Source organism: Oncorhynchus mykiss, chromosome 24, assembly GCF_057628025.1.
Source record: "Oncorhynchus mykiss isolate SJ-2025 chromosome 24, ASM5762802v1, whole genome shotgun sequence".
In the NCBI taxonomy this organism is placed as follows: Eukaryota; Metazoa; Chordata; class Actinopteri; order Salmoniformes; family Salmonidae; genus Oncorhynchus; species Oncorhynchus mykiss.
Window position 1 is genome coordinate 7672895 of NC_143045.1, and position 144179 is coordinate 7817073.

At 42.9% G+C, this 144179-nt stretch overlaps 5 protein-coding genes and 1 pseudogene across 12 annotated transcripts in view; 4 read left to right on the forward strand and 2 right to left on the reverse strand.

Annotated features, from left to right (window-relative positions):
• Positions 1–23451: 23451 nt before the first annotated feature.
• On the forward strand, positions 23452–60511 carry LOC110503606 (glucagon receptor). 2 transcript variants are annotated; one of them, XM_021582023.3, is made up of 14 exons: positions 23452–23694; positions 46232–46402; positions 46889–46985; positions 47246–47353; positions 50024–50145; positions 51629–51735; positions 52191–52344; positions 52492–52651; positions 52740–52800; positions 52892–52961; positions 53888–53976; positions 54844–54982; positions 55206–55247; positions 55698–60511. In XM_021582023.3, the coding sequence occupies exons 2-14, from the start codon at positions 46349–46351 to the stop codon at positions 56052–56054; spliced, it is 1560 nt and encodes a 519-aa protein (XP_021437698.1). In that variant the 5' UTR covers positions 23452–23694; positions 46232–46348; the 3' UTR covers positions 56055–60511. The 2 variants fall into 2 exon arrangements, with proteins under 2 accessions (XP_021437698.1, XP_090074299.1); XM_090218173.1 differs by having other exon boundaries at positions 23513–23694; positions 47246–47370; positions 55698–58332.
• On the reverse strand, positions 60403–69057 carry LOC110503307 (cytochrome P450 2M1-like). The gene is made up of 9 exons (XM_036961066.2): positions 68707–69057; positions 67837–67999; positions 67542–67691; positions 67110–67270; positions 62803–62979; positions 62441–62582; positions 61888–62075; positions 61648–61789; positions 60403–60855 (listed from the first exon to the last, which is right to left on the reverse strand). Exons 1-9 carry the CDS (start codon positions 68896–68898, stop codon positions 60656–60658), a joined length of 1515 nt encoding a protein of 504 aa, XP_036816961.2. The 5' UTR covers positions 68899–69057; the 3' UTR covers positions 60403–60655.
• Positions 69058–75345: 6288 nt separating this feature from the next.
• LOC110503608 (CAP-Gly domain-containing linker protein 3) lies at positions 75346–93188 on the forward strand. 2 transcript variants are annotated; one of them, XM_021582027.3, is made up of 15 exons: positions 75346–75745; positions 78826–78978; positions 79879–80018; positions 83479–83572; positions 83725–83886; positions 84495–84613; positions 86807–87043; positions 87332–87391; positions 88158–88293; positions 88484–88633; positions 89095–89229; positions 89349–89472; positions 89725–89792; positions 89903–89975; positions 90109–93188. In XM_021582027.3, the coding sequence occupies exons 2-15, from the start codon at positions 78846–78848 to the stop codon at positions 90161–90163; spliced, it is 1686 nt and encodes a 561-aa protein (XP_021437702.1). In that variant the 5' UTR covers positions 75346–75745; positions 78826–78845; the 3' UTR covers positions 90164–93188. The 2 variants fall into 2 exon arrangements, with proteins under 2 accessions (XP_021437702.1, XP_021437703.1); XM_021582028.3 differs by lacking the exon at positions 87332–87391 and having other exon boundaries at positions 75559–75745.
• A 14526-nt stretch (positions 93189–107714) lies between these two features.
• LOC110503308 (nesprin-2-like) lies at positions 107715–115468 on the forward strand (annotated as a pseudogene). Its single transcript, XR_016491246.1, has 11 exons — positions 107715–107920; positions 108141–108290; positions 108498–108680; positions 108921–109058; positions 109308–109502; positions 110060–110279; positions 110448–110548; positions 111172–111438; positions 112748–112901; positions 113200–113258; positions 113736–115468. The product of XR_016491246.1 is annotated as a nesprin-2-like (transcript).
• An 8826-nt stretch (positions 115469–124294) lies between these two features.
• Positions 124295–134047, forward strand: LOC110503611 (uncharacterized). Of its 2 annotated transcripts, XM_036962055.2 has the most exons (4): positions 124498–124644; positions 128318–128395; positions 130564–132489; positions 133497–134047. In XM_036962055.2, the coding sequence occupies exons 3-4, from the start codon at positions 130755–130757 to the stop codon at positions 133517–133519; spliced, it is 1758 nt and encodes a 585-aa protein (XP_036817950.2). In that variant the 5' UTR covers positions 124498–124644; positions 128318–128395; positions 130564–130754; the 3' UTR covers positions 133520–134047. The 2 variants fall into 2 exon arrangements, with proteins under 2 accessions (XP_021437707.3, XP_036817950.2); XM_021582032.3 differs by lacking the exon at positions 128318–128395 and having other exon boundaries at positions 124295–124644.
• A 790-nt stretch (positions 134048–134837) lies between these two features.
• Positions 134838–144179, reverse strand: part of tmem87a (transmembrane protein 87A) — an 11560-nt gene continuing 2218 nt past the window's right edge. Inside the window, exons 5-21 of one of the 4 annotated variants that reach the window (XM_090218177.1) lie at positions 144142–144179; positions 143966–144022; positions 143706–143792; positions 140927–141062; positions 140766–140827; positions 140404–140587; positions 139947–140046; positions 139695–139788; positions 138892–138962; positions 138045–138151; positions 137849–137907; positions 137318–137421; positions 136833–136906; positions 136480–136541; positions 136303–136355; positions 136023–136053; positions 134838–135692 (exon numbers count right to left, since the gene is read on the reverse strand). The exon at positions 144142–144179 is cut by the window's right edge and continues 19 nt beyond it. In XM_090218177.1, the coding sequence (XP_090074303.1) occupies positions 135651–135692; positions 136023–136053; positions 136303–136355; positions 136480–136541; positions 136833–136906; positions 137318–137421; positions 137849–137907; positions 138045–138151; positions 138892–138962; positions 139695–139788; positions 139947–140046; positions 140404–140587; positions 140766–140827; positions 140927–141062; positions 143706–143792; positions 143966–144022; positions 144142–144179 (1361 nt within the window). In that variant the 3' untranslated portion in view covers positions 134838–135650. Of the gene's footprint in view, positions 135693–136022; positions 136054–136302; positions 136356–136479; positions 136542–136832; positions 136907–137317; positions 137422–137848; positions 137908–138044; positions 138152–138891; positions 138963–139370; positions 139445–139694; positions 139789–139946; positions 140047–140403; positions 140588–140765; positions 140828–140926; positions 141066–143705; positions 143793–143965; positions 144023–144141 lie in introns of all 4 variants that reach the window. The other 3 variants (XM_090218175.1, XM_090218176.1, XM_090218174.1) reach the window with 3 other exon arrangements.

Consider the following 144179-nt stretch of genomic DNA (forward strand, 5'->3'; position numbering starts at 1 on the left):
GTGTGGTATACGGTATACTCTGTCTGTTCCTTCCTAAACCCTCGTTTGCAGCGGCTGTTGCTAACTCAACGGCTAGGAGGTATCACTTCTGTAGTGAATAAGAGTTCAAAGTTCATACCATTCGCAACCAAAGCTCACGCTGATGTTGGCTTCGTTCTGTAGTTATTATCTGAACTATTCTGACATCGGACTGTCGTCCTCACGTCCTCGGAACAGGAGGTTATATTGTTGTCAAGGCTTTATATAGGAAGGGAGAGGAGGGTGTGTTTGAAAAGTTTTATAGCCCATGTCCCTTCACAGGGTGGGCCACTGATTGAGCATAACCCTAACTTATGAAAACCCAAATCTCACATTTTAGAAGCTAAAATCCAATTTCATCCCATCACGAATAATTTCATATTCAAACATTTAAATTGAACAACAATTCCATGTGAATCCGATAACTCTGATGTGTAGACTTTCCACTGTAGAGTTTATGTCATCTTATCATTGATGAGAATGTCTCAGATGACAACCGAACTGACATCATATTCATTAAGTACCACCGCATATGTTCAATTGGTCGGATTACCAGAATATTGTTAATTTCCCCCCACCTTCTGATGTTCCCAGAATCTCTATGTTAACCAAGGGTTTTTCAAATGTAACATCAGTAGGGTAGAGAGAGAGGAAAAAGTGGGTAAGAGGTATTTATGACTGTCATAAACCTACCCCCAGGCCAACGTCATGACACAGTGTATATCCTGCTAGCTGAATATCCATGTCATCATTCAGTCACGATTCCGTGAAACATAAGATGTTACAGTTTTTGATGTCCCATTGGTAGGATATTTGTGATCGTACCTCATCTCATTTATTGTCCAATGATTGTACGTTGGCGAGTAATATTGACGGTAACGACAGCTTTCCCTCTCGTCTCTCCGGATCATTACGAGGCACCCCGCTCTGTGTCCTCTGTAAGTGCGTCTCCTTCTCTTGCCAATAACGGGGATGTCTTCCTTGCCGGGTGTTTGCAGTACATCCTGTGCTTCCTGCTTGTTGAAGAAAATATCTTTGTCTAATCCGAGGTGAGTGATCTCTGACCTGATATCCAGAAGCTCTTTGCCGTAAGATATGGTGGCAGAAACATTATGTACAAAATAAGTTACAAATAACGTGAAAAAACCCACATAGTTGCACAATTGGTTAGACGCCCATAAAACTGCTGCCATTTCTTCCAGTGCCATTTTAGTATCTTAGTTCTATGTGCGCTATTTCTATGCTTTCCATTCTTAAGTTTTGTTTTTGCGTCTTTAACTTTCCATTTTGTACACCAGCTTCAAACAGCTGAACATACAATATTTTTGTTTATTCAAAAGATATTTCACAGTGGTTTAGATTGTACAATGATTGTTTTGTCACTGAAATTAGGCAAACTATTAGGATTTTAGCAAGCAGGAAACGGTGGAGTAATTTCTGCAAATTACACCTTAAAGAAACAATGTTCTTCTGTTGGAAATTCAGTATTTGTTTCCTTTTGATTCTGTTTAAAGTCATGTTCTCAAATTGTTCCGAGAACGTTAAAAAAAACTTTCCATAAAGAATGCAAGGAAACTTTAGTAATATTCAGAGAACATTCTAATAATGTTATTTAAAAACATATACATTCCTTTCTCAGCATAAATAAAACGCTCTATCCTCTATCGTGTGGTCAGGTGTGTTGGCCACACCCACTAATTGGCCGCACCTGATCTTACTGAGAGCTTGTTTCCTTTGAAATGGGGTCTGTTTGAACAGACTAAAATCAACAACTTTGGACTGCAAGTCCAATCCAGGGGGCGCAATAGAGTAATTCCATGGATAGAGAAGATCATAGGTTCAAATCCCCCTGATGCTATGTCACAATAAAAAAAATATATTTGCATGATTAATTCCTAAGGATATGAATTTCTATTTATGCTTGGAATTCAAAAAAGTTAACAAGAAATAAGCTAGCAGTGTTATTAAAAGTCTTATTGAAACATTCAGTGAACGTTTTAAGGAAGTTACTGAAAAACTCCAAATAACCAATCATTTCTGTTCTCAGGGCGTTAATAAAACCTCCCAGGAAAACTTTCAAGAGTGACATTTCAGAGTAACATTTCTCAGAACCTCCCTGCAGCCTAAAAATAAACGTTTCCAGAAAAAGAAAATAAATAAATAAACGTTTCAGTTCTCAGAAAATTTAAAAACATTCTGTTTTACCAGTCAGGGAACACATGGCTTTGTTCCCATAACCAATGTGAAACCAAAAACATACGTTCTCACAACTTCCAAGGAACCACATTTGCTAGCTAGGTAGGCTGCTTGTTAATACTGGAGCACTTCCACGATGATGACTCACGGGTTTCATTTAGCCTCTACTCCTCTATGGTGGGGATTCTTCTAATTCCCCACAGTTTAATATTTTATGAAGCAGCCTTTCTCAACAGTCAATCAGGAGTCTCGCTGAGTTTCTGCGGTGCTTGAATATTGTTAGTTGATCCCTGGAGTCCGAGATGTCCCTTGTCTTTAAACTATTATGTCTTATAGAATAACAACAACAAAAACCCTAACATTCTAGTGTTATAGTATCATGGTGGATCCATGGACAAATGAATCAATAGAATGATGTCTAACTCCTTGTCATTCATTGCTCGGTGATCTCTGTGTCCACTGAAGCAGCTCTCTGTGTCTGGACATAAACTCCACCATTGCATTCCTTGGAACAAGCAATATGTCTGCAATACGTCTGCTTTACCCATACTGCCTTTACACAACACTAATCTACAGAGACGCCAAAATGAGCAATTCTGCATGTTCAGAATAACTGCAGCTGGGGAGAGAAGACATGGTCAGATGCCATTGATGCTGCACAGCGTGACTGTCTGCTTGTGGAAGTGTTCCATTATGAACCAGGTTCTATAAATACACCTCCATTTAAATGTTTTAAAAACTTGATTGATACCACCCAGTGTACCGCAATAACTCCAGCTTATTGTTTTCCCCCCGTGCTTGTTTGCACATTGAACTCTGGGTGAATGGAGGAAGAGTTGAAAGAGGACGGCGGCAAGAGAATGTGTGCTTGAGATGTATTCGGAAACTACTTTGCGTCTCAAACGCGGAAAGCGGCCATGCCCATGTCTCTGAAACGATGCCAGTGCCTGTCCCTCCAGTCCCATAAGCAAGGCCATGACGTAACAGGCAGCATTTGGGACCCAGGCTGGTATGGCCAGATTTGAATGTTGACTTGGGGAGATATTGCGAAGGGTGTGGTCCGCCACGGCCATCTGTACACATTAAGGGTAGGATACCGAGGGCAGCTGCTTGGTCGAGTCAACAGACTTTCCAAGTCGATTTTTTTGTCAGAAACAGGCAGCAAGGGACGTGCTGGGTAACCAGGCAGCATGTTTGAGTGGGCACAAAGGTCAGTGTCGTGAATGATTTACATCAAACTCCACAGCCCCTCATTGAGTATCCTTTACCTGTGTGTGTATACACCTTTATGACAATAACTACATAATAATTACAGCTCTTGCAGTGCAAATGTGTGGAATTGAGAGTTTCAGGAATAGTGTACAGAGTCAGGTGTCCTGGCTTTAATGTTGACTTGTAGTGTATTTGTATGCGCTCATGCACTCTTGCACAGTATAGAGTATGTACTTTGTAAGGGATGCGCAGGTAAGGGTGAGTATGCGCAAGCTCTTCTTGCAATGTGCAGGCAGTTTGGAGGCTTACCTTTCTATTCATACATTGAGCTGAATTCTGATGTTGTAGAGAAAGTGGTTAGGCTACCTTCAAAGCTGTCACCACCTCGTTCTCATTCCCTGCCAAGCTTCCATTAAGGAAACATTAAGGTTTTTTTGACCTTTGACTAACAACACTGTTCTGACACATTCAAATACTACCTCTGGGCTATTTTCAAAGTACACCACCCACACAATCTACACTGTGTCATTCGGTAGTGGTTAGAATCATGAAAATGTATCAAGACCGCTTGAAGACTTAACCAAAGATTCCCGGCGGTACCTCTTTTACATTTAACAGTTACCATGGTTCATTTGATGGGTATATTGCTCTCAACAGCCTGTAAGTCCCCACCAGCCTTGGGCTATATTTTTCTTTGCTATAATTATGTTCTATATATTAAGAATCTGTCTTTGATTTGTCCAATCCCATTTCAGTTGCAATGCAATATTTTGGCGTTTTAAGGCAATTGTGTCATAATATGTTGCTTGGCTATTAGGATCCTTCCGGTTCATATGATCCGTTATAACATCATGGCCACCCAATCATCCCTAGCTTACAATTGGCTCATTCATCTCCCTTCCCCTCACCTGCAACTATTCCCCAGGTTGTTGCTGTTAATGAGAATGTGTTCTCAGTCAACTTACCTGGTAAAGTAAGGGTAAAAAAAGATATATATATATATATATGTGTATATGTATCTAAATTCTCATCAGCAAATCGTTAAAGATTAACAGACACCTGACATAGTGGTTTGACAGATGTAATACACTGCTTATTGCTCATCTGTTATCATTGGTTTCACTACAGTGGAATTCTTCCATCCTGTTATTTGATTTATGAGTCCAGATGGATGTTGAAATATTGTGATGCACTACATTCCTCAGCACCTAAAACAAGCTCTTATTTTGATATTCGCCAGTGACCATCTATCTGTCCATTAAGCGTTCCTCTTGTCCCATAGACGGTGTATCACCCGTAGAGCCCCTCTTTAAACCACATGTCCCTTCCACACTGGCCTGGGGCCCCGCTATGGCCTGCAGGTGACACCCCTATGGTGTGGTCTAAGATGGGTGCAGATGATAGTTCCTTTCTGCCTCCTGGGGGGAAAAAGGTTGGAGGAATGTGTCCATCATGCTTTACCTACCGAGATCTTGAGAACTTGTGATAACAGGCTACAGGCAGTTCCAGAAATACCAGCGAGGCATGTTTACTATGATATGTAAGCCCTTAAAAGTCAGTTTTCACTACACCAGAAGGTAAGTACAGTATTAACACATGGGAGAATGTGTGATGGAGGGTGTGAAGGAGAGAAAGAGAGAGAGAGAAAAAGAAAAAGAGAGAGAGAGAATTAGAGAGAGCAGACTTAAATTCACACAGGACACCAGATAAGACGGGAGAAATACTCCAGATATAACAGACTGACCCTATCCCCCCGACACATAAACTATTGCAGCATAAATACTGCCGACTGAGACAGGAGGGGTCGGGAGACACTGTGGCCCCATCCGACGCTACCACCGGACAGGGCCAAACAGGCAGGATATAACCCCACCCACTTTGCCAAAGCACATTCCCCACACCACTAGAGGGATATCTTCAACCACCAACTTACTATCCTGAGACAAGGCCGAGTATAGCCCACGAAGATCTCCCCCACAGCACGAACCCGAGGGGGGGCGTCAACCCAAACAGGAAGATTACGTCAGTTACTCAACCCACTCAAGTGACGCACCCCTCCTAGGGACGGAAGTGAAATACGCTTCTGCATCTACAGTGTCTCATGGGGGACAAACATCATCAACCAAACGCTGAGTCGGTCAGGAAACTGTGTTGACTCTGTTTCAGTTTCATGTTTCTACGATTTTCCTGTCTCCTGTTTTGTACTATGTTCTATTTATTATTTAAATTATTTGCTCCCTGTACTTGCTTCCCAACTTATCAGCCTTTCATGCCTCAGCTGGCTCGTCAGGTTTTCAAGACTCGGTTGGCTCGGAAGGCTCCCCATGCCTCAGTTGGCTCATCAGGCTCCTAAACCTCAGCCGGCTCTAGAGGTTCCCGTGCCTCGGCCGAAGCAACTGGGGATGCCGCAGCTGGCTCGACAGGTGGCTCGACAGGTTCTCAAGACTTGGTTGGCTCTGCAGGCTCCCATGCCTCAGCCAGAACTACAGGTTCCCATGCCTCGGCCGAAGCAACTGGGGATGCCTCAGCTGGCTTGTCAGGCTTCCATGCCTCAGCTGGCTCGACAGGTTCTCAAGACTTGTTTGGCTCAGCAGGCTCCCCATGCCTCAGCCAGCTCATCAGACTCCCATGCCTCAGCCATGAGCCGGTTCGTCAGGCTCCCATGCCACAGCCGGCTTGTCAGGCTCCCGCGCCTCAGCCAGCTCATCAGGATCCCGCTCCTCAGCTGGCTCGTCAGGTTCTTCTGTCTCAGCCAGCTCGTCAGGTTCTCGCGCCTCAGCCGGCTCGTCAGGTTCCCGCTCCTCAGCCGGCTCTACAGGTTCCCACGCTTCAGCTGGCTCGACAGGTTTCCGTGCCTCAGCAGAAACGACTGGCCCATTCCTGGTCCTTGAGACCGTCCCTCTGGTCGGTGTCCTGCAGCTGGAGCCGCGAGTCAAGGAGGGGGTACTGTCACATCTACTCCCGCTCCTCCTCTCTGGCGCTCGTTGTCGCCAGTTGTCTAAACATTACGCACACCTGCCACCATCGTTACGCACACCTGGGCATCATGACACTCACCAGGACTCCATCCCTTTCTTGATTACCTCCCCTATATCTGTCACTCCCCTTGGTTCTTTCCTCAGGTGTTATTGACTCTGCTTCGTTTTTATGTCTGTACGCTTTTCATTTCTCTTGTTTTGTACCATGTTCTATTTCTTTAGTCAATGATTCACTCCCTGTACTTGCTTCCCGACTCCCAGCGCACACGTTACATCGGTCACATCACTTCCTGTTAAAGCCTGATTGGACAGTGTTCTGAGGCAGGCTGCTGGCTAGGAACAGATGGTGATGAGATACCACTGGCCATTGGGGCATTATGGAACCCACTGTAATTGTTTGTTCATCATAAATAAAGAAGAGCTGCATAGACAACACTGCCTTAAGGGACACCTTGAGTGTTCTTCAGATCTGACTACACATGAGTCATTACATGAATAACCAAGCAGTAGCCTAGGCTATAGGTCATTCTAATCAGCATATCCCTCGATCTCTGTATCATCAAATGACATTTGACTTTAAAAGATGGACTCTCTTGTATTTAATTTCAGCCAGTAGTTTTAAAAGTGTGGATCACGAGCCAAAAAGGGTCCCCGTATTTTGTGTACAAGGTCATCCAGTTGTGTACTACGTCATCCATTTCTCGTTATGTTAACGAATTTAGAAATTTGTATGATATCATATTTTTAAGTGTGAGTCTATGCTGTATGTACATATGTATGCTAATGACAAAGGTTTCCCGGGTTGCAAACTTGCGTTAGTCAATAGCACACTACAATCTCCAAGACTCTGGTTCTTGTCCCCAACAGTGCCAGACTGTGCCTGACATGACTAGTCACTGTAAGGATAGAGGGAGCCATGTTGGTGGTTAAACGGCTAATATGCCCCAATAGAGTAGGGGTGTGTGCAAGGCTGACGGTCCAAACTAAATAGAAAAAGAGAACAGACTCACGGTTCAAAATAATCATTTGATGAGGTAATTTGACTCAAGTAAATCAAAATCGACAAACCATGACATGTTTTTATTTCTCTGCAATCCAGAATGTGTTGGTCTGTTTGGTAATGTGTGTAAATCTTTGAGATACATCAGTACAATTACGTCATTAAATGTTTATTTTTTATTTTTTAATCTTATTTTTCATGTGTAGCAGACGTTCTAATAGAGAATCTAACCAGCAGTTGTTAAGTCCAGCCCTGGTTTCAACAAGGCTTGCATTTGTGTGTTTCTGGGAAAGTGAGGACCAAATTACAGTTACTATGGATAGATGTGATTATAACATTCCCAGCTCTGGATAAGAGTGTCTGCTAAATTACTGAAATGTAAAAATGTAAGTGGACAATACTGGTTTTGTGTAAGTCCTTGATATTGGATGTCAGACGCCTCCCAGCAAATCAGGAACATTCCCAGAACATTATCTAAGTTTCACTTTAAGTTCTAGTTAGGGTTTTATCTACTGTAACATTAGGATGATACTAACAAATGTTAGCAAATTAAATATCTTTGGAGTGTTCTCCGAAAGTTGACTAAAATGGTGTGCACAACGTCTGCAACAACCACCACAGAACATTCCCCAAATGTTCTCATTAGGTTTCCAGGTAACGTAACAACACAATGTATCAGTTATGTTTTTAGGACATACTGTGACGACAAAATGTCAGCGCAATCTAAAGATTCTGAGAAAACACTATGGGAACGTTCTGCTAATGTTGATGAACATTTTATTAAAAACACCCATAACAACAAGCAGGGAATATTCCTACAAGGCTCTCATAAAGATATACTGTGACGTTATGACATGATTTTTTCCAGTAAAGTTCCCCAAAAATTATTCAGCAATCATGTCTGGATGAAATCAGTTCTGAAAAATCATGTCTGGATGAAATCAGTTCTGAAAAATCATGTCTGGATGAAATCAGTTCTGAAAAATCATGACTGGATGAAATCAGTTCTGAAAAATCATGCCTGGATGAAATCAGTTCTGAAAAATCATGTCTGGATGAAATCAGTTCTGAAAAATCATGTCTGGATGAAATCAGTTCTGAAAAATCATGACTGGAAAGCTCCTCTAACTTTAAGGTTCGCCTTCTGTTGCCAGGGAATGTCATAACACAATGTTCCAGTAATGTTCTTGGCGCAGCGGTCTAAGGCGCCACTACAGACCCGGGTTCGATCCCAGGCTCTATCCCAACCGGCCATGATCCGGAGTCCCATAGGGCGGTGCACAATTGGCCCAGTGTCGTTGTCACGTTCTGACCTCTATTTCCGTTGTTTTGTATTTATTTAGTATGGTCAGGGCGTGAGTTGGGTGGGCAGTCTATGTTTGTTTTTCTATGTTTTGGGGCATTTCTATGTTTTCGGCCTAGTATGGTTCTCAATCAGAGGCAGGTGTCATTAGTTGTCTCTGATTGAGAATCATACTTAGGTAGCCTGGGTTGCACTGTTTGTTTGTGGGTGATTGTCTATGTTAGTGGCTTGTTTCAGCACAGGTCTCATTTTGTAGCGTCACGGTCGAATTTGGGTTATTGTTTTTGTTACTCTCTTGTATAGTGTTCAGTCTTTCTTTATTAAAGATTTTACCATGGACACTTACCACGCCGCATATTGGTCCTCTGATCCATCTCGCCTCTCCTCTTCAGACGAAGAGGAGGACGACCGTGACAGTCGTCCACGTTTGGCCTTACAAGTAGGCCGTTATTGTAAATAAGATTTTTTTTCTGAACTGACTTGCCTAGTTCAATTAAGGTTAAATAAATGCACAAAATGTTGGAGCAATAGAATAACAAGCAGGGAATATTCCTACAATGGTCTCATAAAGTTATAGCGTGACATTATGACATGATGGCTTTAATAACATTTCCTGAGCATTCTTCAGCAATAAAACGTTCGAGCAATAGAAGCTGTTCTAAAAAAAAACATATTCAGCTAATGTTGATGGAGACGTTACCACAAACAGAACAAGAATAAGAACAAACAAGAAACATTCCTGCGAGACTCTTAGAGTTTCTCTGTAGAGATGGGAGAACCTTCCAGAAGGTTCGGCAGCACTCCACCAATCAAGCCTTCATGGTAGACTGGCCCCACGGAAACCACTCCTCAGTAATAGGCACATGACATCCCGCTTGGAGTTTGCCAAAAAGGCACCTAGAGGACTCTCAGAAACCGGTAGGCATTATGACATTAACCTTATTAGGCCTATTAGATGTTGCTCTCCTTTTGATCTCCCTTCTCCCCCTCTCCTCTTCCCTTCTCCCCCTCTCCTCTTCCCTTCTCCCCCTCTCCCCTCTCCCTTCTCCCCATCTCCCCCATCTGACTCCACATTGGGGGTCCAATCAATGCTGAAATGGTGAAATCTTTAAACCCCCCCCCCCTCTCACACAGGCTGGAGTGCCTTCCACACAGCCTACTTTCAACCTCTGGACATTAATAACATGGGTAAAATGCATGCGTGCTACCCAGGAGAAAGGTATTTGCTGAAGGATAGGACGGCCTGTAATGAACGGCTAGTGATTGGCCTTACGTCGTCATCTGGTGCCAAGCCTCCACTGTCTGCCTGACATTCATCTCCAAAGGCTTGAACCTTATTGGTGAGTGTTTTTTTAAATGTAATACATCATCGCCAAGAGTCATATACTGAATAAAATGCACCTGCTTCATCACATCCTAATGGACAACTTTCAGCAGTGCTCCATCCATTTATCTGGAGGGTTTGGCGTGTGGCCGTGGCCAGGACAGTCCCTTCAAAAAGGGATTGGCTGAGGAACACTTTTTACACCCCTCCTCCGCTTTCCCTGCTCACCCTTGCTTTTGAATGATGTGTTTATATTCACCTCTGAAAGGGAAAGGATCCTGTCCTTCCCCCTCCATCTCCACTGAGAAAAGATTCCTCAGGGACTCTGTCCCTTGTTAAACCAATCCAGCAGCATTATTACATAAGTAGCAAAAGCACTAAACTGGCACATTCAGGAGTCATTCCTCTGCTTATTAATCACCCCACTAATTCCAATCACATGAAATGGGGGCTTAAACCAGGGGTGGGTGAGTTTGACAAAAGCCGTGGTGGGTTTGAGAGCCAAACTTGCATAAGCTCACTTACTAAGCAATGATATTTCTCTGGTACATTTAACGACAATGTTACGTTTTATGGCTCCAGTCCATGGCCAGTCTGTGGCTAAAGTCTGGGGAAGATCAGCTCTGTGTTCTCTCACAATGATTAAGCAGTTTAAACTAAGTTGTCATAAATTGACCAGAGTCTGCAGAACTGCTTTACAGTGCAAGCTCCCGAAATGCCTCATTATATAAAACATTGTCAATCAACACTGAATAAGCCGCCATAATAATCCAAGTCTTAGAGTGGGAAACAAACACTTGAAGGGTTTGACCTAGGACCTAACTCTGATGAAAGAAATACCAGTAGTTTTAAAACCATCTTAGAGAACGTTGGAGAAAATAGAAGGTTGGTGTATATTTGTTTAACCTTAGTTTCAGTGATGGTTGAAATGTGGTCCATGAGAACCAGAAATCTATCCAATCTCTATGTTTGTTTGTAAACTGACTAGGAATATAAAACTATTGCAGGGATAAGACAGTGGTTATGGACTGGTGGCGTTCACATTTGCAAAAACGAACACTCCTTGCTCTAAAGCCATGTTATGGCTGTGCCTTGCTCTGCAAAATAATCCAGGATATGTGACAGAGAGGTGAAGGGAATTAGCCATGCGATGTGAAATGTTATATATATCCAGCCCAGTAAGCATGCTCCTGGATGACGGGATATTTCGGCAGCCTGTTTGTGTTCATGAAGCTCATTAGGCTTACAGCAATCAAGGCTTGGATCACTTCCACCTCAGCCACAGCTATTATGCAATGTCATGGATTGTTGCAATGGCCACTTTCCATTTATTTTTTCACAGGTTATCCATTTGTTATTCACCAACCCCTTTAACGGCTTGGATAACCTTCACACTGTTTTTTAAATTTATCAATGGTAATACTTTTGAATACCTTGCAAAAGTATTCATCCCCCTTGGCATTTTACCTATTTTGTTGCTTTACAACCTGTAATTTGAATGGATTTTTATTTGGATTTCATGTAATGGACATACACAAAATAGTCAAAATTGGTGAAAAAAAAAGAACTTGTTTCAAAAAATAAAAAATGGAAAAGTGGTGCCTGCATATGTATTCACTCCCTTTGCTATGAAGCCCCTAAATAAGATCTGATGCAACCAATTACCTTCAGAAGTCATATAATTAGTTAAATAAATTCCACCTGTGTGCAATCTAAGTGTCACATGATCTGTCACATGATCTCAGTATATATACACCTGTTCTGAAAGGCCCCGAGTCTGCAACACCAAGCAAGCGGCACCAGGAAGACCAAGGAGCTCTCCAAACAGGTCAGGGACAAAGTTGTGGAGAAGTACAGATCAGGGTTGGGTTATAAAAAATATCAGAAACTTTTAACATTCCACGGAGCACCATTAAATCCATTATTTAAAAAAGGAAAGAATATGGCACCACAACAAACCTGCCAAGAGAGTGCTGCCCACCAAAACTCACAGTCCAGGCAAGGAGGGCATTAATCAGAGGCAGCAAAGAGACCAAAGATAACCCTGCAAAGCTCCAAAGCAGAGATTGGAGTATCTGTCCATAGGACCACTTTAAGCCACACACTCCATAAAGCTGGGCTTTACGGAAGAGTGGCCAAAAAAAAAGCCATTGCTTAAAGAAAAAAAATAGCAAACTCTTTTGGTGTTTGCCAAAATGCATGTGGGAGACTCCCCAAACATATGGAAGAATGTACTCTGGTCAGATGAGACTAAAATTGAGCTTTTTGCCCATCAAGAAAAAAACTATGTCTGGCGCAAACCCAACACCTCTCATCACCCCGAGAACACCACCCCCACAGTGAAGCATGGTGGTGGCAGCATCATGCTGTGGGGATGTTTTTCATCGGCAGAGACTGGGAAACTGGTCAGTACTGAAGGAATGATGGATGGCGCTAAATACAGGGAAATTCTTGAGGGAAACCTGTTTCAGTCTTCCAGAGATTTGAGACTGGGACAGAGGTTCACTTTCCAGCAGGACAATGACCCTAAGCATACTGCTAAAGCAACACTAGAGTGGTTTAAGGGTACACATTTAAATGTCTTGGAATGGCCTTGTCAAAGCCCAGACCTCAATCCAATTGAGAATCTGTGGTATGACTTAAAGATTACTGTACACCAGCGGAACTCATCCAACTTGAAGGAGCTGGAGCAGTTTTGTCTTGAAGAATGGGCAAAAATCACAGTGGGTAGCTGTGCCAAACTTATAGAGACATACCCCAAGAGACTTGCAGCTGTAATTGCTGCAAAAGGTGGCTCTACAAAGTATTGACTTTGGGGGGTGGAGGGGGGGTGAATGGTAATGCACGCTCAAGTTTTCTATTTGTATGTATTATTTCTTGTTTGTTTCACAATAAAAAATATTTTGCATCTTCAAAGTTGTAGGCATGTTGTGTAAAGCAAATATTACAAACGCCCCAAAAATCTATTTTAATTCCAGGTTGTAAGACAACAAAATAGGAAAAATGCCAAGGGGGGTGAATACTTTCGCAAGCCAATGTATGTCAACTGTAAAAGGGTATTGTTATAATTTTTTATTTCCCACTGTGTCTGACGTGGCATATTTTGCTTATGGAAAAGACTCCTGTTTCTTTTAGCGCTCTTCATGTTACATGAATGTATAATCTAAACATGTACTTATTGTATACTGCATCATCTTTTTATTACACCTTGTATGCTTGCCATATTCATCCTTTAAGTAATAGTTACACAGTGCTATAATGCATTTGAATGTCACATTGTTCATGTTTGATTGCTCAATAGTACAGTCGTGGCCAAAAGTTTTGAGAATGACACAAACATTCATTTTCACAAAGTCTGCTGCCTCAGTTTGTATGATGGCAATTTGCATATACTCCAGGATGTTATGAAGAGTGATCAGATGAATTGCAATTAATTGCAAAGTCCCTCTTTGCCATGCAAATGAACTGAATCCTCAAAAAACATTCAGACTGCATTTCAGCCCTGCCACAAAAGGACTAGCTGACATCATGTCAGTGATTCTCTCGTTAACACGTGTGAGTGTTGACGATGACAAGGTTGGAGATCACTCTGTCATGCTGATTGAGCTCGAATAACAGACTGGAAGCTTCAAAAGGAGGATGGTGCTTGGAATCATTATTCTTCCTCTGTCAACCATGGTTACCTGCAAGGAAACACGTGCCGTCGTCATTGCTTTGCACAAAAAGGGCTTCACACAGGCAAGGATATTTCTGCCAGTAAGATTGCACCTAAATCAACCATTTATCGGATCATCAAGAACATCAAGGAGAGCGGTTCAATTGTTGTGAAGAAGGCTTCAGGGCACCCAAGAAAGTCCAGCAAGCACCAGGACCATCTCCTAAAGTTGATTCAGCTGCGGGATCAGGGCACCACCAGTACAGAGCTTGCTCAGGAATGGCAGCAGGCAGGTGTGAGTGCATCTGCACGCACAGTGAGGCGAAGACTTTTGGAGGATGGCCTGGTGTCAAGAAGGGCAGCAAAGAAGCCACTTCTCTCCAGGAAAAACATCAGGGACATACTGATATTCTGCAAAAGGTACAGGGATTGGACTGCTGAGGACTGGAGTAAAGTTATTTTCTCTGATGAATCCCCTTTCCGATTGTTTGGGGCATCCGGAAAAAAGCTTGTCCGGAGAAGACAAGGTGAGCACGACCATCAGTCCTGTGTCATGCCAACAGTAAAGCAGCCTGAGACTATTCATGTGTGGGGTTGCTTCTCAGCCAAGGGAGTGGGCTCACTCACAATTTTGCCTAAGAACACAGCGATGAATAAAGAATGGTACCAACACATCCACCGAGAGCAACTTCTCCCAACCATCCAGGAACAGTGTGGTCACGAACAATGCCTTTTCCAGCATGATGGAGCACCTTGCCATAAGGCAAAAAGTGATAACTAAGTGGCTCAGGGAACAAAACATTGATATTTTGGGTCCATGGCCAGGAAACTCCCCAGACCTTAATCAGGATGTGGCCCAGAAGTTAATTGATAGCATGCCAGGGCGGATTGCGGAGGTCTTGAAAAAGAAGGGTCAACACTGCAAATATTGACATTGACAAAAATATCTAAAGACACTGAAGCAGCAAACTTTGTGGAAATTAATATTTGTGTCATTCTCAAAACTTTTAGCCACAGCTGTAAAATAAAGGGTTCACCCATCAATAAATATCCCATATTTTGTATATTTTTGTCTTTCCACTCTTGCTTGGATTGTACAGCAGTAATTAAATTATATACTGTATTTGACAGATATTAAACAAATGGAGCACATAAAAGCCTCATCATCTCTGAACGTTTCTCTGTCTTCTTCTGAGAGACATTCTGAGTGATATGGATCAGATTGGAAATGGTATCGTTTGTTTATGTTATCAAATGAAGAGTACATAGCATTAGCACCTGGCTGAGATGAGGCATTCATACAGATGATTTAAAAAATGTTGCTTTGTTGTGAGCCTAAAGAGGTCATACTCCTTCTCATGTAGCCAATCACGATTCATCATGGCACAGCAATGCACTCGAGACTGCAGAGACAGAGCTGTTTAGCATGCTTGTTGAATGGTTTGCTTCTTGGAATAAGTAATTTTATTGTTTTCATATTGTATTACTTAGTAATGAAATTGTTGTCATGCTAGAATTGTTAACGTACTAGAATTGTTGCCCAACAAACCATAGTAAATGTATTTGCCTAAGCTGTCACTTATCAAGAACACATGATTTAAGATATCATTCACCAACTACTTTAAACGGGACATTTCTTAGTCTTTACAAACCACTAGTTGACAAAGATTTCACATCCATCCATACGAAGTCTATAGAAATTGGACTATGCTACATACTGTGCCTGGGAGAAATTGGCTTGTCAAAACTGGTAGATGTTGATTCGAACATAACACATGCAGTATATTTATCCAGCCACGTCTATCACAGGTCTGCATGCATCTTGTCACAGCTCTGTGTAGCGCTATTGCTCTGTATTTGCACTCTTTTCAGTCAGAATCCTCTTGTGGCCATCTCTTTAGGTTTATATTGGCACAGTGTGTACAAATGTCAATAGTGTGAGTGAGAGTCTATGCTGAACTGTGCCAAGCACCTGTCTCTGAACTCAGTGTCCCTCAATGTTGTGAAATGGTTATCCTCGTGGAAGGTTTCAGACCAAGTGAACCCTTAAAAACTATAGGCTGCCATAAGTCTGCAGGATAAAAATCTACCACTCCTCTCACAGCCCTAAGTCTAGATTTAAAGCTATGTAACTGGGCTCTGGATTCTGTATGCCTACATTATGCTATTTTGATAGCCCATGGGTACTGTTTTTTCTGCAATCTGAGAACGTGGTACAGGTGTGCTGTATTGACTATGGCCATGTCCGAAATCTGGCTTGCTTACAATTTACTTAAACTGCATACGGTTGACTAATTTTACTACATACTACTTAGAATGTCCTGTTGAATACAAAAGTCTGCAGTAAGCAACAAATATCAACATATTACTCATCCATACTGAGAAGGCGTCATCGAACGTGCAATTGTGCTTGTTCCCCACCATTCGTTCATTTTTGTAGAGCGCATCCCCTATTCTGATGATCAGCTGTTGTTGAACACATGTCCCACTGGGCACTGTCATGACGTTGGCCTGGGGGGTAGGTTTATGACAAGCCCTTGACGACAATATAACCTCCTGTTCCGAGGACATGAGGACGACGGTCCGATGTCAGAATGGTTCAGATAATAACTACAGAACGAAGCCAACATCAGCGTGAGCTTTGGTTGCGAATGGTATGAACTTTGAACTCTTATTCACTACAGAAGTGATACCTCCTAGCCGTTGAGGTAGCAACAGCCGCTGCAAACGAGGGATAGGAAGGAACAGACAGAGTATACCGTCTACCACACAACGACGTTACTACAACGTATTCAATTTCGTGGCAAGTAATAAACTGGTCCTTAATAGCTTTAAAACTAAGATAATTGCATTTTGTACAAATCATTCCAGAAGTTCTAGACCTCAGCTGAATCTGGTAATGAGTGGTTTGGCTGTTGAACAAGTTGAAGGGACTAAATTACTTGGTTTTACCTTAGATTGTAAACTGTCATGGTCAAAACATAAGGATTCAATGGTTGTAAAGATGTGGAGAGGTCTGTCCGTCATAAAGAGATGCTCTGCTTTATTGAAACCATACTCCACAAAGCAAGTTCTGCAGGCTCAAGATTTATCTTATCTTGATTATTGTCCAGTCATATGGTCAAGTGCTGCAAAGAAAGACCTACAGTAGTTAAGCTGCTGGCCCAGAACAGAGCGGCAAGTCTTGCTCTTCATTGTAATAAGAGGGCTAATATTAATACTATGCATGCCAGTCTCTCTTGGCCAAGAGATGAGGAAAGACTTACAGCATCACTTCTTGTTTTTTTAGAAACGTTAATGTGTTGGAAATTCCAAATTGTTTGCATAATCAACTTATACACAGCGCTGACACACACACTTACTCAACCAGACATGCCACCAGGGGTCTTTTCACAGTCCTCAGGGCCAGAACAAATTCAAGGAAATATACAGTACTATACAGAGCCATGATTGCATGGAAATACCTTATATCTCATATTGCGCAAGTGAACAGCAAACCTGGTTTCAAAAAACAAATAAAGAGCAAACCTGGTTTCAAAAAACAAATAAAGCAACACCTCACGGCACACCGCCTCTCCCCCATGTGACCTACTTGTTGTGTGTATGTACTGACACGTATCTGAAACTGATAGATGGACACACACACATACACTACATGTTTTTAAATGCATCTTTTGTTATTTGTCGGACCTCAGTAAAACTAGCAGTCGCCTTTGGTGTCGGCTAATGAGGATCCTAATGAATAAATCAAATCTAAAGTATACTCGATTTTCTCAATTTCATGTACTATAAAACATTGTTTTTTCACATATGGCCTACTATTTAGGATGCAAGTATGCGTATTTGGACACGGCCAATTCCATGAGGAATTTCATCAGTGCAGTACCCTTTAGACTAAATGGATGAATTTCCCATATTTAGTCCTTATGTTTGTTCTTTCTCCATCTGTGTTGCAATGTCACATTGAAATCCCACAGGGAAAAGTATGTTTTATTGTTGACTTAAACACTGTTGTTGGCAAACTCCAACAAGTTGAAGGACCAATCGATGTGACCTGTCACTTGAAATTATATCAACAAATTTGACATCCAAATGACATAACACCTTGGGACCACAACTAGTCACATAGTTCATAGAACTGCAGAGTCTAATGTGGTGCATTCCTAATCGACATAGCTACAGCTTCTAACATAAATTCATGGTCATTCGTGTTCCAGGCTGTATCACAACCGGCTGTGATTGGGAGTCCCATAGGGTGGCACACAATTGGCCCAGCGTCGTCAGCGTTTGGCCGGTATAGGCCATCATTGTAAATGAGAATTTGTTCTTAAACTGACTTGCCTAGTTAAATAAAGGTTACATTCAAAAATGTAAAAATGAAAACTCCATCGACAAAAGAACAACCAACATTTGCATTGTTTTTCAGTCAGAGGTTATTTAACAGTACAATGGCATTTTGACTTGGTAAAACCTGACAATAAATTCATTTACAATCTTTGTTTCCATTCACAGGTATTATATACTGGTGTTTTGTTTGCTTTATACAGGGTTTCTTCCAGGGGTCGACATGAGAAATGTAAACCGTTCTTTACTGTACAAACACAGCTTAATCACCATGACACTTGAGATTCAGGGTCTAGGAAGGTGCTACAGTTCAATTTCTTTGAATATGAGGCACGAAGGGTAGACATGGCTGGGGAGACACAGCACTGCACTTCATTTGTTTCATGCGTTGTTCCCCCTGCTTACGATTTATCACTGTTTTACTCTGCTCACTGGCTGGTTCCTATAATGGAAACCTCAAGCTCCTCAGTGAGAGGGAAAAGAGAAAGGAAAGGGGATACCTAGTCAGTTGTACAACTGAATGCATTCAAATGAAATGTGTCCGCCGCATTTAACCCAAGAGGGAGATGCTTTAGTAGTTTTATCTCTGTTGTTAAAGGCAGTCAATCATCTGGATTCTGAGGATCCAAACTAGAGAAGTACCGTATGTCTAATTGGAGAAGAAGTGGTTTGTCTTTTTATTTGTCTGAGTTTGACACATGATTAAGACTTCGAACAAACAGCAGAGAGCAACAGTATGTTCTCATGGGTAATTCATAGGTTGTGCTTCGTCTTACATTAGGTGTCATGTATGCCATCGCAATGGATAAGGGATGCAGTACACTGGATTGCCATTGATGTTGCAACGAGACTCATTGGAAAAATGCCTCCCTGCTGTGTTCTTACGGCGGGGGGGGGGGGGGGGGGGGGGGGGGGTGAGACCGACTATATGCTAATGAGGTCATTGTCACCATCTGTTGTGTGTCAGGAGGGATGGGCAGCACTTGAACAAGAGACCCTGAGAGGAGCTTTTCCTGTCCAATTTCCTTGAATGGATCTGAATCTAGAACATCTAGAGTCAATTTGAATGTATGGCACTCAATCTCATTTCAAATGGGGCAGAAACGGGAGCGGCTGCTGCTATGTGCCCTTAAACTTGCCTCGGAGCCCAAACGCCGTGCAGCCAACAGTGTGCTTAATAACCTGCAGCCGACATGCCGTTTTATGGGCGAACAGTGGTCAATTGCCCTATCTTTCCCTTGACTATTAAGCATGAGCACTCCTGTACTTCGTTTTGGCATTTATGAGACAATGTCATTGTAGAACCTTGAATAGAGTCCGTGAGGATAACATACACTTAGTCATGTAGCCATGTCACATAGACAGGATGTCATTTATTCATTAGATATGATAAATAGATATTCCCTGGATTTCTCATGGGCCAAGTGGAATAATCAAGTGGAACATTTCTCAGAGAAAACACCAGAAGAACCATAACCACACACATAAAAGTTGTGTCAACCCCATGACATGTATGATTATGGAGCTGAATATCCCTCTTTGTGTGATGTATCTAAAAATAACAGTGACTTAACCCTGGCACTTTAAATAGTGGTGACCTCAGTTAATCTCATCATAACTCAGTTTAAATACACTTGAATCACAGCTGTATTTATTTTCCTAAGAGGCACCGTTGACGGCATAATCTTAAGCAATGCAGTTTCCTCATTAAGAAAATACTGAAAAGAAAGCGTGAACAATGTCCATGTTAAAGGTTGTTTTTAAAACCTCTGATCAAAACACAACTATCCTACTGTCTTTTCCTAGAGCAGGGCTGTCCAACCCTGTTCCTGGGGAGCTACCCTCCTGCAGGTTTTCACTCTAACCCCAGTTGTAACAGGCCTGATTCAGCTTTTCAACCAGCTAATTATTAGAATCAGGTGCGCTAGATGAGTGATGAAATGAAAACCTACAGGACGATAGCTCTTCAGGAACAGGGTTGGACAGTCACGTCCTAGAGCATTTATCTCCTGCGGCAGAGGTCAAATGCAGAAAAAGTCTGAGGCATTTTATTTAAGATTGCGATCAATGAGAAATGTCACATTTCCCTGTGACAGTACAGTCCTGGATTTGTGCGAAACATAAACATTTTGGTCTTCACACAGAGGCATGGTTTTTGTTTGAGTTTTGACCTCTCTACCTGTTCCTCCATGAAACACTCTCCACATGATGCTAACTTGGTGATTTCTCCCTCAAATATCAACCAGGCAGTAAATGATGGACCACTCTTTAATGTCAGAGCCCTATTTACGAGATATCTGAAGTATATACTGTGTCAACTGCATTTTCTCACACAGCAATCAATGGTACAAATTCTCATCTCCTGCAGGTTTAAAACCTTCCGGAAAGCTGTTTATTATACAAGCACTTTACACTTAAATATTCCAGCCATCCACGGTTCAATATGGTTGGGTTGATTACCATTTCTGATAATACCTGACTGCTTTCCCTGATAAAAGTCTATATAATTTCCCCAACACTGACGTCAGTACATTAGTAGAGTCAATGTATTGATGTAAGGTTATGATTCAAGCTGGTTTAATGCCAGAAAGAGCTTGACAAAAAGGATGGCTATCAGCCAACACATTCATAATCCACCCAACAATCCCCCTGTGGCCAGCTCAAGGACACCCTTCCAATGGTTCCTGGTCTGCTGGACTTTAATGTGCTTCGGTGCCTTATTGATTAAGTTGATCATTTACTGAATGAATGTGGTAAAAAGTCACCCTTTAGGGCGGGGATCATCAACTCCATTCAGCCGCGGGCCGATTTTATTCTTGAGGGGATGGTCAGGGAGCCAGAACATAACTACAAATAATTAGTAGACTGCAAATTGAAGCCCAAACATATATGTTTGACTAAAACATAATCATTTCAAAACATTCCTACATTTTTATACGATCACGTACCTATTATGGTTGGGAATACTTTTGGGAACGGGTTTCTTGAAATTAAAATCACGAGCTGATTTCTTGGTGTTTTTTACAGTCTTTCATGTCCAACAATTAAAACTTACTCAGAAAACTTGGGGGGCCAAAAAAACCCTGGCACGAGGGCCGCCATTGGATAACCCTGCTTTAGTTATCCAGGAATGGAACAAGTTCATCTCAGTCAGGAGGGTGTGAGTTCCTGGAGATAAGAGAAAAACACATGCCGCAAGCCTCAATTCTTTCATTCCAATCACTCATTTAATCATTTGTCTCAGGATGGTTGGAGTGGGCCAGATCAGCTTCCTCTCTTGTACTGAGATGGGCAGCAGAGCTCCGAAAAGATCTGCTGCTATGAAGCTCATGCATGCAGCAGCTGCCAGACTGCCACTTGCCAGTTGGAGGACTTTGGCCTGCAGCCACACATTAACATTCAGCCTGCATCCATAATGATCCCTGACAAATGATCCCGCCCAGCAATGGGACGTTTCCACTTCTGATGTCTAAAATGGTTCTATGTTTCTCATGTGTTTCCCTGCAAATCCTGATCTTGTCATCTTTCCAGCCAGAGGATATGATATCCTTCTATTACCATGTCTCCCAGTTGGTAATACTGGATCACTCTCAAGGCAACATTTATCGAAGCTTAGTGAGTTATTCAGCTGTCTCCTGTGCTAATTTATAACGTGCTCTCTTGACAAACACTATGGCTGGTGTCATGTCAGCTGTCAGCAGCACCAGCCTCAGCTGCAGGAGTAACAAGACACATCTTGTGAAATGCTTGAACCTGAGAATTGTGCCAAGAGGGCTTCTGTGGGCTGCCATTGTTACAGTGTGTTCAGGCAGAGACTTAGCCACCAAAGTCTCTCCGACCGCTGTCGCAGGTCTTGTTTCTTAAACATGCCTACTCCACTCGATGTCACAGTATCCAACTCTAAGTGTACATAATATCGTAATCCTCTCATTATTTCTCTCTTGCTTATTTCTCTCCAGCTACCTGCCGCTATTCCCTTCCTTGCACCCCGCCTTCTCTCCCCCTTCCCTTTCTCCTTAAATCTGCAAAGTAAGAACTTGGCAGCTCTCTTCTGACCTGGGTGAACCCTCTAATTTATGATGCACTGGTTCCCTTTGATTGTTGTCCAGACATTTGTGAGGCTCTGTAAATCAGGTCTGACTCCTTTCCCCTTGTACTGCTGCAGGACGTGGTACTGTAGGTTCCTTTTGCCTTGTGATGGTCATGTGGCTGGGAATTGCTAGAATGGTTTGTTTCTGTTTGTCCTGCAAAAACAACAGCAGAGACAGCTTATCAGAGAATCACCCAGAGGTGTGCTGAGACAAATAATGAGTTTCAGAGATAATGGTGGCCACACACAATGCATGTTTCCTGGTAGAGTGCTATAGACAGAATACAGGGCAATAGGTTGAATGGATAGATAATGATCTCATTGATAAAGAGAGGGAGTTACTCATATTACTCAGAATACCTGTTGGTAGCTTTTGCTAGTTGGGAGTGTTATGACAACAATTGTGTGCTGGCAAAACAAGCAAGGTTCATGGATTAATTAGACACTTCTTTACCATGAGGGGTGGAGGGCCAACTTCACAATAAATATCATTCCTTAGCAATACACTGAGGTATCCCTGTATGCCCAAGAACGTGAGGCTGGAAAGTCACCCAACTGGTTGACATTGAACCCTGCCCTTTGTCCATTGTAACCGTGAATGAGTTTGTTGCTGGTATGTTGGGTCTAGTGTGGGCGGTCATGTGGGATTGGAGAGATAGTTTTTGATGTGTAAACAGTCACATTACCTTTGTGTGGTCAAGTGTGCATGAGAACATGGACAAACATCAAAACAAAAGGTTGTGAAACAAACAGTGGGATTCTGGCACAGTTAATATTCACTGAATTATGGTTTGTTTGGTGAGACATTAAAGATTCAAGTATTCTTGTCTTTTGACCTCTGGATATCCTTAATCCAGGGTCATTCTCTGATCAATTTAGAATATAAACTACTTCACATAAATATTTGGTCTTTCCAATTTGTTTTTCTTTGGAAATGAACACCAATTGCTGTACCTTTTAAAGGGACAATCTGCAGTTACTACATCCATTTTTTGAATGTTTAATTCATGATAAAGCTTAAACCCATTGATTCTTGAAGAGTATAATTTAAAAATGCCCCTTTTTCCAATGTTTGTAAAGAAAATATATGTAAACTAACACCGTATAGCCTCAAAACATGGTTAGAACTATCATGTTGATATCATGGATGGTCAGTCCTTGCATCCATAACTCGGTCTATGATTTTGAGTGTGGTTACATTTCTCCAGCCAAATCCCTTAACCTTTTGCCAAAACAGTGAATTGTGAAAATGCTTTGTTATGGTTTCAATTGCGTGAGCGACATCATTTTCCAATTGTATAGTGTTTCGTGCATTTCTGAGCGCCCAGCGCAGTCGACAGAGAGTGGGCGAGCCGTGTGCTAATTTGGTTCAATTCCTTGCAGAGTGGTTTCACAAGCTTCACAAGTATTTCAGCGCTACGGGTGGAGGCGCCTCTGTCTCACAAATCTTATTGATTCCTCTACATACCTGTCATTTTGAAATACGCTCTGTATTTGCCGTTTAAAGGCCATTTCACATGCGCACGGGATCTAGAAAAGAAACCTTCACTGAAAAAAAAATGATTCCCAGAACGGTAAGATAATGCTTTCATTATGAATTTCAGTGATAGTGTTTATTAATGGTCTAAATTACATTGGCTGGCAACTTTGTAGTCTGCATTGATAGATGCACTTTTGCGCATGAATGATATAAAATAGATCTATTTTTAAAGTGGTTTAGCTCAGTGTGAGGCACATGAGCCACTTGCTGATAATTGTACATAATTTGCCCAATTATGTGTAACATGATTGTCGTTCAGCGACTTCAGGCGTCCAGGATTATGCAAAGCTATTTAACATGATCAGAAAGCAGACTTTCGCCTGGAGAAATGTATATTCGGCCTAAATAAAACAAGGAATTGATCATTATCACAGTAACAGTTGATTAGAAATAGTAGGCTATATTATTAGTATTATTATTTGTTGTAGTGGTAGCTGTAGTGGTAGTAGTAGTAAGCCGAGTGATATTTATATGATTATTTTCCTATTATGTAGAGTAGACTTTATATTATGTTATACTTTATATTTTATGCTGCTGCATGTTATTGGTTTTCCTATTAGGCCTTTTCGTTTTCCTTTCCATTAGGCCTATATTTATCTGATATGGTATGTTTGTTTAATTTTCAAACTGACAAGTTTGCAAACGCCAGTAGGCCTGTTGTCACATCAATATTATGATAAGTGCTAGAAAGTTACTACATTGGAAATAACAAGTCATGGTTGTGCGTGCAGACTGCGGGTATGCTTCACGTCTGTGCCTTGCGCACAACTAGCGCTCTCTACCCATGACTTTGCTCTTGACAGCTGTAGTGCAGCATGAGGGCGCGCTTCCAGAAACAAATGGAAAGGAAAGGGAAAGGGGGATACCTAGCCAATGGAAGGCGCTAATCTAATATATTGATAGTTGGGCAAACAGCTGAAATCTTGTTGGTTTGAGGATTAACCTATTTGCTAGGATTAACCTATTTCTGTTTTAGACTGTACAACTATTTGTGTGGCGTGGTAAACAATATTTTAATATGGGGGTCTTTCATCCTATAAAGAACGGAAACCTCCTTTTACGAGAAAGCATATAAAACAATATTGCTCTTTTGTTGAGGTTTGAGGTGAGTTCATGGGTTATTGAACACAGGACCTCATCAAAAAAACAAATAAGAGTTCATTACAGATGTATTTATGTGATGTGTTCGAAACTGGTTGGTCAAGTTCTCATAGCAAGTAGCTGCAAGTAGTCCTATCTACAGATGAATTATTCTTCAAGAGGCAATGGTGAATTCCTGACAAAAGACAACTGGACACTGACTTGCATCATTTTGATTAGATTCGTTGTTATAAGGCAGCTCCAAAATGCAGGTATTTCAGCCTAGCTCAGTGCTTTCTGTGGTGGTGCGGCAGCCATCTGAAAATACGGAGCGTAGGGGTTGGTAATGTTTTCTAGTTGTGCGGTGTTTGGCTCAGTGTTCTGTCACTCATAGGGACACTATCACCGCAAAATCTACACGGAGAGCAAAAAAAAATCAAGCCCCTTGGGAGCTGCCATAGAGTTAAATTAGAAGTGCCCATCCAAGAAGGCTCAGGGTCATTGGCCACAGATAAAATGTCAACTCACGTTATATCTACAGTAATTTTGATTGGACTGACTTTCAAAATCTTAGCTAGCAAGCTAGCAGTCATCACCATGAATCAAGTCGACAATCTACACAACCCGTGAAATTATTGATAAAACGTATCGGTGCTCATCGGCCTTTGGACATAAACATTGCACAACGAGTTGGAAATCGCAAATTTCACAATGGAAGGAGGGAATCAGGAATCAGTGGCTAACTGCTAGCATTGCAAAGCAATCACTCGCTCGCTATTCAGTGGAGTGGATGTGTGGTCCAAGTCTGGGTTTAAGGGTCTTTTTTTACAAGCTTGGAAGGATAAACATTCAACATTGGCCATGCTGTCAATCCAGCATGATTTCTGTCGTTTTCAAAACAACTGGAAACTCAGAACTGGGAAATCTCAGACCTCAGTGAGTTCAAGACAACTGGGAACTCTGGGGAAAAAAAGTGCTCCGACTGGAAAAATACATACATTTGATGGCAAAATGTGCCCACAAAGGAATGCAGCGCCAGCTTCCTGTTCAAGTGAGCACAGCACAACAAGGTGAGTCCAAACATGTCTTGTATGCTGCTGCATAAATTATGTAATATGCCAGGGATGTGTGTATACCATAGCTAAGAAAGTAATACTAAGTGTAGCTTGTGTAGTAAGCTGTTAGTAGCCATTTCACCCTCATACTTTAGCCTACTGTTCTGACTTAGTGGTGCACATGTAGCCTATAGCCTGTTATAGAGAAATGTCATCATTGAATATTGTACGCTTGCTTATATGCCCCCTTTATTTATCCTACAGTTCTGTCTTGGTGTACAAGGAGAATACTGTAAGAATGGCCCATGTTCTAAATTTTGTCGCTGTAAATTTCAAAAGTGCTGAACAAATAGTTATATTGACTACGTCCGTCCTAGCTCACTCATTAATGTCTTTATCGAAATTCCCTCTAATCTGCTCTAATCTGCTTATGCCATAGTTTGTGACCGACCACCTTGATCCGGTCTTACGTAGCAACATTTGAAATAGTTTTTTTATTTTTACAATGGATAAAAGCAGAGACACAGAGCTACAAAATGGTATATCATACACTGCATTTGAGGAACAATAATTCTGCTTTGAAAATTGATAGACTTTTAACCTCACTTTTTAGAAAATGGCCTCTGAATATTTTGGTGCCTACTGGAGAGCTCTTCTTTGTCTACACCCATTCAGCATCATTCACACCCTCTTAAACTTTAGTCCCACCCAACTCTTTAAGGGTTGATCCGAGCATTCTGTCCTAACAACAACAGTCAAACACCCAAGCTAACTGGCTAACATTGGCTAGCTTGCTAGCTACTTCCAGACACAAATGAGAAAACGGCTCACTGACCATTTTACTCCCCCTAGCAGCTGGTTAGGCTGTGTTTATGTTATCCAGAGCGTTGGTGACTGCAACTGTGCTGCTGGCAACAATTAAAACATTTTTGCCAATGTTTACTGACACGACACCGGCCATATTCAACAGATGTCAGGCTCTCATAGATTCATCAGTTATTCTGTGCTCTGGCACACTCAGACGAGATTTCTCTGAAATCGGAGTAGATAGCCAGACTGAATTTACCAGCTATGTCTATCAACAGTTGTCGCAGTGACATTCTATTGAAATGGTTACTTGCATAGTGGATTCTTTTGTTAAGAGGTGTAACTAGCTAGCTAGGTAAACAATGAACCATAATCCCAACTCATGACGTTACTACCCTGCATGAATCTGCAGGTAGCTAACCAACCAGGTTCAATGTTAGCAAGCTAACATTAGGCTATATCTAGCAAAGCAAATGGCTCTGAGATACAAATAATAAGATCTTACACGTAACGTTAGCTAGCGAGCCAGACAGCCAGCTAACCTAGCTAGCTAACAGTACACTTTAACTTGAAATGAAAACGACTTTCTGTCAAAATTTGAAATGAGTAATATCTGAAAATGTAGCTAGCTAGACTGTCTTATCCATATACATAATGGATGGACGCCTATCCATGGAGGAATGCATGGAGGAATGGGCCAAAATACCAGCAACAGTGTGTGAAAACCTTGTGAAGACTTACAGAAAACGTTTGACCTCTGTCATTGCCAACAAAGGGTATATAACAAAGTATTGAGATAAACTTTTGTTATTGACCAAATACTTATTTTCCACCATAATTTGCAAATAAATTCATAAAAAATCCTACAATGTGATTTTCTGGATTTTTTTTCTCATTTTGTCTGTCATAGTTGAAGTGTACCTATGATGAAAATTTACAGGCCTCTCTTATCTTTTTATGTGGGAGAACTTGCACAATTGGTGGCTGACTAAATACTTTTTTGCCCCACTGTACAGTGCCTTGCGAAAGTATTCGGCCCCCTTGAACTTTGCGACCTTTTGCCACATTTCAGGCTTCAAACATAAAGATATAAAACTGTATTTTTTTGTGAAGAATCAACAACAAGTGGGACACAATCATGAAGTGGAACGACATTTATTGGATATTTCAAACTTTTTTAACAAATCAAAAACTGAAAAATTGGGCGTGCAAAATTATTCAGCCCCCTTAAGTTAATACTTTGTAGCGCCACCTTTTGCTGCGATTCCAGCTGTAAGTCGCATGGGGTATGTCTCTATCAGTTTTGCACATCGAGAGACTGAAATTTTTTCCCATTCCTCCTTGCAAAACAGCTTGAGCTCAGTGAGGTTGGATGGAGAGCATTTGTGAACAGCAGTTTTCAGTTCTTTCCACAGATTCTCGATTGGATTCAGGTCTGGACTTTGACTTGGCCATTCTAACACCTGGATATGTTTATATTTGAACCATTCCATTGTAGATTTTGCTTTATGTTTTGAATCATTGTCTTGTTGGAAGACAAATCTCCGTCCCAGTCTCAGGTCTTTTGCAGACTCCATCAGGTTTTCTTCCAGAATCAAGACGGGGAATTTCCTTTGTACCTGTTTGCAGTCTTGAAAATATAAGTAAACAACACAAACATCTTGTAGGTTGTTAATTGATTACTTTCCTAATTTCAATTACACATGCAGTATAACTTTCCATTCAGTCATACCCATGATCCGATCAAGCGCTCAGAATAATTATTTTTGTTTTAAAAAGAGGTCAGCATGAATGGGCAGAAGTCTATGGAGTCCCTAAGTTGTACAGAAAGTGAGACAAGTCACATTTGTTTAAGCAAGTCAGAGATGTTATATCTTTATGTTTGAAGCCTGAAATGTGGCAAAAGGTCGCAAAGTTCAAGGGGGCCGAATACTTTCGCAAGGCACTGTATATACAGATGGCATACAAGTCTGTTATTAAGACATATGGAATTTCACATGTTCAAAAAAACGCATTTTGATTTAAAAAAAAGTTTCCGTTCAAATGGCTCTGCTGTGACATACGCCTAGTTTCCTGAGACAAGTCACATTTGTTTAAGCAAGTCAGCCATATCAGCTATGGTTTTTTAAAATGCAGTAAATGTTGCTGAATGAACTGTCATGCTGCCAGACAAGGCTCCGCTGATAGCCAGTTGTAACAGTGGTAAGGTTTTGGAACTGCTGTTGAGACAGCATTATGTAGGCCCGAACAGTTTGTGGGCGTCGTTTGTCACTGTTATAGTCCAATGAATGTATTATTCAGTGTTGTGTAGTGGCTTTGCTGGCATGCATCTAAAAAAAAATGTCAGTTTGCCCCACCAAGATTTACATGCTAAAATCACAACTGATGATCATCACTATGATTTATGTTTAGAGATGTTAGTTCGGAGTATAGTGTCCGTACAGTACTGAGTGCTGATAGGCACTCAGAGATTTGGCTGAATGATAATACTGATGGACTGTCACATGTGTTTCCCTTCGCCCTCTGCTCTCCACCCTCCTGTTAGTGGTAGGGGCTTATGCAAACAAAAACCTTGGCTCCCATTGTCACGCTCTACAAAATGACGAACAGTACTGTTCATCTTTTCTTTTTTTTAGACCAGCACTGTTTCCTAAACATCATCCCCAAACACAACCACCTCACTACCGTTGCCTTCTACTGGTAAAGCATGCAAGCAAGATGAAAGTTATTTTTGAACATGTGAGAAGAAAGCACTGGGTAACAGTTCAGCGTGGCTTATTGCTTCTTCTTTCGTAACAGGGGCTGTCAGAAAGGTACATGCAGTGCATATACACATATTTGTACATCCAGATGTATTCATATTCACAGAGATGCACTACAGGCTACACAGACACACATCAGCTTAGCAACTCACACGCACATACACTGACTCTCTCTCTCTCTGTCTCTCTGTCTCCCCGAGAGACGTGATCACGGAGGCCAGCTGTAGTAACAGTCCCATTACGTAAAATGAGAGCTCTTTCTGCCGGGCGTGTCAGCGTTAATTGGGCTGGCACCTAATGGCTCTGTGTGCTCCTCTGTTAGAGACACAGACAGTTGTGTCGTGTGTCTGTCAATGCACTGGCCCACGCACCTGACACCACTCAGAATGACAGGGTTGTGACACCAGGCACTCCAGGGATGTGGTGCTAATGGGTTCAGTAATCACTGTTTAGAGCAAAGGAATTTTATACCAGCAGGGGCGTCTGGCTGCTGGGATAGGCCACAGCTCCTACACTTTACAAGGAGTCCAGGAGTGCATTGCTGTAATGCTTTGGCTGGCTTGGTAAACATCCGTGGCTTGCAATTTGTTTAAAGAGAATCCGCCGCAATACGTGCAGACGGACACAGAATGGATGTCGTGAGCAAGTAAAACGTGTGTGGGCATTGTCCTATGGCACCTGAATGAAATAGATTACTGCCGTATTGTGTCCTGACCTATTTGTGCTGACAGTGAGCCAAAGGCCCAATATGTCTTATTTGATTTTGATGGATTGTATTAAAATATGTGCACGTACAATCTAGGAAGATTGGTCGATGCTTGATCAAGGTGTTCGACTTTTGAAGATTGTAAAATGTATCCGTCCTTGAATATTATCAATGATCTTCCAAACATGTTTTTTTTTTTAGGATTTGTTTGGGATTTTCCGTAATGGATGGTGTTTATGTACCGATATCAAGACGGGGAATTTCCTTTGTACCTGTTTGCAGTGTTGAAAATATAAGTAAACAACACAAACATCTTGTAGGTTGTTAATTGATTACTTTCCTAATTTCAATTACACATGCAGTATAACTTTCCATTCAGTCATACCCATGATCCGATCAAGCACTCAGATTAATTTTTTTTTTTTTTTAAAGAGGTCAGCATGAATGGGCAGAAGTCTATGGAGTCCCTAAGTTGTACAGAAAGTTGATCATGGCAGGATAAAGGCCAGTAACACCAACTTTCAGTCTGACAAGCATACATAAAGCATCTATGACCTTCTTATGAGACACCACCCTGCATAGACAACAAAAAAACAACCCGACAGCAGACAACAACAAAAAAACAACCCGACAGCAGACAGCAGACAATAACAAAAAAACAACCCGACAGCAGACAGCAGACAACAACAAAAAAACAACCCAACAGCAGACAGCAGACAACAACAAAAAAACAACCCGACAGCAGACAACAACAAAAAAACAACCCGACAGCAGACAGCTGACAACAACAAAAAAACAACCCGACAGCAGACAGCAGACAACAACAAAAAAACAACCCGACAGCAGACAGCAGACAACAACAAAAAAACAACCCGACAGCAGACAGCAGACAGCTGACAACAACAAAAAAACAACCCGACAGCAGACAGCAGACAACAACAAAAAAACAACCCGACAGCAGACAGCAGACAACAACAAAAAAACAACCCGACAGCAGACAGCAGACAGCAGACAACAACAAAAAAACAACCCGACAGCAGACAGCAGACAATAACAAAAAAACAACCCGACAGCAGACAGCAGACAACAACAAAAAAACAACCCGACAGCAGACAGCAGACAACAACAAAAAAACAACCCGACAGCAGACAGCAGACAACAACAAAAAAACAACCCGACAGCAGACAGCAGACAGCTGACAACAACAAAAAAACAACCCGACAGCAGACAGCAGACAACAACAAAAAAGCAACCCGACAGCAGACAGCAGACAACAACAAAAAAACAACCCGACAGCAGACAGCAGACAACAACAAAAAAGCAACCCGACAGCAGACAGCAGACAACAACAAAAAAACAACCCGACAGCAGACAGCAGACAACAACAAAAAAACAACCCGACAGCAGACAGCAGACAACAACAAAAAAACAACCCGACAGCAGACAACAACAAAAAAACAACCCGACAGCAGACAGCAGACAACAACAAAAAAACAACCCGACAGCAGACAGCAGACAACAACAAAAAAACAACCCGACAGCAGACAGCAGACAACAACAAAAAAACAACCCGACAGCAGACAGCTGACAACAACAAAAAAACAACCCGACAGCAGACAGCAGACAGCTGACAACAACAAAAAAACAACCAGACAGCAGACAACAACAAAAAACAAAAAAGTTGCTTTAAACATCCCATCCTGTCATTCACTATGGGACGTTCGTGTCTCGATTTGAAGGAACTACCTTAACTGGTATGCTATTGTTGCATGTCTTTCTGTTGGCACTTCTACAGTACATGGGAACCCCACGAACAGTTCTCCCCTCATTTCCTTCACCCTCTAACTTAGGTAGACTTCTAAATTGCCTGAGGGGTTTCATTTGTTTCTAATCCTCCTCTATGGGGAAGTGCCAAGGCATAGCTCCGCTGCAGCTGGACTGAAGATAGACAGCGCATAGAGCTTTTCTTATCTGCTTTGTGTAGAGAGGGAATCTATCAGGTATCAGTGCAAATATGATATCTGAATCGCTTGACCATTTTAAGGACGATATTAGGATGTGAATCAACTCGCATAGGTCCAGAAGTCCAACCTTGGGTTGATTCTTATAAACTACAGAGTTCTCATGAATTTACTGGGTCTTTTACAACAGTTAATTTTCTTGTCGCACCAATTGTTCATGTTAGATTCTTCTTTGATATGAGTCTTTGGTCTTGACAGAGTAGGTGAAGTCCTATTTGTTCTGTTTACAGTAAGTAGGCTATTGCATTTATCAGGAAACATTTCTTCTCATGTTTACTCAGTCCTCCATATTTCACCTTTGAACTTATTGACCTATGATTTTGACAGCTGAAGTTACTTCCAGGGAATGTCTGCTTAATGATTGATTAACTGTCTTGCCAAGTCATGGCTGTCATGTCATGTGTTTAATTACTAATTAAAAGGACTAAGGCGCCACTTATGAGGAAATGGGAAAAATGTGCCTATCATCAAGCATTCAAGACAGAGAAAAATAAACTGGGGAATTTAATGACGCCTCCTCTTTTATTTGGCAATGTTGTTGCCTCATGATTTATCAGGGAAAGACCGTAACGTAACCTATCTGTTATGAGATGTCAGACATGGCTATTGTTTGTTTTAGCATTATTGTGTGTGTGCGTGTGCACGTGTGTGTGTGTGTTTGAAGGTGCGTGCGTGCATAACATTAATACATTTAATTTGTATAGCGCTTTTAATTACAGAGTTATCTTAAGCTCTATTGAGGATATGTTTTGTACAATTATATAATAAAACAACATTTAGAATCAAGGCAAGTTAAATAGCGATAGTGGGCTAGGTGCTAAATACATTTTGGATTGGGACAAGGACTATCAAAAATACATAGGCACGGGAGCAGAAGGCTCGGTCCCCCATAGTTTGAAGATGTGTCTTGGGGACTTGAAGCCTTAGGGAGTGGCTGGAGTGGAGAGTGCGAGATGGCTCACTGATTGAGATGAGGTCATTGATTTAGGTGGGGCTCAACCCATCAAGGCTTTAAATACATGCATGAGGATTTTATAGTTGATCCTGTAGTTGACCGGTAGCCAGTGGAGTTGGGCCAGGATTGGGGTGATGTGGTCTGACTAGGGCTGTTTCGGTGACCATATTACCACCACACCGGTGGTCACGAGTCATGAATACAGTCAAATTCCACGTGACCGTTTAGTCACTGTAATTAGGCTTCTCCAAGCTCTGATGGTCATGGCGGTCATTAGTAGCCGACCAAACGTTTTAATTACCTGGTACTCAGTACTCTATTGTCCCTCTAATCACTCTGACATCAATGCAAATTGAAAATCTAATCAAACACTTCATGAGAGCCCATGAGTTCATGTTGCACAACATTTCTATAGGCTATGCAATTGCGGGAGAAAACAGAGTGATGGGCTCTATTAAAAAGAGGAGGCTCCCATCAGCTTTCTATAGGCTAGACCTACTATATTTATTTCTCAACTTTCCTAATATTGAGCACATTGCTTCTCTTTAAAACAGGAGTATAGCCTACCTAGCTGGTATGAAAATTAACCGAGCCTTGTCACACATATATTATTTAGTATATGTAAAGACAAGATTAAATCAAGAATAGTTTGATGGGGGAAAATATTAGCCTATCACTTGTGAATGATATATTATCACTTGATGCCCAGCATAAGGCAAGAAACAATGTCTTTCTTTTGCAACTTTTTCGAATCATAGTCACACACCTCATGTAGCCTAGCCCAGCCCATAGGCCTATAGGCTTTGTTAAGGTTTGTACCACAGCTAAGGTGGTCAAATAACTTCTTAAAATGAAGCACATTAATCTGCTTTACAAGGGATGTAGAGCCTAACTGGCATACATAAGCCGCGTGTGTGTTTCAAGTTTGGGAAAGATACTTTTCACCATGAAAATGCACCTTTAGCCTCCCGAGTGGCACAGCAGTCTAAGGCACTGCATCGCAGTGCTTCAGGCATCACTACAGACCCGGGTTTGATCCCAGGCTGTGTTACAGCTGGCCGAAACCGGGAGACTCATGAGGCGGTGCACAATTGGCCCAGCGTCGTCTTGGTTAGGGAAGGGGTTTTCCTTGTCCCATGGCACTCTAGTGACTCCTTGTGGCGGGCCGGGTGCCTGCAAGCTGACCTCGATCACCAGCTGGACGGTGTAGCCTCCACACATTGGTGCGGCTGGCTTCCGGGTTAAGCAAGCATTGGGGCCGTGTTTTTTTTCGAGGGATGCATGGCTCTCGACCTTCGCCTCTCCTGAGTCCTTAGGGGAGCTTCATCGATGGGCCAAGGCTGTAACTACCAATTGGATATCACGAAAAAGGGGTACAAGTTTTTTTTTAAATAATGCAACTTGTGGCGAATTCCTGCATGGAGCCTTCACCGTGCACTGCCACTTTAAGAGCGCATCAGCAGTCAGAAAGGAGGAAATGAAGATGGCTCTTCCGGCTCTCTGGGAGGTAGCTCTCGGTTGGCGCGGCAGTTTGATTGGGGTGTGCAATGCTGCAGAAGTCTTCTCTATTTTCAGCGTGCTGAGTTTGTGAAGTGTTTAACTCGATCATCGGTATTGCCTCTCTAGATTGGGGCTGTTATCTTTTGGGAACGCACCAGTTATTGACGGGATGGATTAGTAGCAACATTGTTACGAAACTTTGACATACAAACAAACAAACCATCAGACGGACAGACAGCTGTTGACTTCAGGCTTGTAGTTGCACTAAGACCACTCTCTCTCTCTAGCTTCCCTCTATCGTTCCAGTGCTTTTCACTGCAGCAGACCTTCTATTTTTTTCAATGTGCTTCGCTTTGATGTGTCACTGGACTATTATTGCCAGAAGTATTTGGGTTTACGTTGTAGTTAAAAGGGAGGTTGCTTGCAAGTTTATGGTGTATTGCTATTTGAACTCTATTGATGTGGGGTGATACTATTGACATGTGGCCAAGAAGATTTTGGACATTTTAAGGACTTTGTTTTGTCTATGAACACCCCCCATTCATACACCCCCATTCATACCCTCTGCACTCCTCCACTGGGAGGTAATACAGATTATTGCAAATCCTCTAATGTTGATGACTGGGTTCTTTCTTGTAAATTGTTTCTATGAAGTTGCCGTTAAATTGCTCTGCCATTCTTATTGTGTGAGGTATTATTGGTTGGGTTACACCTGTGCTGTGATGTGGCTATCTGGTAAAAAGGCTACACTCTAGGCAGTCTCTTCTGCTGATGTGTGTGGGCCTGGTAGTGGTACTCTCTCTATCCTACTCTTTTCCTTTCGGCAGGGTTAATACCTACCCCTCTCTAACAATAGCGCTACATCCTTTATAATAAAAGCATTACATGCATAATCGCATTTGCGGTCTCTTTTGATAATGGTGTTTTCCCGCTGATGGAAGATTTGCGCTTATAGCCTACTGCCATGTGCACATTGCTGCCCTTATACTGTGAAGAAATAGCCTAATACTTTATCAACATTGAAAGCTAAATGTGTTGATCTGTTGTGTCAGCCACATTGCGTAAAACCTTTTTTTTATGGTAGTGCTTGCATTAATTTGGGATCTATCGCATCCCACAACTCTCCCAGACTATGTTTGGAATATTTATTTTTCACACAGAATAGAATAGGTCAACTTTTATACTATGGGGATAGTAGATTGACATAGGCTAGTGCTTTTCCTGTTCGTTAGGCCTACTCATCTTGTTGGCTGACGAAGAGTAAATGTGGACAGTTCTTCCAATATCTTCAATACGCACCTTGGAATTGGTTGAAGAAATGCGTAGTTGCGTCCCCAATGTGTCTGTCTTTACTTGTAGCCTGGGAGAAAGAACTGATCACGTGATGGAGAGCCAATTGAGTGACAGGTGCTTCGTACCGTGCAGCACTCAGGGGGAAGGGCACAGCGCAGCTTTCCGGGCCAAGGGCACAATGGCCACACAAAGGGGATGCCGCTGTGAAATTCGAGGGATTATCAAGTGATTGTCAAATTGCGAATGAGAGACTGATGAAGTGTGTACAGCCTGCTCAAGAACCAAAGCAGAGATCATGCCTTTCAAGAGCCTATTTTCAAGTCATCGTTAGAGTCGCACCTGCAGCTTTACAAAGTATTACAAATCAAAACATATAATCCAACGTTTGTAGAACAACTGAAGTGACATTAATAACTTTAAATTAAGCATATAGGAGTACCCATTTCTTTGTTAACCACTCAACAAAGAATAGCCACATGTGCGCACTTCCCTCAAATCGTTTGGAGAAAATATCCTTTCTATTTTATTCAGCTTTGTTCAATTGTCTTCTTCAAACTTTAAAATAAATAATGCCAAGGAATTCTAAGCAAATCTTGCCAGCTAAATTAACTAGTGTAGCCCACAGCCATATGGCATAGCCAGATCAGGGTATGCTATTCTGTTCTTCGGAAATGGACTATTTAAACCTGTCTAAAATAAATCATGGTTTATTGTGAGGGTGTAGGTTATATTATATGGATTTATTAGACTTTTTAAAATGTAGATGTTCCAAAGGTCTGCATCAGTGGCTTGTAGGCCAGGAGATGCTAAATGTGTTTGTCAATTAATGCAGAGAAGGATAGAGAAGGATCAAACTTGACTCCTAAGCTGAAGATGACAGAGGACACGGAAGGATGGCCTGGCCGCTGATTGTAGGGCAGATGTTTCCAGCACTGGTGACTTGCTTGGGTTTCCCAATAAGCATAGCCTCAGTCTTGCTACTGTTCAACTGGAGGAAGTTCTGACTTATCCCCAGTGGAGGCTGCTGAGGGCTGGACGGCTCATAATGATGTCTGGAACGGCGCAACTGAAATGGCATCAAACACACGGTAACCATGGTAACCACGTGTTTAATGTATTTGATTCCACTCATTCATTTCCAGCAGTTACCACAAGCCTGTCCTCCCCTATTAAGGTGCCACTAACATCCTGTGACCCATACCCATGTGTGCGTGTGCTTTTGTATGTGTGCCCACATCGCCGCCTATGCGCGTGTGCGTCTACACTATGTGCGTGGGTGCTTAGAAGCCTACTGTTTGGGTGTGCACAGGACATACGTGAGATGTAAGGAGAGTTGCATCTTTAGCCATCTTTGTATACATCCTCTTGGAATGTTATCAGCCCTGGTGAACTTTGTGTGGAGACGAGTTTTATGAAAGCAGACAGAGAGGAATCTGTATGTCACAGTCCAGTTATTTTTTTAGCCTACAACCTCTGATGTCTTGTCATCCTGTGTAGTCGAAATTGTAATTTAACCACACAGTGCTCTTTGGCATTGGGTTGTTATGATTTATCAGGAGAATCATGTAAAGTAGCCTCAATCCATTATGTATGCACAGACACAACAATGATCTCATAATTAGGGCCGGGAGTTTTGGGGCACTTTTTTGAGGCACGATGCTTTTACCGGTAATTCCAGCATTGTCCACTAGTGTTGCTGGTTGTGCGTGTACAGCATATTCGGTAGGGGGGGGATTGTCTAAGCCAAGGGAAGCATAGCTCTACAAACCTTAATCCCACACAACCGATTATTTGTCAGGGAATACTATTTGTAGATCAGTGATTCTACTTCTCAATTTGCTCAAGCTGATCCTATCCAACAGACTCATAAGTTGTATCTAAAAAATAGATCAGTTTAAAAATAGATATATTATTGTTCTTTATTTAACTACACAAGTCAGTTAAGAACAAGTTCTTATTTTCAATGACAGCCCAGGAACAGTGGGTTAATTACCCTGTTCAGGGGCAGAAGAACAGATTTTTACATTGTTAGCTCAGGGATTCGATCTTGCAAACTTTCAGTTATTAGTCCAATGCTCTAACCACTAGGCTACCTGCCGCCCACAGCTAAAGAGGAGAGTCAATGAAACCAACCATGGAAGTACATTGGAGCGAATTCAGGGGGGTAGCACCGACCGGGACTCGAACCGATGTCCAGTAACTGTCAAGCCAACACCTTAACCATTACAGAATATTTCCTAGGATTTCCTACTAGCAGCAACACCAGTGGACAATGCTGGAAATACCAGTAATAGCACAATGCCTCAAAAGTGCCCCCCAACTTTTTTTTATGGATGTCAGACACTGTGTTTTATCATTATTGTGTGCATGTGTGGGTGTGTGTTTACGTGGGTATGCTGGCTTGCGTGCCTGTGCATGTCTTTGCCCATTTCTGTGTACTTTGCCATATAGTATACCGGTATGTGTGCGTAAACATGTGGAAATTACAGCTCTCTCTCTGAAGTAAAAATCACAGTGGTTACTATGTGGATCCCCCCATTCCTCCCTCCCCTCCTCTACACAACAACATGATTGAAGATGGATGTCACACAAGGAGAAGGGCCAACGGGTCCACAGCTTCCTGTAACTTTCCTCTGCTCATCAGAGCTCTGATCTGCCTCAGAGATACAACAACAGCAGGAATTCAGCAACAATTCCTCTCCTCTTCCCTTGTTAGCTATAGTGCTGAATCTGACTCCAGCTTCTGAGTTTGAATGTCTGAATGTCTGAAAGGCATTCATTATTCTCATCTCTGTAGCTTACGCCATCCATGCACCATACATTTCATTTTTGAAATATGCTGCCTGTGTGTTGAAGTGCTAATGCATGGAGAGCGTTTATTTTCTCCCCGCTGACTGTGTCTACAGGTTTTTGAGCCCCATCTGTTCAGCTAAAAAGATATATATAGTACCAGTCAAAAAGTTTGGACACACCTACTCATTCCAGAGTTTTTCTTTATTTGTACTATTTTCTACATTGTAGAATAATAGTGAAGACATCACAACTATGAAATAACACATATGGAATCATGTAGTAACCCAAAAAGTGTTAAACAAATCCAAATATATTTTTGATTTTAGATTCTTCAAAGTAGCCATCCTTTGCCTTGATGATAGCGTTGCAAACTCTTGGTTATTCTCTCAACCAGCTCGAGGAATGCTTTTCCAAACGTCTTGAAGGAGTTCCCACGTATGATAAGCACTTGTTTGCTGCTTTTCCTTCACTCTGCGGTCCAACTCATCCCATATCATCTCATTTCGGATGTGGTCGTGTGATTGTGGAGGCCAGGTCATCTGATGCAGCACTCCCATCATCCTCCTTGGTCAAATAGCCCATACACAGCCTGGAGGTATGTTTTGGGTCATTGTCCTGTTGAATAACAAGGGATAGTCCCACTAAGAGCAAACCAGATGGGATGGCGTGGCATATTGCTGCAGAATGCTGTGGTAGCCAATCTGGTTAAGTGTGTCTTGAATTCTAAATAAATCACAGACAGCGTCACCAGTAAAGCACCCCCACAACCATGCTTCATGGTGGGAACCACACATGCGGAGATCATCCGTTCACCTACTCTGCGTCTCAAATTTGGACTCATCAGACCAAAGGACAGATTTCCACCAGTCTAATGTCCATTGCTTGTGTTTCTTGGCCCTAGCAAGTCTCTTCTTCTTATCGGTGTCCTTTAATAGTGATTTCTTTGCAGTAATTCAACCATGAAGGCCTGATTCAAGCAGTCTTCTCTGAACAGTTGATGTTGAGATGTGTCTGTTATTTGAACTCTTGAAAGCATTTATTTGGACTGCAATTTCTGAGGTGCAGTTAACTCTAATGAACTTATCCTCTGCAGCAGAGTTAACTCTGGGTCTTCCTTTCCTGTGGTGGTCCTCATGAGAGACAGTTTCATCATAGCAGAGGTAACTCTGGGTCTTCCTTTCCTGTGTCGGTCCTCATGAGAGCCAGTTTCATCATAGCGCTTCATGATTTTTGCGACTGTACTTGAAGAAAGTTCTTGAAATTTTCCGCATTGACTGACCTAGGGGCTATCTTCTATATACCACCTCTATCTTGTCACAACACAACTGATTGGCTCAAACACATTAAGAAGGAAAGAAATTCCACCAATTAACTTTTAACAAGGCACACATGTTAATTGAAATGCATTCCAGGTGACTACCTCATGAAGCTGTATGCGAGAATACCAAGAGTGTGCAAAGCTGTCATCAAGGCAAAGGGTGGCTACTTTGAATAATCTCAAATATAAAATATATTTTGATTTCTTTAACACTTTTTTTGGTTACTATATGATTCCATATGTGTTATTTCAAAGTTGTGATGTCTTCAATATTATTCTACAATGTAAAAAATTAAGAAAAACCCTTGAATGATTAGGTGTCCAAACTTTTGACTGGTACTGTATATGTCATGCCTGCTCCCGCTCCCCCTCTCTGGCGGTCATTGTGCACACCTGTCACCATCGTTTCGCGCATCAACGCTTCATTGGACTCACCTGGACTCCTTCACGTTTTTGATTGCCTCCCCTATATCTGTCTATTCCTCAGTTTCCTACCTGTGTCAGCATTAATGTTGTTTTGTTTCCCCTGTTCTGTTTCATGTACGTTGTTTATTAAATGTTTACTCCCTGTACATGCTTCTCGTCTCCCAGTGTCTGTCCTCACAGTATATATATATATATATTTGTTTTTTTGTGGCTGTTATTTTGGCATTAATACATGTCACATATCAGCTTGCAAACAATGTAAAAAAAAATAATGTTTTTTTAAATCATAGAGTTAATAAAGCCGCATACAAACATGCTCTCTTTTATGCTTTCTTGAGTAAGGCAGATCCATAATGCAGGTGTTTCAGCCCAGCTCAGTGCTTTCTGTGGTGGCGGGGCAGCCAGCGGTAAATGCAGAGCATAGGGGTTGGTAATGTTCTCCAGTTGGACAGCCTCTTATCCACTCATTGTTCCCTTATGCCATAGCTTGAACAGCTCAACAGTCAGTAGAAACCACATTTGTTAAGCAAGTCAGCCATATCAGCTATGTTTTTTTTTAAAGGCAGTAAACGAGACTGAATGAACTGTTTCGCTGCCAGACAAGGCTCTGCTCATAGCCAGGTGTAGCGGTGGTAAGGATTCACTCCACGGTGCTGAAAAGAAAGCTCTGCTGTTGAGACAGCATTATGTAGGCCCTAACAGTTTGTCAGCACCGTTTGTCACAGTTATAATGCAATGAATGTATTGTTTAGTGTTGTGTTGTGTAGTGGCTTTGCTGGCATGCATCTAAAAAAAAATGAGTTTGCCCCACCAAGATTTACATACTAACTTTGCCACTAGTCTACAGCACTATAAAGTGAGCAGTGGGCGGCTGACTTGCCCCAGCTTGCCGTATAGACGGCGTCTATCTGTCTAAAACTGGCCAGGTCGGGTCGCACCCGTCCATTGCCCTAATTATGCACACAAACTCAAATCCCCAGTTCTAATCTTTCCCCTGTTTGAAGCTGCCGCACTTCCAGGCCTTAGTGTTATTACCTTAGTCACAGATGATGAGTTGGAGGGGTCACCGAGGGCCACTGGACTGACCTGAAATAGCCTGGGTGTTAAGGAGATCCAGTAGCCTAGCTCTGATCCTCTTACACCCTCTGCCGAAACAGTTTCCCGTTTGACCAGGGTGGAGAGGGTCACACATCATCCACCCTGTTTTAAAAGCATGTCTGCCCTTGATGACAGAAAAACTTTGACAGCACTGGTCAGAGACAGTCCCTCTACTGCAAGTTACATGCAACCAGAACCCCTGGCTCATGTGCTTCCTATTACTGTTTGTGATCGGTGAGAGATGCCAGCTTCCACACAAGATTAACTGTGTTGTAGAAGCTTGGGAAATAGGAAAAACACAACCTGAAAAACTGGGGCGCAGTTTAGATAACACAACTGACGAGATATCCTTAAACCTTGTGTTTGGTTGGTGAATTACTTGCAGTTGCTCTCTTGTTTTCATTCTCGAAAGACTGTGACTCTACTCTATATCACCAGGTTGGCATTGATACATGAAGTCATTGACATGGTAAGTAGACCTGAAATACAATAAATAAATAACCGTCTAGATCTGTGCACTATAGACACTATATAACTCCAGGCTGTCATTGGTGAATATTACCCCACTTCTTGACAGTCCCTTTTTACGTTCCATTTTATCTTCTTCTTCTGCTTATATTTTTGTCTATTTGATTCCAGACGAAGTGCCATTCTTTTCATAGTCATTGTCATTTGGGCTTAAAATGCGATGTCATGGAAGCCTTTTATCATTACAGGGTGACAGAGGTTTGCCAAAGACACATGAATAGAATCCGATTTCTCCTTCAAAGCGCATCGTCAGTTCAAACCCGAGCCAATGTTTTGAAGGAAGCCTAGACGGAGGACATTTCTCACATCATTTCATCTGGTGGATTGAAGCGTGCATGGGTTCCTTCACTGGGCCAAGCTTGTCACTGCCGACACAGTACAGGGATGGATTAAACCTACTTAACCTACACACAAATGTCAAAACATTGCTACCTTTATCACCCCTCATGAAAGGAGGCATGATGAACATACCATTAATTATATACAATACTCTAGATTATATCACTTTTTGAAAATCACGTGGTACCTTGATGAAGAGTGTCTGTACTGTAGCTTGGTTTTGAAAAGTAATTTCTTTCTTGACATAAGTCATCCGTGCTATGTTGCCTTTCTCCCTATTCCTCACGTCTCACAAACGTTGGCCAAACCTGTTATGTTAGCCCAGGTTGTCTCATGATGCTGCCTCTTACCCTTCTACATTCTGGCGTCAGATAGGTTCGAGTTTGAGTGGTTTCCTGCCAGGTATGACTGGCAATGAGGCAGGTTATCATCATCATCACTCCCATCTCATGCCAAGAGCGCTCTTTGTATAGATACAGTCTATGTGCATACTGTAGCTGTACATTCCACTGAGACCCTACAGAGAATACCTCTTTTTCAGATAAGTCTGTAATTGTTTGCCTGAAACCCCAGCAGCTTTAACGGTAGGATCCCCTGGATGTTTCGTGAGACGAATTCCAATAATGAGAATTCAACCCTGAATATTCTGGCAGAACGTAAACTCTCGTAAAAAAAAGTATTGTTTTGTTCACAGTGGTGCACTGGAATTGCCCGAGGGCCAGGCCCACGCTAACGAGGCTGGTTTTCATTAGGATTCATTACTGTGCAAATATGACCCACCACATAATGAGCAGGTTCTCACCCAGCAGATGTGCAAATCATTTCCTCATATTGTCTGTTGGATAACATGGAACTTCCTTTTCTGTTTTGCACGGCCATAGTACGTGTAAGGGGTGTATTAGGGTTCAGTAGCTTGACTGACATGTTGACTTAAACGAAGATGTGTTTATCATGATGAGATGACATGGTAATAATGGCCTGTCGGTTCTTGGTTTTAGTCCAAACCCTTCACGGGTCAAGAAAACCCTCACAGTTCGTCTGCTTGTTCAAGAGTTACTGAATAAATTAAACCAGAGGCATCTCCAGCTTTGAACCTTAATAGTTCTTTTCAGAGCGTTCTTCTGAAGTGAAGTCGGGGCTTTTCGGGGTGTTTTGAAATGGCTGCTCATAGTTTGTGAAGGAATAAAGTACCAACAGTGTACTTTGGATCACAATCTGTGTTTTGAGTAGCTACTCTTGATCTTGTGTGTATGCTACAGTGTTTCTCTGCAGACTTACTGGATTTTCTTTTGTACAGAGGAAAAAAATAGAGACACCTGCTGGGAATTGGCCCCTGAAAAGAAAAACAAGCTAGACGAAGGCAGGATACTGTGCAACTCCCCCTCAACTCTTTTATGCCCTAAAACTCAAACATGTCATGTTCGATGAATGTACACAGTTGGGGTTATTTTTGTAGATGTAGAACGTTTTTCAAATCACGAGAGATGTAATACAGCACAAGAAAAATAGAATTCAGAGGAAAAATAAGTCTTGTCAATGTACAATTTCCCATTTCCTTGTGCAGGAAGAATTCTCGGTCTGAAAAAGGATCCTCTGTGTGCATGAAGCATGAACTCTTTGTAAACAAAAGCACAAACTCTTTGTATAAAATGTTTGATCCCCAACAAGGAGGTTAGTACAGTACAGTATGTACATTGAGGGAGTTGCTGTGTAGACCAATGTGGTCCAGCTCTTTAAGTAACATAGCAGGCACAATGGGAACTATATTTTATGTTCAGTGTTTGTATTCTTTTATTAAAAAAAAAAAAAAAAATCCCTACTTTCGTGGTTTCCAATTGGTAGTTACAGTCTTGCCTATTCGCTGCAACTCCTGTACGTACTCGGGAGAGGTGAAGGTCGACAGCCGTGCGTCCTCCAAAATCACAACCCGGCCAAGAGATCCTGGTTGGCCGGGTTGTGATTTTGGAGGACGCACGGCTGTCGACCTTCACCTCTATCGAGTACGTGCAGGAGTTACTGCTTCTTGACACAATGCCCGCTTAACCAGCCGCCGGAAGGAAACACAGTGTCGGAGGAAACGCCGTACACGTGGCGACCGTGTCAGTGTGCATTACGCCCGGCACGCCACAGGAGTCGCTAGTGTGCGATGGAACAAGAACATCCCTACAGGCCAAACCCTCCCCTAACCCGGAAGACGCTGGGCCAATTGTCCACCGCCCCCCATGGGTCTCCCGTGGATCTCCCGGGCCGGCTGCAACAGAGCCTGGACTCGAACCAGGATCTCTAGTTGCTCAGCTAGTGCTGTGATGCAGTGCCTTAGACCTCAGCACCCCTCGGGAGGCCGTGTTTGTATTTTTTAAGATCATTCACACAGTTTTCCACACTGTTTAGCACACCCCACAAAAAAAACATGTAATAATTGACCACAACCCGGTCATACATGGCTGAACAAAACACTTTGTCTCTAGATACAGGCATGCAGCTTCTTCAGAGCTATATTTAGAGTTGGTGTCACACCCTGACCATAGTTTGCTTTGTATGTTTGGGTGTGATCTGAGTGGGCATTCTATGTTACATTCTATGTTACATGTCTAGTTTGTCTATTTCTATGTTTGGCCTGATATGGTTCTCAATCAGAGGCAGGTGTTAGTCATTGTCTCTGATTGGGAACCATATTTAGGTAGCCTGTTTGGTGTCGGGTTTGGTGGGTGATTGTTCCTGTCTCTGTGTTTGCACCGGCACTGTTTTGGTTTTTTCACAGTTCTTGTTTTGGTAGTCTATTCATGTATAGTTTCTTTATTAAAGAACCATGAATAATAACCACTCTGCGTTTTGGTCCGCCTCTCCTTCGACTCAAGAAAACCGTTAGTTAGGCCAACTTTTAGAATTTTGAATATTGTTCTAATTCTAGACATTCAGTTACATAGCATTATACCATGGCATTGTTGGATACTCATTTCTGATTGGCTTGAAGGGCATTCTAGATTGTGCATTATTTCCCCATAACAGTGTTTTTTTCACGGTAGAATTCAAAGGCTATAGTTCATTCTTACCAGTTTGAGCTGCTTTTGAAAGCAGAAGAAGAATTGAAAAACGTTACTGGCATTGTTGAATTCAATGTTCTTAATGGCAAGCTAGGACTGATGGTTTGGTTAGCTAAACTAGCAAGTGTGTTTGTTTGGTTACCAAGGCAGTAGCCCCTCGTTGATGATCTGTTTCTTGTTTCAATTTTCCCCATGTAATATTAATGGGGAGCTAACATGGCTGCCATAATTATGTCGTTGTGACATGTAAATGCATCATAATGCAGAAACCTCAATATCCTAACTCTCCTAAAAACAGTATATGGCTCTGAGCTTCTTTATGTAGATGTTTCCAAGATTACAGCGACTGGCCCTCCCATCAGATTGTTAGATAGCACTCTGGTTAGATTTCATTGAGATGTCTTTGGGAGACTTGGGTGTGGGCATGCTCAAATTAGCCTACACTACAGTGGCAACAAAATGGGTGTCTTGTGGTCACAGTGTCCTTGGGAAATAGCGAGCCGAAACCGCACATGCTCTAATCAGCTACATGGCCTCATTGGCCTTCATGGATTCATTAATGATTACATGTTGATTGGGCTCATTAACATTTGAACTAAGTGGCTACATCACTTGACGAAAATATACATTCTTATCTGCCACAATTATTGGGCCTTCATCATTGATCCCGTGCCATTACGTTTTGACTTCCTTTCCACAAATCAAATGCCAAATCCTATTCCCATTGTGGACCCACAAGCTTGTTTTAGCGTAATACATGATAAGAATTGTAACCCAAACCCATATTGTGTGATTGCTCTGTACTGCACACAGTAGGTCTAACTGATTGTGTGTGTTGTTTTACAGGGTGTGGGCTATGGGGTGGAGGTCTGAGGCAATGCCTGGTTCTGGCCCCCCTGGGTCAAAAACACCCAGCAGCCCTGAGATGATGAGTGGCCCCCCGTCCTGGCACTCCTCTAAGTGATGAAGACCCCTGCCATCCTCCTCCTCATTCTGTCTGTCCTGTGCAGAACTGTGGTAGGCACATTTAACTTTGTTTCTGCTCATTACGGCAGTAGTGGTTGTACTTATAACATTACTTTGCACCTTCAATCCCATCCGTAGAAGTGTGTCGTGTCATTAGACGCTTCCGTCGTTAGTTTGTTTGATTGTCCTCAGGAGCCGTTATGAAATGTAAGTCATGTGAAGATGATTCACCGTTTTGAATCACTGCAGATCATAATGGTCTGTGTGCTTTATAGAACACAATCAGAGTGCTGGGAAGCTGATCTTAACAGTAGTGTCCGTGTGATGTGCTTTGCATCCTCAATCAATGCAGCTGGTTTAGTGAATGTATATGTCAGCTTTTATGGAGAACTTAAGTTACAACACTACACTAAGCCAAGGCATTAGTGCTTTATAGCCAGTCAGGTTTTTAAACCCCGTGAGGTATTGTAGGGCTTACCCAGAAGAACCCACTGGGGTTGACCCCTGACCCTCAATCTTGTGATGTATGACCGGCAGCTTGTGTCAACGAAGACGGTGAAGCACACGGTGGAGGAATGGAACAGATACAGGAACGAGTGCCTGCTGAGAATGAGCACGGACCCCACACCCCCAGGTAAGACTCAAAAACAGACGCCTGTCCTAATCAGACAAACCCCGTTACGGTTTTATAAATCGGATAGAATAACATCTAAAACGTTATCGTCTAGAGTAGACCGTAGAAATATGCAGTTGGCTTCACAATTATAATGGCTTCATCACCCCTTAACTAATCAGTCTCTATCCTGTTTAGCTTCAGACCAAAAATGAAGGATTCAGGGTCTGCTGTCTGTCTGCTTACTTACGGCTTACTTATATCTTCTCTTCTCCCCCCAGGCTTGTTCTGCGGCCGTATGTTTGACATGTACGCCTGCTGGCCGGAGGGTGTCCCCAACACCACGGTTAAAGTGCCCTGCCCGTGGTACCTCCCCTGGTACAACCAAGGTACTGGTGTGGCATTGGTTAGTGCTTTATGGTTCGGTAGGATAAATGAGATTTTGTTTCATCCGACTTCCAGCTAAGAGGTTAATGCTAACACTGTTTCTGTCTAAAGCCGTACAGAATCAGGCCCCCAGTGTCTGGTCTGGAGTGTGAAATCATAAGCTCTGCTGGTCGGCTGCTGCGTAGCAACCTAGCGGCGCCAAAAAGCCCTGGGGCCGTATTTATAACCCTGCCCATTTCTGAAATAATATTGATTTTGATTAACTTGGCGCATGACATACTGTACACAGTATTACAAGCATACGCATGTTTCCCATTATAAATCAGCCTTGTCTGAAAACTGTGGACGCTTGACTGAGCATTAAAACTTTGCCTGGAAAACGCTTCATTCCCCTTTTATGATGACAACAATGCCATTTATTTGCAGGATTATTTGGAACTATTGTCAATAGATAGATGATTGGGTTTTTGGATTTCCTGCCTTGGTATATATAGACTCTAAGGTGAAATCAGCAATACTGTAACCTACTCATACTGTCAAATATTTGACATAAGCTACCGGTCTATTTACTGTGTTGGCAGAATGTTTTAATCTTTAGCAGTAATTTATGCTGTGTCTGGAACAGCACTGTGCCCGTTTCTGAACGAGAAAAAATTGGCAAATTGCCGGGGACCTGTCAGCGGAACATTTGAATTCAACAATGTTTTGTGATGGACTGCCCACGCACTCTGAAATATTGTGGGGCTACAACAACAACAAATGACAGTGCTCACAGTTCTATTTCTTGTGTGTTTTTGTTCTATTTGGCTTTTTATTTAGTTATTAGAGCACTACTGGTTTTCATTACTGCATTGATTTGAAAGAGCAAGCAAGAAAGGCATTTAGCTGTACGAGTCGTGGCCAAAAGTTTTGAGAATGACACCAATATTCATTTCCACAAAGTTTTCCGCTTCAGTGTCTTTAGATATGTTGTTGTCAGATGTTACTATGGAATACTGAAGTATAATTACAAGCATTTACATACGTGTCAAAGGCTTTTGTTGACAATTACATGAAGTTGATGCAAAGAGTCAATATTTGCACTGTTGACCCTTCTTTTTCAAGACCTCTGCAATCCGCCCTGGCATGCTGTCAATTAACTTCTGGGCCACATCCTGACTGATGGCAGCCCATTCTTGCATATTCAATGCTTGGAGTTTGTCAGAATTTGTGGGTTTTTGTTTGTCCACCCGCCTCTTGAGGATTGACCACAAGTTCTCAATGGGATTAAGGTCTGCGGAGTTTCCTAGCCATGGACCTAAAATATCAATGTTTTGTTCCCCGAGCCACTTAGTTATCACCTATGCCTTATGGCAAGGTGCTCCATCATGCAGGAAAAGGCATTGTTCATCACCAAACTGTTCCTGGATGGTTGGGAGAAGTTGCTCTCGGAGGATGTATTGGTACCATTCTTTATTCATGGCTGTGTTCTTAGGCAAAATTATGAGTGAGCCCACTCCCTTGGCTGAGAAGCAACCCCACACATGAATGGTCTCAGGATGCTTTACTGTTGGCATGACACAGGACTGATGGTCGTGCTCACCTTGTCTTCTCCGGACAAGCTTTTTTCCAGATGCCCCAAACAATCGGAAAGGGGATTCATCAAAGAAAATGACTTTACCCCAGTCCTCAGCAGTCCAATCCCTGTACCTTTTGCAGAATATCAGTATGTCCCTGATGTTTTTCCTGGAGAGAAATGGCTTCTTTGCTGCCCTTCTTGACACCAGGCCATTCTCAAAGTCTTCGCCTCACTGTGCGTGCAGATGCACTCACACCTGCCTGCTGCCATTCCTGAGCAAGCTCTGTACTGGTGGTGCCCTGATCCCGCAGCTGAATCAACTTTAGGAGACGGTCCTGTCGCTTGCTGGACTGTCTTGGGCGCCCTGAAACCTTCTTCACAACAATTGAACCGCTCTCCTTGAAGTTCTTGATGATCCGATAAATGGTTGATTTAGGTGCAATCTTACTGGCAGCAATATCCTTGCCTGTGAAGCCCTTTTTGTGCAAAGCAATGATGACGGTACGTGTTTCCTTGCCGGTAACCATGGTTGACCCAAGAAGAACAATGATTCCAAGCACCACCCTCCTTTTGAAGCTTCCAGTCTGTTATTTGAACTCAATCAGCATGACAGAGTGGTCTCCAGCCTTGTCCTCGTCAACGATCGGCCACCCCCCAAAAAAAACGGTGGCCATTTTGTGCTCTAAAATGTGTTTATTATGATCAAGTTTTATCCCCACTGTCAATTGTTTTAAATTCTGCTACAAATTGCGATATTTAATTCAATCGTGATCCATTCTGACTGCTACATACATTTTGTCATCACACAGGACCACGTGCGGACACAGACCAATAATGGGGGGACACCGACCAATAATGGTCATGCAGGATGAAAACCACTACATCGACCATGATCCTTTGCTAGTTACAGATACTTTTGCCATGATGCTTAGCAAATTTGGGGTGCCATTCAGTCCCATTCAGCAATATGGAGCGCTTCGGGAGTTTTCCATAGGAATACGTGGATGACTTCAGCGCTATCACCATCTACTGGTTTTAATGTCAATGTACAGAATTGAATTTGTCTCATCTGTTTGACTTCTTCCTTCATCTGTCCCTCCCCATGTCTGTACAGTTCGTAATGGGTATGTGTTGCGGGAGTGTGGGCCTGATGGCCAGTGGGCCGTTAACAACACCAGCAGCACATGGAGGGACCACTCCCAGTGCAACGCAGACAACAACCAGCAGGTGGCACAGGTAATACCCATCATGCACCATTCCTGAAATAGACCCTCTTCTCGGAGCACATAAAACACATGGCTAAGAATAGAACAAGATACTTTCAAAGGGTTAATGCTTTTAATTACTACATGTCATTTTTTAGAAAACTTCACCAGTAGTCTTAGGAGACCCTCCAAGTACTGACAGATGCTTTGAGAGGTTAACTAATTCACGGCCAAATAGCCATTCAAAAAGCAATAAGTAATAGAGTAGGTATTCCAATGGCATACCACCTGTAGGGGACATAGAAATGCAATTACCAGAATGGCCATTCTTTTACGATAATGCCCGAATGCTCTGATTGTTTATGGATGTCGAGGTGGGCTAGCAGCAGCAGTTGCTGTCCCCTCATGTTGACTTCCAATCATCCCGATCAGCATGCTCAACTCAAGTCATCCTTACCCTCTCTCAATTTCACATCTAGTGCTGCACTCCATTACGAGCTCAGTAATGAATGGCCCATTTACTACATCAACAAAAAAGATGTCATTACTTTTGTCAGTGTAATGAATACTCAGGAGGAAAAAGGTGTAGATTCACGCGCAGAGCGTGAGTGTTTATTTCGCCTTCGCAGAAGGCAGGAATCATGGTCATACACAGGTAGGCAAACAGGCAGGTGAATCAAAACTAGGACTGAAGGCTATAACTGGTTCTCACAAACGAGCTAGGAAAAGACTGAGTAGAGTCAAAACGAACAATACCTCACAAAAGGCACAAACAGAATGTACTGAACTAAATAAGGAGCTGATGAGACCAGGTGAGTAACTCACACAGGTGAAATCAATGAACGAAAATGAAAGACAGGGCTACGTTCAAGAACACAAGGAAACAGAACACAAGGAAAGGAAATTAAATACAGAACCTTACAGTCAGTACTACATACTGGATTATAGATCTGCCAGGGCTTCAGAGTGTGAGGGTGAGCTCTGAGAGACACACAGTCCTCTCTTTATGAAGAGGGAGACAGCCGTCACCTAGGGGTTATGTTTTTGCTGGCAACCAATGATGCAACGCTGCTTTGCCTCATTGGCCCCACAGCTGAAATGTACTCCAGTCTGCAGCCAGACTCCCTGATGATAAGAAAAATAGGTTGGCAAACGCTGATCGCTGTTCGCAGTGAATTAAATAACGCTCCCTATATTTCCAATGCATTTTTTCCCCCACGATTGGTGTGTAAATGTGCATTTTTAATAGGAGTTTATTATAGTGTACTGGGCATCATTAAAGTGTTTTTTGAACATTTTCCAAGGCATAATAGGCAACAAGACAAGAGGACTTTTTGTGGTCAGTGCATCTGCTTCGTCTGTATCTGTGTCCCTGTTTGCACTCTACCAAAAGGACAGGACATTAGTACAGCACAGCACATCAACAATAGAGTCAGAGAGTTATAGGTGAAAACAGGGTCATGTTGTTCCCTCGTCTACTTGGGATTTGAGTGCAGGTCTTTGTTTGTCCACAGGAGAACCAGATGGTGATCTTGGCCTACTTCCGGGTGATGTACACTGTGGGCTACTCTCTGTCCCTGGCCAGCCTTTCCCTGGCCCTCATCATACTGCTCATCTTCAGGTAAATGCTGGCTCTGACCACAGTCATAAACAGTATACAGTCGTTATTTATATGTCAGGATTTGACTCTGACTATGGGACTGTTTGTTTGGACTAAGGAAATGGCTTCACTTCTAGTCATCTGATGTGAATTAGGTAAATGTAAATCATACAGATCTTCATTTGAGCCAGTTTGCTACAGCAGGAAAATAATCCTGCAGCAAGAGGAAATGTGAATTATGTAGATTATAATTAATGGATATTTCTTGTTATGGCAAGTTCTGAAATTTTAAAGTGGAATTACAAACTTTAGAAGCCTTTTTAAACTTTGAATACACCCCCACTGTGCATGAAAATTCTCATCAACAAAAGAGTGATCAAATTAAAATCCTACACTTGACACATGACATATACTGTACATGATTCTGGAAAGAATTTTGCGATACAGTAATCTCATTGTCAAGCGTTGTACCCTAGGAAACTAAGGTGCACCAGGAACTATATCCACACCAATCTGTTTGCGTCCTTCATCCTGCGAGCCATATCCATCCTCACCAGAGATGCTGTCCTCACCAGGGACACCCCAGAGTTCAGAGACAACAGAGACGTGTCCAACGTCCTCAGTGATAAGGTCGGAACCAAAGGCTGTACACACTAACGCACGTTACAGAAACACACACTCGAGCGTACCGTTTAAAGACACAATTCGTCTCTCATACATTAGACAGCCATCCTTGACCTCCGCCCCTGACATTTGACCCCTGATCTTTGCCCCCAGGCCCTGTCTGGCTGCCGTGTGGCCCAGGTGCTGATGCAGTACTGTGTGGGGGCTAACTACTACTGGCTGCTGGTGGAGGGCCTGTACCTTCACAACCTGCTGGTGCTCATGGTCTTCTCAGAGAACAGCTACTTCTGTGGATACCTCTTCATCGGCTGGGGTAGATATACACACACACACACACGCATGATAAATAATGTAAATGCTGTTTCCTGACAGTAATGTATGGTTTATGACACTGTGTGTAGGATCCCCAGTGTTATTTGTGGTCCCCTGGATTATAGTGCGGTACCTGTATGAGAATACACGGTGAGTCACTCTCATTTCCATTCAATCTTATTTCCTCATCATCTGTTACTAAAAACAGAATTCCGAGAGATTGTGACATATCTCCTCCCAGGTGCTGGGAGATCAATGAGAACATGGCGTACTGGTGGATCATCCGCACACCCATCCTCCTGGCCATTCTGGTGAGTGTGTGTGTAACGTGTGTGTGTGTCGACTGTGCTGTGTGCCCTAAAGCAATGGGGTCCAGGGGTTACTCATTCGTCAACCCACCGCTCCTCTCCTCTTCCCCCTGCAGTCTTGTCTCTTTGAAGTTAGCAGACCATGACAAGCCTGGGGAAATTGTGCGAATGTGAAAGCTGAGTGGGCATGTTTTGGTTCCGGAATGCACTGTACATTAAAATTAATGGATGACTCATCAACCCAGAAGACAAAATGAATGTCACTTGGTTTCTGTTCTTTTCTTAGTAACACTTAACATGTTCCTTGAAGCTTGATCTAAAGAGTGTTTAATTAGCGTCTCTCAGTGAAACTCTGAGAGGAGGAAAATATCATTTTTTTCTACGGTATTTTGCATCAGAAGCAACATGCCAGAAGAGATGAGGATTCTCCTGCCACAGATGATTTGTAATTTGTCCCACAACTCTCACATTTCCCCTAAGGTCTAAATGCCTAACATCTTTTGACATAGTTAGTAATGTTAGACATAGACTGTGTTTTCTATCTCTGTTTTACTTTTTTCATTGTATTGATGTGTATATTTTTACAATTACAAGGCTCATCTGTAAAATAGCATGGCAGCCTGTCAAAATAAAGGTTAAGTAAATAGGAGTAATTTGCACGTAATACGACGTGCAGTTGCACTATGTCACCTGGACTTTGCAGTTAATACCCCTAACATGTTGCAGTCTGACTTTGGAACTCAAACTTATTGTGGAATTCTCACATATTCACCCTGCTTCAACAGTCATATAATACTGAAATGCCAGAGAACAGAACAGACCTATTTGGATACACACCCTTTTTTCTCTCTCTGACATTAGTAAAGCTAATACTTGGTGGTTTGATGTTGATTGTGTTTAATTTATATTTTTTTATTTTATTATTCCAGGTCAACTTTTTCATATTTATTCGGATCATACAGATCCTTGTCTCCAAATTGAAGGCAAACCAAATGAGGTACACCGATTATAAATTCAGGTAAGAAAGATACAGCTCCTTCTAATCCATGAATGACATGAAAGCAGATCAAAATGAAAACACAAAACAAACACTGTATTGTATCTTATAAAAACTGATGAAGTCAACTCATTGCTTACACGTGTTTTATGTGTTTCTTTGTCACGTAACTTTGTCTATGTCATACCTTGTTAAACACTGTCGCATTCACGGCACCTTACCGTACCTCGGGCAGCGCCGTTGTCACCTATCCTCCAGCCTAAACACACGAGGTCAGCAGACATTAGGATGACATGACACTATCCACACAATTCTTTTTGTTGCTCCAAACTCCGTTGACATCCATTGCCTCAATAATCCATCACTAAGTTAACTTGCCCTTTCGTAGTATGCAGCGTAAAGGGAGCTGTGGAAACATTTGATGTTTCTGTGGTGTTCAACGGGGGCCTTCCCGTCCTTTGATTGTGAGCCGTGGTCCTTGGAGACGGTGTATATACTTTTTTTTTTTTTAGGAAACCAGCCACATCCAAGAGACCAGTTGCATGCATAATCCTCTGAACTAAGCCTGGCTTCGAGGTACGCAGGACAACATGAGTCTGATTGGAATCTAAGGTGCAGCTGATGCACTGATTCTGAGCCACCAAAAGAGTCATGGGAAGAGAATTGCCTTTCTGATTTCCCAAGATGCTTTGAAGCCGTTACTTAACATTCCTGCTCTGAGTCCAGGTGTGGAGGTTGTGGCTTTCTTTGTTTGGCGTTTTATGTGTTTGTGTGAAAAGTGAACCATCCATTGATGTCATTGATGAAGCGATTCATCATATAGGACCAAACAGACCTCTCTAATAGTTGCCCTTGCTCGGCTCTGTAAAGGATGCTCTGTGTGTGCAGGTTGGCTAAGTCCACTCTGACCCTCATCCCTCTCCTCGGCATCCATGAGGTTGTCTTTGCCGTGATGTCAGAGGAACAGACCGAGGGCGTCCTCCGAAATATCAACCTCTTCTTTGAACTTTTCTTCAACTCTTTCCAGGTAATATGATGAGACACAAAAGTTATTTGTCTATATGGGGGTGTGTTTGGGTATGCATGCTGTGTGAGTGAGTGTGCATGTGTCCGGTCCCCGCATGCACTCTTGCTTGTTACTCCATGAACTTTCTCTCTGCGGTGCTTCTGTTAGGTACTGTATGTGTTAGAGGGGGGAAGATTAATTACCTCTCTCTTCTTCTGATGCCTCTCACTCTCTCATCCCACAGGGTCTACTGGTTGCCATCCTGTACTGCTTCGTCAATAAAGAGGTGAGTAAGGAAGTGAAGTGTGCTCTCAACAAAGCCCAGGGCAAAATGAGTGCACTTGAACAGCCGTAGCACCTGAGTTTACGACACGTTCGTCTCTGTTTGTTCCTATGAGAAGCCAGCGCTTTCTGTGACCTGCTGGGTATGTCACCCTGTCACTGTGGGTTAGCTGTCACACAGAGAAGCTCACTATCTAAGTCCACAGGGCAATGGTGATGTCACTGAGGGTTCCAGCCATGTCTAGAGTCAAGAAGTGGTTAGGCCCCTGTGTGACATGAAATGTCTGATGTATTTCCTGTTGAGATATGGCCTAGTTTGGTTGAGGTAGCATACATACTGTAGTGCTTAAAGAGAATAAAGATCAAATTTAGATACAATTTATAACCTGGTCAGATCATAAGGTCAGGAAAAACTCATTACCTTCCCTCGTTCATCTCTCTCCATCTCTCCCAGGTGCAGTCAGAGATAAAGAAGAAGTGGCAGCGATGGAAGCTGGGCATGAACGTCCTGGACGACCTTCGCAACACGGGCAGCAACACGCCACAGGGGGGCACCGGCGGCGGGCAGTGCCACCACGACCCGCCCTGCCAGCCTGACTGTCCACAGGAGGATACCCACAACCTCTTCTCGGACGCCTCCGCCTCGGGGCCGCATGCCCACCCACGCCCACACCACCACCCAGGGGCCAAGAAGGGAAAGGCCTACTGCTACATTTCCGCCCGCAAGCAGGTGCTGAACGGCCTTGATGGAGCTCCGCTGGAAAAAGGGGGCGGAGAGGGAGCTATCAAATACTCTGAGAGCTACTGCTGAGTGGCTCGGCGAGGGGGATAACGACTAGCTGGCTACCTTTGTAATTTCTAGTGGGTGGAATCCAAAGCAGACAACCTGCCTGCTTCAGTTGTGTACTTCCAGATCTATGTGGCCGACTGTAGTTGGTGTTTCATCGAACCCATGTCTTAATAGTTGTGTGAACATGATCCGGGACTCATTGGATGATTGCCAGAATGTTTTTTCTGCACTGGCCAATCAGGCTGTGTGTTGTGACTCCTATAGGTTTTCAGTGGCAGATAAGATGACCCATCCCAAGTGCAATATCGCCTCAATCGACCTAGATTGACTTTTTAAAATGTTATTTTACCTTTATTTAACTTATTTACAATGACAGCCTACCCCGGCCAAACCCGGACGACGCTGGGCCAATTGTACGCCGCCCTATGGGACTTCCAGATATTGAGGAAAGCTTCTTCAATTAGGAAATTAACACCGTCCAACCTTGATCTGCTCTGATTCGACTGTTTTGGGGGTTTGCTTCTTTTGTTTTCTACCTCTTGCTCTACTAGTGGACAAAATGGAAACGTTATGTGCCAACCGTGGACCGTCTTTTCGTGTGCAATGGATAATTCTAACAATAGTGTGTCTATATGTTGGTATCGGACAAACTCAGTGAGGGACTTAGAGAAGGCAAGGTGAGGTGAGTAAAACCAATATTGTCTTTCCCCAGTGAGCAAGCCGCAAAAACTCTATGGTTTCCCTTGGCAACACGGTGTTTTGAATTCTTCTCACCCAATCGTTGAACATCTCTAACGCCCCTTGCTCACTCGTCATACATTTACTGCAACCTTATAGGCTTAACTGGATACAGTGAGCAAAGGAACGGCGTTCTTACGCAATATCGTAGACCTTAAGGCAGGCGCATTACTATCATGGTGGTGGCTGTGTGTGAGGCATGACTTCTGCAAATGAGAAAGAGAAATTCTCGGATTACACGCACTGTCAAAATGGGTTGAATGATTTGTAAGGTCCTGTTGACATCGTTTTCCATTTAACAGAATGGAAGGTGAACGTAATCCAGAGGTCTTTTAAGCGCTGCATCTACATGCAAATGAAAAGACGATAACTGGAATGGCGTAGTCTGTGGCACCTTCTTCTTTCATCTTCTCGATTTATCACAGGCTTATGCAATCTGAAATGCAAATGATCTCTATCGTGGTGAGTTCTGGTAGCCTGTTACCCTCCTCCGCAAATAGTTTTTTTTCTTGTAGGTTTTCCAGACTAACCATAACCACTTACCACCCAGCTGACAGTTTTATATTCCCCTGAACACAGGTCGTAACATGCCTAGAGGGAATCTCTTTTCTGCTTCTGGGAATTAAGGTCCCAGTCCCCAGTACCCCTGCTGTCATGTGGCCTATGCACTATGGTGCAATAGGAAATGGCTCTCTACATGATGAACCACAGCTACAAAATGCTCAAGTATTCTACTGTATGTGTGTTGATGGTATGCAGGTCTACAGTGCCTTGCGAAAGTATTCGGCCCCCTTGAACTTTGCGACCTTTTGCCACATTTCAGGCTTCAAACATAAAGATATAAAACTGTATTTTTTTTGTGAAGAATCAACAACAAGTGGGACACAATCATGAAGTGGAACGACATTTATTGGATATTTCAAACTTTTTAACAAATCAAAAACTGAAAAATTGGGCGTGCAAAATTATTCAGCCCCTTTACTTTCAGTGCAGCAAACTCTCTCCAGAAGTTCAGTGAGGATCTCTGAATGATCCAATGTTGACCTAAATGACTAATGATGATAAATACAATCCACCTGTGTGTAATCAAGTCTCCGTATAAATGCACCTGCACTGTGATAGTCTCAGAGGTCCGTTAAAAGCGCAGAGAGCATCATGAAGAACAAGGAACACACCAGGCAGGTCCGAGATACTGTTGTGAAGAAGTTTAAAGCCGGATTTGGATACAAAAAGATTTCCCAAGCTTTAAACATCCCAAGGAGCACTGTGCAAGCGATAACATTGAAATGGAAGGAGTATCAGACCACTGCAAATCTACCAAGACCTGGCCGTCCCTCTAAACTTTCAGCTCATACAAGGAGAAGACTGCTCAGAGATGCAGCCAAGAGGCCCATGATCACTCTGGATGAACTGCAGAGATCTACAGCTGAGGTGGGAGACTCTGTCCATAGGACAACAATCAGTCGTATATTGCACAAATCTGGCCTTTATGGAAGAGTGGCAAGAAGAAAGCCATTTCTGAAAGATATCCATAAAAAGTGTTGTTTAAAGTTTGCCACAAGCCACCTGGGAGACACACCAAACATGTGGAAGAAGGTGCTCTGGTCAGATTAAACCAAAATTGAACTTTTTGGCAACAATGCAAAACGTTATGTTTGGCGTAAAAGCAACACAGCTCATCACACTGAACACACCATCCCCACTGTCAAACATGGTGGTGGCAGCATCATGGTTTGGGCCTGCTTTTCTTCAGCAGGGACAGGGAAGATGGTTAAAATTGATGGGAAGATGGATGGAGCCAAATACAGGACCATTCTGGAAGAAAACCTGATGGAGTCTGGAAAAGACCTGAGACTGGGACGGAGATTTGTCTTCCAACAAGACAATGATCCAAAACATAAAGCAAAATCTACAATGGAATGGTTCAAAAATAAACATATCCAGGTGTTAGAATGGCCAAGTCAAAGTCCAGACCTGAATCCAATCGAGAATCTGTGGAAAGAACTGAAAACTGCTGTTCACAAATGCTCTCCATCCAACCTCACTGAGCTCGAGCTGTTTTGAAAGGAGGAATGGGAAAAAAATTCAGTCTCTCGATGTGCAAAACTGATAGAGACATACCCCAAGCGACTTACAGCTGTAATCACAGCAAAAGGTGGCGCTACAAAGTATTATCTTAAGGGGGCTAATTTTGCACGCCCAATTTTTCAGTTTTTGATTTGTTAAAAAAGTTTGAAATATCCAATAAATGTCGTTCCACTTCATGATTGTGTCCCACTTGTTGTTGATTCTTCACAAAAAAATACAGTTTTATATCTTTATGTTTGAAGCCTGAAATGTGGCAAAAGGTTGCAAAGTTCAAGGGGGCCGAATACTTTCGCAAGGCACTGTATGTGTCTGACGGCATGTTTGCAAAGCTAGGATCCATTCTATTCATCCTATGTGAAGACGTCTGTTACATTACATATATCTGTGCAAGGATGAAACAAACTCAGTTCTCTAGGCTGGAATCTGTGACAAACAAAATGTTTTGCCCTGATTACACACTCACCCTTAGTGAAGATTTGAAATACCAATCAACCAACATGAGTTTCGCTAAAAGGCCACTTATTTTTGTGTGTGAACCCAGCTAACAATCTCCTACTCCTATTTAAAGAAGGGTCTCAATCTAAAACGAACACAGCGCAACCCTAACTTCTCCAGATATAGCTTGACTACTCGGTGTGTATGGATCTGTCTGAGCATCCAGAGCCCTCAACTCATTTTACGGTTTGTCATTTGAGGGTCACATTGCACCTAGTCGCTATCCCCCGGTTGAACAGTGGTTCTATAGGCAATTAAACCAGGCAGCTGTCAACTTCCCTATATTTCTGTCTTCTCATTCACTCCAAATGGGACCAACCCATTACCCAAGCATGTCCACCATCCATCTCTCAGTGTCATCAAAATGTATTATGTCATACAAATGAACTGATCATATTTTTCACTAGCAGTATTCCTACTAAGGTCATTACTGGTGCTTGCCTCGATGCCTCTGGTGGCAAAAATCATTACTCGAATGGTGTGTGTGTGTGTGTGTGATATTATCTTAATTTCCAACGTGGCTTGGCTGAACCTCACAAATTCTGAAATAGCATTCACAAACTGAGCGTTGTACTTCACATATCCTCTTGTATAATGTACCTTTGGCAACAGCACATGTAACCTTTTGGAATTTTGTTTGTAAAACTGCTTATGTCAGACATTGACTCTTCAATAATAAAAAAAACTATTGGATGTAGCATAGAGTTAGTTAGTATGCTAGTATGTGTTACAGTGGTGCCGTGACCTGGATCTAGGAGAGTGGACAGTAAACTGTGGTCAAAGGGTGGTGGATTCCATGGATGCCTACGTTAGAACCATGCAGTGAGTTAGTGCTGGACTGTCACCCTGGACCCATAATACATTGGGTCCATTGTGGCATGGGTGGAACGTATTACGTAAACGGACATGACCTTCTGACTTAACTCGACATGTTCTATATACCTGTCAACGGGTAAACTGGGTGCACTGACACTCAAGTGATATTTCACTGTGTGTGAATATGTTATCACGGGGCAATTACAGTACAAAGAACAGCACCAAATCTGACATGCTGTATATGTGACATGAATGGACACTATTTTTATTCACTTTTTATGTACATGTTTGTTATTTTCACCAGTAATTTAAATTAAATTATTCTTAATCTGCCAGTTTAAGTATTTGTCTATTGTTTGTTTTTTTGTATCTAACAAAAAAAATAGACATTAATTATGAAAGATATGACCACTTTGCTGTTGAGCCTCCTTGTTCAGAAAATAAATCGCATTGAATTTCATCAAGATTCAAAGTTGTTTTATCAATTAAATATTTGCTGTCCTGAGTTTGACATAGCATGTGTAGGGGCGCGCCAGGCGGCCAATAAAGTAGGATACTACAGTATCGTCAATTTCCTCTGGAGGTTTTGTGCCCCTGAAGGTGAAGCGCTGAAGAAGGGAAGTAAAGAATAGGAAGAGCACCATCCTGGGAATCCCCATTCCATCTCCCAGGCAGGAACGCTTCCCTGAGGGACAGAGAGGTTACCTTCAGTACTCAACCTACAATCCTGGGACTGAAACCTACACATATATTTCACTGGTCATCCCCAAAGCCAACACCTGCTTTGGCCGCCTTTCCTTCCAATTCTCTGCTGCCAATGACTGGAACGAATTGCAAAAATAACTGAAGTTGGAGACTTACATCTCCCTCACTAACTTTAAGTGTCAGCTGTCAGAGCAGCTTACCGATCGCTGCAGCTGTACACAGGCCATCTGTAAATAGCCCATCCAACCAACTATCTACCTCATCCCCATATTTGTTTTGTTTTTCTGCTCTTTTGCACACCAGTATTTCTACCTGCACATCCTCATCTGCACATATAACTCCAGTGTAAATTGCTAAATTGTAATTACTTTGCCACTATTGGCCTATTTATTGCCTTACCTCCTTACTTCATTTGCACACACTGTATACAGATTTTTCTATTGTGTTATTGACTGTATGATTGTGTATCCCATGTGTAACTCTGTGTTGTTTTTGTCGCACTACTTTGCTTTATCTTGGCCAGGTCGCAGTTGTAAATGAGAACTTGTTCTCAACAGGCCTACCTGGTTAAATAAAAATAAAATAAAAAATAAATAAATATGACAAACACATTGGCCTTGTTTGATATGCAAAACATATCAAACAAGATTTTAGCAATGTGTATGTATATTGTGTGATGATGATGAGGCTTTTCCTCTGAGAGCTACTACGGAGTGGTTCTTGTTTTCACAGTCTCATATTATTTTATTAGCCACTTGTAACATGATCTTACCCAGTCCAAAAGCAAGAAATCCATTGTTTTCCTTAAAGCGTCCATTTTCATCCAGGAAGTTCTCTGGGTCAAACTCATCTGGCTTCTTGAACAGTTTGGGGTCAAACAGCACAGAGGACAACAGTGGAAACACCGTGGTACCCTGGAAGAATTACAAAAGAGCACTTACATAAAACAATTGGCAGTTTAGCAGGTAAAAATAATAGACGTTTGGGATAAGTTTTCAGAAATGGTGGTCACCTTTGGGATGTGGTAGTTGTGGAACGTTGTGTCTCGGGTCATTTGGTGAGGGACAGCAGTGGGAGCAAGACACATACTTCTCTGAATTTCGTGGATGACAGCGTCCGTGTAGGGCATCTTATGTCTGTCGTCAGCCGTGGGGACTCTGTTCGAGCCAATCACCTCGTCTATCTCCTTCTGAACTTTCTCTGAGGAAGAGAGACAGTCATAGACGTTCATAGCATTTGGGTTCTGTCATGTATGTTTGTTTATATACCGTGTTTATAGTGTATTGAGAATGAAGAAATGCCAGCATGTATGTGCTGCTTACATGGTATATAATGTAAACTCTCTGTTGCAGCTCTTCTTTGGCTGGTTTTCCAGACCCATATTATTCCTCTGACTAAAAACATGTTCAATAGGGAATCTCCATTCATTATAGTGCTTTTTAATCCAGGAAAAGGCTTAATCTGCATCCTGGAAACTGGCCCATTAAGTTGGGTTGTAGTATTATTTGCTATATTTGCAATAAATGAGTATAACTTCAATAACAGTGATACAGAAGAGAGGATACCTTGTATGTCAGGGTACTTGATCATCATCAGACAGGCGTGTGATAGGGTGGAGGACAGGGTCTCTGTGCTGGCAGCAAACAGATCCCACACACACGGAAACAAGTTGTCATAGTTGAACTCAGTCCCTGGCTGATCTTTCTCCTACGGAAAGTTGGAAGATACCTCTAAATCATACACTGATAGGAAATGTATGAGAAAGTTTGTGAGAAAGTTAGACTTTGCAAAAAAGATTCAGACACAAGTAATCATTGATCATATATTTAGGAAAACAGTGCTTTCTGGTGGCTAGTTGGTGCTATTACATATTTTTGATACTGTAAGAGGTTTAACATTAAATTCCAGAAATCAATCACTGTTTTACCTCCAGCATTTTAACCAGGAATACATCAAAGTAGTCCTGGGGGTTAGAGGTGTCCAGGCTTTTAAGGCGACGATCTGCTTCTAGTCGTATGTAAGCTTTGGCCTTGTCTATGGCCTTAAACAGCTCTTGGTGTTTTCCTGGAAAGCACTCAACGATTCTGGGGGAAATGTTATACAGCTGGAAGAGGAGCAACATAGGAAACATGGGAAGGAAAGGGTGGTTGTTATACTTTTGTTATAATTATCCAAGACACAATCAAGCCATGGTTTGGAAGAGCAGGTGTAGATAAATAACAGGCATATCATAAGAATTCACCCCCCCCCTTGGATTTTTTCACATTTTGTTGCATTACAAAGTGGGATTGAAATGGATACAATTGTGATTTCTTTGTCACTGATCTACACAAAATACCTCATAATGTCAAAGTGAAAAGAACATTCTATAAATGTTTTCATATTAATAAAAAATAAAGAACTAAAATGTCTTAAGTTATAAAAGTATTCACCCTTTGCTATGGCAAGCCTTATTAGGTTCAGGAGTCCAAATTTGCCTAACAACAAATCATATAATAAGTTGCATGGACAATAATAGTGTTTAACATGATTTTTGAATGACTAAACCATCTTTGTACGCCACACACACAATTATCTGTAAGGTCCCTCGGTTGAGAAGTGTTTTTCGAGCACAGATTCAACCACCAATGCCTTGCAAAAAAGGACATTGATTGGTAGATAATTACTATTTATTTAAACAGACACTGAATATCTTCTTGACCATGGTAAAGTTATTAATTAGGCTTTAGATTGTGTATCAATACAATCAATCATTTTAAAAAAAAGGGAAATCGCTGAGCAGTTTCCTTCCTCTCCGGCTACTGAGTTAGGAAGGACACCTGTATCTTTGTAGTGACTGGGTGTATTGACACACCATACAAAGTGTAATTAATGCTCAAAGGGATATTCAGTGTCTGCTTTAAAAAAAAAATACACACCTACCAATAGGTGCCCTTTGTGAGGCATTGGAAAACCTACCTGGTCTTTGTGGTTGAATCTGTGTTTAAAATGAATTGCTCGACTGAGGGACCTTACAGATAATTGTATGCGTGGGGTACAGAGATAGGTAGTCATTCAAAAATAATGTGAAACACTATTATTGCACACAAGTGAGTACGTGCAACTTATTATGTGACTTGTTGAGCACATTTTTATTCTTGAATTTATTTAGGCTATTGAATAGTTATTGACTCAAGACATTTCAGCTTTTAATGTTTAACCTCAAATGTAATGGCAAAATGTAGGTTTCCGCCTAAATAGACATACCCAAAAGTAACTGCTATTCAAGTGTAATTACATGATTCGGACATGCCAAAACGTGGTATATTTGGAAAGAAGACATCTGGGAGATTATGAGGAAATTATCAGAAGACACATAGGAGTTGTAGTTCAGAATGCACAAGATCAAGCACACATAAAATAACAGTTTTTTTTGTTTTATATTTTGAAAGTCATCTTTCATTGACAAGCTATAAGTGAATTATTGATGTTCAGAGCTGGAAAGACATCAGACGGCTTCCACAACATGTGAACAATATCAGAAAAAAATGGGATTGATATACCTAACAACTAGAAATGGGCAGATGTTATAGTAAGTGGTGTCAGGGGTGGTCACGGGTCATTTCCAAGTGTCCCTAAACCTTTCCAAATGGCATATGTCTGTAAATTAGATAATTCCAGTGCTATTACATATTTGCAATCCCTAAATGCTATTTGTTCAGTATAAAAACAATTTCTACCATGTCAACCTCACTCAAACATTGTCGTGTTATGTTATCCAGGGTACATTCAAGTGTCCTTTCAACCACTCCAAAGTGTCCGAATGTGGTAATTGCACTGTTTTTGCACACTGGATGTGCCTAAAAGTTATTGTTCACGATAAAACTACATTTCTACAACATCAACCTCTCTCAAACATTGTGGTGGTGTCCGGGGACATATAGAGGATATCCAAGAGTTTTTTCAACCTCTCCAAAGTGCCTGACTGTTTAGCCTAGACATATCCAATGTATTGGTCCCACACACTAATTAATTGTTTACAAAAACGATATAAAATTAACAGAAAATATATAAAATATCTTATTAAACATAAACTTGGTTACACACGTGTCCTTCACTAAAAAAGGTGCAAAAATATAAATAATCTGAACTATTTACAAATGGCATGTGTGTTTGTTTTACAACCCAGGTGTAGATGATTATATTTCACATTCACCGTAGCTTGTTCATGTCGTGATAGGCTTTGAAGCGGTCCATCTCTGCCAGGAAACAAAAAGCTGGCATTTCGGACAAAAGATCCGCCATTGCACCTTCCCATCGTGTTTTGATCAATGCTTGCAGTTCTTCCTTTTGTCTTTTGGCATGTGTGTTGGATAGTGGCGCTCACCTTGAGTGGGGGGTCTTGTGATGGTTGTGAGGTTTCTTTGGACCCCCAATTCAGCCATCTCTAAAACCAGCTGCTCTCGGAAGGAGGGGTTTGACCTTTTGCTTTGGCCATCTGCTTGTGGAGAAGGAAAGCATTTACTGTAGCAATGTAAAAAAAAGAAAGTATTATACCACTTCCTGGTCTTGTGGAGGACCTGGTAGTAGACAATGAAAGCATCAGATAGGTCGACACACCACATGCTGGCATTGTAGACCTTCACAGAAACGGGGACATTCTTCCTTTTTTACCCTTCTTGAGACACGGTTGTTATTGAATGCCTTATGCTGTGTGGTGAGCATGGTTACTTCCCTAGTGTCCTTCCATTTCACAAAAAGCAGCTTGTTAGTCCTGTTCCAACGTATGGTCCCCCTCTCCGCTGTCTTTGTCATGTTGTTTACCTTTGGTCTTGGGGAAACTGTTAGGACAAATGGTGCCACAAGCCCTATTTTCTTTTTCAATAGGGTGACTGACATAGCAGTGGGGGGTGAAGACCTTGACCGGCAGGGGTGCTTGCTGGGGAAGGGTGGCTCCCAAATGTCATGCATCCTCCACTCTGTGGTGAATAAAATACAGGGATATATTGTTGTAAGACACACAATTACTGTTGACTAAATTCACAAAACAACATTACTGTAAAGTAAAAACACCAAGCCTAAACGTTATCTGTACGGTGACTCACATAGGTGTGAAGCACACACAGTGCAATCAGTGACAGTTTGGAGACAAAGGCAGAGGTGAAAAAGACAAATAAACAGCTATGAGAGTTTAGTGGCCTTTCCAAAGTTACAAGGATGGAACCTTTAACAGCAAACAGTGAACTAATATGAAACATAGACAATAAATAATTTAGAATTATGTAACATTGAAATGACTTGTTACAGAGGCCTATGTAAACTAAATCCAAAGCACAAAAAGCATACAACTTAAAAATAAAAAATGAAATACATATACTAATTTAGCTATATAAAGTAATGAAAATAATTTACTTACAGATCTAAAAGTGGATCCAATCCTTCTAGAAAGCAGTCTTCGTCGGCCGAGTCGAAATACTCATTGTCCAAATCGCTCCCCTGATCCGAGTCCAGTATTTTATTTAAAGTTTCTATGTCGGTATACTTATTCATAGCTGCCTTTTTTTTAGCTGTTTGACATTCTTAGTTTGGCCCCCTTGAGAAGCAATCTTTTATGCTAAAGAGATTAAATTAAAGCGATGAAATCTGTTGACAATGTAATGCAGTGTGCTTGGTGCTTCTCGTCTCTCGTAAAATAAAAATTGACTCTCGGGGCTGGTGATCAATAACGGTAGGTCACAGGCAGACAAAGAAGATATCCTCATGATCTGTGGAATCCCGAATTTCGGTGTGAATCGACGTATTCCGTGTTTAATTTGTTTATGCTCCACAACTCTAACCAGAATGTAGGTGGCAGCCATCTTGAAATGAGGTCATTGGCTCGGCCTGCCCTTATACATTCGCATACCCATTCATGATAGTAAGTAACACCAAATATTTTAAGGCACAGATCAATAGCCAATATATTCAGCTTTCCGCAGACACGCTGCTTTTGCAGATAGGGGCAACCGTTCTCATATCAGACTGAATTGAATAAAAAAATCTAATAGGGTCCCCAAATATGGGGACTTTACATTTAAGAGGTTAATTCATTTGTAGAAATGTATAAAACATCATTCCACTTTGACATTATAGGGTATGGTGTGTAGGCCAGTGACATGTTGTTGTTTTTTAAAATTCAGGCTGTAACACAAAACAAATGTGGAAGAAGTCAAGAAGTGTGAAGACTTTCTGAAGGCACTGCATGTGCTACCATACCATTGACACTTTGCTTTTTAGCATGTCGAAGTATGTATAGACAGGCTTGTAGAAGATCTGAAACTCTGGGTCGTTGTATTCAAACCTGCGCCCAAGGACTATGGACCAGAATAGGTTGATGATAGTATGGAACAGGAGCTCTTTGGGGTTCACAGTGGAATCTGGAAGAGACAGCAGACAAGCATAAATACGCATGCATGCACACCACAGGAGGTTGGTGGAACCTTAACTGGGGAGGACAGGCTCGTGGTAATGGCTGGAGCGGAATTAGTGGAACGGTATCAAATACATCAAACACATGGTTTCCATGTCTTTGATGCCATTCCATTTATTCTGTTCCAGCCATTATTATGAGCCGTCCTCCCCTCCGCAGCCTATTTTGATGCACACCCACACACACACAAACAGATGTCACAGACTTAAACAACATACCTCCATATTCACTGAAGGCTTTCACTAGACTCTTAGCTTCCTCTTGGACCCTCTCCTCGAGGCTCCTGCATCCTATTCCGAGGTTTTTCAAGGACATCAAGGAGAAGTTGCGAAGAGTTTTCCATCTCTGCCCATTACTTGATCCGACCCCTAGATTGATGAGTACAACAGGACAGAGGCACAGACAGATAGGATGAATATAGCACAGTAGTTCCCTCTTCTAAGAAAAGTCAATTTTCACAGAGATTGACTATGACGTGTGTCACACCATCCCTCTTCCATTAATTTCACTCACCGTGCTCGTTAAAGAGTTTCAGGGTAATGGCAGGGTTGGCTCTTCCATTGAACTCTTCTCCTTGGTCTACCAGAGCTTCCTTGATGGCCTGATAGCCAGAGACCACCACTACAGGTTTGGGGCCCAACCACACAGTAAACACTGAGCCGTATTTCTTACTGAGCTGATGAGAGGAGGTGAGAGGTTCTTGAAGAATATAATTTATAACTGCTTCATGATCTTAGTACAACTGTCTTATCCCCACACAACCCCAAATAAGGCTGTTTAATCCCATTATCTCTAAACAAACGATCAGGGTTGGGTAGATTACTTTCTGAATGTTGCTAGGTACCTGTCCCAAATTATAATCAGTAATGTAACTTTTGGAATATACAAACTCAGTAACATTATCTGATTACTTTCAGTTACATTTTTGATTACTTGCCCCTTTAAGAGGCAATAGAAACATATAAAAATGATCCAACAAATGGATTTGGTGTGTCATCATATTGGTCTCTGATTGTTCCACTTGCTCAGGTGGAACAAACTTAAACTTTTGCCTTTTTTAAACGCTGAATTGAATGTCATTTATGGGGGAACAAATGTTGTCTTTCTCGCATTCATCCTTTCTGAATTTAAAAGTAAACCAATAATTAGTCATCTCGTTTTTCAAAAGTTGCTCTAATCTGATTACAATCATTTGGGTGGTAACGTAACTGACTACAGTTAGTTTTTTTGTAATCAGACGACATGTATCTGATGACAGCACATGTAATCAGTTACTCAGCTTCAAATTATTAGAACTATGATATTGATCTATGACTGCAGCGCTTGCCTCCATAGCTCCATCTATGACTGAGAAAATCAGACAGCGTGTGGCTTTTAACTGACCTCCATGTAGGACTTGTCCGGTCGTTTCAGATCCATTTGTAACAAGTTACCAAGAAGAGGAATTAGTGAAGGACCCGGTGGCAAATGTCCATAACTTCTCTGTTTCCCCATGTACTTCCAAAGTAAAATAATAACCGCTATGGCCATTATTATGGACAAAATGTCAGTCTGCAGTACATGTTGTAAATCCATGTTCAAGTCACTTGAGGATTGAGATGTGTCAGAGCAACGTGGCAGTTACTCTTAGCTATGTAGGCAGAGAGAGAGAAAGACCACATGAAACCTAATTAATAAAAAAAAAGAAGCTCCTACAGGTTAGCTGTGGTTGGAAGGTAAACAGGAACTATACTTGAACAAGAAAGACGTGTTCCCACAATACCTTTAGGGTATGTACACCCTCCTGCACTGTATATAGCCTATTTTAACAGACGACTTGCATAACTGTTTTGTAAACATTTCATGCAGACAAAATCATTGAAGAAAATACCCGCACAATAGGCAGCTTCACATCTAATTGTATTGGTTGCGTACACATATTCTGCAGATGTTATCACAGATGCAGCGAAATGCTTATGTTTTGTAGCTCCAAAAGTGCAGTAGGACCTAACAACACAAAACAATAAAAAACAAATATAAAAGATAAAAAAGAAAGTAATACAAAAATATTGTAACGAGCAATATCAGACTCCAGAATGTGATTGTATATGTATATGCTTGTGTGTATCGAGATTATGGACAGTATGTGAATAGAACACGTGTGTAGTTGTAGTTATATAGGAAATAGGAGCCTTGACTAGAATGCAGTAAATACATATGAGGTGGGTAAAACAGTATGCAAACATAATTCAAATGACCCGTGTTATATTACTATATATAAAAGGCAGCAGTTTATAAGGTGCAGAGTAAAGTACTGGGTGGTAGCTGGCTAGTAACAGTAACTAAGTTCAGGGCAGGGGACTGGGCGGAGGCTGGCTAGTAACAGTGACTAAGTTCAGGGCAGGGGACTGGGCGGAGGCTGGCTAGTAACAGTGACTAAGTTCAGGGCACGGTACTGGGCGGAGGCCAGCTAGTGGTATCTATTTAGGAGGCCAGCTAGTGGTATCTGTGTGAAAAAGTAATTGCCTCCTTACAATCAATAACTGGTTGTGCCACCTTTAGCTGCAATGACTGCAACCAAATGCTTCCTGTAGTTGTTGACCAGTCTCTCAAATCGCTGTGGAGGATGTTGGCCCACTCTTGCATGCAGAACTGCTTTAACTCAGCAACATTTGTGGGTTTTCAAGCATGACCTGCTCGCTTCAAGTCCTGACATATCTCAATTGGGATTGGGTCTGTATTTTGACTAGAGCATTCCACAACTTAAAATGTGTTGCTTTTTAACCATTTTCATTAAGACTTGATTATGTGTTTTGGATCATTGCCATGTGTAACGTTCGTCTTCCTCCTCTTCTGAGGAGGAGTAGCAAGGATCGGAGGACCAATGCGCAGCGTGGTACGTGTTCATGATGAATTTATTAAACACATAACACTAAAACAAAAATAACAAAGAGAATGACACGAAACAGTCCTGTCTGGCGACATACACAAACACAGAAAACAATCACCCACGAAACACAGGTGGGAAAAGGCTACCTAAATATGATTCTCAATCAGAGACAACTAATGACACCTGCCTCTGATTGAGAACCATACCAGGTCAAACGCAAAACACAACATAGAAAAACGAACAGACAACCCACCCCAACTCACGCCCTGACCAACCTAAAACAAAGACATAACAAAAGAACTAAGGTCAGAAAGTGACCCCCCAAAGGTGCGGACTCCGGCCGCCAAACCTGAACCTATATGGGAGGGTCTGGGTGGGTGTCTGTCCGCGGTGGCGGCTCTGGCGCGGGACGCGGACCCCACTCCACCATAGTCTTTCTCCGCCTCTTAACCCGCCTCCGTGGCACCTTTCGAGCGGCGACCCTCGCTGCCGACCTCGGACTGGGGACCCTAGCAACGAGTCCCGAATGGATGGGAGATTCCAGCAGCATCGGACAGGCGAGAGACTCCGGCAGCTCCGGAGTGAAGGTGATTCCGGCAGCACCGGAGTAACGGACGGCTCTGACAGCTCCTGACTGACCGGCGGCTCTGGCATCTCCTGACTGACCGACTGCTCTGGCAGCTCAGGACAGACGGGCGGCTCTGGCAGCTCAGGACAGACGGGCGACTCTGGCAGCTCAGGACAGACGGGCGACTCTGGCAGCTCAGGACAGACGGGCGACTCTGGCAGCTCAGGACAGACGGGTGACTCTGGCAGCTCAGGACAGACGGGAGACTCTGGCAGCTCAGGACAGACCGGAGACTCTGGCAGCTCAGGACAGACCGGAGACTCTGGCAGCGCTGGACAGGCGGGAGACTCTGGCAGCGCTGGACAGGCGGGAGACTCTGGCAGCGCTGGTCAGGCGGGAGACTCTGGCAGCGCTGGTCAGGCGAGAGCACCTGTAGGGTGGAGACAGAGAGACAGCCTGGTGCGGGGGGCTGCCACCGGAGGCCTGGTGCGTGGAGGAGGCACCGGATAGACCGGACCGTGGAGGCGCACTGGAGGTCTCGAGCACCGAGCCTGCACAACCCTACCTGGCTGGATTCTCCCCGTAGCCAGGCCAGTGCGGCGAGGTGGAATAGACCGCACTGGGCTGTGCTGGCGAACCGGGGACAACATGTGTAGGGCTGATGCCATGTACCCCGGCCTGAGGAGACGCACTGGAGACCAGATGCCTGGCTCGATGCCCACTCTAGCCCAGCCGATACGAGGCGCTGCGATGTAACGCACCGGGCTATGCCTGCGCACCAGGGACACCGTGCGCCTCTCGGCATAACACGGTGCCTGCCCGGTCCACCTCTCTCCATGGTAAGCAAGGGGAGTTGGCTCAGGTCTCCTACCTGACTTAGCCACACTCCCCTTGTGCCTCCCCCAATAGATTTTTGGGGCTGCCTCTCATCCCAGCCGCGCTGCCATGCTGCCTCATCATACCACCGCCGCTCAGCTTTCGCTGCCTCCAGCTCTGCTTTGGGGAGGCGATATTCCCCAGACTGTGCCCAGGGCCCCTTGCCGTGCAGAATCTCCTCCAATGTCCATGAGTCCCGAGATTTCTGCTGCTGCCCGATACCACGCTGCTTGGTCCTTTGGCGGTGAGTGATTCTGTAACATTCGTTTTCCTCCTCTTAGAGGAGGAGTAGCAAGGATCGGAGGACCAATGTGCAGCGTGGTACGTGTTCATGATGAATTTATTAAACACATAAACACAACACAGAGAATGACACGAAACGAAACAGTCCTGTCTGGTGACATACACAAAGACAGAAAACAATCACCCACGAAACACAGGTGGGAAAAGGCTACCTAAGTATGATTCTTAATCAGAGACAACTAACGACACCTGCCTCTGATTGAGAACCATACCAGGCCAAATGCAAAACACAACATAGAAAAACCTAAAACAAACCTAAAACAACATAAAACAAAGACCTAACAAAATAACTAAGGTCAGAACGTGACATCATGCTGCATGACCCAGCTGCACTTCAGCCAGACCCAACCACAAATATTCCAGTAACAGAGTTCTGATTCTGTGGATAAGGCTGTGGCATCATGACATTCTTTTCAGCCGGTGATTGTCAAGCAAATAACTGCCAGTCTCATGGTAATTGACCGTTAATTAACATAAACACATTTAGCATCTCCTATCTTCCACGCATAGCCTACAAGCCACCGATGTGGACCTTTAGAACATTGTCACGGATTTCCCCGGTACACTGCTGCTCATTCAGTTCACCAGCTCCGGAGGTCTAAGTCACCGGCATTATAGGAGTCACTGAGCTGGATCATTACTACCAACCCCGGACTGTCTTGTCTCATTACGCACACCTGGTTCCCATTCCCCCTGATTTGTTCAACAGACATGTGACTAACAGAAATTGATTAATGTGTCCCTGAACAAAGTAAGTCAGTATCTGGTGTGGCCACCAGCTGCATTAAGTACTGCAGTGCATCTCCTCCGATGAACTGCACTAGATTTGCCAGTTCTTGCTGTGAGAGGTTACCCCACTCTTCCACCAAGGCACCTGCAAGTTCCCGGACATTTATGGGGGTAATGGCCCTAGCCCTCACCCTCCGATCCAACAGGTCCCAGGCGTGCTCAATGGGATTGAGATCCGGGCTCTTCGCTGGCCATGGCAGAACCCTGACATTCCTGTCTTGCAGGAAATCACTCACAGAATGAGCAGTATGGCTGATGGCATCGTCATGCTGGAGGGTCATGTCAGGATGAGCCTGCAGGAAGGGTACCACATGAGGGAGGAGGATGTCTTCCCTGTAACGCACAGCGTTTAGATTGCCTGCAATGACAACAAGCTCAGTCCGATGATGCTGTGACACACCGCCCCAGACCATGACGGACCCTCCACCTCCAAATCGATCCCGCTCCAGAGTACAGGACTCGGTGTAATGCTCATTCATGGTGAGACAAAACCGCGACTTGTCAGTGAAGAGCACTTTTTGCTTGTCCTGTCTGGTTCCAGCGACGATGGGGTTGTGCCCATAGGTGACGCTGTTGCCAGTGATGTCTGGTGAAGACCTGCCTTACAACAGGCCCTCAGTCCAGCCTCTCTCAGCCTATTGCGGACAGTCTGAGCATTGATGGAGGGATTGTGCGTTCCTGGTGTAACTCGGGCAGTTGTTGTTGCCATCCTGTACCTGTCCCGCAGGTGTGATGTTCGGATGTGCCGATCCTGTGCAGGTGTTGTTACACGTGGTCTGCCACTGCGAGGAAGATCAGCTGTCCGTCCTGTCTCCCTGTAGCGCTTAGGCGTCTCACAGGATGGACATTGCAATTTATTTCCCTGGCTACTTTTGCAGTCCTCATGCCTCCTTGCAGCATGCCTAAGGCACGTTCACGCAGATGAGCAGGGACCCTGGGCATCTTTCTTTTGGTGTTTTTCAGAGTCAGTAGAAAGGCCTCTTTTGTGTCCTAAATTTTCATAACTGTGACCTTAATTGCCTACTGTCTGTAAGCTGTTAGTGTCTTAACGACCGTTCCACAGGTGCATGTTCATTAATTGTTTATGGTTCATTGAACAAGCATGGCAAACAGTGTTTAAACATCAATGAAGATCTGTGAAGTTATTTGGATTTTTATGAATAATCTTTGAAAGACAGGGTCCTGAAAAAGGGCCGTTTCTTTTTTTGCTTAGTTTAGTTGCGGAGTCCCTGTAATCCTAGAATCAGATAATTCAGGCGAGAAAAAACATCACCCAGATAGGCCAGTCATTTGAGAAACCTTTTTAATCATGCAATGCTGTTAGATAAGCGAAAATTATAGTCAGTAAAGAAAACTTTAACGTGTCAATACTTTGCCCCTTGTTAACCAGCGCGTATGTTGTAAAAGCATTACATGGTCGCTGCCCATATCATTGCATAGTGCAGAAAATACATGAGAGTTCAGGGGCCTTGCCATAACAAAGTTAACCATTTTCACTGTAGTGTCCAAAACATCATTCAAGCTGTCAGGCATTCCCTTGGCAGCAAGAGCCTCTCGGTGTATGCTGCAGTGTACCCAAATGGCATCGGGAGCAACTGTTTGCATGCGCATTACCACTCCACTATGTCTCCCTTTCATGGCTTTTGCGCCATCAGTACAGATACAAAAACATCTTGACCACCAAAGTCAATTTGATGTCACAAAGCTGTCTAGTAATTTAAAAATATACTCTCCTGTTGTCCTGGTTTCCAGTGGTTTGCAGAAGAGGATGTCTTCCTTAATTGACCACCCATAAACGTAACAGACATATACCCTTGGTAGCTCACCATATAAGACGCTTCTAGCCCCTTCATAGTAATGGTATCTGTTGCTTTTATACATGTATTACTACTCAAAAGTCATCTTAATTCTCACTCAAAAAAGTCCCATGGTTTATTTTTCAAATTGGCATGTTTTGTTTTTAAATGTCTGCGCAAGAGTGAAAGTTGTAAGATTGTACTTTTGCACATATAACACACTGCGGCTGAGGAAAGGCACTACTTCCAATATAAGTGAACCCCAAAACAATGTAGTTCTCATATTTGCACCTCTTCGGTGGTCCAACATCCCTGTCTGTTGTTCGGTGCTTTCCCGGGTAAGGGGGCAGTAGCTCTTCGGCTGCATCAGATTTTCAACTGTCAGTGTCCATGCTAGCTGGGCTAACAATGTAGAATTACTGATGCTAGCATTGGATGTGCTCGTGGAAGCAGAACAACTTGTGTCGTCGACAGGTGCAGGTGTAGTACTGCTGGTAGTAGCAGTACTGCTGGTAGTGTCTCTTACTTTTTTAACCATTTATCAATTGTCGCGCAAACGGAATGAGCAGCAGCTACGTTTGGCTACATATGGATCATTAGTGGAATTCCCCGCAAGAGAGTAACGGTTAATGTGATTGGATGTTAATTATTTGACATGGTGTTGTTATTTCGCTGAACACTAGATGGTTTCATTTTATTTTTGGCAGTGAAACGAGGCAACTCAGGGGAAAGAGAAACCTCACCCAAATGTATAGCTCCGTTAGAAAATATAAATGGACTGTTAGAAAATGTGAAGAATATATATATATACATTTTCTAACAGTCCATTTATATTTTCTAACGGGGCTATACATACAAGCTCTGGCCTTTATTTTCTTAAAATGCGATTTTAAATTTAACCCTAACCTTAACCATACTTATACCGAACCCTAATCTTAAGTTAAGATTTTAAAAAGCCATTTTTTACCTCATGAATTTTTAAATTATAGCTAATTTTGTGGCTGTGGTAACTAGGCGAATTCCTGTGCCAAGGAAGGACACTCACAATTGTGCTCGTAGCCTACGTTGTGTATGGTTGTGGTCCATGCGTGTTCACGCCCGTGACGCAGTCACAGAGAAAGACCTTCGCAGCAATATAGCAGCATCCTCAGCACCATTGCTGTTCTCATTTAGCTGAACCGCGAGGAAAAGCTTGAGATAATAAAAAAGGATTGTTTTGAGGTAAGATGAATATCATTCATGCATATACGATTCTAATTATTATATTTTGTTTGATAAAAATGTATTTGCTTCCTGTGTTTTTCACAGCATGTGTGTTTGTCTTGATACCGAGCCTAGAAAGATGGATGCTCTGAAAACACTGTTCCATGAAATCTCACAGGCGGATGTTTTTTTTCCGCCCATTTTATCATATAAGCGCAAACATAAGACATCGGCCCATATATTATGCGTCTTCTCATTGTTATTGGATCGAATGAATAGTTTCACATGTGATCTGTAAAATCCTCCTCCAGCATATTTCTCATTGTTTGTCAACGGGGCGTTATTTCTCGTTTTTTTTCTCCATTTTATCATGCACGTTGTAGAGCAATGCAATATGCACATTTTGCGTTATTGCTCATTGCAACACTAATATATTGTTTTTATTTATAGCCAATGACTCAAACATACAAGCTCTGGCCTATTGTTTTTGACAAATTCAGTAGGATGGCATTAGTGTGACCCAGCCAAATGGTAAAATGCTATTCATTCCATTACAATAGGTATTGAATAGAAGATCAAAATCTGTAAGGTTTGTTGCACCTGTTTTTCCTCATATTTTGCTATCTGAATGTATTTGCCTCCAGGTTTTACACATCTTGTTGACTCATATGAGCACTGTTGCATAAGACTTAGTCATATACAGTACTCGATTTCATTAAAACAAATAATATGCTCTTGCTAATTATACATCACATTTATTCCAGTGAAAATGCTGTCTGTGACTGAGACTTCATTCATAAAAGACACTACTGTCAGATCAGGGCTAGGAACTAAGAGGATGATGGCTGCCATTACTGGACTCTGTTAGTAGAATAGTCATAATTGGTGACAGGTATTGCACAGCACAGGTATAGTTATCTACCAGTCATCGGACCCTATATCTTGGATAGCCTTTGTTTCAACATAATCCTTTTGAGATGTCAGGAAACTTGTTGTATCACCCATTCTGCAGTGGCTATTGATTCAGCGGCAGATCATGGGAAGCACTTAAGAATGTATATAACTAAAGGAAGAAATCAAAGTAAAATGTAGGAGCTCGTGGCTAAGGTAACGCAGGGACATTTGCTCCCAAATCATCCAGGCTATGATATCTCTTGACTATGTATCCATGTTATGTTTCCATATCCAAACACGACTAGGAACTCCCTCGATATGATGCAACTGAAGGAAACGGGCGACTCGTGGAGTATCAGGAGGATGGTATCTGCCTGAGTGGGGGTTGTTCATTTGGCTTTGAGTCTGTATCACAGCAGAATCGGTCTCTGTTAATGCAGTTACCCCAACACGGAACCCAAACCGGCTGCGCACGTGCGCCATCGTGCAGAAATGTATTTTGTCCCCCCACACCAAAAGCAATCACGACACGCAGGTTAAAATATCAAAACAAACTCTTTATGGCTAGTTAGCTTGCACTTGCTAGCTAATTTGTCCTATTTAGCTGGCTTGCTGTTGCTAGCTAATTTGTCCTGGGATATAAACATTGAGTTGTTATTTTACCTGAAATGCACAAGGTCCTCTACTCCGCCAATTAATCCACACATAAAACGGTCAACCGAATCATTTCTAGTCATCTCTCTTCCTTCCAGGCCTTTTCTTCTCTTGACTTTATATTGCGATTGGCAACTTTCATAAATTAGGTGTATTACCGCCACTGACCTTGTTTGTCTTTCAGTCACCCACGTGGGTATAACCAATGAGGAGATGGCACATGTGTATCTGCTTCTATAAACCAATGAGGAGATGGGAGATGCAGGACTTGCTGCGCGATCTGCGTCATAAATAAAACTGATTTCTATTTTAGCCCATGGCAACGCAGACGCTCGTTGGCGAGCACGAGCAGTGTGGTTGCAATAATTGAATAACATAGATTTCTACCTTTATTTTGCAATGTGTGTGGTCAGCCTGTAAGCGTAATGAAAACAGCACAGACCACTGTATGGCCTCTGTTTTGCCTCACTGTTTGACCCGATAATGCTTGAGTTGGTAGACTGATACAATAGCACAGCTGCGCAATAGGATAAGGCTTTTACTGATTGTGTGATGAGCTCTCTCTCTGTCTCTCTTTCTTCTCTCTCTCTGGACTTCTTTCAAAATCCTAAAGGATTAGCAGAGGCACGGATGGACAATATAGTCTGTGTATTAGATTACTTGGCAGCATAATCATTTTCAGGCCGGATGGATCTGTTTTAGATACATGTGGCGTGCTCGCCGTGCAGTCAGACTTTGGAGGAAGCAGCCCTTGGACGTGACAAAAAAGACCCAGTGAATAATTTACGCTATCATAGACTGTTCCCATTTCAATGTTGGGATAAACCGTTTCTCAGTTGTGTTCTTTAAGGGGTGTTTATAATAAATACATATAGCTTATTCTCTGACCCTAGATTGAACATTTATTTCACGGTGGAAATCCAGTCAGGCCATGTCAACGTAATAGGCTAAAGGGTCCATTGTGTTGTATATAAATTGCATTAGCATTGACATCCTGATACTATAAGGCTTTTACATAGATGGTTTACTGTTTGTTCAGCAGCCCCTCAGAAATGAGTGCTGCAATGTCCAACACATACTGTACAGTGCATGCATCACCTGATTTCCCATAGTCAGAACGGATGTGCAAAATCTGCTGCTGCATATACTATTTGGAAAATATAGCTCAGCCCTTTAGCTATGTCCAGGCCAATGATGGACATTAAGACTTAGTATTAGCTTGCACTGACATGGTACAACAATTAGACTGCCTGTTAGCCTGTCTGCTCTCTGAGTCTCCTCATCTCTTGTCAGTAAGTGCAGTTATCAGTGAGTCACTACTGACCTTCTCTCACAGGCCCTAGAGCCAAACATAGAGCCTGTCTGCTCTGAGGGTATAGACTTGCCAGAGTAGATAGGCTGCCATGGGAACAAGACTATTGTAAGCAACTACTTCATGTGACTCTTGGCTGAGTCATAGACGTATGAGAACTGTTCAGAGAAACCTGCGATGGAGCTGTTTGTTCTGTAGTGCCACTCAAGGAATGTTTGTCATCCATCTTGTTTTCCAGGCCCGCCGACGTCTAGCAGAATGACTAAAGAGCAGACTGCCGAGGTGGAGGAGGAGGCCCAGCCTGCCTCTGAGTACCAGAGCCCAGTTCACGAGCCCCGGAAGAGGCCCATGGTCCACCCATCTGCCCAGGCCCCCCTCCCCAAAGACTATGGTGGGTCCTAGGCCTCAGGCTCCAGGGCCCGTCTCATAGTAGGAATGCTGATCTAGGATCAGTTTTGCTTTTTAGGTCATAATGAATAAGATTATATAGACGGGAGTGACCTGACCCCAAATCAGCACGTTGGGACGTTTCGTGAATACAGGCCAAGTCCCTTTGTTATAATGCTCCCTACTCAACACTGCTTTATATGTAACAGTGGATTTTGGGCTCTGGGCCATGTGCTGCTGTAGCCTCGGTCCACAAAGAGCCTTTCACCAAGCACAGACCACTGCCTGGTCAAAACAACCTCTGCAGATTCATAGAATCATAATGAAAATATGTAATAAAATGTATATGATCTATAAATAAGTGAACAAGGCCTTTTATGCCATGTTATTGATCCTTTTAGTAGACGGATTTTGACTTTGGGGCTGTTATATGCAAACAGTATGGTATTGCTGGACACTTAATGCCAATGAATGTAAGTGGTTTCTGCAGGCTAAAATGATGTGAAGCTTTTTATTTCAGTTTGCCCACAAGCTTCAATGCATTTATTATGATGGTGTATTATAAAAACAAAGTAAGATCAATTGTGTTCCCACTTCAGTAGGGCTTCAATCTACCACATCCTGCTTTTAGAAACGGTGCTTTTACACAGGACAGAATTATTGGACGTCCCACAGAGAACTCCATAAGTAATTAAATAGAGTACACTAACAGGCCTACTGTAAAATACAACCCAAAATATATGTATATTTTGTAATAATAAAAAAAACATGATATTTAATATCACACATTCAGAATGAGTCAATATGCTGTCTGACAAAGAACAAAAAAATAGCAAGAGAGGCACATGTAATACTGATTTGATGAGGAGGATAATTATCTTGTTGGCATTCCCTACCCTTCCAGTCTTCACATTCTTTGACCCAAATGATCCTGCGTGTCTGGAGATCCTGCTGGATCCGCGCACCAGCATCCCAGAGCTGTTTGCCATCATCCGTCAGTGGGTCCCACAGGTCCAGCACAAGATCGACCTCATCGGAAACGAGGTGAGTTACTACAGGCCTGAATACAGCTCAGACACAACACTGGAGGCCACAAAAAAATCTTAACTCAGTGGCTCATGGATCTGCACCACATTCATACCCACACATGCCGTCCGAGCCGGCCCTAACCATTTGTTGGGGGGGGGCCCTAACTTGCGAGCAAAACATTTTGCTGCTCTTGACAGCGGAAAGGAACAATTGACGTTTTAAAGTACATTTCCTCCAATTCTACACATTTTACCATGGGGCATATACAAAATATTAGTTATAAAGCAAGTTTGCTGCTATTCTACAGAATTTGCCATGGGGCGGAGAGAAGATTTAGCAATTGTATAACTCATTTAATGCAATTCTAAACATTGTGCCATAGGGTGGAGAGAAATGTTTGCAGTTTTTAATGTGATATTTGAATGAGAGTGACTAACAAAATCAATGGGGGCCACCCAGTTGGTAATTCGGCTATGATTAATACAAGTTTAGATAGCTGGTTAGACTAATTTACTGATCTAAAAAATGTTAGCTGACATGGGCTAGTTGAGAGACTGTCCAACTGACATAGCAGGAGAAAAATTGCTGATGCACAACCAAATTTGCACCTTGTGTATTCTAATATTGTAACTCTCAACAATAAGTTGAGATCCCGACTGAGTTCCTTTTATGGACATTTTTCCGCGAGCCTACAAAAGAGGCGGGACGCCAGATGCCCATCCCTGGCCTACAAAGTTGAATTTGGCGTTTCACAAGGCTCTGTGCTTGGACCCATATAATTGTTTTCTTTACTTCTACTGTACATAACAGACAGAGTATATTACTGCATAGTGCAGCAAAGATACAGGTCTCCAACCAAAATACAATACACACAGGAAACAAAATTCACCATGCAGTCAGTAGTTGAAGAGAACATGGAAACGCTCATCAACATAATGTAACACACAACAATGCACACCTTTTAGCTCAAATTCATTGAAATCTCATGAACAATATCAATGTATTAAATCCCTTACTATCTAAAGAGCAGTGACCTTTCAGCTGCATGCAACCTTCTAGAGTTGGTCACCATCACCACATGCTGCATTTGCAGTAAGGAGAGAAGTCCATTGGTCTGTGCTCAGCTTGCTGCTCTGCTCGTGCTCTTCAGAGCTGCCAACAGGGCAGACGCATCAAGTTCCTTGATCCCTGGAGGAATGCAGTCGATGCAGGCCTAGTAATTGTGTTGTTCGACCGCTCTTTGTGGTGAACTCCTGCGGCTCTGAGCCGGTCAGCAGCGGTACACTGTTGTTGTTGGCCAAGGTCCTGCTAGAAGATTACAGACTCGTTATCACACTAACCTCAACGTTGGTAAGGCTCCACAAAGATAACCCATTAAGGCACAAGGCAAGCCTAAGATGAGTATTTCCCAGTTCCATGCCCATACACAGTATGTGCTGTTGAATAAGCATGTGTATGTGTATGGGCATGGGATTGGGAAATACTCATCTTATGTTTGTCTTGTGCCTTAATGGGTTGTCTTATATTGGGATCTGTATTGTGGGAGGCTTGGTGGCTTTGGCTTCTGTTGGAGGCATGACTTACACAACCCCTTGGGGCACTTTAGCAAAGTTGAAGCTTTACTAGTGAACTTTTCACAAACACCTTCTTACTAAGGATGTTGTCATGTAAGGTGTAGGTTATGTTTCAGTCGATTCCCTTTTATATTGCTGTTGCTCAGATGAAAGTGCACAGCTTTAGCTCAGGACCAACCATTACTGCAGTGTGAGTAGTGTTAATGTGACCATGGGAGTAGGAACTCTCATAACCCTGAGGGGGAAGAGTGATGAGGGTGGGATGTGAATCAACATAAAGTATGCATACTTCAAGTTTCAGACTCATTTCCTAATCCCGCCCTACTGTCTTGGAGAGAGGGAAGATATGCCCCATAAAAACACATGTACACACACCAAGCAAATACACACTCTTAGTTAACTCGGTTTCCTCTTAGCCTTGCAGCTTTAGTGTTAGGATTGATCGTAAAGTCAGCCTCAGTTCCTGGGTGTCCCCTGGGACTCCATGATGGCTGTGATTGATGGCTGAGATAATAGGGTCTTTCCATTACCCAAACAGGCTCTGCACTAAGACAGACTCTAAATCAGACCAGGCTGTCAGATATGGGCAAAGAACCACTCTGCTGCACTCTCAGTAAACAACCTCAGCCCTCTGGCAAATAGTCAATGTCTTTTTGACAGTATTTGAGAGTATTTTCATTAACAGAGCATTGACTTATCTGCAAAAGGCTTATGTGGATGCTTTTGCTCCAATCAAATCAGGAACGCACCTGATTAAACCTAACAAAGTCCTAAATGAACTCGAATCAGGAGTGTATGGCTTTGGCACATACAGATTGGCCACCGCTTCTTAACAAGCTACTTGGACAGTAAGAATTTCCACCAATATCAGTTACTAGCCCCAAATTCATTTTCGACAATGTTAGCCTCGTGTTAGCATTGTAGCTACAGGGACCCATCTTACAGAATCCATGTTGAATCATGAAAGTGTGCATGGTGGTGTCCTCATTAAGCCTCAGGAGAGGACTTGTCTGATAATATCTTGTTCATTCAGTTGGACTACATGCCTCTGTATGAAATGGCATAGTCTCAGGGCTTGAGGAGAGTGTGCTCATTTCGTCTCTCTTGATTGACACGGGTGGATATTGAACTGTCCCGAGATAGTTGCTAGTCCAGTTCAGGAATCAGGATGGGTCCTTTTTCACCTGTCACTCGACACCCGTCACTGCTGTCTGCTGGCACTAGAGGAGAGAGCTAATTAACTGGAGTTTCACTGCATCTTCAAATCTTCACCGTTGGGAATATGGCTTTACATAGCACATCTGACACTCAGCGAGACATTGATGGAGGTTATTCGACGTTGTAAAGGGTGCCATGAATAGTTTGCTGTTATCTCCCATTGGTACTGTTTCCAATGTACCGAGTACAAGCTTAGATATTCAGTTGAAACAGCATAGTTAATGAATGTCACTTCCAGTAACGACTGCCATCATTTCAATATTTGTCTCCCTCAAATGTTTTACCTATCCAAAATGGCTGCCGGTTCCTCATGTAGATGGATGCTACTCAGCAAGGACAGCCTCTGATGAAGTTGCAATGCAGTGGAAATGAATGTGGCGCTTAATTCATGACACAGCAGGAAGCCATCCTCACCTTCCCCATCATTAGAGTTCACTAACACGCCTTCTGTGCTATTTGGGTGTGAATGGCTCATCCTGCTAATGTGTCTACGCTAAGCACAGGGAGCATCACTCAGAGAGATGAGAGGCTATGGCCCTGGGGTGGTGTGGTCTGTATGTGTGAGTGATGACTGGCCTTAGTGTTTCATAGTGTTTTAAAGGCATCTGATAGTACTGCTCTCTCTGCCATTCCCCTAGCCTCTCGCTCTCTCTTTTCACTGAACAGTCCTTGTCTCCTCTCAGATCTTGAAGCGTGGTTGCCATGTCAACGACCGTGACGGACTGACAGACATGACCTTGCTCCACTACAGTTGCAAAGCCGGGGCCCATGGAGTCGGTGAGACTCTCAAACAAACTCTCAACTGATTGTTCATTTCAAATGTCTGAATCCTTAATAAAGCTTTCATAAAAAAGTGTTTTTAGTTTAAGATTCAGTGCAGTTTTACTGTAGTTTCCTACAAATGTTGTCCATCTTGTGACCCCGTCCAGGTGACCCTGCCGCTGCCCTCAGGCTGTCCAATCAGCTAATTTCCCTGGGGGCAGACGTGAGTCTCCGCAGCCGCTGGACCAACATGAACGCCCTGCACTACGCAGCCTACTTCGACGTGCCAGAGCTGATTCGCATTCTCCTCAAGGCCTCCAAACCCCGAGGTGAGTAGCGTCAATACAACCCATGTAGCCTACCTAGCCAACTAACAACATAGTCAGTCCTCGGGAGCTGTTGGAGACAGCTGTTGGAGACTCTCCAAACACTCCCCAGACGACTTCCCTCACCCTGTTCGCACACTCACTCACTGTATACACACACACACTCGCTGTATACACACACACACTCGCACTCCAAAGCTCCTGCTTGGACCCGTCTTGTCAGTTCTAGCATGCTCCTGGTGTACGTCCTGTATGTTCCTGTATTTCTCCTCCCTCCTCTCTCTGGACTTCCAATCAGAACTAACACTGCATCCAGCCCTTACCAGCATTGACCCAAGGCCATTTCATTAACTCCTACATTGATTTATCATCACTCCACCACACCTGACCATTGATTGTGGCTGTTTTGTCTCAATTGTTATTCTCCTGCCTACAGACCATGGGGCTCAAGCACAACACGAGACTCCTAAGAGATTAAATTGGCAATGCTTTCAGGGACCCCTAGGAGAAGGAATTGGCTTACGCTTTTAGAATAAAACTAAGACAATAGGTGACGTTGGCTTTACAATTCAGATTGATTTGATCTGAACCTGGTTGTACTGTCTCTGTAGTGCTGAATTCCACCTGTAGTGACTTCCACCATGGCACAGCCCTGCACATCGCTGCCTCCAACCTGTGTCTGGGATCAGTCCAGTGTCTGCTAGAGCATGGAGCCAACCCCACTGTCCGGGTAAGAGCACTATTGACTAGACCTCTCTTTTGTACGTCTCTTTCTCATGGTAACTAACTACAAACAGAAATGATGAAATTGAATATGGCATATACACTCACTGGATAGTTTATTAGGTCTTGATCGCTCCTACAGACAGTGAGTCTTATGGCCTGCTATATAAAGCAGGCAGACAGGCATCAAGGCATTCAGTAACTGTTGGATTGAACATTAGAATGGGCAAAACAAGTGACCTAAACGACTTCGAGTGTGGTATGATTGTCGGTGTCAGGCGCGCCGGATCCAGTATCTTAGAAACGGCTGCCCTCCTGGGCTTTTCGCGCACAACAGTGTCTAGGGTTTGCCAAGAATGGTGTTGTGACAATCAAAAACCATCCAGTCAGTAGCTGTCCTGTGGGCGAAAAAATCTTGTTGATGGGAGATGTCGAAGGAGAGTAGCAAGAATCGTGCAAGCTACACGCTTAGAAAAAAGGGTTCCAAAAGTGTTCTTCGGCTGTCCCCATAGGAGAACCCTTTTTGGTTCCAGGTAGAACCCTTTTGGGTTCCATGTTGAACCCTCTGTAGAAAGGGTTCTACCTGGAACCCTTTAATTTTCTAGATAGCAGCTTTTCCTCTAAGAGTGTAACAGGCGGGCAGCAAACACAGAAATAACACCACAGTACAACAGCGGTGTGCAGAATAGCATCCCGGAATACACAACTCGTCGATCCTTGTCATGGATTGGCTATCGCAGCAGACGACCCCACCGGATTCCACTCCTATCAGCTAAAAACAAGAAGAAGCTGCTCCCGTGGGCACGGGATCACCAACACTGGACAATTGAGGAGTGGACATCGCCTGGAACATGACAGCGAGTTCAGTTAATTTTGAGTGTCCTGGTCAGTCCCCAGACCTCAACCCAATAGAACATCTTTGGGTTGAAATGAAACGGGCTGTTCGCAGCATGAATGTACCGCTGTCCGATCTGCAGCAACTGCGTGATGCCATCGCGTCAGCATGGACCAACATCCCTGTGGAACTTTTCCGACACCTTGTGGAATTCTCCGAAGAATTCAGGCTGTTCTGAAGGCAAAAGGGGGCCTGACCCGGTACCACAGTATATCGGTGGACCTAATAGAATGGGTGTGCATCTGAGGTTTCATGTCTCTTTGATATGATTTCTTGGTAACTTAAAAGGGAGCTGAACCTCCTGATTTGGCCTCGTTTTTCAGCTTGGTCATTAAGAAACAACTTCATAAGAAATAACTATTTTGTGTGTGTTTGCACGTGGCAAGCAGTCTTTGGTTTGTACATTCACTCTCTCAAAACAGTACACGGTTACAGTCACTCACCCTTCTAGATAACGTGGAACAGTCTAACAGGCCTTGAAGTCGCTTAGGAAAGCTATTGCTTTTTTTTGCCAAATTCTTTCACCAATTAGCTTTAGTCAGCTGGTGTGCGACCGTGGCAAGTTGGTTTGACATTTGATAGCTCTGGGGCTTGTTAGGGACCATAAATAATTTACACAATGTAAATGGCGCAGTATTTTTTATGTTGCCCACCTTTTAGTTGTCTCATGAAATTATTTCAAAATTTGTATTTGAATTTCTACAATTTATAGTTGGTTTGAGGTTGTTAGATCATTGAAATTTGGAGCTATTGGCATTTAAAAATATTGTCCCATGTACATTGTGTAATTTACTGATGTCCCTAACTAGCCCCATAGGGCTATCGAATGTCAAACCAAATTGACCATGGACATTATGATCAGGTCTCATGCAGCTGTGCGCTGAATTGATGATTACTTGGGTGCTGCCAGCTGTAGGCATGTGGGCAGGCTTGAAATAAACCCAACTAAAGCTAAACTGTTACAGTACCCTTTTATTCTGTGACATACACTTTATTTCTATCATTTCGCAAATCTCAGACTGACTTTATGACCAAAACTATCCTATTTAGACTTTGTAGTCAATTTTGACAGTATAATAAATGTTTATGGCTCATATCAATGCCACATAGACCATTTTCAAAATGAGAAGTTGCTTTTTAGGGGCAGTCGCTCTTTAAAAACACTGTTTCAGATCAAACAGATTCTGTTTCTGTTTTATGTGGGGATGACTTCGACACAAATATGGCAATTTATTTCTGATGTCCCTTTCTCTCTCCCTTTTTCTCTCCCTCCCCTCCCTCCTTCTCTGTCTCGCTCTCTGACAGAATGATAAGGGCCAGGGGCCGGCCGAGGTGGTCCCTGACCCCATGGACATGACTCTGGACAAAGCAGAGGCGGCCATGGTGGCAAAAGAGCTGAAGCAGCTGCTGCTGGACTCTGTGCCACTCAGCTGCAACCTGCCCCGCGCCACCCTGCTCAACTACGACAACATCCCTGGCAACCTCATGCTCACCTCCATCGGCCTGAAACTGGGCGACCGTGTGGTGCTGGACGACATGAAGGTGTGTGTGTGTGTGTGTGCGGTTTGTCAGGATTGGGAGGCAAAGGGTGAGAAATGGGAGCCTCAAAGACTGACAAAAGTGAATTAAAATAAACTGCTGAATTTTGTGAGCACGTTTATGTGCATAAGACCATTGAAATGGCTTTCAATTATCTTTATTATTTTTTATAGTGGCCAGTATGAGGTATCATTCATACTATATGGTGGAGCCCTGCTGCTTGTTGTACTGTGTGAGAAGAGAATGTGAATTCTAGCAAACATTTATTCCCACTTGTGTTAACACGTATAGCTCCCCAAAAAATCGAGCAGTGATGAAATTGACATCTCAGCTCTGCATCACCTGAAGCAGGTGGGTAGCCCTCGACCTGTGTCTACTTGCATAACTGAACACATTTAATCGTGTTTTCAGGTGTATTTCCATGACTGACCGCATTACTGACTGCACTAAACGACGTAGTCTCCCTTGGTGCATTCATTTGGTATTTGCCATGCATCACTAACTGCACTTCAAATGCATTGGAAACCTATGTGTGGCCTACTGTATGTCAGCAACTGGAATCCACTCATTTGCAATGGTGTCCACATACTTTTGTATATATAGTGTATGTCCTACTGACCACAGTATAATCACTTAAAACATGTTATTGTGTTGAGATGGGTAGACTACTAACCATAGCCTAGTCACAGAGCTGGCCAACCCTGTTCCTGGAGAGCTACCCTCCTGAAGGTTTTCGCTCCAACACTAGTAGTAACTAACCTGACTCAGATGATCAACCAGCTAATTATTAGAATGAGGTGCGCTAGATCAGAGTTGGAGCAAAAACCTTCAGGATGGTAGCTCTCCAGGAACAGGGTTGGCCAGGCCTGGGCCCTAGTATCTCAGTAGTAAAGAATGACAGAAAAGTAGCAGATAAGCATGCTGCCCTGGTCTAGAGATGTCTCTGAGACTAGTCCTACCTCAGTGCTGTGGAGAAGTGTTGTTCACCATTTAATCCTGCCTGGTATCACCTTCCATAATAAAAATCGCTTGTTTTGTTTGATGAGCCCCTGTGGGGATCAATAAGGTTAATTCAATTTGATAGTCAAAATCCAATATAAATGTCTCTCCTCCACAGACGGGCACCCTGCGCTTCTGTGGGACCACGGAGTTCGCCAGTGGCCAATGGGTAGGGGTGGAGCTGGACGAGCCAGAGGGCAAGAACGACGGAAGTGTGGGGGGGGTGCGTTACTTCATCTGCCCCCCCAAATTGGGTAACCACCTGTTATTTCACTCACATTTTGGGAATTCTTTCTTAAATCTATTGAAATGCGCTAAGATTCCCCGTGAGAAAAGAGCAAAGAGAAGACTTGATTTCATAACTTTCTTTGTCAGTTTTATGCAGGTTTTATGCAATGCAGGTTTTTTTCAGGGTTTTCTCTAATCACTTCTATTGTCCTGAAGGTATCTTTGCTCCAGTGTCGAAAATCGCCAAAGCTGTTGAGCTGGCCCCCTCCTCTGTCACCTCCACACCCAAGACGCCCCGCATGGACTTCTCCCGCGTCACAGGAAAGAACAAGAAAGAAAAGAAGGAAATAATGGAGAGAGAGAAAGGTACAGGAAAGTGAAAGGGGACACCTAGTCAGTTGTACAACTGAAATGCGGCTTCCACAAAAGAGTTTCCCCATCAAGGACCATGACATTCATTCTCATAGGAGCACAACAAGCCATCTGTTGAATCACAGACTTTATAACACATAAATAACACATGACTCATAGACTGTATAACACATTATAAACTGAGTGATTCGAGCCCTGAATGCTGATTGGCTGACAGCCATATACCACGGGTATGACAAAATATATATTTTTACTGCTCTAATTATGTTGATAACCAGTGTATAATAGCAATAAGGCACCTCAGGGGTTGGTGGTATAAGGCCAATATATCACTCTGCGCTGCGTCGTGTCTAAGAACAGCCCTTAGCCATGATATATTAGCCATATACCACCCCCCCCCCGTGCCTTATTGCTTAAAAATAACATGTTAACTAACATTTGATTTCCTCCATCAGCTCTGAGGAAGAAGTCTATGTCCGTGGCCAGTCTGGACCCAGATGGGGTGAAAGTGGAACTTGGAGACCGGGTGCTGGTTGCTGGTGTGAAGCAGGGAATCATACGCTATTACGGAAAGACAGACTTTGCCCCAGGTAGGTCTGCTGGGAAATCAAGTCACTGCAACACTGGTGGTGGTATTTTCAAGAAATGTTTGACAAATGCTTAGAAATGTTTAATCAAGTTGAACAATTGATGATGTGTGTGTGTCCAGGTTACTGGTTTGGTGTGGAGCTGGAGCAGCCCACAGGAAAGCATGACGGGTCTGTTTTTGGTGTCCGCTACTTCACCTGCCTGCCCAAGTACGGCGTCTTTGCACCCCCGTCTCGCGTACAGAGGTAACATAACACCTATTTTAACACCTGTTTTTTTTTGTTTAAATGACCCTAAGATAACGTAACGACTTTATTGATAAGAAAGCATTTTACTGTACAGAACCTGTGGCATAAGCATGTTACTATGCTTATCAGTCATTCTCAGACGAAGAGCGAGACAATATCAAACGTTCTCTGTTGTGATTGTAAAGGTTCATTCTGAACAGACTGACCGTCTTGTACAATACTAAGCACGGCTGTTTAATGATCTCTCAGAATCGGAGGATCAAAGGACGGTCAGAGCGGCGACGGCACGATGGTGAAGAAAGTCCACCAGGTGTCTAGTAAGTATCTACGGTCAAATCCGTCCGGTCATGTTAGCCACCCCGTGTCATCATGTACCTTCTCCTCCCACGTCTGCATTCTATCCAAAGATGTCCTTTGTTTATTCTAGTGAACCAGCCAAAGCGTAAATTCAACGCGGTGAGGTCACCTAAGGACATCACGTCTGAGAGCTCAATATCCAGGTAGAGTCTCTTCTTTTCCCCTCTGTGTTGTCTCTGAGTCAACAAATAGCACCTTAGAAATAAGCTCCTGTTGATGAATATGTCCAGTGACGCGAATCCCTCTCCTCTTCCTCCTGCTCATCCTCTTCCTCAGGTTGCTGTTCTGCTGCTGGTTCCCCTGGATGCTGCGTGCTGAGATGCAGTCCTAACCACCCTCCTCCTTCCTCCTCCTCAACAGATCTACTGCTCTCCTCTTAGTGTCCATCTTTCATTTGTGCTTTTCTCTGGCTGTTGCTGTCAGAATTACAGTAGTGAACCACTGCCCCCCCTCCCCCCTCTCCATTCCCCTTGATTGCAGTCAGTCCTATAGCAAAACCTAGTGCCTTGTATGTTAACTAACATCCTGCATTCCGTTTGTAACACTAATAATGAGACAAAATAACTGTAACTAGAAATCGGGGACACAAACTCTACAAAAGCAACTATCTAATAGATATATTAATTTAGTTTTTGTAAGTTTCTCTATTTTGGTGTTGATTGCTTGTTGTTACCCTGTCAGAAGTTGCCAAAAACCCTTAGACCAGTCAGCCAACTTCTCATGCCATGGAGCTTCTACTAGGGAACCTTTCAAATGACTAAATACATACTGATATACTTTGATTTGCTGCTGCTTCATCCTAATGTCCAGTATTTCAGAGGAGACCAACACATTGTCTGTCGTACTAAAGGGATTGATCCACAAATGTGCAAGTGTGAGTCAAATCGTGTTACTCGATTTATTTTCCCATAAACATGCCTTTTTATTGTGAAAAGATGTGAGATGAATATATGGTCATGTTCTTCTAATGTCATATGTCCTAAAGAAAACAGGGTTTAATATTATTCAGGATTCCTACATCCACTATTTCTCCACTTGCACTCTGAGAATTTTCCCAAATGTGCAATTGGAAATTTGTATATAGTATTGATTTGCTTGTTAATGGGCTTGTGTAATTGTAAAATGCTCACACATGGTCCGAAAATGAAGTTCCTGGTCTCCGGAACTAAAATCTTTGAGAGATCCCTGTTAAATACTAGTTACCAGTTTTAGGAAATGTAATGCTAGCACGTACGTATGTCAATCATAATGTCCCAACTTCATTTCTGAAGGACATCTTTATCTGCACAGATAACTTCTCTACCCTTGAAAGACAATTTTCTAGCAATGGTTTAAATCGTAGTATTATAGACACCTCTATTTGTCCATAACTGGGTCAAATAAGACTTACATAACTTGGTTTTAGGTGTTTATTGCACTTTTGAACCAGTTGGTCTCAGATCCAAGTTCCGTTAACCAAAATAGCTGCTCACCCCAAAATGTAATATCAGGGTAAACCACTTAGGTTAATATTGTTAAAGTTGTTTTCTTTATTGTGTTGCATGAAGTAGCAATAACTTTTGCTTAACTTTAACTTAAAGGTAATGTTAAAAAAAAAGCTTTATTTGCCCACATTTTAAAGTTTTGTTCATAGAAATAGGAAATCTACAGGGGTACCAAAATATACTTGTTCAAGATATGCTTCTTAATAAACTAGTGCCCTCCTCCCCATCTGTAGGTTCCTTGTTGCACCAAAAGTGTTAATCTCAGGCTAAATCTGCACAGACGGAACATCTGCTAGCTCAGTGCTACCACAGTTTACACCCTCTGTTGGCTGTCCTCTCATGCTTCTCTCTCCTTCTCTCTCAAAGTTAGGCTTTGGTACGTTTGTGGGTGTGAGCATTAGGAAAAAAATATGACCGTCTAAACTTGTGTGCGCTTAATGTCAAAATCTATGAGTATGTGCATAAAAACAGCAATATTTAACTGTGTACTTTGCAATGTGGATATGGATAGTGTCTTTTCTCTACTCAACACTATGTAAGAACACCATGAGGAGGAGAGAAAACACCTGAACTTCCTCCTGCACTCTCTGAACACCGTTGTGAACATCCTGTGTTAACAGCACTGCGGAACAACGACAAAAATACTCATTATCAGGAAGTGTCTAAATACTCTTGCACCATGTCGTTTTCCGAAGTCGCCCCTTTTAAAATGTGGCACTGAGCAATGTGGAACTGAACGCAACAATGCGTGGTTGTTTTTGATATTGCTAGTGTAAAGTTATGACTAGGTCTGTAAGAGAGCCGCTGAACAACAAGGATACTACGAGGGAATCAGCTTCAGCTTCATTTGATCTGAATAAGGGAGATGAGTATATCCAGTTTGAGAGAAACTCATCCTCAAAGTCATTTAATGGGATACTTAAGAACCTGTGGCATTTGGAACTGTTCTCCTTTTTTATTTAATTGAATTACTATCTCAACACAAAATGTTGCAAACTTTATCAGGACAGCTCGCTTTGTTAAAATCCTATGTTAGCCAAGAAAGGCTAAAATTATACTGTGTCAAGAAGGACTGTGAGTTTCTTTACTAGTAGATAACAAACAAATCCTCGCCCCATACTGAAGTGCTTGATAATGAGTACGAACACATCAGAAGGTCTTGTCTTTACTACCTATGCTGGAAAAATGTCATTAGAAATAAGTATAGCGTGCAACATTGTTCATACTTACTACATGGTTGAGTTCAATAGTTGGTTGACTGGCAGATTTTATGCTCAAGAAAAGTCGTTTGATGCCAAGATTGACCAAAATGGTGTAGTTATTGCCTCGATGTTACACTCTGGTAGCATAATGTGTACCATAATATGCCAGTAGATGTCACTAATGTGTTACTTTGTTATCATCTACAACTAACAACTTGACAAGAATCTACGTTAATGAGTCCTCTCTTCAAATGTTATGTTCATTCGAGGACACAATGAACATGTATGTAATCTTATTAAGTGGTGTACTGTCATTATATATAAAAAAATATATATATAAAAAAACATGTTATTCTAAAACTCTATCTCAACAATGGTTAATTTTCTTCATAGACATGTCGTTGCAGTTTGTTCAAAATATATTTTGATAATTTCACTAAGTGTACTTTTATTTTCCAGTTTTCCAGTGTGTTGGTGTCTGTGTCCAAAAATAGTTAATTAACTGGGGTGTGGGGGTGTACTGTTGGATTTATTATAGTGTCATGAATAATATTCATTGCATGCTCTTTATTTGCTGAAAGTTTCTTTTTACGATGGTGTATCTCAGCATGAAAATGCTTATAATTACAACTCTGACTATGAATCTAATAAAAGTTGATGTTGTTTTCTACATTTGCTGTTGCTTTGCTTTTGTTCAAACAACTTTAGAGATAAATCACTCAGACACTTACTGTAATTGCTCGAATGTGCATTTATTGCAGGTCTAACAATTAAATTTAGTTTTTACATTAAATGCCCACGATGAATTGCTATCTGGGGATATTTACGCGTTGTGAGTGGGCCTAAAGGCGTATGAACTCAAGTGAACATAAATTAGTGTAAAGAAATCATATGTTCTTGTTATCATCAGAGGAATCATGAGAAGCTGTTTCCCTGGAAGCTGCGCTTGTTGTAGACTGTTGGCCGGTGGCCTTGGTGCCGCTCTTCTGCCTCTTTCGGCGCGCACGACGGTTTTTGAACCATACCTAGAGAAATAGAACAAATGATGTCAAGTCCAGAAAAGAACTTGTAACTTAAACAGTTACACAACCACTTTTCTAAAAGCAAAGGTATCCTTCTCTTACCCTAACACTTTCCTCCGTGAGGCCCATGTTCCTGGCTAGTTCAGCCCGTGCCTCGACGCCGGGGTAATTCGTTTGTTCGAACAGCTGATCCAGTTGTTTGGTCTGGCTGTCCGTGAACACTGTGCGCATTCTGCCCCGATTTATTTGGTTTCCACCTTGGTTCAAGTAAGCGCACAGAGGCTGAGACCCTGAGATTTAAAAAAATATTTAAAAAAAACATGATTAAGCAGTCGAAAGCAAGCAAAGAGAATAAGAAAATGGTAGGCCTAATACTTTGTAACAATGTAGCACTACAGTTCAATACTTTGTGGCCTCAACATACAGTCTATGTAGTGACATAATCAAATGTAACACTATCTCACCTCTTTCATCGTTGAAAACTCTGTGTTGAGTTGCAGTAGGACACAGATTTATATCTGCATGATGACAATGAAATGATCCATAACTAAGGTAACTGCTACTAGAATCAAACGTGTGTGATATGGTCGGAACCTGCAGCATGTGTGCGGTTGTCAAATCCCTAGGCATACCATATTTCCAGTTTTCATTATGTGGATTTGAGTGTCCATGGTGGAAGGTGCCAGACAAACATGCAAAATGTTGTGAAGATTCGGCTCCAGTTGTATAAGAAGGTCCCACTTCAGTGCCTAAAATGCGTTCAATGCTGAAGTTTGAGATTTTGTTCGTATCCATGCTCAGAGGTAAAAGTCCCTCTAAAACAGTTAGGTATGTGCTCAGGGCTACTTTTTTGTCTCACCTCTCCAACCAGGGACACTGTCCTCCTTCAAATGTGCAGTCTTATGATCAACCCCAGATTATATAGTCATCCATCGACAGTTCAAAAACAAGATAAATGGTCAAATATAACCCCTCATTATTATGCAATTTACATCCCTTTTTGTACTAAAGAAAATGCCTAATGGCCCATAATGGCTTTACCTTTTTTGAAGATGTCCATTTCAAACGGTCCACGCAGATTCATCATAAAATAACATATACATATTTGGTTCAAAGGATAATGACTTTGATGTCTTCGAATCAAAGTAATATACGCAGTGATTGATTGTAATTAGTGTTTTTTGACTGATTAGATAGTACGGTCGAAACGGATGATACTAACTTTATGGTGCTTCTGGGATTATACGTGGCCGAACATGTCAAGCCTTTCTGTTAAAATGGTGTCAGACTACTCTCTGTGATCCAACGTCAATGTAGAGAAACTCAATTGGACATCAATGAGGGAGATTAGAAACCAGACCATAGCTGGCTCTTTGATGTTAACTCTGGATTAACTAGATGTAACAATGAACTCTAAATGGAAGAGCATGTATAAATAAAAACAACTTGAATGAAGTGATCTGTCTCCCAGTGGCAGTTTAATGTTTAATGAATGGGATTATATGGTTAACATAGTAATGTATGCGTTTACATTGTCTTGCCAATTGCAGTATCCTACAATGTAACATTTTAAATAATGACAGACAATCATAGGCTACGTTATTTACAGTGCATTTAGGTGTCACTATTTATGGGTTTTACGCGCTCTGGGATATAATAGGATGTTAATTGTATCACCCTGTTGCAGGAGAACCTTCCTGCAATGCAGGACATGTTTAACTTGTAGTGTATTTGAGGTTTAAAAGGCTTCTGAAGTTTGTCATTTTCACATTGAAATGTCATACTTGATTTTCCCACTCCAACAACAATGTCTATTAATTATAGTCCACATAATAATTCACATTTCCTGTTGCTGCAGGATTGTTTTCCTGCTGTAGCAAACTGGCTCAAATTAAGATTTTACACAAGACATTTGCATGAGTGAGTCTTATGATCTTTCGTATATGTGGGCTACACAGACGTCCATTTTCAACGTCAAAATTATTTTGTGAGCATTCACAGCAGCCTTGTGTAGGCATAGTTATTCATAACTATGAATAACTGTACACAGCCAGTCAATAACTGTACACAGCCTGTAAATAGAACACCCAACTACCTCATCCCCGTATTGTTACTTATCCTCTTGCTCTTTTGCATCCCAGTATCTCTACTTGCACATCATCATCTGCACATCTATCATTCCAGTGTTAATCCAGTGTTATTTCGCCTCCATGGCCTTTTTATTGCCTTACCTCCCTACTCTTCTACATTTGCACACACTGTACATAGATTTTTCTATTGTGTTATTGACTGTACATTTGTTTATGTGTAACTCTGTGTTGTTGTTTTCTCGCACTGCTTTGCTTTATCTTGGCCAGGTCGCAGTTGTAAATGAGAACTTCTCAGCTGGCCTAACTGGTTAAATAAAGGTGAAATAACATAATAAAAAAATTAAATAAATATCCCAGTTATGTAAGATCCTTGTCTGATATATGCTGCTATTGTCTTTGTAACCAGCTGGTGGAGCCCTTTTCCTAAAGACTCAAAATATGTGCGTTTACTTTGATCATTAGAGGCGTAAGTAGGGCACGAGCACAATTTATTGAACAAAGCGAAAATACTTCACAACGAGACAACGAAACCATCAACGACTGATACTAGCACCCGAATCCAATTCACGAATAACGTTTGTGAAATAGTTAATGTCACAATTGTCGTGTTTGAAACCTTTTCGATCCGTGGTGTGAGACGGCACATGTCACTGTTTACGCACTGAACGGATCAAGAGTAATGCGCTTAACCTACTCCATTCCAGTCAATTACCGGAGCCAATCAGAGATGCTTTGTAAATCCCTACGTAAAATAACCGAATATAGGTTAATATTTCTTGAGTTTTTTTATGTACGCTGTTCATATCTGTCTAATAGACTAACATATGATTACTTTTGTCCATAGAAGGCAGTGCATCCCCATAATCATGAGGGCATACTATATATTAGTATCAATAATATTTGGGAAATATATTTTTTTAATCATACTGTACCTTTTGGAATACGTTATGTATGGCCATGTAGACCATTGACCAAAGGGGGTTTCATGTTCAAAGAAAGTTGTTAGAACTAGAATTTTTATTTCACCTTTATTTATTTAACTAGGTAGGCCAGTTGAGAACAAGTTCTCATTTACAACTGCGACCTGGCCAATAATGACCAATAACTGCGACCCTGGATAATAGTTATGACACAAGTAGCCATATGATATTTAGATGGCACATGATCTGTGTAGGTTATATGTAAATCCATGTTTTAGATCAAAGAGGTGTCATCTCAGGCATGTTAGTCTTGCAAATGCTGACAGTAACTGACAGGACTCAAAAGGGACTAGTGTACAGATCAATCATCCTACTCTCTGTGATCCAACGTCAATGTAAAGAAACTCAATTGGACATCAATGAGGGAGATTAGAAACCAGACCATAGCTGGCTCTTTGATGTTAACTCTGGATTAACTAGATGTAACAATGAACTCTAAATGGAAGAGCATGTATAAAACAAAACAACTTGAATGAAGTGATCTGTCTCCCAGTGGCAGTTTAATGTTTAATGAATGGGATTATATGTTTAACATAGTAATGTATGTGTTTACATTGTCTTGCCAATTGCAGTATCCTACAATGTAAAATTTTACATACTGTGAAAGAAAAGCATATGACATCCTTGCATGTGAAACCTGACATCATTACAGAAACACAGCCAGACAGGAGAAAGAATGTCAGGCCTGTTCTACAAGGATTCATTATTACTACCAAATACTGTAGTTTCAAGGCTCAACCGCTGAGAAAAATATTTTTCCTCTGCCGGCTGTGAATGATTTGGACAAACATTCCCTTAACAAGACTCACGTCATCACTCAGCTTCCCTGTCTACATGCACTGAAAGTTTACTATTCTAGAGTTTTGGGCTTTAACCCAGAAATGGAATAATTCTCATAAAGACGACCTACATGAAATACAGAAATAAAATGTGCTCATTGTGCAATATGCTACCATCAGGGTCAATCTCGTTAAACTGAATAATCGAAATACAGGGAGTCTTTCTTCCCGACGATATGCCTCTGCACCAATCTATCAGTCATACATAGTCTGTTTGTGTGGCAAATTGAGAAACATCACTGGTCAGCATCAGCATTCCTCCCTGACAAAGAGCAGCATTGACATGTTTTTTTTTTCTTAATCATTGACTCCTCTAAGATTCAATCAGCTAGGATGCTAACCAAGGCTTCTACCTGCCCTGCTCCCGCTAAGTGTAGCGCTAAAATATTTACTCTTGTCTGAGATGAAGACCGGAGCTGACAACTGCAGCTTTTTCCAATGGGAGTACGAAACTCTACAACAAGGAGGGAGGGTTCATGTAACAGAGATACTTTTTTTTGTGTTTACAATTGGGTTTCATTTGTTGAAAATATAGTTGTTAAACCTTGTTAAACCTGGACCTTGAAAACAATCGTAATGCCTGAAGAATAGCTTACTTATTCTGTTAATTGTGTCTCACACAGGTAATAGATATGTAATGGCTCAGTAATGATAGTATTTGTCTCATGTTTTGAGCTCTACAAATCAATGCCGATGACTTAATCATCATTTATCTTCAATTCGTCACCGTACAAGGAATGTGAATATTATATGAGTATTGCATCAAGTATGCATTGAAAAGCAGCTCAATTTGCCAGACCACTTACATAATGATTTGATTTGTCAAAGATGATCAAAGACTATCTGTCTTGTGTAGTGCAAGCTATGGGCAGTAGGAGGCAATACACATGCCCCAAAACTATAATACTTCCACAGCCATTACATAACATTCCATGCTTTAGAGAACTCCTATAGATGTGCTAAGTCTAACAAAGGCACCAGACAAAGTCAGTCACAAAGATAAGGCTGTGACTTACATTGGAGAGCCCAATTAGCATAAACATCAACAGAATATGGGCACCATTTCATGCTAGGTTAATAGGCCAGACTAGGGACGGACATTTTGTGCCCTCCTGGGAGGGCTCTCCGTAAATGGAAGGGATCCGCTGGAAGGGAAATGAGTGTCCCATCTACTCTGCCATTGACTACCAACCTTGCTCCCACCCTATATATTGTATGCCATGTCACTCGAGGCAACGCAGTGTCCAGTTCCTGATACTATCTGTACACGACATATCTCAATGGAATTAATTAAGTTGACCACAGAAGACTAGGTTTCTTCCTTCTGTCTCAAATCAGGTAGAAAGATTATCCAGTCAGGGCTGTAACCTTCCTCTCTATTGACTACTGAGATGCCATGCCATTCTGTCTGTGGAGCTCTGATGACGAACCTCATCCCTGCACCCTGTCGAAATGAAATGAAGCCTCACCTTTCCGCCTCAGTGGCTCTGTGCTTTTTTGCTACTCCGGAAAGGCCAATTGGAGAGCCCACTTCCCTTCCCACTCCAATGCATAATTAAAACAGAGAGGACGGAGAGTAAAACCACTCTGATGCATAATTACAGTGTTTTTTGTTCATAATTAGCAGAGTGGGTAATCCATTCAGACGTGCTCACTGAGTTATCTCGCACGCCTCGTCCCTTCCCCCATCTCCCCCCCCCCCTTTTTAAAAAAGAGATTTGACGTTAGCTTCGGTTGGAGAGCGGGAACACGGTAAGCATATAATCTCTCTCACTCACTCCCCCTGTTCCTGCTGAAGCACAAACGAAAATCGTCTGACTGAGCCCCCTCTAAGACATGAGCTGAGAGAGTGAAGCCATCATCTCAGAATCTGATGTGCAAGCCTGAATCTCTCTCTCTCTCTCTCTCTCTCTCTCTCTCTCGCTCCCTTGTGCTGTGTCTCGCTCCACACTGAGGCTCTGTATCTTGTATATGTGACTACAGTGGGGTGAAGGGCTCCCGAGTGGCACAGCGGTCTAAGACACTGCATCTCGGTGCTAGTGGCGTCACTACAGACACCCTGGTTTGAATCCAGGCTGTATCACAACCGGCTGTGATTGGGAGTCCCATAGGGAGGCACACAATTGGCCCGATAATAATTTGTTCTTAACTGACTTGCCTAGTTAAATAAAAAAATAAAAAAAGTTTGCCTTGCTGATGCCTCTCCTTTGTTTCACTGTAATCAACAACAAAGGGTCTCCTTGGGGAGGGGGGAGGGGCTGCCTATTAGTACAGTGTGAGTTAATCTGCTGTGCCTTCTATTATGACACAAGTACAATTACAATGCACCCTGAATCTGTATAGATCCCATCTTCTTTCACTGTCCCCTAAAGCCCCAGGGTCTACTCTAAACCACGGGGTTTATGAGTCACTTCTTTATATTAGTCAATCCACTATTTCTGGAGGCCTGATATTCTCTGTGTTCAAGACAACTGGGGTGAAAATGATAGTATAGTATATATGAGTATACGGTGACTGCAGTTTAGAATGAACATCTGATGCAATTCCCTTCAACCTCTTTTTATGCCATACTTATGTAACTGGCCTACAATATGCCTTAATTTGAATAATAACATACAGGGGGCAGATGAGCCATGCACACAGCCTGTATAATTCATATAAACATTTGCAGTTATTTCAAATGATCCAGACATCTCATAGATGTTTTTTTTATTACACTCTCGAAATAACCTTTGATGAAGATATTATAGTTTTTTTTTTAATATATAATTAAAATAATCTTCAATTTAATTGTCCACTGCATTTTTAAGTGATTTAAGAACAGATTTTTATTTGAGAATTGTGAGTACGTGACACATTTAGGTAGACGGAAGTTTAACGCAGGTGAGTACTGTATGCGTTTGAGGGGTGTGGTTTCAAACTACCTGTGACAGGTCAAGTTACCGGGGGTACATTCTAAACAACGGCGTGCTCTTCCGATAGTGGTTACGTTTAACCAGAGAAAGCCGATAAACCTCACAAATGACATCCTATGGTTGATGATTCAAACGTGCACATATTCCCTCCGAATTTCGAGTAGGTGTTTATCATATTTAGGCATCGAGCGAAATGGGGCTCCCAAGTGTCAAGACCTCCCAGCTGCATGAATCCTGCCTGTGAATCCGGACCAAGCAGAATCGCAAGTTACCTGTTTATTTCCCAGTCTCAATGCTATTGATGATTTTGACGTCAACATAGCGTAAACTTTCGAGCAGGCCTATTAAAATATAAAAGTACATGTTATTTCATTCAGGTTTTGTTTTGTCGAGAGACAACAAAATGGGTCATTAACAAAACATTCAACATTTCGTCAATGTTATTACTATATCTAAGAACATGGGAGGTGTTTATCTCCGGAAGTACCAACTTATAGGCCTAAAGTGCCATTTCAACGTAAATTGTTTTCAACAGGAACCGGTTACTGAATGTCTGGCAGCTGTGTTATACAGTATGCATGACTCATTGTTACAGGTGGATTCCCTGTCGTGCCTTGAGGTTATTTCTTTTGAAGGATGTGGCATCAATAGCCTGTCTGCTGCACCTACAATTCCTATTGGAACCAAATGCTCCTCCGCCGTCTACGTTTCACTGACAAATGGTGTTCTTTTCCACAAGCTAGAAAGCCCTTTTACACAACAAAATGCACTTCACTTTTGAGGGCCGATGTCTAAAAACCCAGTAATGCCAATGAATGAACCTAATGGGAATGACAGTGTATCTTCACAGCCCTTTGACAGTCCTTTTTTTCATCAGTGACCAGTAATTAGATCAAATGATTCTGCTCTTTTGAGCAGTGCTTGACCAGAAGAACTTGGTGTCAGCTAATTAACTACTGAATCAGTCAGCAACATCCCTTGGACAAGTGCCAGGCCTTGGATCAGAAGGCTGACAACAGGCTGTGAAACGCAACTCATGAGTTTGTGAGCAGTCATGAATCAGGATATCTTGGATAACTACCTACTTTACTATCCCTGACCAGAGATAAAGGGTGTGAGGACAGTAATCAGAATGAGAATCGCAGATCTTTCTCATGTCGGTATTGATATGATACCCTCTCATCATCCAGGATTATAAATCGTAGTCACACAATGTCCCCTCTTCAGGGGCTCAGGTCCTCAAGAAGAGCATCTGGCAGTAGAGTATCTCTCCAAGCCCACTATGAAGAGCTGAGAGGGAAAATAGACAGGAAAAGGATTTCTGAACTGGATTAAGGGTCAGATTTATTTACCTGATAGTCTCCTATAAGCAACATTTATTGTGTAACAGGAACTTTTCAATGTTGTGATTATTTTTTGATTCCATCTAGACATACGTTTTTGATTAAGTCTGTCTATCTGTCCGTCAATGCCCCGCTTGCAGACTTCCATCGCAGGCCTCTAAATTGTTTCCCAAAAGGTTGTGTGTGTGTGTGTGTGTGTGTTGCCTTTCATTCCAGTCAATTTCCGTTGCATTCATTAGCTTGCTCTCTTAGTTATTTAGCCAAACACATTTAATTCTGTTCATTTCCCCTGATAATGTCGAATAAAGGAATTGTATAACACAAGGAACATTGTAAGCCACTGAGTCTAATTGAGTGAGGGCTCCAACCCTCTAAGAATTGAGTTCCATTCCCATGTCCTATATACATGTATACTGCATTGTGTGTGGATGCATGATGCTCACCCTAAAGAGAGGTGCGGTCACTAATGGAGGAATGTGTTCTGCATTTGGACAAAGATGATCCCCACAAAGCCATTGTACTCTACAGTGCTGGGCTCGCTTTGTGATTGTTTTTTTTCTCTCTTTCTCTTAGCAATAGTATAGCCACGATATCCAGAGCACCAGTTTCCCATGCCTGATCAAGCACTACATTTTAGATATAATCTATTTAATAAGGGGTGTATCTGACACCAAGGATAATCTTTGTAACCTAAAGTGTACTTGGCCACACAATCTCTGCCTGTTCCCAGCCCAGCCTCTTGTTCCTTTGTGTTCACATAATTTCTCTGTTTTCTGTCCTTGTTGTCTTGTACTCATCACCTACTTTAGGCCTGTATACACTATACAGACACTTGAAATCTACAGACTGAGGTATTGCTGTTGGAAACATCTAGTCGGATTTCATCAACGTAGCATTGTATTCCAAACACACCTTTTTAGTTAATATTAGTAAGAAATGCTTGGTAATTCTAGCAGCCTATGAAATATGAGAGCTTTTGTAGTGTATTTGATGTTTACCCATGTTTTTATTAGAGTGCAGTAGTGGTAGAAAGTAATATTTGTCTTTCAGTCACTGAGGGCATTGTCCCAGGGACTTGCGGCACACATCTTGCCAGAGTGTTGCCTCGATACTACAGTACACAACTCACTCACTCTATCATGATTTCTCCTATCTGTCCCTCTCGGCCTTTCAATCTGTTTCTCTTCTCTCTCACTTCTGCTTCGCCCTCCATTTTGTCTCCGCCATTTCTTTCTCTGTCTCCCTCAATTTAGGAACAACCTAGTTAATGGTGAAAGAAAGTTTCCATCCAGGGTCACCAGATCTCGCTCCCGGTCCGGACCTGCTCCGTTTCTCCCGCACAACTGACCGTGTTAAGTGTTCTGATCTTGGATCAGTTCGGGGTGACTGATTGGGGGAGATTCTCTCCCTGGCTGCCTCTATCTCTGTGCAGAAAGTGGGATAGATCAGGTGTCCCTGGCCTGTCTTTCGCACTCCATCCGGACAGCAGAAAGGCACATTTGTTCACTTTGAGTCTTTTGTGCTCCCGAGACAATGGCCGCAGTCTCGGGAGCACAGAGAGTTTGAGGGGGATGGGTAGGGAGCAGCAGAAGACGTGAAGCCACGTTCCATTTTTCTCTCCTCCTCGCTGGCTGTCCCGCCAACCTGTCACTGGAAACACAGATGTCCCCCACGGCTGCTGCTCCTGACTCTGCCCGCGTTGTGGCACAGAAAGGAGTGGGCAGGCACGCTGCAAAACATAGACGGGCACTGTGGACGTGTCAATAGGCACGGTAAATGTTGGGATGAGAGTAGATGTCATTATTTCAGCTATGGTGACGTGCACGGTTGTGCACTTTTCACAATTCTCTGTGTGCTTGCTATTTGTTTAATTGTGCATACTGTGCCTGGTACCTTTAATCGGATTGCATTTGCCCTCAGAGTTGTCGAAATACTGAACTAGTTGGCATGGACAAAAAAATGCTGAAGTTAAGGTTTGTTGAGCAAGACCAACTGCGTGGTCACTGGAGGTGCTGTAGAGCCCATCTAATAGTATCCAGACAGATAAATGTGATTCATGCAGTGGTGTGGTGCCTCGGTCTGTTCAGCCCTGAGCCTCTGCTCCAGGCATTGGACCTGCATACCAATAACTGTTTTTTTTTTTTTTTCACCATGAGGAGAGGAGCTGCCTTCCCACACCCAGACAAAGAATGACTTGTCCCAGCTGCCTATAAATGTTTAGTGTCCACCGCAAATCAGACGGCTAAAGGGATGCAATTGCCAATTATTGTCCCCGGACGCTGTCCCACTAGACGCAGGCCTGGGCAACTCCAGTCCTCAGGGGGTCTGATTGGTGTCACACTTTTGCCCCAGCTAACACACCCGACTCCAATAATCAACTAATCATGATCTTCAGTTAAATGCAATTAGTTTAAATCAGGTGTGTTTGCTAGGGATGGAGGAAAAGTGACACCAATCAGGCAAATTACAATAATTCTGCAATCAAAAATAACTCAAACTCGCAATTCACTAAATCAACCATTTTGCAACAGATAACAATTCATATTGGATTGGATTTGCCCAGGCCTGCTAGAGCATGTAGCCAGGAGTACGTGAGCTGGAGGTTGAGTCAATGTTAGGCAAATTACAGTTAATACGTTCTGTCAAGGCCTGAATAGCAGACTGACTCCATAGGTTAACGATCCTCTTTTCCCTGGTAATGTTCCCGCTCCCAGCCTGTCCGTCAGGTGGATCCAGGATGCTACCGGTGTCAGTTGACGAAGCATCCATCAAGGCAAGGAAATGTCAACTGGCCAATCACACTTTAATGGCTGTGTTGACGATGTCATTATTTTTCGTTTGTCTCGTACAGCAGCAGGGCTCGTCCGGGCCATAACTGGCTGACGACGTCGCAGCTCACCTTTTGTCTGAGCCGGAGAGTTTTTGTTTTTTCTTCCATAGCAGACAAGCACTTTCACTGTTTGGCTTCATTCAGCTCCGTCTCACTTATTCAAATGCGGGTATTGTTATGGAAAATTACCAAGATGCACCTGCTTTGCTCCACCCCTACCCCGACAGCAAAATGACGCATGCACATTGTGGGCGTAAGCTGGCATTAGTTTACTTGTCATATCCCTATTCATGTATTCATGGGCAAGTAGTTGCACTAATCTGTGCTGAAATGGTGACCTGCCATACTGCTGGCCTTTGCCATACTCTAAAGAGCAAGGTTTAACAGAGTAAATGTACTGTCATTGAGAAGTAGCCTATTGGGACAGTATCATCACCTGCAGCCAGTGAAGCCCCCTGTCCTTTGTGCTGTCTAGGGGGGACTGAAACCGACCCAACCCTCTCTCTCTCTCCGTCCCAGCACGCAGAAATTACACGAGTGCCCTTTCGAAGCTGTGACATCTGCAGGTTCCATTATTGGGTGAGCTCCCCTAACAGTAATAAAACTGCTTTCGATTTTCAACTCCACCGCCTCAAGGTCCAATGCAGTGACTCCGTGCCCTCTTGTGATGGAGCAGTCAGCCACACGCGCTTATGAATGTTGAGATCTGACTGACGCTGCTCTCTCATGAGTAAAAAGAAAAGGACGTTTCATGTTTTTCATATTTAACTAATGGCTGGCTAGCAGCCATTTTGAAAGCCCTGCTTTCTCTTCTATCGGAATATGAAGAGGAGAAGATGGCTGTTGATAAATCGGTGTCTTGTTGGTACTGTTATTCCCTGTCTCATTAGTCTAAGGGCAGAGGTCAATCTCAGGCCGGTTGGTGCTGCAGAAGTCCGTCTGCTGTGCTGGATTATCAAGTGTGACATTAGCCCAGAGGGGTTCGTTGACTTGCCGATGATTAACAATAGGCCCCCGGTAGCAGAGTAGCCGACCTTCCATGGCGCATTCAGCAGGTAAGGGACCGGGGGAAATCTATTTGGCATTTTCTTCTGCCAGGGCCAGAGTGGTGCCCTCATAACTCTTCTGGGCACAAGTGTGAAGTGATTTATCGGCCTCCAAGGCTGAGGGAATTCTTAAAGAGCCTACAGGCTACTTCCACTGTCGGGATTTGTATTTAACTCTGCATTAAAAATAAATAAAAAACTGCCATGGAAAAGAACACTCCTGTGTTAACTTGTTGTGAGGTTTTGAGTCTCCAGGGCATCTCAATTAAGTTGTTTACGGGACTTTTGAGTGACAACACTAGTAATGTGAGCAGATTGGGTTGGCATAATGCCATGGTAACCATGTGAACCTAGTGCCCCCTGTTTGCTGTCTCTGTGAGATAAGCACTAATTACATTGGGGTGATAAAATCATCCCCTTTTTTTGATGTGGTCCTTTAACTGCTATCATCATGTGTGATACAGTTATCAGACTCCACCAACAGCCTGGCCTCACATCTGCCCTGCATAAAGTTTATCTTGGTAGTCGCTGTGACCTATGGACTTCAGTTTAGTCATTAGAGCTGTGGGCATGTCACTCTCAGAGATTGGCTGAAATGGAAAGTATCTCGCGGCATTGTGCCACACAAACAAACCAACCGAGAACTACATAAGACGTTTGCCAAGAGTTCCAACTTGATTGTGAAATCTGTGCTTTGACTCAAGAACTTCTGCAATCCTGAATGTTCCTCAGGAGGGATATGAAAGGAATATTAAGTATAGATAGTTGGGCCGATGGACTCTCACAGGTGGGATTGTAGCTTTCCAGTGATGTGTATTGGAAACATCCTCCACACTGTTCTACTTACCCACGAAGGAGCTGTCATTCCTTTTCACATATCGACATGCCTTCCGCACTGAAGCACTGCAACATGGAATTACTTTTTAAGGAATGACAATGAGAGGACTGCATCAAAAAAATAACCTTAAATTCATTACATCCAAATGAAAAGAAACCAATAAATACAAATATTATCTTTCTCAAAAACGTTTGTATATTGTCCCATACAAAATCTTTGTTTAGTTTTTGGCGACCCCACTGAAGTCCCCCCCCCCCCCCTCCCCCTGACCCTACTAGGGGTCAACACCCCAAAATTGAATGCCGCTGCTCTAAATGGTATTTAGATCAACATTAGTCTTTTTGCTGATCTTTTCAGTTTATCAAAGATCTGACCGCCTCAAACCTGTGCCCACACTGAAACGTTATCTGACAGGCTGCTGCCCAGTGTGCTGTCCAGTGTGCTGTCCAGTCACTGAATAAAAGCGAGAGCAAGGTGGAAAGAGAGAAACTCTACTGTAGAGATGACAGACAAACAACCAGGATTGAACAGACGGGACCAGACAAGTGCATGTTTCAGACGAGTTTCATTACACATCCTCATCTTTTGTTGTAGGCTTTTTCTAAAGGCAGGCAGCAATGGATAATGTCAATATCGATGGGACCAAAAGACTTCTCTACTGTTATCATTTCCTATTCAACAGTCCGTAATGTGAAAACGCTCTGTTTTCAGCTCCTAACCCCCTTTAGAATGGTCTGAAGTGTGGAACTGCTGAGTCATAATTCATAAGAGGGATTGCTACTGCAAAACGATTAGATGGCCCAGAAAATAACCGCTTGGCCATTCGGGTACTTGCCTCACTTTGGGAGAGGCATTCAGCTACTCGCCATCTGCGCTGTCTCTCTCAATTCCTGGGCAGTCATTCAGAACTCTATTTGTAATGACTTGTATGAATAACCCATCAGGGTGAACTCAGGTACACACCCAACACTGAGTGTACTCAAAGACCCCCCCCCCTTTACAATAGTTTTTTCAAAGATGGCACCTTTACTGAGTGCATTGAAAGCATGTAGGTTCCATCTGATAACATACTATAGACATTATGTTACTGTGAAAAATACACTCAATGCAATTCATTTGGAAGTATGTGTTAATTGTCACCTCATTTCGGAGTGTTGTAATGCAGTGACACTTTCGCACGCCAAACAGGTGGAGCCACCCAGGTGACAGGTGGAGCCCAAGATGCCTGTGGGGGTGCCACTCCCAATCGGTAGTCATGGATACCATTGTCCCTGCACCACAAGAAGTGACATAATGTCGGAAGAGGATGAACGTCGAGTCGCTACCAAGTCTATGAACAGCCCCTTGGGATTGGACCTGATCCTACAACACACTGAGCCCCTACTCTCCGAATACCACTTCCTGCCTCTACTAGAACTCAATGAGGAGCCCCAAGACTGTCTGCCACTGGGAACCCGCTTGATCCAAGATGGAAGCCCATCTCTGGATGGATGTGTCCAGTGAGTGTTTCCCAACTCAACACATTTGTCTTCTCTTCTGACCCCAATGGGGTTTTCTCAAGTGTATTTGCTGATTTGAAGGATTAAGTCCTAATTAATGTGGACAGTTAATTAATGGATAGTAGATTATATTGATCAACTGCAGTGAACCACACTACCCTAATTAATGTGCTTTTCCATTTACCAGTCTGGCCTTTGTTTGTTTATGTATCTCACAAAGGTTGGAAAGAAAATGGGTGCTATGGCATGAGTTCATTCATCTCATTCATCTCTCAGCAATTGGCTCCAATTGGCGGAGAAGGCTGCCGACTCCCCCAGATCTGCCCGTGTGCTCTTTGTCACTGCCAAGGAGGAGCTCGAGAAGGTTGAGGTAGGAGACCAGATCAGACCATCTAATGGCCATCTACAGCCCCATGTTGGTGTTTATGTCCTCAGTCACTGCGTAGAGACACTGTCCTTGTTGTTACAGGTTTAATAGAGATGTTATTTCAGAACTGTTTTGTTCACCTGTGTAATAGAACGAGTATCTCTCTACTGTTCAATCTAAACCCCCAGTTGTTGTGCTCTCCCCTCCCAGAGCCTGAGGACCCAGGCTGGGGCTCGGCTGGTGCAGCTGGACAGTCTGACTCTTAGGAACAGGACCCTGACCAGGCTCTTTGATGGGGCCATGCGGTCACGCCTGTTGGGCATGGCCAGGGACTGTGGTCAACGCTGGGACCGCCTACATGGGACCATTGAGAGTGTTTGCCGCAGACTCAAGGTAAAAGGTGCAAGATACCCCTTCCTTCATCACACAGATGTCTAAGGCAGGGGGACGTTTTCTTTTTTGAGCTACATCTGATTCCTCCCAAATGTATTCAGATGCCAGCATTGGACTAGACTATTATTCTGTATCTATATTGCTATACCTCCACCTCTCTTGGCCTACAATGTTATATTTCCCCTCCCCTCTCTTCACGTGCTCTCTTTCCTACCCCATCTCCTCCTGCCCATCCCCTAGCACCGTGTGTCCCAGCGGGAGGAGTTTGAGGGCCAGCTGGAGGAGATGGCCGTGTGGCTTGCTGACATGGACCTTAGGCTGACCGAGGTGGAACACTTCTTTGGATGGGACACCTGTGACAAGATGTGGGAGCTGCAGGTAAAGGACATGGCCTAGGACTGTACTGGACAGGACTGACCAGCCAAGTAATCTGACCACGCAATCAGTGGTCCTCACTTTTGCCTAACAACATTTTGCATCTGCTTTACCTGGTCATTTATCTGTGATTCCCATGAACTGTCCCGGACGTGCCTGATATGCTTCTACCTGATTCCAGTACCAATTCTTACGGCCCTTCCCGTAGTAAATGTCTCCTCCCTGATGTGCTATGTGTGTGTTTGGCCTCAGAGCTTCCAGGAGGCGGTGGGGGAGACTACGGGGCGTCTGAACGGTCTCCTGGAGCGGAGCGAGGCGCTGATCCAGAAGAGCGAGCCAGAGGACGCCCAAGACATCGAGGCGGGGCTGCAGGAGCTGCTGCTCTACTCTGCCCACGTATTTGAGGGAGTGGGCCGTCTGCACACACGCCTGCTCAGCATGAGACTGGTAGGCTACGCTTAACCTGTATCTTTAACTGCACCAGCCACTCTAAGGCCCTGCTTTTCTGCACGATTTCTTCTCTTCTTCTAAGCTTCTGTCCACGGTTCTGAAAGGCCTATATGGGTCAAAGGAAGCTAGTGAAGGAAGGAGAGGGGGTTTGGGGTTGTGGAATATGCCCATGCTGTTCCAGGCCAAACTGAGAACAACTCTACAATTTAGTGTGTTTTTATAGCATCCTGTAGTAGTTCTCTTCCATTTATATGTCCACCTTTCCTCCCTCTCCCTATCCTTCCTCCCTCCCTCTATCTTTCCTCCCTTTCCCTATCCTTCCTCCCTCTCCCTCATCTTTCCTCCCTCTCCCTTCATCCTTCCTCCCTCTCCCTTCATCCTTCCTCCCTCTCCCTTCATCCTTCCTCCCTCTCCCTTCATCCTTACTCCCTATCCCTATCTTTCCTCCCTCTCCCTATCCTTCCTCCCTCTCCCTTCATCCTTCTTCCCTCTCCCTCCCTCTATCTTTCTCCCTCCCTCTATCTTTCTCCCTCCCTCTATCTTTCCTTTGTCAGGTGTTTGAGGATGACTGTGTACTGACTCAAGCCTCTGACTCCGGCTGTCCGTCTGAGGTCCTGTTGGAGCAGGATGGTGTGTTTGAGAAGAGCAGCGCCCCAGACCAGCAGAACCCCCCCAACCTGGACCACATGGTGCTGGAGTGGGACCCCTCCGTCAACATCGGTGGCCCCGTCTCCCAATCCAACACCAACGTGTCATATTTCAGCGCCAACACAGGTAGGCAATTTAAAGAAAGGTTAATGACGCCGATAGAATAATCCACTTGTTCTATCCTCATCCATTGGGGTGCCATGAGAACATTTTTAAATTATTAACGCTGTCATTGTTTTCGATATGTGTCGGTGAGGCTTGGCACCAGATTTGAGGTGTGCTTCATTCAAACAGATCGAGAAAAGCCATTGGCCAGAGATGGTGTAAAGAGGCGGAGTTACCTCAGCTACATAGGCTCTCAGTCTGATATAAATTACAGAGCAGCAGAGGAAATGGTGAGTAGACCGAGCTCCTCCTGCTGATCTTTATTTTGGCTCTTCGCTCGACCACTGTTCCCTTAGGCTCAGAGGCACATGCAGGTCAACATGTTTTTCCAATATTATCAGGAATGTAAACTTGTGTTCAACCGGCAAAGGAATGTGAATAATACATTGGACAGTGTATACTGAAGTATGTGTGAAACAAATAATGATCCATTGAAATGATGACACACAATGTTGTTCTTCACTTCGATTAACAAGGAGTTATTGTGTGTACAAGAGGGGTGGAGTATGTGTATGTGAGGAAAAAGCTAACATAGCTCTTTTTTTAGTTTAGTTTAGTTTTAGCCTAAAGCCAATACTTCCATTATCGTCGGTGTCAGTACAGAGAAGCTTTGTTTTGCTGGTGTGACTAATAATACTGATTGTGTTGAACTCATAACCAAACCCATTGGATTTTATAGTGGAAGATGCAGAAATGTAGGTATGATTTTAGCATCGGATTTAAGCCAGAAATATAAAGACTTCAAAGACTCCTCAGGTTTTTTGCATATTAAAACCAAAAATCTCAATGAAATGTTAGTTCATTCCAGGTCAAATTGACACAATTTATCCTCACTTGTGGCTGGTGTTTCCAGAGGCCGGAGAGGAGGTTTGAGTATGCAGGCCCAGTGGTGTTCTCCCCTCCCACAATCCAGAGTGTCAGAGATGGCAAACCTCTACTCTCTGGCCACTGGATGACCTCCATGCCCGATGGACCCTCCCAGGAACCTGTGAGCTTTGACCCTGACCGCATCAGCGCCTGGCTGGGACAGACACACGGACACACCGTCCCCTCTAAAGCCCCCTCGGTCCAACAGCACAGAGCCTGCTCCAAGGTATTCCAGACCGACAGTACTTGGAAGGTACACCTTAAACCCAGTAAAACTCTTAAGCCTTTTAACAGACTGATCCAGTGTCTCTTCCCCCCCCCCCCGAACCATAATATCGCCTCCAAATTAGAGTGAAAACACTGTCTTAGACAGAAACCCTCTGATCCTTTGAGGAAATTCAACTTGGCACACACCCAAAAAAGAACAGCAGGCGCAGTCTGAACCGAGTAAAGTTGGAGGAATGAGGTGCTAGCAACAGTACCTTTCATTGAGCAACATATTGCATCCCATGAGCATCCTCTAGCTTTCTGGAATGGCAGAGAAATGTGCCCTGGAGCCTCCACGAGACTCCTGACCTTCCACGCTGATTAGGTTCTGAGAGGAGCGTGTACTGTACAGTGAGACATGCACACAAAGGTGTTTGATTATATGCAGACCTGTATGTTGGAAAAAGGCTCACTTTTACTGCGAAGAGCTCTAGGAATTGACTTTCCCATTCATTATTTGCAAAAAATGCATGGAGAATTTAACGCTGGTGAAATCACGCAAAAGTAAATATTCATTGAATCATGTGAATCGACAACTCAGTGTTTTGTTATTGCATGCAGCTTTAAATTCATTGCCCGTTATTTTGGGTGTGTCACATCGCCTACAAAGTGTCTATTTTATACCTCGTCTTTCTCGTAAACAAATCAATAAGATGGTGATTTATAAATGCATCGGTGTAGCAGAGGCTACGTTTTTTTAAGTGTCACCAAAACAGAAACCGCCCAGGAATATTTCCCCTTCTGTTTTTTGGGAGAGGGGTCTTTTTTCCTTTCTAATTAAGCTGTCTGAAGCCCAGCCTGATTAAAGCATTCTGTTTGTCAGAGGGGGACACGTCCGTAAGAAAGTGAATCGCTGTGCTGATGGAAAGCCTGATTTCACTGCAAAGCCTCAAACCTTGCGGAGGAACCATTTCCATTTCAAAGGGGCTCCTTTAATGTCTCTGCGCTCGAGGCTTAATTGGCTGCTTTACAGGGACGGAGAAGAGCTCTGGCGTTAACTGGCTTTTTAATGTCTGTCGTAATTGCAGGCGAGCGCATAAAGACCAGACACACCATAGGCCACGAGCGTTAGTCAAAACCCAGTGAGGGGATAGAGAGAGAGCATCGGACAAGGGGCTGATGGGTTGGTCCCATGAGAGTGTGTGTGTGTGTGTGTGTGTGTGTGGCAACCTTATTGGGCCGCATCTATGAGTCTCTTTTGATTTACAATTGGCCCTTTGTTGCATATAAACACTGTCATGTAGAATGAGTCTAGCCTGTGCCATAACCCAAACTGCTTTTTGAATGTGTGACAGTGTGCTGGTTGCTCTGAGGGAAGCCACAGTCTCAGGTACATCCCCGTTCAGACACGCCCCCAGGAGCTGTGTTTGACCCCCCTACACCTTACAGTCATGTGACCTCCAGCTCAAGTCTGATAGGATGGCTTGTAGACTTCAATTAAACCCACAGGTAACAGTATCACATGATTTATTATTGCCGTAACAGTTAATGGCAGCTTGTAAGATCAAGTTAATTCACCTGTTGTCTTCAAAATGTACAGCAATGTACTGAAGATGACAGGTTGTATGCAGATCACAGTAGAGGTAAAAAAAATAAAAAGTAATAGTATCTTTGCCAGCTGCCTTGTAAAAAGTTGTATAGCTAGGCCTACAGTGCAGAGGCCACAATGAATGCATCCCCTGTCGGGTTAGCTGTGTGTGTGTGTGTACACAATCCCTCTCTCTGTTGATTCCTCTTTCTCTGCCAGTCTCCAGATGAAGAGCCACACTGCAATGGCTCATGGGAGGTAGTCCATAGTGAGCAACGGTGAGTAAAGTCTTATTCACGTGGAAACTATGGCCGCCTTTAAACAGGCAAACCAATTCTGATCTTTTGCCCAATTATTTATATTTTGACCAATCAGATCTTTTGCCAATAATTGGGCAAAACATCAGAATTAGTCTGCCTGCGTAAACGCAGCCTATATGTTTTAATATTCAATGCTTTGGTTCAATTTATATTACTGTACTATCATAGTTTTTACTTATAAGCGTATTTGAGTGTATCTATATGTAATAACTTACATAATGACAACACTGCAAATACCTGTCGTGACATTTCACATTTGATATTCCAATCAATACCAATTAGACAGTGATAGCAAATCTCACTCCTCCATGTGATTTATTGACATTAAAAACAGCACACACTCTCAGTCCCCAAGGTCAATAACAACTCCGGACTTAAACGATGCTGAGACTTAGAATTATAATCACGCTCCTTCTATCCACGCTTCTCCTGTAGGCCAGATGAGTGCCCTAACAGACAAACACAGTTCCGCTTTTGGCCCCTGGGGGCCGTGTGGGTACTAAAGACTCTGAGGAGCCCAGTGTTCCTGGTCGTCCTGCTGGCTGTGTTCCTAGCCCTGCTGGTCTTGCCTATAACACTCCTCATGGACCCAGAGTGCCACCGCTCCAACTCCCTGGCTCTCTCCTTCCAACTGGCCCTGAGCTACGTCAACGGGCCCCCGCCAACCCGAGGGACAAAAGTGTCACAGAGGGGGCACAACACACCCCTGGTGAGCCTGGAACACACCTGATTCAGGGGTCGGACAGTCCCAGAATGCCTTTGCATTTCAGAGCCTTGCGTAATGCATTAACAAGGAGGCCGTATGAGAAAAACGAGAAATTAAGAACTGTTTGGCCCAATCAAAATGTGGGCTTGGTATTTATCTGAATCCCTCCACCAACCTGCTGGCAGAAGTGGCCCATGACTTAATGGGCCTGATTTGTAACGATCTCTAATGGCATTCATAATGTGTCTTACTATGCCAGAGTAGCACTTTTGTTGATTGGTCTGTCATGATGGTTTTGTAACTTATTTATGTGGGTGATTTAGAATCTATATGGAAGACTTAATAACGGCAAATGCTTTGAGCATTTCTCTTTGGGCATTTGATGAGACAAAGTACACATTTATCTGCATATCAATATTTATTATGTCAAACCTAAAGAGAGCTTTCGATTTATCCGGTTCTATCTGCATTTTTGTCAAAATTGAGTTATTGACATGGCCTTGTTCTGTTCAATGTTCTCTACCTATACAGTACTTTAAATACCCCAATGTATGTTAAGTTCAAAAGAGTGCAAGATAACATTGCTAACGCCATTCAAACCAATGCAGGTTCGGAACTTTTAAAGCCAATTATCTCAGAATTATATTTTAACAAATAGATCGTTATAGTCCCAAGCTCTCGATTTCTCATGGGATTTCTGCAAATGAATGATACTGAATGCCCGAGTTCGGATTTACTAGGGAGACGTGCGGAAATACCCCATGTGTAAGTAATTTGTAGGTCAATGGGATAGGTGACCTGGCTAATGCACTTACAGTAGGATAAATTAGCAGTCATTTTGTACTGCTGCATGTGTGTGATCTTGTTTGCATGTGTGAGGGTTGTTAGTATATACTCAATAAATGTATTTGACATCTGTTGCGATGCCAAAGGGGTCCAGCTGGGAAACAATCAGCCAAAAGCCAATGCATCTGAGGCCAGTGAAGACAGTGTAAGCCTCTAAACATAATGTATGTGTTATGTAATGGTTTATGGTCCGTGCTTCTATTTTGACACAGTGGATGCAATCCTGGGTCTCATCTATACAACGTCACAAATGTAATATCAAAGTCTGACAAGTGGAGAAAAAAAAAAAGAAACGTAAACTACATTTCTACTCCATAATATTATGAGGTACATGCACCTCATCTGGAAATGTTGAAATATGTCTGCCTTGTGCTTGGGTGTGTGTGTTTGTGGGGGAGTGATTGCACAGACTTTTGATTCTTGTCCGTCCAGTGTGGATCAGCGTGGAAATGTTGTCGAAATGTAAGAAGTCAGATGCCTCAGCTTTTTGCATTAATGGAGGATTTTTAATCTTCTGCTTTATACAGAAGAGAGGATGTCTGTTTGTTTTTATTCATGTGTAGTTCCAGACCTGTACATGCATCATGAAATAAAGGAACAGTGTGAGAACAGAGGGGTATAGATCTTCTCCTTGTGTGTGGAATGTGTGTGGAATGGTATGTCATGTGATTCTGATTTCGCGATGGCTTGCAAGAATCTGGGCTAGTGGGTTAACTGAAAGGGGTTTTTGTACTGGCGCATGCAACAACAACAAAAAACGCACCCAAGAATGTTTCAAATTCAATTGGTACGCAAATAAGTTAATGTTGGAAGAATTTGGGGATGGCCTTTCAACACCATGGCTTGCCAGTGGAAGTGGATCCTGATGCATAGGGCCAGAGATTCAGGGTTGTATGGCTAAAGAGGAGACCATAGTCTGATAGGTCTTGACTAACAGGGCCACTCAGTTCACCCATGCTAATAAGGCGCATTGCAGTGTATTTAATCTGTTGTTTGTCCTGTTTTTCCAATGACTCGCAGAGGGGGAGTCGATTTATAGAGCGCGAATTGCCTGTTTGTGTGCGTTTGGCACAACTGCTAATACATTTTAGGACCTGCGTAGAGACTGAAGGGCATGGAGCACTAGATTAGACTCTGGACAGTGATATACTGCTGGGTATCTGGTGCCACCAGCCAAATGACTGTTTTTAAAAAATAAAAATATATTTTTTTCAAACAGAACAAATAAATGCTGCCATTTTCCTTTGAAGGACAAGCATTGCGGGCCCAGGGGAGAAACGGGTGTCTGCTCAGGCAGCTGAGTAAATGAGACTTGTCCCCCGAGACATTCTGAGTAAACAGACCTTTCCAGCTGAGGCACTGACACGCTGATGTACCTCTTGCACAGCAAGTGTGCATACTGTAAGAACCAGTGTGAAATATGTCTGCTCCATTCCCCTGTATTCTGGATTTAAGCCAGAATCCTTCTCTAACTGTACAGTACTGGCCAATGTTTTTAGACCAATCTAGCCAAACCTGAGATGAAAGGGCCTGTTTTTGTGTTTCGGTGTGGATATGTTTCTCTGAAGCAAAGTGATTTGTTTTGCTATATTCCTGCTAAAGCACCCGCAGTTCATTTCACAGGCTCGGAGCCAAAACAATGTATAAAACTAGCCTGACTCACATTAGTTACCATCGCTAACTGAGTTCAGGAGGACTGCTATGATCAGGCTGGCTATTGAGGTTTGGACTCCAGAAGGAGCAATAGTCTTTGCAGAAGGAGCGAGTGCATTGATATTGACCGTACCACATATCTCAGCGCTCAATAGGGGCCTTGCCTGAAGTTTCCCCACTAGAAATCACACACGCCATCACCAAATACTTTGAGAGTGTTTTTATCAGAAGGTAAATCCTACCTCAACTTTAAGAGAAGCAAAAAAAAATGTGTAAGTTATTGTGAAGATGATCTCTTACTGCCCTCTTGAACTAGGTAGCCAACAAAGCACTAACAAGGAGGCCTTGTTAGCGCTGTAAATAAGAAAAACAAGTTAATTGAATTACAAACCAAACCACAGAAGCCTTTGGGCTTTCTGATTGTAATCCTTTACTTTACTGCATCCTTTGCCTTGAGTACTTTGCCTTGAATTTGAATAAAAGTAGCATATTAACTTTCTAATATTACATATTGAACATTTGTGTATTCATCATAGAAAATATTTATACATCTACGTGTACATTTTTTATAGTATGAATCCAGAAAATCTCCCTATATATCAGGACTGTGACCTGATATGGAAGGTAGTGAGTGAGTGTTGTCATGCTGGCTCACTTGGCTAGTCGTTGTGATACTTAGTGAGAGTAACTCCTTAAGCCTGCTTTCTGTACTACACCAAGTGGGTTACAGCTAAGCTAATGAAAATGCCCAGCGTTGGAGGAATATGCACTTGTTTACCTCCTGAGATTTAGAGCGCAGGGTTGACATTTTCCCCATCTGTGGAAAGAGGTTTTTCACATCCACTAGGGTTGGCAGAGGGACTGACAAACAAAATGGTGTGTTTCACAGTTGTGTAGCTCTGTTGTTCCATAGATATTCTGTGACAGGTCCCCTCCCCTGTGTCAAAATGGAGAAACCCATGGCCGGTCCCTATCCTATCTATGCCCTCTGCATAGCACTGGTGGGGGGGGAGATGATAATGAGATAGCATACAGCTAATCGACAGAATGGATCACCATTGGCCCAGCGGGAGGCTGGCACAGCAACAAACGTGATTGAGATTGACAGGTTGGGCACACATAACCAGATTATAGAGAAATCCCTGGTAAAGCATCACTTCAGGACAGGAGTGTTGCACTATTGGGTGGCTACGACAGCTGCAACTCATAGGTCTCCCACGCATGAGCAGAGGCGTTGGCGTCGACGTGGACTCTGCCGTGAGCAACACATTAACTAATCAGCATATCTAGAAAGGTCAACGTCCTGTGCTGTGTGTGGAAGTATCTGAACGCATTGTGAAAACAGATTTGGGGAAAGTGCCCATAAATCACCTACAGGTGGGGATGGATGGATGGACATGTGAAGACACAGTCATGGCATTCACTTTGGGGCGGATGAACTTTGAACTGGCAGTTGGTTTAGGTATGGGATGACAGTCTATGGTTTACCCAATCGTTGGTTTGTTTGGTTATAGGAAGGTTGTTTGGGATGGTCTGACAACACACAGCAAGCAAACAACCTCCCTCATTTTCATAGCTAACCAGAGGCGTGTTCCATATTTGCCTCAGCAGTGAATCACAGTACATCAGCGAGTCACCATTGTCAAACGTTCATGTACTCCATTGCTTCCTCCCTGCTCTCGATGAGCACTGAATTCAGACGATAAGAAAGAAAGTAGACAGGAGAAAATAATGCATTACACCTGTTTTCCTCCAGGGCAGAAAGTGCAACAAAAAAAAAGCAAGGTACTCTAGCCAGTCACGATCTGCTTCAGAGGAGAGTGTGGCTCAAACCTAATTACACAGATTAATGTCCCGTGGAAAGTGACATTACCTAAATGGACCCAGAAAAAGAGAGTGAGACTGCGCACATCAAAACCCCAACATTTTCAGTCTAAATGCTAATGGATGTCTCAAATCAGCCAGATTAAAATACACAGATATATCGTCGCGGGTGCCTTGCTCTCTCCTGAGTCAGATAAGATTTTCGAGCACTCTTTAATTCCAGTGCACAGGCTACCTCAGTTGACAATGATTATAAGCCCAGATGACGTCCCCCTCCCTATAGCCTCCACTCTGTTTTAATTCGTATTGAGAAATATTTGGGGGCTGGCTGAGGCCACTTAATATAATGTTTACATTGCCTACATTACCCTTCTCATATGTATATACTGTACTCTATACCATCTACTGCATCTTGCCATCTTTATGTAATACATGTATCACTAGCCACTTTAAACAATGCCACTTTTATATGTTTACATACCCTACATTACTCATCTCATATGTATATACTGTACTCGATACCATCTACTGCATCTTGCCTATGCCGTTCTGTACCATCACTCATTCATATATCTTTATGTACATATTCTTCATCCCTTTACACTTGTGTGCATAAGGTAGTTGTTGTGAATTGTTAGGTTAGATTACTCGTTGGTTATTACTGCATTGTCGGAACTAGAAGCACAAGCATTTCGCTACACTCGCATTAACATCTGCTAACCATGTGTATGTGACAAATAAAATTTGATTTGATTTGAGGCATGTATCAAAGCACAGGCATTGAAAAGTACCCCCCCCCCCCCTCTCTTTAACCCTGACTCCTCCTCCATGGTCTTCCTATTCTTCGTCATTGTTTCTGCAGTCCACATTGATTAAATGGAAGGCTTAATCCTTCTGTAACCCCACACATTTATAGACAGTGGTGTCGGCCTATTGTAAATCTATGTGCAGTAAATGGAGTGGCTGCAGATGCAATTCGATTGGTTGCCAGCGCCTGTGTTTACGGCTGCGTGTCAGAGCACGTGCTGGTCATCAGGCTGCAGGAACCGGCTTCTTAAAATAAGACCTTGTCGCCCTGGACAAGAAAGCGGGAACTGGAGTTGACAGGTAGTGTCGTGAGCCAGACACGGCCTTCAGCTGAGCCTGCCAGAGCTGAGGCACCCAACACCCCCACACACACAATTGCTTCCTGACGCGCACAGCAGGCGTGTACGCTCAAATACAACCACGCACACGCTGTTGCCAGGCGTTAGGGAGGCAGAGACAAACACCTTGTGAGCTCTGCCTATGCCATTCACAACGCCCTCGCAGCTTCACTTAAATGTGTTGACACTGAAATCCCTCCACTGCTTGGGGTACATTAGATTTTATGTTTCAGTCCCTGTAGAGGGACTCTGCTGGCTGTGGGATGTCTGGGTCTGAGAGCTGAGAGACATCCAATGCAGAATGCCAAAAACTAAAGCCATTAATATGACACTGTTCAAAGCTCCCATCCCTTGTAGGTTGGCACTTAATTCATACTGTCTGTGATGGTGGCAGGTAGCCTAGCGGTTAATAGCGGTGGCCCGGTAACCGAAAGGTCAATGGTTCGAATCCCTGAGCCGACTAGATGAAAAATCTGCCGGTCGCCCTTGAGCAAGGCACTTAACCCTAATTGCTCCTTTTAAGTCATTCTGGATAAGAGTGTCTGCTAAATGACTGAAATGTAATGGTGTATCTGAATGGGTATTATTTATGATCAAGCCCTTGAATGGCAAATATATGATTACCCTACACACACTTCATCAGAGGCGGCGAAAGCCTCTCCAGGCACAGACAGCTTTCCCTCTACCTGTCTGTGACATCCAAATGACATTGGGTTTCACTCACTCAGATAGCAGGTGAAAATAATGTATTCTCTGATTGGATCAGCCAGTGGTGGAGGGGAAGGAATGATGAAATATTTCAGGCACGTTGGCTCCAGCCTGCCTAAACTGGTCAGAGGCATGGCAAAGCCAGCCGTTCTAGCTGGTGATCCCACACAAAAGACAAACACCCCACTCTGGGGCTAATTGGCCACGCCCAAAAGAACAGCTAACTTCGGGTTACTGGGGAGAGCCCACTGTGTTGTTGTGGTTGTTGTGGAAGCATCGATGGTTTGGGTAGACTAGAGTGTAGAAACTCCACCGAGTGTAACAGAGAAGCCATCCATCCACCCTCCCAAGCTAAGCCCACCAAATGATTTATTGAGAACTTTGGTGACATTCTGAATTCCTGCTTCAGTTAATGTATGCACCTTTCTTAAACCCCTTGATGCACCATGCAACACCCTCCCCCTCCATATAAGGAGATGATTTCCCATGGATTCATGCATGACACAGCTGCACTGTGGCCTCCTGTGCCCTTAATCATAAAACGGATGCCTAGCTGACTCAAAGCCAGCGGTGTAGCCTAACCTGCTCAGACAGACACGCTGGCATCCTCCACAAGGAAATTAAGGCTCAGGGAGCGAAAGAGACCAAGTCCTAGCAGATGCACTGTCTTATGAAATATTAATCACACAGCAATGCTTTTCCAGTGCAGCACACAATTTACTCTATCCAGGGGACACATTTAGTCCAATATTAAAACTGAGAGGCACAGACAAATATGATGTTGGCATCCATATGTTGATGATGTAAAGAATATTTGTTGGTCTGTGGTGTGTAATGAGGAGCAACCAGACACTGCACTTGACATATTTATGAAATTGCTTATTCCATGTACTAATAAGTACACAACCATTAAGAAAATGACTGTAAAAACAGTTAAATCCCCTTGGATTGATGAGGAATTGAAAAATGGTATGGTTGAGAGGGATGAGGCAAAAGGTATGACAATTAAGTCTGGCAGCCCAACTGATTGGCAAACATACTGCAAATTAAGAAATCATGTGACTAAGATAATTTTTTTTAAAAATGTACTATACTATGAAACAAAGATAAACGATATAAAGAATGATAGGAAAAAAGGTTTGGAGCACCTTAAATGAAATTTTTGGGAAAAAAGCCAACTCGGCTCCATCATTCTTTGAATCAGATGGTTCATTTATCACAAAACCCACTGATATTGCCAACTACTTTAATTACTTTTCATTGGCAAGATAACATGCCAGCAACAAACGCTGACACTACACATCCAAGTATATCTGACCAAATTATGAAAGACAAGAATTGTACTTTTGAATTCCGTGAAGTCTGTGTGGAAGAGGTGAAAAAATGATTGTTGTCTATCAACAATGACAAGCCACCGTGGTCTGACAATCTGGATGGAAAATTACCGAGGATAATATCGGATGATATTGCCACTCCTATTTGCCACATCTTCAATTTAAGCCTACTGGAAAGTGTGTTCCCTCATGCATGGAGGGAAGCTAAAGTCATTCCGCTTCCCAAGAATAGTAAAGCCCCCTTTACTGGCTCAAATAGCCGACCAATCAGCCTGTTACCAACCCTTAGTAAACTTCTGGAAAAAATTGTGTTTGACTAGATACAATGCTATTTCACAGTAAACAAATTGACAACAGACTTTCAGCACGCATGTAGGGAAGGATACTCAACAAGCACGGCACTTACACAAATGACCAATGATTGGCTGAGAGAAATTGATGATATGATTGTGGGGCCTGTTTTGTTAGAATTCAGTGCAGCTTTTGACATTATCGATCATAGTCTGCTGCTGGAAAAACATATGTGTTATGGCTTTACACCCTCTGCTATAACGTGGATATAGAGTTACTTGTCTAACAGAACACAGAGGGTGTTCTTTAATGGAAGCCTCTCAAACATAATCCAGATAGAAGCAGGAATTCCCCAGGGTAGCTGTTTAGGCCCTTTGTTAAAAGCAATCTTTACGAACGACATGTCACTGGCTTTGAATAAGGCCAGTGTGCCTATGTGTAACAGTATAACTTTAAACCGTCCCCTCACGCGAACCAGGGACCCTCTGCACACATCAACAACAGTCACCCACGAAGCATTGTTGCCCATCGCTCCACATAAGCCGCGGCCCTTGCAGAGCAAGGGGAACCACTACTTCAAGGTCTCAGAGCAAGTGACGTCACCAATTGAAACGCTATTTAGCGCGCACCACCGCTAACTAGCTAGCCATTTCACATCCGTTACACTCACCCCCCTTTTGACCTCCTTTTCCGCAGCAACCAGTGATCCGGGTCAACAGCATCAATGTAACAGTATAACTTTAGACCGTCCCCTCGCCCATACCTGGGCGCGAACCAGGGACCCTCTGCACACATCAACAACAGTCACTCACGAAGCATCGTTACCCATCGCTCCACAAAAGCCACGGCCCTTGCAGAGCAAGGGGAACCACTACTTCAAGGTCTCAGAGCAAGTGACGCCACCGGTTGAAACGCTATTTAGCGCGCTCCACCGCTAACTAGCTAGCTATTTCACTTCCGTTACATATGTATGCGGATGACTCAACACTATACATGTCAGCGACTGAAATGACTGCAACACTTAACCAAGAGCTGCAGTTTGTTTCGGAATGGGTAGCAAGGAATAAGTTAGTCCTAAATATTTCCTAAATGAAAAGCATTGTATTTGGGACAAATCATTCACTAAACCCTAAACCTCAACTACATCTCGTAATGTGGAAATTTAGCAAGTTGATGTGACTAAACTGCTTGGAGTAATTCTGGATTGTAAACTGTCATGGTCAAAACATATTGATACAACAGTAGCTAAGATGGGGAGAAGTTTGTCCATAATAAAGCGCTGCTCTGCCTTCTTAACACTATCAACGAGGCAAGTCCTACAGGCCCTGGTTTTGTCGCAACTGGTCCACTGTTCAGTCGTGTGGTCAGGTGCCACAAAGAGGGACTTTGCAGTTGGCTCAGAACAGGGTAGCACGGCTGGCCCTTAAAAGTACATGGAGAGCTAACATTAATGACATGCATGTCAATCTCTCCTGGCTCAAAGTGGAAGAGAGACTGACTTCCTCACTACTTGTTCTTGTAAGAGGTGTTGATAAGCTGAAAGGTCTGTTTAAAATACTAGCACACAGCTCGGACACCCATGCATACCCCACAAGACATGCCACCAGAGGTCTCTTCACAGTCCCCAAGTCCAGAACAGACTACGGGAGGCGCAAAGTACTACACAGAGCCATGACTGCATGGAACTCTATTCCACATCAGGTAACTGATGCAAGCAGTAGAATCAGATTCAAAAAAGCAGGTAAAAATACACCTTATGGAACAGCGGGGACTGTGAAGTAACAAAAACATAGGCACAGACACATGTATACACACACATGATAACATACACACTATACACACACGTACATATGGATTTTGCATTGTAGACATGTCGTAGTGGAGTATGGGCCTGAGGGCACACACTTAGTGTGTTGTGAATTCTGTAATGGATGTATTGTAATGTTTTTTTAAATTGTATAACTGCCTTAATTTCGCCGGACCCCAGGAAGAGTAGCTGATGGGGATCCATAATACATACAAATACAGACTGCCTGAGCACACAACATAATGTTCCGCTGCATCCTCCCTCTGCTCTGGCGCCCCAGGCCCACTGATGGAATATTTGTGATAGGCTATTTCTCTCCATACACCTTCATTTGTCTTCTGTTTTGCAGTCTCACTGTATGGCAAGCACATGGCCACTCGGCTCCCCAATATGGCCGACTCACTGAATAACGCTGCTTGGTGAGATGAAGGCTGTCACATAGTGTGGAATCAAGAGATGGTTTCCAGAAGAGAAAAAAAGATGCTGTAATAAAAAGAGATTTTCCTCTGTGTATTTAATTGGTGGCGGACATTGTGTTAGATGAAATGCATTGGCATTTCAATGGACAGTCAATTGGTGGACAGTCCTGGTGTCAATTCTTCTTCATGTGCTTGAAAGGTCATTGTTGCCAATTCACATGAGTTCAAGACAAAGATTCAAAACAATGGGCTTTAAATCGCACAGATTTACCAAATCAAATGCAAGTGGCTCTGAGCTCTGACTGGGCAAATTACTGCGGGAAACAATTTCCCGAACTGTACTCTAACCCTCTTAGCAGTGGGGGTGGGGTGATATCCATGGTTGCTAAGGGCAACGGGGTGAGATAGATGGTGTGCATTTGCGGAGCCGCAGCTGCGCGTCTGTTAATACCAACGCGACCCTCACGTCCCCGCGCAATTCTCAACACTGGGTTGGCTGCTTCAAGGCATGAGGATGCAAGCGGGGATTTAGTTTCAGTGTCTTTTACCGTCTGGAGCAGATTATTACCTTTCTCCCGCACACAGAAACGGATTTAGACACACGAAACAAGGTTTGTATATATTATTCGTTTTTTTCTTGTAGTCTATTATAGTGTTTGTTAAACGCGGTATTAAATGCATATAATGATTAACTCCTGTGATTTCCATTTACCGTTTAATTAACCTTTATAGTCATACAATATGGCTATTGTTGATTAAACTCTTGGATGGGGAGCTCATCTTGGTTTTTGTTGGAGGATCTCAACGTTAAGGGACTGCGAACAGGCTGTTGATGGCTGATACATGCTCGCTCTACGCATATCAACTCTGGGTACATAAAATAGCCTACATAAATTAAATGGTTTTTTTCTGGCATTGCTTTGTTTCGATAACCATTTGTTTGGGGAGACAATTGTGCGCTCAAAAACAATGTAATTTGGTGCCTGAGTCCCTGAGGCTCCTCATTCAATCAACTTCCACGCCATTCGCTAGACTGCCCCCTCACACATTATAAGACAGACTGCCCCCTCACACATTATAATTAAACGCATTCAAGTGTGAATTTAAACGGGGCTAAGTAGGACCTCAATTCCAACATACAAATGTAATCTCTCAGGAGAGGGAAAAACTGGCGCTTGGGATGGAGGTTTCGAGAATGTGTAGTCTAGTCTATCAGTTTCACCACAACAGACAAGCGCTGCATTTGCTGGGAATTTGGCGCTTGAGTTGTTTTCCTCTGAGGATTTCATATTATATTAATCACGTCTGTGTTGCTTCAAGAATTCTCTGAATGTAATATCGCTTCATTCATCGAAAAGATGGCTATAAATCATTTTCCCCCCCGACATGACTTTTGTCTATGATGATGCATTTACGCGTTATAACGCGGCCCAGCTTTCTCAATAGGCAAGCCCATCTATTGTTCGGAATGCGTCTTGGCAGCAACTTGGAAATCATTTCTGTAGTTGTGGTTTAATTAACATGTTGAATTCCCTTACATAGACTATATAGCTCAAACATTTCGAGAGGAAACTATCAGTAAAAACATTTCGATAGACGTTTATTTTTAGGCTAGCCTACACAAATGGGGGGGGGGGGGGGGGGGGGGATTTGTGAATCACGTTAGCAATGCAAATGAGCGTTTGAAAAGGACGGGCACCTGCTGTCTCGAGCATTTGCATTGGCTTTTTCACCAGTGGTCCGTGGACAACATTAGCGTGAGCAACAGTAGTGGAATCGGTGGTTCGCCTTCAAAATAAAAGTCCCCCAATTGAAACGTATTCAAGTTCGACTACATACACAGCCGTGGGAAGTAGACTTGGAAAGTCATCTCCCAAGTTAGTTTGTTATGCGCAATACGAGCTAATATTTGTGTGTACTCTACATGGGTGTCACTGAGTAGGCTGATACCCCATTTCATGGGTACACAATCCATAGGTTAGGCTGTAGGGTGCATTATGAATATTCAATACTCATAATAAACTAGTTAAATAATGTTTAAAAAAAAAAAATAGTAGGTGATTTTCCACAGTCAAAGTCCCGCAATAAGAGCTAAGATGCTAATATGTATGTAAACTCTACAGAGTTATGTTCGGCGGGTGTCACTGAGTAGGCAGATACCCCGTTTCATGGATGCACAATCAATATGTTGTACAGTACAGTGTATTTGGCGGTCGATGCCATTTAAGATGAGGGAGGATGCTTTTTTTGTAGCATGTCCTTATTTAAATTACAGCATATTGGATGACTGTCATTCATATTCCATTCACCCAGCTCAATGTAACATTGATAGGTTTATCCTACTACATGATACCCAACTTTTCCCTGTACCCATCATGAGGTTGCTACAACCTAGTCTATGAATGAAAGTTTACAATGTAGGTGCACATCTAGCTAGCTGATCTAGGGTGTAATCAATAGTCCAACAGTTGCAAATGAGTTTCTGTTGGACAAATTTAGCTATGTCCCGGTTTCCTTCCATTTGCTTCTGTTGAAGAAGCGTTTTTCAACAGAATCGGCAGAATGAATACACCCTTGATCACACGCAAACACATATCACTTTCATAGAAGGGACATCAAAACATCATGATTACTTTGCTCGCTGAATACGGTTCCTACGGAAAGTATTTAAACCCCTTGACTTTTCCCACAGTTTGTTACATTACAGCCTTATTCTAAAATTGGTTTAAAAAAAACAAATTTCAGCAATCTGCACACAACACCCCATAATGACAAAGCAAAATCAGGTTTTTAGATTTTTTTAGAAAATGTATTAAAAAATAAAAAAACACAGAAATACCTTATTTACAGAAGTATTCTGACCCTTTGCTATGAGACTCGAAATTGAGCTCAGGTGCATCCTGTTTCTATAGATCATCCTTGAGATGTTTCTATAACTTCTTTGGAGTCCACCTGTGGTAAATTCAATTGATTGGACATGATTTGGAAAGGCACACACCTGTCTATATAAGGTCCCACAGTTGACAGTGCATGTCAGAGCAAAAACCAAGCCATGAGGTCTAAGTGGTTGTCTGTAGGATTTTGTCGAGACACAGACACACAGACACAGGAAGGGTACCAAAAAAATGTCTGCATCATTGAAGGTCCCCAAGAATGCAGTGGCCACCATCATTCTTAAATGGAAGAAGCTTGGAACTACCAAGTCTCTTCCTGGAGCGGGCCACCCAATCAAACTGAGCAATCGGGGGAGAAGGGCCTTGGTCAGGGAGGTGACAAAGAACCCAACAGAGAGATCCTTGATGAAAACCTGCTCCAGAGCACTCAGGACTTCAGACTGGGGCAAAGGTTCACCTTCCAACAGGACAACAAACCTAAGCACATAGCCAAGACAAAGCAGGAGTGGCTTTCGGACAGGTCTGAATGTCCTTGAGGGGCCCAGACTTGAACCCGATCGAACATCTCTGGAGATACCTGAAAATAGCTGTGCAGCAATGCTCCCCATCCAACCTGACAGAGCTTGAGAGGATCTGCAGAGAGGAATGGGAGAAACTCCCCAAATACAGGTGTGCCAAGCTTGTAGCGTCATACCCAAGAAGACTCAAGGCTGTAATTGCTGCCAAAGGTGCTTCAACAAAGTACTGAGTAAAGGGTCTAAATACTAATGTAAATGTGATATTTCCGTTTTTTGTTTTTAATACAGTTGCAGCTGTCTTTGACCAGGCGAGAAAACCTTTCCAAGCTAAACCTTCATATCATGACTGCTAACCACTACACACAGTCTACGTCGTGGTCACCATATTAGCTAACATGTAGTCAACATAGCTACGAGGACTAACGTGTTTGTAAACCAGCTACAATCATGCAGTACAGTATACAATCATTAAGCAGTTTAGCAGTTACGGGCCCGGTGACAATAAATTAATTAAACCAAAAGCTTACCTTGACTTGGAAGAGTTTCATTGTTGGATAGCCATGGCCAGCTAGCTAACATAGCATCCCTCTCTGTTTGAGCCAGGTTTTGAGTAGGTTAAACTAGCTAGCTGTATTCACTAGCTAAGTGAAAGTTTGTAAATACAACCGAATGTAGCTAGCTAGCTCCCTCTCTCTTGCTCTCTCTCACTGGCTTCTCCTTAATTTTGGAATAATTTAATTTGTCCAAAACTATTCAATTATTGTCTTTCTCTCCCTTTGAGTCAACTACACACCACATTTTATGCACTGCAGTGCTAGCTAGCTGTAGCTTATGCTTTCAATACTAGATTCATTCTCTGATCCTTTGATTAGGTGGACAACATGTCAGTTCATGCTGCAACAGCTCTGATAGGTTGGAGGACGTCCTCCGGAAGTTGTCATAATTACTGGGTAAGTCTATGGAATGGGGTGAGAACCGTCAGCCTCCTAGGTTTTGTATTGAAGTCAATGTACCAGGAGGAGGACAGAAGCTAGCTTTCCTCCGGCTACACAATGGCACTATCCTATAGAGTGCTGCTTTTCTACTGTAGAATTTCATTGTAAAATAGTGTTTTAATCAATTATTTGGTGACGTGAATATATGTAGTATAGTTTTATCTAAAAATCCTAACTTTTTTCACTATTTTTATTTTTATGAAATTTACTGAGGAGGATGGTCCTCCCCTTCCTCCTCTAAGGAGCCTCCACTGAAGTAGCAATGGTGGAAAAAGTACTCAGTTGTCAAACTTGAGTAAAATTTCTTATATTAAGGAAACCAAATGTTTTTTTTTATTAACGGACAGACAAGGGCTTACTCCAACACCCAGACATAATTTACAATCACAGTATTTGTATTTAGTGAGTCCGCCAGATCGGAGGCAGTATGGATGACAACACGTAAAATAGTAAAGTAAAGTATAAATACACCACTGTTATAAGTAGGCTATGCAGTGCAATTTCAATATATATATATATGATAATTGTTTTGGGGGGGTGGGGGGGGTGCATTTTTGTTTACTTTATATAACAACATTCCTAAAAATAAAAACATCTAGTTCCAACTGTGGAATGATTCCACATTTTTTTTAATCCGTTTGCTTCATTTTATAATGGGGGACTTTTATTTTGAATGGGAACCTCCGATGCTACTATTGTTGCTCACGTTAATGTTGTTCACGACACACTGGCGGCACCCCACCCCCTCTCTCATTAGAATGATCTTCTATTTCGGCAGCGCATGATTGGAGCTCACAGCTAAACTCAATCGCAGCGTCTAAACCCCCTCGCGCTTACTGCTGGTTTAATGTAACAAAGGGAGAAGAGTGCTCAGATGAAAACGGGACAAAAAGGCTAAAGCGCGCGATTGTCCTTGTGGCAGGACATGTAAGCGTGGTCTCCACTCCCCCCACAGACGCTCGTTCCTTTTCACGCAGTAGTATCCTTACTCGGAAATCCGATTAAAATGTGTTATTGGCATCGTGCTCCTCTCAAAATACAAGACAGTTGTATTACAAAGTATGTTACTCTACTCATTTTACGTCACATGCATCTATAGGGTCCGTTTGATTAATCGAATATTCCTAAGTATGTGAGTGGTTTACATCAGCAGGTGCCCCTCTGGTGTTTTAGATTGGAGACAAAATAGATTCGTTCAAATTCTCAGCTGGATGATTTATAGAAATCTGTACTAATCTATAAAAATAGTATAACCATGGGATGACATAGCTACGTTACAAAATAACCCACTGCCGACTGGAAAACAAGGTCAGCACTCCACAGCACATGATGGGAGATAAAGGGGTTGTCTGTGGTTGAAAGGGGGGAGGGGGGACTCAAGTCTATAGAAAATCATGGCCAGAGAAAATAGGGCATGTTGTTACTTTCTGTTTTGCCTATAACCTTTACTGATGTTATGATGCAATTATAAACTATTTCCCTGATAAACATTATCACGGTGGCTTGTTATGTCTATAAATGTTAAAATCAGCTATGCCTCGTGTAGATTTTCGTAAAATAAAACACAAGAAATCCAAGCTCTGTTTCTTTGTCATTGTCCTTTATGGAGATTTGCTTTAGATGTTCTGTTTTTCACTCGCCTCTGCTGTCATTGCATGTTATTGTTCAACCTTACTAGGATGTCAGCTTGTTTTTCCTGGATACTAAAGCCCAGACATAAACTCTTCAAATAGTGCTGAATTGTAAACAAAACCACAAATCCTATTTTCTAAACAGCAATGCTCTCTAGCATCTAGGTGACAGGAGTCAGACCCTTGTGGCAACATGAGATTATCTGGAGCATGTTATGCCATGTGTTTATTCCCCTATGACTGCTCCGGGCCATTCATGTCATTTCCTCATTCTTCAAAATGGCCATTGCCCCTCACATAGCATTTGTCACGTTACATTATGTTGGTTTGTGCTTGGATGCATTGGCTTTAAAACCATTTGAGCAGGCCTTTGCTGTTGTAGAGATGCACTGTGTATTCTATCAGCTCTGTCTGGAGTATCCAAGACTAAGTAATGGACTGTCTGTGTTGTTGATTTATACATTTAATCCCTTCTCATTTAATTTCCACCAGGTTCGTGGCCCTCATTCTCACTACAGAATATGATGCAGAGGCCCTCCTCTCCAAAGGGAAGTTGGATGGGAATACTGCCATACGTGTCAGCTCGTGATCAATGAACTCAGTCCATTCAAGCACTAAAGGAACTAACCTGAACTACTGAAGAAAAAGTGGGGATATAACGACACAGACATCTTTTTGCGGATATGGCGGCGACAGATGCATGTTCAGCGCCTGTACAGGAAGATGGCACCACCACCACCGAGACTAAAACAGAGGTGGAGCCCAAAATCTCAGAGACTGTCACAGAGGCTGTCACGGAGGCTGTCACGTCTCCACCCGAAGACGCACATCCAGCCGGGGAGACCAAACAGAGCACAGAGCAGCCGGCCGATGGCAAAGCTAAACAGGCCTCTGAGAATATTTTCTCTTCCTTCCTGAATAAGAGTGGGCTGGGAAAAGTCATGGGAGGGAAGAAGAAGAAGGAGCAGAGCACAGAGGCTGTGGAGGCTAATGGAGAGGGCAACACAGAGCAGAAAAAGGCCTCTGACCAAGCAGAGGAGCCGGCAGCCAATGGCACAGAGGCAGCGGCTGAGGACCAGGCCATTGAGAAAGCTCCGGAGAACCAGGTGAAGGTCCGATCCAAATCCTTGGACAGGTTAGAGGACCCTGGGGCCCTCAATGCCACAGTGGACCAACTGGAAGATGCCCCGGCAGCAGAAGGATCAGAGAAGCCTGCGTCTAGTGCAGCGACCAAACACATTAAACGCTGGCATTCCTTTAAGAAGCTTATGGCCCAGAAGAGTCACAAGAAGAGCACAGAAGAGTCTAAGGAGGCTGAAGGTAGCGAGGGTGCATCTGGGGGCACGCCTGGTGACTCAAGTACACTGGACTCCAAGGCTTCAGAATCCAGTGGCCAAAAACGGTGGAAACTGAAAAGGTCATGGACATTCCAGGGACTGAAAAGAGACCCGTCAGTCGTAGGCATCAGCAAAGCCGCTACGGGTGAGAAGGCGGAAGGTGAGGAAAATGCCACAGAAAACGATGAAGCGGCTGCACCTGAAACAGACGAAGCCAAGGCACAGGTAGACGGCGAAACACAGGAGAAGACCAACACAGACGGAGAGGAGGAAAAGGGAGCCACCGCCGCCCCACACAAATCAATGAACCAACACGCAGATGACATTTGGACCTCCTTCAAGAAACGCGTGATCCCCAAGTCCAAGCGGTCAGCAGACACGGTGGCTGCCAGCGGGGGGGAGGAAGGTGCTGCCGCATCTGAACCGGCCGAGCAGACGGAAGAGGCAGGCAAAGAGCAGGCCAAGTCGGCCAAGGCCAAGCGAACACACTTTAACCGCGCCGTTTCGCTGAAAAACTTCATCATGCGAAAGGGGAAAAGCACCAGCGTGGACCAGGGAGACGGAGCTCCGAAGGAGGGTAAGGAGGCGGCAGATGGGGAGGCGAAAGACACAGAGGACGAGGCTGCCCCAGCTGGCACGTCTGACAGTCAGCAGGCGGCAGACGGGGAGGCGAACGACACAGAGGACGCGGCTGCCCCGGCTGGCACGTCTGACAGTCAGCAGGGAGAAGCTGACGCTGCCCAGGGCGAGAGCAACGACAAAGGAGAGGCTCAGGTGGCCAATGAGCACACAGTCACCGATGGAGAGGCAAAGGAGCCCGCAACGAGCACACCGTCTGGTCCTGAGCCAGAGAAGGCCAACTCAGCTGAGCCCGCAGCACCGGCAGAGCCTGCGGCAGAAGTGAAAACCAACTGTGAGAATGGTTGCTCGAATGGCACGCCCGAAGAAGAAGCCACACACAATCATGAAACGACCCTGAAAAAGGACGGACCAACAGACGAGGCCAAACAAGAAAACACCAACTCGTCGATGGACACCAAGATCCTGAACCTCGGCACAGGAAATGCAGTAGTCCAAAGCGGTGAGTTTGCAGCAGAAATAGACTGTGGTGATGATCTCCAGCAAAATGGAGCTAACATGATGACAGAGGGCAAATTAGAACTAGGGACTAGCTTTGAGTTAGAGGCCGGGGGGGAGGGACCTTCTCAAAATGGAGGGTCCCATTCTGAGTCAGGGGAGACCAATGCTGAGCCACATGACCAAGAGGAAGCGCGGAAGAGGATGCTCTATGAGGCGGCTGCATCCATCATACAGACAGTTATGTCAGCGGCCACTGAACAGTTAGAGAATGAGAAGAACTTCCTGGACAATGGTCTAACGTGTTCTCATTCTGCCAATAATGGGAATTACCCCAGATTTCGTCATTGAGCTTTTACTCATTGAGCAGGGTTCCCCCCCAGTTATGGTGCTGGGTGAAGCTTTAAGTGGAAGCATAGTGTAGTTATGTGATACTGAAATCCATTCACCTACTTTCATGCAACACGCTGAAATCCCTTTAAGGACACTCAACGCTGCAGTAGGTAACATGAAGCATGTAAATAGTCAGCAAAAGAACCACTGAATTTAAGGATTACTCATAGGTATCCATGTCACAGCACACAATAGAAAGGTCACTGTGTATAACAAGGTCTCTTCAATATTGTTGGGAAAGCGGGTCAACTGACGTCAATGTTTTGTCAATCAAAGGATTAGTACGTTTTTTTTTAAAAGTGTCACTTGGGCTGTCCAGGAACAAGATTAAGCACCTTTCTCCCTGAGGTACCAGTTTATCGATGAAAGTAGTTTTTACCTCACATGTTTGATTCACAGTTTTCAGTCAGCGACCATGTCTACAATATTGTTATTTACCCTATGGAGTAAGTAGAATATGCTGTGAATCTGTGTCCAATAGTCTTGAGTAATACTAACACTTAAAACCTAAGATTATCTGTCAGCACCTTGTCTGCTACTAATTAAACGTTTTCTTTGAATGTTATGATTTAAATATATATTTTAATATATTCAATCTTTTCTGTTATCATTCACCAGAAAAAAAGGCGGGAAACGTGTGACGACACACAAAGAGGATTAGATCTGCATGGGATTCGTTCAGCGAGGAGCTTTGATCCCCCCCCCCCTCCCCCTCCCCCCAAAACCGGAATAATCACATGTTTACGCCACAATTCACCATGGTGAGAGCGATGCAATCCATATAGATGAAAAAAATACTCCAAAGCAATAATTCAGTCATCAATCAGTGCAGTTCTTGCTTACCATTCCATGATCAATGTAAATGTTTTGCTTGTCCTCTACTAGTGAGATTTTATATTGTCAAAAAAAGGAAAATGTTACATCCTTGTCAAATGTTAATCTCTATGATCTCTCATTCCAGAATAAAAAAAAGACTTAGTTTTATATCAATTGCCATTTTATTTGTAGTTTTGTCAATAGATATTTCAAAGTGCACCCGAGAGAGAACACATTTGAAATGATTGCCCCCCAATGTGGATTAATGAAGTAATGTGTTCTAATCTCTTTCTGTGTTGTTTTTAGACTGTTGTGTACATGAATAAACCACCATAAAATATTACATCAAAAAATGGTTTGTTTTTTTCTAAACACATCTTCTCACTGTAACGCAGTATTGATGTTTTGTTGATCAATGATGTCACATGTTCGCCAGCAAATTGTCAAAAACTAGAACAATAAAAGATGAAAGTCGCACAACTAAAGAACCTTAATTGCGGAGGCTATTTATGCATAGAATGTTGATGTACAATAAATGGCTGCTTATATATACACTTAGGAAGGCATTATTAATCCTACATCCTTTTACCTAATAGAAGGTTTGTACATGATGTATTAGCTGGAGTACTTCAATTTCACATTGAATAGCGTCAAGTGATGTGCTCACTCACGAGTAAATGACTTGTTTCAGAAAGTCATGTCTGCTATAGTCTGTCACTGCCCTGGCAGTTGAGGGACATCTCTGTTACCGTTCTGTAAATGCGCTCAATGCAGAACTATCCATGAAATCACCACCATACTGTTGTCTGTAAAAAACTAAATCTCTGGGATTAAGTTATTAGAGAGATGAGAGACAAGAGCATATTATAAAACAGACATTAATCCAAGATAATAGCTACATATTATGTGACGTTATTGGCTAGCTAAACACACGGAATGTGCATAAAATGGTAACCTGCAGTGACAGACAAATACAGGGTGGCATCATTGACATGGGATGTTACCCACAAGCCACAGCCATCCAAGGAATGTAGACCTCATTCACCTAAAAAGGTGTTTATGACATGGATCATTACATCGTCATTACATTCCTGTTCTGACAAATGGCAAATCAATCAATCAGGACAAATAAAGGTGATATTGTTGTTTTCGTATGCGTGTTAGCGGTTCATTTATTAACAAACAAAGGCTCACAATATGACTTAAAAGGTATTTTTGGCAATATAACAACTAATACAAAGTGGCAGCTGTAAGAAAAACACCATCATTATTGGATGTGCTGACCAGATAGTTGGTTGTTATCCGTGGGAACAGACACAATAAAACAGTCCTGCAGTGACGCTGCTCTGCCCTCAGGCAAGTCCACTGTGTGTTGACTATGTCTGGAGAATTACACCCGCTTAGATAACGGTCACTCTAAAAGGCTGCTGTATGAGGAAACAGAACAGTGAGATGTCACTAATGGCCATTTTTTTGTAGAAGAACGAAAGAAAAAGGGTGAACCGGGGACTGTAGTGCAGTGTGTGTGTGTAACAGTGAAAGAGAGAGAGACAGACAGACAGAGAGATCAAAAGAATGAGTGTGTGTGGGGAGTGTTGTAAGGGAGTGTGTATGATTGTGCTGCATATTGGAGAAAGAACATTGCGGAAATCACATTTAAATCACATTCTGCACTTCAGCTACGTAAACAGTGAAAGGCAAGATACCATTTGTAGTAAATCATCTCGAATGAAAAAAAAAACAAACATATCCATGAAAATATAAATAAAAAGGCATACAAAAAAAAGAGAAAGAAAAGTAGTCTGCTCATTACGTCATAGTTTATCCCATCGTATTTACAACCGCTGCTTACAAAGCTCATAAGGAAGGGATAACAATATCCTTCATACACAGACGTAAGGTTGTCCAACGTGCTGCACTGTCTCTTGTCTGCAGTACGCATCGTCTCCCTTGCGTCTATTCCATTTTGGACATCTCAAATTTGGTTGTTATGGTCTCCTGTGGGGGAAACAACGGCATAGTTGGAATGACTTTCCAAAAAGGGACATGAGTGTTATCTTCTCTAAAATATGAAATAATCATCATCGGAAAATATCCCTTCCATCGACACTCCTACTAGCTTTATTTGACGTGGGGGTGAAGAAAAAGCAAGACAGAAAAAGCTCCACCAAAACACCACCCTTTCTGCAACCTCTCATTGTTCAAGCCAGAAAGAAAACAGGGTGGAGGTATAAACAGGCTGATGTGAACATGACCAGCTTCTGCTCTTTAATAAGCATGGAGCTGGCACCCCCTGCAGTTCACGCCAGGAATAACACATTGTCTTACCTCATCAGAGTCCAGCAGAGGTGGGAGTGCACTGGAACAGAAAGGAAAACATGTTCGATTCATTTACAACGTCTTCTCATCAGAAAATCAACTATGCTTTCTGTGCTTGTTTCACACATCGTCATAGAATGTAAACTGATTTCATAGCTTGAGAGTTTCAATGTTCTTACCATGTAATAACCACCATGTAATACATTTCTCGTCAAAATGATTATAATATCACTGTCAATAATGGTTAATGTTACTAACATTTCTGCAACTTCAATTTGCTTGCACTTACACATCTGACATTGAAGAGGGGATATTCTCTTCGACCCATTTCAGATCTTCATCCTGGGGAGGGAGGGGGGAGAAGCATTTCCTATCACCGAGGCAACTTTCTCTGAGCCGTAAAATGTCATTTATATCCTATATTCTTAGCATGGGTGGTACCCTGTGGTACGGAGAAGGCCCTTACCACTTTGTTGGGCTTGGCTGTTCCATTTGCCTCGGACTTCAGACCCCTCATCTTCACCCCCTCTGGAAGTACACAAAATTAGGACAGGATCAGAATCACAGATTACGGTTGGCCGAGTCAAATTGCGTTCTATCCAAAAATGGCTGCTGGGAGAGAGAACCAAGGTACATTCATTCATCCCATAGATTATCAACACACTATGGAAGTGTCACAACTAGGCCAAATAGCTCTAGCTAAGTATCAAGCCATAGAGTATGATACTGTATTTCCTCCTCCAATTAACCATACGCAGTATCAACTTGTGTTCCGGTGGGTGAAATACCAAAACAGCCTAATACAGCAGTTACCCTTACCAAATGTATCATTCATCAGCTGTTCCTTTTCCTCGTCGTCACTCTCATCGTCCACTAGGGGGCTGAAGGCATATCTAAAGGGGAACAGGACATGACATCACAGATCAGGGGCATGTTCAACAGGACACAACGTTGTTGGAACGTTCAGATAGCATATTTTTTATGCAGAACAAACATTCTTCTCTGACATACAGAAGAAGGAATCACGTCGGCTCTATTCATGGGATTCCTATTGGCAACGTTCGACAACATGGTCCACTTGGGCTCAACTCCATCTCAATTCATTTGAGATGATTTGGACATCGGATTTCTCCATTCGATTGCAATTTCATGTCCTGAATTGAACCTAACCTAACACACTGAAGGATTCTAGCCAGTGCCTCAATCCCTAGATTCGAAATCAAACACGACTTTGGTTTGTGACAGGGTTGAGAGGGTTTTGGCCGTGTGTTGATTTGTTGAACTGTTTAGCTGTGACCTCTAACCTCTGGTTGTTGGCCGAAGGCCTCCACAGGAACATGATGACCAGAAGGATGGTGGAGAAGAGGAACCGCCAGAAGGCATCTTCTATCCACAGCTCCTTCCAGTCCTAGAGAGATAAGCAGAGAGAGTGAATAAGAGAGAGATAGGAAGAGAAAGACGATCTTCCGAATGCCAAATACCAGTTCACTAGAGGTCAACTGTGTGTATGTACGCTAGCCTCTCGGATTTGCCATCAACTCGCTAAAGGGGCAGGATTTGGTCTACCAACGGGGCACAGAAAATTGGTTACATTTCCTCGCCATCAAAATGTGCAAGAAAAAATATCATGTCTAGCTTTCATTTCAGTGATTGTTAGCGAGCTGGACAAAGTAGATCCATTATCCTTTCTACCCAGTTTCGATTTTGGTTTTAGACATTTTAAAGTATATTTAGTTTGATTACTATTTTTACTGAAGCCACACATGGGCTGGATGCGGGCCTTATGTCAGACACCCGTGGCTTATTAAGTAATGTGGTAAACAAACATGACTCACCGACTGGCACTTTGAAAACTTGAAGGTCTTTGTCGTCCAGATAATGAAAATTACCGAGGCTGCGGAGTAAAACAGTGACAGGCCAAATATATTAGTGAATGTTTGTAATCATGGGCACACCAGGGTGTATAGTACATGATGCATGAAATGTCTCTGTTAAGTGGTTGCAGTAGCACATCCGCAGACAGCTCCTTACCAATAACGGCGAATATGAGGGTGTTGGTAAAGTGGCGATACAAGGAGAGCTTGACCACGTTTCTTCGGAGGCGAAGGAGCTTCATGGTCTGAGCCAGGCTGATAAAGATGTGATTGGCTGTCAAGGACTCCAACATAACCCCAGGACACACCCCACTAACAAACAGCCCACCTTTGAAATACAATTCTCAACAGAAACAGTTTACCCAATAATACCAGTCTTCTTCCATTGACTGTCAACATAACCAACACAGAAGAGTTTGCCTACCTTGTCAACTGAGCTGATATACCCTAACGTAACCCCAAGCTAATCAGGTTGTAAGGGTGTAAGTGTCTGAGGGTAGTCAGCCATTATCTCATTACTCAGGAGTTGAGCTCCCCTCTGCCCTCTATAGCCAGGTTAAGCACGGCTGGAAAACCTGGTATGGTCTTAGTCATCGCTATACTAACTGGTTTTCTGGTTAACTAACTGAATCCACTAAAATACTGTTCTGTCAAACTGCAGGAGAAAATGATCGTCGGTGAGAATAAAATGATGAAGTTATTGATAGCCTTGATATAAGTGGCCCTGTAATTAAAAATGTAATTAATCCATGCGACTATGGCTCCCTCTGATGTCTAAATTAATCTTTGTGAGGCGGAGCATATTTTGTGGAAATATTCCCTTCTGGGTTATTCCCTTCTTTGATACAAAGGCAGGTGAGGTGAAAATAGAAGGAGAAGGGTTAACATCAACTACCACCAAGGCACTGGCGCGCACAGGGATAGGGATTACAAGAAGTGAGAGTGCTGGGAGAGGAAGGCAGAGGGGGATGGAGAGAGTTGTGCAGAGGGGTACAGTACAGGATATCCACCAGCAGAGGGTAGTGTCGAGCACAGCCAAAGGAATAGCAGCCAGCAGCACCAGATCATCTTCAGCCTAAAAGGGACAGGGAGAGGAACGGAAACACAGCGGGGCAGCAGAAAAGGAGGGAGTGGCAGAGGGAGGGATCACCGTCACATACTCTTCAGGCAGCCATGCAGATAGATAAACACCAAAAGGTGTAGAACCAAACTGCCGCTCGAAGAGGGTTGGAATAAAACTGGTTTGATCAATTATGAGAGACACTGGTAAAATGGAGGAGGATATCAGAGTAAGCTTTAGAAACACAACTCAATACAAGCATGCCCAGAGAGAGAGAGAAACAACAACAAAAAAAAGAGTCTGAAAAAAAGAGCTCTTAATACTGACAGACTAACTACATACAGTGACTACTAGACTAACTAGCTGACTGGCAGACAGGCAAGACTGACGGCCTCCGGTAATGGCTGACCACTCCAAAAGGATATCCACCACACAACACACGAGTCAGTGAACGCCAGAACAATGTCACACAGTAGTCTGCTACTACCCCCTTGACCCTGTGAGAAAGACAGGCAAACACTGACAGTGGAATGACGGTACTACTACACACACAAGATTCCTGGCATCCTTTGACCAAAGATGAAGATATTCAACAAAGGGCATCATGGCATTGTTTGGTTTAGCTCCATATCGAAAACTTACCAACGTGGTTGAAGAGTCTAGTTACAGATAGGGCAGGTGGACTATATATTTTGGGGGAATACTGGAGATAGCATGTTGATCAGAAAGGAGAGAGACCAGACTTACCGAATTGACCCTCAGGATTCCCTCGACAACAGAGAATATAAGGTAGAGCAGTCCCACCCCAACCACCCTGTGTAACAATGCACCAAGCCTTGGCCTAGGGAGAGAGAAAGAGAGAGAGAGAGACAGGCAGGCAGGCAGAGAGAGAGAGACAGACATAGACAGCGAGAGAGAAAGAGAGAGAGGGAGAGAATTGGCAATAGAGTTTAACACTCTCCATTGTCCTCTTGACCTGTTATGAAGGGACAGACTCACTTGACAATTCCATAACCAAGACTGGCGATGATGACGAGCACACGGGCCAGGGTCCTCTTCACTGCTGATAGGACCTCCGCAAACACTACTGCCCCCTGGACTGTTGGGAAGACACAGAACACAAATAATGCTTATTAACAGAGTACAACAGCACTTTTAGCACCGCACTAGGATCTACTGCGTCTTACCCAATTCCAACCATGCCCACCAGGAGGATTTAGCTAGAAAAGCATAGATGTGTGCTTAGGTGTGTCCATGAAAAATGTGCACTTAAACCACACGTAAACTCCCTAAAAATGCCCAGTACAGACAAATATGTTTCCCCCCCCCCCCCTGCCCGTACAGAAAAAACACATTAATTTCACATGATCACGTGTGAAGTGTTCCAAAAACACTTTTTTCCACATGTGAAATCATGTGGGTTTTTCTGTACGGGTGTGTGTCTCCGCCTCCTGACCTGAGAGGCCGTCGTAGCGGATGCTCTGGAACTCGGCGTAGTACACGGCCTTCTCCAGCATGCCCAGGAAGATGACCCCGCCGATCCAGAACTGAATCCTGAGCAGCTCTCTCCAGTAGCAGGCTGACAGGCCCAACCACAGAAGGCCCAGCAACACATAGATGACACACATCACCATGTAGAACTGCAAAAGGGACAGTTAGTTGAGCTGGCAAGGAACTAGAGAGTCTGTATTGTCTGATAAGCTATGTCCTACAGGCACACAGCTTAGATGCTATGTGTATGTATCATACTACATGTAATGAAGATGTAATGTAGAGTGTTTTCCATGTAGACAACTTATCATGGCAGAATTGACTTACGATCATTAGAGGCCATTCCGAAGCTGAGATGTAGTCATGGGGTCCTTTCATACTGACTTGCACTGCAGGGGGTGAAGAACATAACAGGGATATTAGCCTATTAGCTAATGTAGTTTTAATGTATTGGACTCAGGATTCATGTGAGTGGTGGAGATCCTTACGTTGGATGTTGCAGTTCTGTGTTGGGACAGAGTCAGTGGCAGCGCTGCTCTTCTTGATCTCTTGGATGTGGACGATGAACATGTAAGGGCCATCATCCCAGGTCTGGGCCACTGCATCAAAGTGCTGGGATGCAAACTGCTGAGGGCCCAAAAACGTGACTTTTTTTTTGTTGCACTGAAACATGCAAAAAAATAATCCCTGCTCGGGGGGGAAATGCTGGTTTTAACATGATCAGTCTCTGTGTGTAAAATAAAAAAAAGTGGTTAATGTGAACCCAACTCACAGCTAAAAAATGTAAAGAAAGCAATCCAATGTTATCTGCTGCCTAAACTTTACTGCAAACAATACACTAATATTACAGTTAGCCATGACAGCCTTTATAATAGAACGCTTGTGACCACACACATAAATATTGCACTTGGGGAAAAAAATATCTTAAAGTAGAAATAGAATGAAACAAACAGGCATTCTATTTTTGCTCTATCATAGTGGCCACTATAGACATCGTGCACAAGGCTACATGTGTGCAAAAGTAACATTTACTGAGTACAAAAAAAGTATAATCCCCCCTCACACACACACACACATTACTGTCATGTTCAACACAACAAAAACAATATATTTGGGCTACACTGTATATTATTACATTGTACACTTTCTGCCTGTGGACATCTGTTCTACAATGTGCCAGTAAAAGTGAGAAAGAGGGAAAGTGTGTGGTGTTCCTTCCACATCAACAGTGGCATCCAGCTTAAGCCAGGCCCAGCTCCAGCTACACTTGATCCCTGAATCCACTTGTCTACCAAGCGACGCCTCATTGTCACCTAATTCTCTCATTCTGAAAATTATCCATATTCTGTAGAGGGAAAACATTAGTTAATAGATAGTGGTTAGTTCGTTATCTAGTTAACTAGTCAACATTTCACACAGAGTGCCAGGGTCCAGTAAGCAACTAACGCGTTAAAACTTGAGGAGCGGCAAGGAGTCGTATACCAGTTAATACTACAGCGAATTGGTTAGGTTACTAATGTTAGCTCATCTGATGTTGTAATGTTAGCTAGCTAACGTTAGTTGTCTGACTTTATTAGCAAGCACATTTTCACACCATAAACTCAATTTTGATCAGATAAGTTGGCTAATGTGGCTGGCTAACGGAAAATTCGATCCAGCTAGCGAGATACTTAACAATGCTAATAACGTTACTCTCTTGCGGGAATTCCACTAATGGTCCATATGTTGCTGCTGCTCATTCCGTTTGCTCGAAAATTGATAAATGGTTAAAAAAGTAAGAGACACGTACCAGCTCTACTGGTACTGCTACTACCAGGAGTACTGCTACTACCAGCAGTACTACACCTGCACCTGTCGACGACACAAGTTGCTCTGCTTCCACGAGCACATCCAATGCTAGCATCAGTAATTCTACATTGTTAGACCAGTTAGCATGGACACTGACAGTTGTAAACCGGATGCAGCTGAAGAGCTACTGCCCCCTTACCCGGGAAAGCACTGAACAACAGACAGGGATGTTGGACCATCGAAGAGGTGCAAATATGAGAACTACATTGTTTTGGGGTTCACTTATATTGTGAGTAGTGCCTTTCATCAGCCGCAGTGTGTTATATGTGCAAAAGTACAATCGTACAACTTTCACTCTTGCGCAGACATTTAAAAACCAAACATGCCCATTTGAAAAATAAACCATGGGAGTTTTTTGAGTGAGAATTAAGACGACTTTTGAGTAGTAAGACATGTATAAAAGCAACAGATAACGTAAACTCGTACATCGCCTTGGTCCGTACAATTGCCCTTATTTTAGCGCCCCAAAAACGTAATACTTCCAGATCAACTGTAATGTCAATACCATTGTAAAGCCAAATTTGTCCCCTTTCCAACATAATCAATTACATGACATAAACGCTGCCCGTTTCTGCTTAATTCAAGCAGGCAATGAGCCCGTCGGCTCTTTTAAAAAATGGCGGGTGGGGAAGCGAAACTAATGCGTGATAGTGAGGAGAGATGTTGTGTGGGAAAATAGCTTTTTTTCCACTCGATCTGTTCAACTTATCACCTCTAAAATGTAAATAAAATACTATAAAGAGTTTATATAATGTGTCATTACATACCTATTTGAAGGTTTGTGTCGAATTTGAATCGGGTTTTTGGGGCGGTGCTAAAGTGATCTTAGAAGTAAACAGCGGCTTTGAGAATGATGATCGCATGCAATAATGACAACAAAAAAAAAATGACTAGGTATCCCCGTACCCCGTCACTGTCCATTTCTTGTTTTTAAAGGATGATAATTAGCAAATAAATGCATTAACAATCCTACAATGTGATTTTCTGGATTTTTTTTCTCATTTTGTCTGTCATAGTTGAAGTGTACCTATGATGAAAATTACAGGCCTCTCTCATGTTTTTAAGTGGGAGAACTTGCACAATTGGTGGCTGACTAAATACTTTTTTGCCCCACTGTATTTTGGATTTAAAACTGCGAATTTCGCCGAAAGGTGACTAGTTTGCATCCCTGAAAGTGGTGCTGGGGAGTTTAGGAGCATAGAGTTACATTATAGGATCTCCATGTCTTGGAGAAACAGGCAGATCAGTCAAAGAACATTAGGAAATAGCTAGCTGAACAAATGTTTTCCTAGTGGTACAAGAAATGAAGAAAGACAATGAAAGAAAGTGTGTTAGTATATCAATATCCAGGCACGCTGTTTGTTTAGCCAACAGGTATGTAAGCCATACATATCTTCATTCTGGCATGGAAACACTCACCACTTCTTTCTTTGCAGCGGGGGCTGGGGCTTTCCCTGTGGCCACAGTTGTCTCTGCTTTGACTGGGGCATTTTTCTCAGCAAGTGCCTAAAATAAATCAAATATAGTGGTTCACCTGATTTCCCCGACATAGAGGCCTTTTGCTAGGCTGAGAAATCACAGCACCCACTTGCCTTATTCAAATGCATCTACAGTACATTTTCAAACATTTTGTATATATTTGACTATGATATCAGATTGTGTTTGAATTGTGAATTTACCTCCTTTGGATCCTCATTGCTCCTTTTCCTTATCGCTTGGTCCTTGTCAGTGACAGGCTAAAACAGGGGGATACAGAGACAGTCATTCAAATAACACCTTGGTGAATTACTGTGTTACTATATGCACCTGCATGCTCTATTTGTATGCAAAACCTGTCTTGCTTTAGCCCACTGACCTGTTCATGAACTGGCTCAGTAAGCCTAGTCGGCTCCT

Bases quoted from the DNA above. Each gene is read 5' to 3' on its own strand.
- LOC110503606 (XM_021582023.3), top strand. From the start codon at position 46,349: ATGAAGACCCCTGCCATCCTCCTCCTCATTCTGTCTGTCCTGTGCAGA. The intron at 46,403-46,888 runs GTAGGCACATTT...TATGACCGGCAG, and splicing joins CTGTCCTGTGCAGAACTGTG to CTTGTGTCAACGAAGACGGT. The intron at 50,146-51,628 runs GTAATACCCATC...GTTTGTCCACAG, and splicing joins ACAACCAGCAGGTGGCACAG to GAGAACCAGATGGTGATCTT.
- LOC110503608 (XM_021582027.3), top strand. From the start codon at position 78,846: ATGACTAAAGAGCAGACTGCCGAGGTGGAGGAGGAGGCCCAGCCTGCC. The intron at 83,887-84,494 runs GTGAGTAGCGTC...CTGTCTCTGTAG, and splicing joins CAAGGCCTCCAAACCCCGAG to TGCTGAATTCCACCTGTAGT. The intron at 84,614-86,806 runs GTAAGAGCACTA...GCTCTCTGACAG, and splicing joins GAGCCAACCCCACTGTCCGG to AATGATAAGGGCCAGGGGCC.
- LOC110503611 (XM_021582032.3), top strand. From the start codon at position 130,755: ATGGCGGCGACAGATGCATGTTCAGCGCCTGTACAGGAAGATGGCACC. The intron at 132,490-133,496 runs GTGAGTTTGCAG...ATCATTCACCAG, and splicing joins AAATGCAGTAGTCCAAAGCG to AAAAAAAGGCGGGAAACGTG.
- LOC110503307 (XM_036961066.2), bottom strand. From the start codon at position 68,898: ATGGATTTACAACATGTACTGCAGACTGACATTTTGTCCATAATAATG. The intron at 67,271-67,541 runs GTATGTTGTTTA...TGTCTCTTCCAG, and splicing joins AGCCTTCAGTGAATATGGAG to ATTCCACTGTGAACCCCAAA. The intron at 60,856-61,647 runs GTAAGATCATGT...TCTGTCCCTCAG, and splicing joins ATTTCTTGCTTTTGGACTGG to GGAAGCGTTCCTGCCTGGGA.